The sequence below is a fragment of the Capra hircus genome, chromosome 4, assembly GCF_001704415.2.
Source record: "Capra hircus breed San Clemente chromosome 4, ASM170441v1, whole genome shotgun sequence".
Taxonomy (NCBI): Eukaryota; Metazoa; Chordata; class Mammalia; order Artiodactyla; family Bovidae; genus Capra; species Capra hircus.
In genome coordinates, this window is record NC_030811.1 from 43576048 (window position 1) to 43716011 (window position 139964).

General features: G+C 50.3%; 4 protein-coding genes across 11 annotated transcripts; 2 read left to right on the forward strand and 2 right to left on the reverse strand.

Moving 5' to 3' along the window:
- On the forward strand, positions 3224–55127 carry CCM2 (CCM2 scaffolding protein). 5 transcript variants are annotated; one of them, XM_018047044.1, is made up of 14 exons: positions 3270–3441; positions 3933–4025; positions 4564–4620; positions 5851–5914; positions 19488–19643; positions 25634–25807; positions 45290–45373; positions 45853–46036; positions 49887–50023; positions 50850–50985; positions 52281–52338; positions 52665–52803; positions 53482–53620; positions 54614–55127. In XM_018047044.1, exons 5-14 carry the CDS (start codon positions 19545–19547, stop codon positions 54892–54894), a joined length of 1431 nt encoding a protein of 476 aa, XP_017902533.1. In that variant the 5' UTR covers positions 3270–3441; positions 3933–4025; positions 4564–4620; positions 5851–5914; positions 19488–19544; the 3' UTR covers positions 54895–55127. The 5 variants fall into 5 exon arrangements, with proteins under 5 accessions (XP_017902536.1, XP_017902537.1, XP_017902533.1 ...); XM_018047045.1 differs by lacking the exon at positions 4564–4620; XM_018047046.1 differs by lacking the exons at positions 3933–4025; positions 4564–4620.
- Positions 56568–66845, reverse strand: NACAD (NAC alpha domain containing). Of its 3 annotated transcripts, XM_018047042.1 has the most exons (9): positions 66574–66845; positions 60536–64483; positions 58157–59683; positions 57899–58023; positions 57755–57829; positions 57207–57353; positions 56980–57129; positions 56747–56869; positions 56568–56655 (listed from the first exon to the last, which is right to left on the reverse strand). In XM_018047042.1, the coding sequence occupies exons 1-9, from the start codon at positions 66638–66640 to the stop codon at positions 56641–56643; spliced, it is 6177 nt and encodes a 2058-aa protein (XP_017902531.1). In that variant the 5' UTR covers positions 66641–66845; the 3' UTR covers positions 56568–56640. The 3 variants fall into 3 exon arrangements, with proteins under 3 accessions (XP_017902531.1, XP_017902530.1, XP_017902529.1); XM_018047041.1 differs by having other exon boundaries at positions 57911–58023; positions 58157–64483; positions 66574–66844; XM_018047040.1 differs by having other exon boundaries at positions 58157–64483; positions 66574–66844.
- TBRG4 (transforming growth factor beta regulator 4) lies at positions 72197–82585 on the reverse strand. 2 transcript variants are annotated; one of them, XM_005679316.3, is made up of 11 exons: positions 82486–82585; positions 80510–80974; positions 77137–77460; positions 76443–76614; positions 76006–76163; positions 75290–75400; positions 74181–74325; positions 73582–73827; positions 73341–73452; positions 73112–73226; positions 72197–72504 (listed from the first exon to the last, which is right to left on the reverse strand). In XM_005679316.3, the coding sequence occupies exons 2-11, from the start codon at positions 80921–80923 to the stop codon at positions 72403–72405; spliced, it is 1899 nt and encodes a 632-aa protein (XP_005679373.1). In that variant the 5' UTR covers positions 80924–80974; positions 82486–82585; the 3' UTR covers positions 72197–72402. The 2 variants fall into 2 exon arrangements, with proteins under 2 accessions (XP_005679373.1, XP_013818839.1); XM_013963385.2 differs by lacking the exon at positions 82486–82585 and adding an exon at positions 82248–82264.
- RAMP3 (receptor activity modifying protein 3) lies at positions 109979–138293 on the forward strand. Its single transcript, XM_013963384.2, has 3 exons — positions 109979–110077; positions 128914–129046; positions 132568–138293. The coding sequence occupies exons 1-3, from the start codon at positions 110014–110016 to the stop codon at positions 132821–132823; spliced, it is 453 nt and encodes a 150-aa protein (XP_013818838.2). The 5' UTR covers positions 109979–110013; the 3' UTR covers positions 132824–138293.

The following is a 139964-nucleotide window of genomic DNA, read 5'->3' on the forward strand; positions in this document are numbered from 1 at the left end:
ATTAAAAACCACATAATCAAAGCTCAACTGCCTTATATGAGGAGGCTGCATGAGGCTGGCACAAAGAGAGACAGACCTATCAGCAGTATCTTAACTACTTCAAATATTGAAAAGAACTTCTAAAACCACATCTCCAGACTTTCCCAATGGTCCAGTGGTTAAGAATCTGCTTGCCAATTCAGGAGACACAAGTTCGATCCCTGGTCCTGGAAGATTCCACATGCAGTGGGGCAACTAAACCTGAGCTGCACAGCTACTGAGCACACACACGAGGGCCCATGAGCCACAACTACTGAAGTCCTTGTGTCCTAGAGCCTGTGTTCCACAACAAGAGAAGCCACCACAGTGAGCAGCCCAATTGCTGCAACTAGAGAGTAGGCCACACTCATGGCAACTAGAGAATGTTGGCACACAGCAACTAAGACCCAGCACATCCAAAAACAAATAAAACCACGTTTCCAAAGAGTAACTTCTTTATTCTTCCAAATCAATTGGGATGTATGCCTGGAAATAAAGTTAGTGATTTGGCTCTGAAAGAATATATAGAGAGTAACAACAACCTGGAAACTTCAGTGGTGGTCCACTGGTCGACTCCAAGCTTCCACTGCAGGAGGCCTGGGTTTGATCCCCGCTCAGGGAACTAAACCCCACATGCTGCAACTAAGACCTGGCACAGCCAAACTAACAACCCTGATAAACAATAAGGAATCTGTTTTCCTGAGTTTTGTGAACCATTCTAACATATTATTTGCATTCAAGGAGGGGATCCTGGGAACCTCCAATTTATAGCTGGTTGGTCAGAAATACAAGTAACAATATGGACTTTTAATTGTCATCTGAAGTGGGATGCAGGGCAGTCTTGTGAAACTGAGCCCTTTACCAGTGAGATCCAATGGTCTCTACAGGTCGCTCCATCAGAATTGATATAAATATAGGACAGATAGCTAGTGTCAAAAAATTGCTTGGGGTGGAAAAAAAGCCCACACATCTGGTGTCAGAAGTGTGAGTATGGTAGTGTGAAAAAAGCAAGGGAGAAATACAGGAATTGAGTGAGTTTTTCCTAACACTAGGTTAAGGGAAGTTTTAGTAGGGTTATTTACATTACAGCATGATGAGTATGCAAAGGTACATTAGTGGAAGATCTAAAATATCAGGCCTCTTTTCAGTGGATGGTGGGGAAATAACCGCTGAATGCATTGCATTATTTGTGTCTGTGAATGTGGGAAGCTAAATTATTGCAGGAGGGAGATTGAAAAGTCATTTCCCACACTTCGGCTTTATGTGCCAAAGGGACTGGAATGCCTAATGCCTAATCCCTAATGCCTTCAGGGAGTACTATAGACCACTCATTTCTTTGGTATCTTTATCAAATAGGGTTCAATCAGGAGATAGAAACAGTGTAGGAAACATTTACTATAAAGAATTATTAAGTATAACAGAAAATTAGGGTAACAAGGGAATCGGTATTAAAGGTGAAGAGAACTCTGAATACAAGAATAGTAGATATAAGGAGCAACTACTGAACTGAAGGTTACTACAGGGAACACAGGATCTTCCTCCCCCTGGGGCTGAGGTCCAGACTTTGTCAGAAATAGCATAACTACAGCTCACCGAATGGCAGAGAGGTGCTGGCAAAGCTTGCTGAAGTCTACCCTCTACTGCAGTGACCCCTAACCTTTTTGGCACAGCACCAAGGGCCAGTTTCGTGGAAGGCAATTCTCCACGGTCGTGGTAGCTGGGATGGTTCAGGCGGTACTGTGAGCAATGGGGAGCCATGGGGAAGGCATATGAAGCTTGGCTTGCTGGCCCGCTGCTCACCTCCTGATGTGTGGTGGCTTTGTTGCTAACAGGCCTCCCAGAGGATTGGGGACCCCTGCTCTAGAGTGCAGGGAAAACTGCTCATGGAGGGGGTCTTGCTGACCACTCCGAATACAAAACTTCTCAAGGTGAGTGCTGGAGGAATCTGCCGGCTGCTGGATGTTGCTGGCAGGCCCCCACTGCAGTGTCAAGTGCTTGGGAGAACCCGGAGTTGGAGAAACTACCCCTGATGTAGGAAGGTGTGCGCCTCAGAGGCTTCTTTAGGCATGTGCCTGCCAAGAAAACTCATTGAATCTAGGTAACAAAGCCCCTTCCCTCCCACACTGCCTCCAAGCAGTTTCTCCTGGCAAAGCTTCACACTGGGTTACTTGGCAAAGGACTAATGCTCAAAAGGCCCAGCTCCATCCCGCGGTGGGAACTGAGAGTCAATGTGAAGCTGAGAGATAACTACTGACCGCTGCCACAGGAGGCAATACTCTTAAAAAAGATCAGTTGAGGCAAATAGCGGTTTGTTTGCTGTGGGTTTACATGCTACCTGTTCTGCAAGATTCTTACTGGCAGCCTAGTCGTGGCAAAAAAGCGGGCCTGCTGCAGCTAACTCCGATTTGCAGTGTACTTTTGGGCAAATCAATCGGTCCGGATCTCATTGTAAGATTGCTGTTACTTCTAGGTGGCTGGTTAAAGTTCGAAGTTTTATTCTGTAGGGTCCGGACGTGTTCTGTTGCATTGAAACTTCCCTGACAGGTTTGTATAGGAAGTCTGTAACATAGGAAGTCTTCCCAGTGCATGCAGGAATGGAAAGTAAGGGAGAAAAGAAAAGGGCGTAGTCCTGCGCCCCTTCCCCAGGCTCGGCTCCACTTTGGCTTCCCGCCTTCACCTTTCCGCAAGCCCCGTCCTTCTCTCCCCTCCGGCCTCTCCCACCCGCAGCCCCACCGCCCTCTCCGCCGGTCCTGCCCCTTTCTTCAGCTCCGCCTTCCTCTCCCACAGGCCCCCTCCCATAGCCCCACGCCCAACCTTCTTCCCGTCCTTTACCTTCCCCACAGGTCCCACCCGTCCCGCCGGCCCCGCCCCCCGTTTCCTGTCGGCCCGAGCTCCCTCTCCCTGAGCGCGAGGCAGGCTGGGAAGTTGGCTGCCGTAAAGATGGCGGCAGACTTGAAAAGCTGGAGGCGCTCCTGTAGCTCTGGTGGGCAGGAGGACGGGCTGAAGGCGGGGCAGGCGCGCTCTGGCCCTCCCTGACGGGCGTGAGGGGTGGTGCGTAGGGCGCGACAGACGCGCTCCCGCGGTCCTGAAGGGCCGAGGAGGGCAGGCTCATTCTCGGCGGCTCTGAAGGGTTGGAGGCGGGGCGTGTGGGCCGAAGGGGCGTGCGCACACGGGGCGGGGCGTAATCGCGGGGGCGGGGCCGCGCCCTCGGCCCGGAAGTGCGGGGTGTGGGGTGCAGGGCGCGGACGGCCCCTGGCGGCCACGGGTGGAGACTGCGGCCGGGCGAGCGGCGCAGGACCGGCGGTGGCCGCGGGGCCAGGGCGAGCATGTAGCGGCAGCGGGCGGCGCGGCGCTCCCGGGACGGGCCAGGCCGCGGGGGCCGCTCGCGGAGACATGGAGGAAGAGGGCAAGAAGGGCAAGAAGGTGAGCCTGCAGAGCGCGTCCGCCCGAAGGCTGAGCCGAGGGCGTGCTGGACCCCAGACCTAGGCAGGCGGAAGGTGGAGGGGCTGGAGCTGGGCGAGGAAGGGCTCGGGGGACATGGGAGGGTCCCTCGGGGCTGCCCGTCGGTCGGCCGGTACGGGGCGTGGGAAAGTCTGGCTTGGGAGGTCCGTGTAGGGGAGTTCTGATTTAGGCGGTTCGGTGTGGGGATGTCTAGGACGGGAGTCCGGCGTGGGGAGGCCCGGCACGGGGAAGTCCGAGGTGGGAGTCCGGCGTGGGGAGGCCCCAGGTTGGAAGTCCGGCGTTGGGAGGCCGGGAGGCTCACTCTGTTGGAGGTGAGCGTGGTGGGCAGGCCGGGACCCCCCGGTGAACGGCGCACGGTCGGGCCCGGGACAGGGTCGCGAGAGTCAGGCTCCGCGCGGTGGAGTAGGAGACGAGCCCCTGGACAATGGGTTTAGGTGGTCTTTTGCCTGCAGGGCGCGCGGGGGAGGAAGGAGCCACGCCTTTCCGCCCCTTCCGGTCAGTGACTCTCCCCCAAACCTAGGCTCTCCACATGGCCTTCCCGGCGGGTGAGTGACCAGGGGCTGCAGAGGAGCTGGCCCCTCTTAGGGGCCAGAAAGTTTTCTAGGGTTAGTGTCTTTGAGGAAATGGGGTGTAAGGTTAACGTAGAAACATTTTCTGCTTAGTTGACTTCATTATTGGAGTGTCAAGTAAAAACAAAAACTGCTTCATGATACAGCCGGTTCACGCTTCGGCCGGCGCGGGCTGAGTTTTGCTCTACCTAGTACCTCGCAGTGACGTTACATTTGGCAGTTGGATTTAGGACATAGTTCAAGAGGCTCCTTAGTCTGTGTACTTTTTAAACTATGTCTTTAATTACAGGCTCGGGTAATTGATAAAGAAACTCAACATTTTAAGGAGTCAAATAACCACATGGGATAAGCTATCATTGAAATGAATAGTGGATTTCAATGAAATGTATCCTTCTTAAGTACAGGCTTTATAATCCCAAGTGTCTTACTTGTTATTTTCATTTTCACGTATGTGCACTTTTATGCACAAGTTTAAAACAGTCCTTTATAAATGTTCTGATTTTCTGCTCTTCAGAGCCAGCTGTGTCCTTCAGTTGAGGATTACTCATCACAAGGGGCCCCATTTCAAAAGGTATTTCAAATGAAGTGCAGCCAGATGGTTTTCAGGAGATTGTGTTCTGCTTCTCTCGCTTTCTTTATTCATTGCTTTTTTATGTTCATAGTATGCCTGTCTAAATTCAAGTGCGGTATCAGTTGCAGTTACCTGCAAAGTTGGCTTAAGTCTGGAAAACAACCCAAGAAAGTGATTCTGTAAGCATCGACCACAGAGGGATGCTGCCCACCAAAAAGGGAGAAATCTGAGTTTAATGTTTCTACCAAAGCTGGTAGAAGGCTTCATAAGAAATACAGTCAGTTGCATCCTTCCCTGTCACAGATAGGCAGGTGGGCCAGGGCCCTATAGGAGGAGGCCTGTCACCAGCACTCTTGGCTGCCAGCATTCTCTAGATTAGCTGCCTCAGTTCTAGCAGAGGACCAATCCTAGCCACATGGTATCTTCCACAGTCAGTCCAAACAGTGTCTGCTAAGGAGAATTATTCCTTTCAAATGGGTACTAGCCTGTCTGTGACAGGGAAGGATGAGAATGACTGAATTTTTTCTAGAACTTTCTACCAGCTCTAGAAGAAATATTTGAATATTCAGCATATTGAGAGAGACAGAAGTGGTAAGACATTCCTGAGCTTTAGGAATAGAAGTAAAAAACCAGTGAAACTCAAAGAATTTTATCATGGGGCGCAATGGAAAGATTTAAGCCTAGAGAAGATTAATACATTACATTGTCTATTAAAGGAGATCGTCTGTTATTACATAGTTGCCTAAGCCAGGAGTTTAGTGTTTTCTCTGTATTTTGCCACTGCCCTAGCCCATTTTCCCACAGACAAACTAGACAGAAGGCTCTGAGGCATAGATTCCTATCCAGGCCACGACTTAGCACACTTTATCTCTTACTCTCAGCCAATTGCAAGCCAGCAGAACCTTTCTGCTCTCTCCCCCATTCAATGTGAGGTCACATACAGCTCAATCAGCTTGATGCTTAAGTTGTTCTCATTATGGTAAGTTAACCAGAGCTCTTTATTTTAAAGCTTCAACACCAATTCAACCTAAAGCAGCAAATAAAGACTTAATAGTTTTATGAAAGTAGCATTTGGACATTTAAATTCTCTTTCCAAGTTAGCTTCCTCAAAAAGTGCAGATTTAAACCTTAAAAAATGTGCACTGTAGGCTTTCCAGGTCTTCAGATGCTTGTCTCGGTGTTCTGTCGAGCAGTTATTCAGGCTTGTTCTAACATGGCCTATTTCCTCAGGACAGGACTCATCGAGCTGCCAGAGAACCAGTAGACCAGAGTGGATTTCATATAAAGTGCGCAGGTACAGCCCTGTCCTTTCTCAGGCTACCCTGGCACATATGATGAGGGTGACTTGAGCCAGTAATGCCCGCTGGAAGGCGCTGGGTGATGGGGTGTGGGAGGAGCTGGTGGGGAGGTGGGGAGGCCTGAGGGGTAAGCATGTGGACAGAGAGGTCCACTAGCTGCCGGAGGCCTGGGACCCGGGGAGTAGGTGTGACCACAGAGGTCCCACTCCTGCCTAAATGTCCCCAGAGTGACTGGTACCTTTCAGACCACAAGTCCTGCTTGAGGGTTTGGAGAATAAGGCTGCCTCCTTATAGAACAGACCCAAGATCCATGAATTTTTATACTATTCTGTCAAGATGTAATTCTTTTTTGTAGGAAATTTAGGTGTACATTTGAGTTGTATTATGTGCCTTTTAATAAAAACACTTGACTCAGATGAGGATCACAGCCCTTGGGAAGACACAGTTGTGGAAAGTCACTGTTGGCCCTCAACCATGTTCAGGTCCTGGTTTCTGCTGCTGCTGCTGCTGCTGTTGGGTCTGAGATCGCATGATTTCAGCCTGAATAAAGTTAAATCTTTTCCCATTTATCCATTTTATTTGTATTCTTTAAATTAAAAAAAAAATTAAAAAGTACCCTAGAAATATAGGACTTGGTGTAAATGATAATGAAGGTTTACTATTAATTTTGTTGGGTGTAATGTTTGTATTATGTTTTATCAAGTTCTGAACTGGTAGACGCATACACTGAGATACTTATAGGTGAAATAAGATGACTTCTGAGATTTGCTTTATTCATACTAGAGAGAAAAGAGGGGAGATACCTGAGTGCTTTGGCAATGGGTATTCATTATTTGTTGTTATTCTGTGAACTTTTGAAGTTTCCATATAAGAAGTTGGGAGAAAAAATTCCTCTCGGATGTGGGTCCCTTGTTACCAGCTCATGTACCTGCCAAGTCATCCCCTAGCTATGTCTGTGAGGAACTCGGAGCTTGTGCTAGACCAGCCCTCAGGCAGCCATACATTCCCCACAGGTCTGTGTGGGTATGTGTATGTGTTTGTATGGCTGAAATGAAAGTTTAAAGAAACAATTCTAAATAAGCAGTGCACGCTGGCTTTTTTTTGAACTGCTGGTCATGGCCTAATAAATTGCTTTTATAACTAAATTGAGTCTGTAGGTGTCCCGCCCATAATATGGGTTAACAGAGTGACTTTGGGCCTCTATACCTTGTTTTGTTTTCTCTCAAATAGTTGCCACAGGGATTCTTGGGTGGCATTTTGGCACCCTGGGCTGAGGAGGCCAGAAGACCACTGCAGGAGGTATCTGGTAGGGACCAGATGTCAGGCCATCAGTAGATGAGTCCAGAATAACTGGCAAACATGGGTTTCATTGCTTTTCCGGTTTGGATAATTGCCATTTATGTAGTGTCATGTATGTATTACTTTTTTGCATTAGGAACTTAGATTCCCTGTTCTTCAGTCGGGTGGATAACCCACTGACCATGATAGTTTAGACTCAGAAAGCTCATCAGAATCTTAGTAGTACTTTTTGTTTCTGCTCTGCTCATCATTTGAGAGGAAGATAGTAAGGGAAGACATTTCTGTGACAAGTCTACAAAGGAACTGCCTTGGAATGAGAAGGGATGTCAGTATTCTGCCCTGTGTGGTCAAGGACAAGTGCCTTTTGTCCCCTGTAGGTTTGGTCACTGCAGTTACTGTGGTCTTTTATTTTTTCATTTCTGTCAGCAGTAATAACCCACCTGCCCCGTCTTCATCACCACCCTGGTGTGACTCAGTTAAGTACTATAGATTTAGCTGATCTGTGTGAAATCATCCTGTTTATATATTTGAGTGCCTGTTTCATGCTTAGTGCAGTGAGAAGGGCTGAAGACGTTGCATTTTATTTGCAGGGTAAGCTCTTTACACTATGTTAGAAAATGAGAGAGGGCCAGTGCCATTATATCAGGAGAGACGCAGGCATCCGCTAATTTCTCTGGGGGCCATGGATGTGATACGCAGAAGCAGGAGAGGTGCTGGGAGGGCTTGGGGCCCAGGGCATGGGAGAGCGGAGTTTGCTTTTGGTCCTGTGTACAGCTGAAACCATTGGTGGTTTCCATTCATTCCTTAAAGAACTGTTCATTGCCATTGACTTTGCGCTGGGTGCAGATGCTAAGGATACACATGAGCTCTGTGGCGACAGAGCTTGAGGGGAAGCTCAGTAGACAGACGAGGATGGATTTTAACGAGCGTGATTTGATAAGAGTGAATAAGGAAACATTTTTGTTATGAAGACATCAAGTACAAGTATAGAGGAAATCTAACAAAGCCCCCGTACCTTAATGTCAAGTATTGTCAGTGCACGGGCAGCTTGTTTCGGGTAAATTTTTTCCTCATCCACTCCTGCCCCCCAAGTGTTACGGGCTGAACTGTACGCCACCCCCCCTCAATCCATGTGGTGAAGCCCTGACCCCCAATACTTCAGAATGGGTATGCATTTAGAGAAGGGCTTTTAAAGAGGTGCTTAAAGATAAATGAGGTCATTAGGATGGACCCTAATCCCATATGACTGATATCTTTGTAAGAAGCAGCAGTTTGGACAAAGAGACACCAGGGATGTGCATTCAGTAGAAACACGACATGAGGATCAGGGAGAAGATGAGCATTTCTTAGCTGAGAAAGAGGCCGTAGGACCTTGGTTTTGGACACGCAGCCTCCAGCACTGGGAGAAATACCTGTTTTTGAAGCCACCAGGTCTGTGGTGCTTTGCTCAGGCAGACTAAGACAGTGGGCTGTTTGGAAGCTGACCCTGAACATCAGGTTGATGTGCTGAGTCTGGTGCAGTCAGTCCTGTGCTAGGAAGGTTTTGGTGGGGCCCTGTCTCAGTCTAGCCCGGAGGTTCTGGGGACCTGGTCTGCACTGTCACCTTAGACATGGACGAGCTGCTTTAAGAGGCGGCATCACCTGTATGTGCCCTGGGCCACAAACTGCCCACTCTCTGTGGTCGTGTGGCCTTGGGTCTGTGGCAAGGCATGGGGCTGAGTCGTGTTGCCCAGCATCCATGCCATCATCCTGACTTGGGATTTTTGTGGGCCTTCTAACTACTCTGTTCGCTCTTTCTTATCTCTCAGTCCAAGGCCAGTGGCTCTTCTTCAAATGTGGTGCTCAGTTTTAACAGTTATGCAGTTGAGAGGGAATTTAGATTTGGATTTGTCAATTTAGCAGGGATAAAAAGGACATATTTTCTTAGGTCTGTGCCAGTGCCAAAAATGTTACAGTTTTTCCTCCTAAGTGTGCCTGAACAGTAGCAGTTTTCTGCTGGATTGTGTTAGGAATTAGGTGATTTGATCACAGGCATTAAATGTGTACAGTGCTATGAAAATAATCTTCTTTAGTGAGTGCATTGGGAAGTTGGAGTTTGGGCTTTTGTTTGAGGCTTAGGATGGTGAACTGCAGTGCATATGTATCTTGTAACCCAGGAGGCGGAACGAATAGTTGAATTCTGAAAGTGAGAAAAATGGTCAGTCTGACCCTGTTGTGTTACTGTTCTTCAGTAAAACCTGTTGTGGGAGTCGCCCGCTCGGGCTGGGGTATGTTGTTTTACCTGTGTTGTTACCTGTGACTCTGAGAAGAAGAGAAACTTTTATTTGAATAGTTTATTCTTCATTCTATAGTTTGAAATTACACACACTTATTTTCCCCAGACATATAATGTGCTTCCATGTGTTGTTACAGTAACTCTACAGTCAGGTGTGGTTTGGAATACTCCATTTTCCTTTTGCTGTTTACACGGTGGGGATACAGTTTTATTAATTAAAATGCCATGGACAGACCTGTGTGTTAGGTAGGTTATCCTCCTTGTCACATGTCAGGAAGTGTTCTGGGACCGACTGTGTCTTAAGTATTTTATTACTGCTGGTGGACATATCACGCTTCAGTTTTGTTCTGAGATATGCACAGTGTCTGAAGTGGACCTGCCCATGGTAATCTGATGTCAGACTTTTTCAGCTCTGTTCTAAGGCTCCTTTTCCCAAGTAATTGTGCCTCTTCAGCCCCACTTCTCGAAAGAGGAGTATGCAGCCATAGTCTGCTTCTTCCACACCCAGCCCCTCCCGAAACATTTTAAAGGGTTTAAATTTTTATTATGTATCTATCTATTTGGCCACACTGAATCTGAAATCTTCACTATGGCATGTGAGATCTAGTTCCCTGACCAGGGATTGAACCCAGGCCCCCTGCATGGGGAGCACGGAGCCTTAGCCACAGGATCACCAGGGAAGTCCCTACCCAAGCATTTTATTATGAAAAGTTTTGAATACACCAAAGTTGCAAGAATTTTATAGCAGATACCCATGTATACACTGCCTGCATTCTGCCATTAATTCTGCCATTCTGCTGTATTTGTTTTATCCCATATCTACCCATCTCTTCATCCTTCTACCCATCCATCAACCCATTTTGTTTTTCTGATGCATTTCAAAGTAAATTGCAGACATCAGTTCACTATGATCTAAACACTTCAGCGTACATATCGTTAGAGTTCAATATTTGTTTACAATTTTCTTTTGCTGTAGAATTTATGTATGGTGAAGTGTATGCATCTTAAATGTACGTTAGCTAGGGGCTTCCCTGGTGGTCCAATGGTTAAGAATCTGCCTTCCAGTGCATGGGATGCATCTACTTCTGCTTCATTAACTGCGCTAAAACCTTTGACTGTGTGGATCACAACAAATTTTGGAAAATTCTTAAAGAGATGGAAGTTACAGACCACCTTACCTGCCTCCTGAGAAACCTGTGTGCAGGTCAAGAAACAACAGTTGGAACTGGACATGGAACAAAAGACTGGTTCCAAATTGAGAAAGGAGTACGTCAAGGCTCTGTATTGTCACCCTGCTTATTTAACTTATATGCAGAGTACATCATGCGAAAAACGAGGCTGGATGAAGCACAAGCTGGAATCAAGATTGCCAGGAGAAATATCAATAACCTCAGATATGCAGATGACACCACCCTTATGGCAGAAAGTGAAGAAGAACTAAAGAGCCTCTTGATGAAAGAGGAGAGTGAAAAAGCAGGCTTAAAATTCAACATTCAGAAAACTAAGATCGTGGCATCTGGTCCCATCACTTCACGGCAAATGGATGGGGAAACAATGGAAACAGTGACAGACTTTATTTTCTTGGGCTCCAAAATCATTGCGGATGGTGGCTGCAGCCATGAAATTAAAAGATGCTTGCTTCTTTGAAGGAAAGCTGTGACAAACGTAGACAGCATGTTAAAAACAGAGACATTATTTTGCCAACAAAGGTCCATCTAGTCAAAGCTATGGTTTTTCTAGTAGTCAGGTATAGATGTGAGAATTGGACCATAAAGAAGGCTGAGTGCCGAAAATCGATTCTTTGGAACTGTGGTACTGAAGAAGACAGTTGAGGGTCCCTTGGACTGCAAGGAGATCAAACAAGTCCATCCTGAAGGAAATCAGTCCTGAATATTCATTGGAAGGACTGAAGCTGAAGCTCCAATACTGTGGCCATCTGATAAGAAAAGCTAATTTGTTGGAAAAGACACTATACTGAGAAAGACTGAAGGCAAGAGGAGAAGGGTGAGACAGAGGATAGGATGGTTGGATGGCATCACTGACTCAGTGGACATGAGTTTGAGCAAACTTCAGGAGTTAGCGGGAGAAGGCAATGGCAACCCACTCCAGTACTCTTGCCTGGAAAATCCCATGGACGGAGGAGCCTGGTAGGCTGCAGTCCATGGGATCGCTAAGAGTCGGACATGACTGAGTGACTTCACTTTCACTTTTCACTTTCATGCATTGGAGAAGGAAATGGCAGCCCACTCCAGCATTCTTGCTGGAGAATCCCAGGGACGGGGGAGCCTGGTGGGCTGCCGTCTGTGGGGTCGCACAGAGTCGGACATGACTTAAGCGACTTAGCAACAGCAGGAGATAGTGAAGGACAGGGAAGCCTGGTGTGCTGTAGTCCATGGGGTTGCAAAGAGTCAGACACAACTTAATGACTGAACAACAACATTAGTATTCTGTTTTACATATATGCCACAATTTGTTTTCTGTCACCTTTTATTGGACATTTAGGTTCTTTTTAGTTTTGTATTATAATGAAAAGCTTCTATGAACATCTGTGGATGACTCATTGTGTGGACATATGTTGTCATTTCTCTTCCCCAGATACCTAATAATGGACTTGCCCAGTTATATGGGAACTATATGTTTAACTTTATAAAACTGCCAAGCCATTTCCTACTGAATTTTTGTCTGCTAATTCTGTCAGTTACTGAGAGAGAGGAGGGGGGAGTGTTAAACTATCCAGTTATTGTTTCAGATTTCCTTGTTTTTCTGTTTTAGCTTTGTGTATTTTTGAAACTCATGTATATGCATATATAGGGTTACTGTGTCTTGAAATGGTTATTTTTTCATTATGAAATGACCATCTTTATTTCTGGTAGTCCTCTTTTGGAAATCTCTTTTGCCTGATATTAATATGGCCACACCAGCTGCATGTCTCCATGTTTAAACTTTTGGCTGCTCTGGGTCTTGGCAGCGTGTGGGCTTCTCTAGTTGTGGTGCACAGGCTTAGTTGCCCCATGGCATGTGGGATCTTGATTCCCCAACTAGGGATCAACCCGTGTCTCCTGCATTGCAGAGTGGATTCCTAACCACTGAACCACCAGAGAAGTCCCCCAGAGCTGTGTTTTTATCATAATTGCCAGAGGCAGAAAAACGCATTGCAGCACGTTCTGTTGGTGGTATTTTATCACCTGGAATTCTCTGGGTAGAAGACATTTCACAGCCATGAATTTCCCAGAGTACCAAATACCTGCTTGGGAAATCCTTTTTCCCAGAGACCCCCCAGCACCACATCCCTTTTGGGTTTGCCTTCTCTGTCTGCCTCATCTCATTGAACGCCCACTTTCAGCAGTGGAGTGTTGTGTTCTTGCCTCTCTGTCTTTTTTCTTCCATTTTTGGATCTCAGACACACAGGAATAAGTTATTCATACATATTATTGGTTCCTGCCAGGCCTGTCTGGTGTTTTCTGTTGGTTTTATTTCTTCACTTATTTGCTCTTTTTCTTTGAAACCCAATCCTCACTCCTCTTTCATGCCCCTCTTTTATTGACAACCATCCTTACCTGTGTCACTCAGGTCCTTTTGTTTGTGCGTGCCCTTGTAAAATGTGTGTTGTTTAAGAATCTTTTTATTTTGAGATAATTTCAAAATTAAGGAAAACTGCAAAACTAGCCTGTGAACCCTTTCAGAATTAGTGCTGAGGTGGTGGCTGTCAGTCTGCTGTGACTCCCACAAAAATGAAGCTCTGGCGTCACTCGGCATGTGCTGGCTTTGGGTGGCTGATGGAGAGTTCAGACAATAAAGACCTACTGTTCACTTTGCCAGGTGCAGGCAGACTGACTTTTGTTTTCTTCCCAGAGGGCACAGCTTTCTTCTGAAAGGCACTGGTGGTGCCTGAGGCGGGAGACAGGGAGCTACCTATTGTAGCAACACATTCAGGCCTGGTTACCATGCTGGGTCAAGAGAGTACAGTGACCCTGCTGTTTGAGGGCCCCATCAACCAGTGGCTTCTGTTACCCTGACTGGGTGGAACCTTGAGCCCATTCATGGGTTCAGTAGTGTGTCTTGGTCCTTTAGGGCTGCCAGCCACTCCTGCCGTGCATTTGACAGGGCTTGCCGCTCAGGGTCAGCTCCGCCAGTCTCCAGGTGTTCACAGCAGCTTCTCTCTGTTACATGGGTCAATGAAAACAACTAGCACAGCTCAAACGGATAAACCACAGTCAGTGTTCAGTTCAGCAACACAGGAGTATGTAGGCCACGGGGGATCAGGCTCCTAAACCTTGTCATCCTCCCGACATCCGAGACTAGTTCCCACATCCCAGTCTGGGCTGCTGTATCAGTAGCCACCTCCTCCCGCCCAGTTGCTCCACAGCCTCCCTAGCCAGCTTGGCTTTTCCATTTGTTCTGTTGGAATTCCAGCCTATAATATAAGATCCTGTTTACGATGACAGATACATACTTTAGGGTTAAAATGAACAGAAACATCCAGGGAGTTCCCTGGTGGTCCAGTGACTAAGACTTCAGGCTTTCACTGCCAAGGGCACGGTTCAGTCCCTGGTAGGGGAACTAAGATCTCTGAGAGAAACTCCCGAAGCATACAAAAGTGAAGTCGCTCAGTCGTGTCTGACTCTTTGCGACCCCGTGGACTGTCCGTGGGATTCTCCAGGCAAGAATACTGGAGTGGGTGTGGAAGACACTTTGTATTTGGATAAATAACGGCGTCATGACTGTATCAGCTTTCCTTGAGTTTATTTTTCATGTGGTCCCAATAAATAAACCTTTGGACTCTTTAATGGAGCGACATCACTTGACTTAAAGCTCATTTGTGTTATAAACAGGCAAGAACAATCTCTGAAAAAGAAGAAAAACAAGGAAACAACCCCAGATTGGGTCATGCTGTCATCCCCCTGATTAAAGCTGTGGGGTTGTCCTGGAATAAGCTTCAGGAAGTGGAGAAAATACAGAAACAGACCTCACTCCATGGGGAACCTAAGAGCACAGTAAAATGGCATTTTGAAGTGGTGGGGATATTGATTGACGGGTAGTACTAGGGTAACTGGACAGATGTATGGAAAAGGATAAACGCAGATCCATCCTTCCTGTACTAGAGTGAACAAAGGTGGTTCAGAGATTCAAGTGATTAAGCCATAAAGCTTCTAGGCAAAAAGATGGGTGAATTCTTCAGTGATGTGGGCGCTGTGGAACCTTTCATTATTCGAAATTCAGAGCAGTGAGGGAAAGACTCAGAAGATCTGATAACATGAACATAAAAAAGTAAAAATGCTTCCCAGGTGACTCAGTGGTAAATAATCTGCCTGCAATGCAGGCAACCCAGGTTCCATCCCTGGGTTGGGAAGATCCCCTGGAAAAGGAAATAGCCAACTCCCTCCAGTACTCTTGCCTGGAAGATGCTATGGACAGAGGAGCTTGGCGGGCCACGGCCCATGGGGTTGCAAACAAGTCGAACGTGACTTAGCGACTAAACAACAAGCCAAGTAAAAAGACAACAAATTAAGAAAAGTATTTGCAACTTACAAAACAAAAAGTAGTTACTCCCTGTGTAAGGTGCTTCTAAAAAATAGGGAAGACAAAAGCAGGACCTGATAGGAAAAAACAAATTAAGAGATGGGAAAAGACTGAAAAAGGAATGTAAATGGCTTTTAAATGTGTGAAAAAGCAACTGAGACTCTTGCATAATGAAAGGCGTGTAAATTAAGACCAAAGAAAAAAAGAGAATGAGCTACCCCTGTTCACCTTCAGGCCAGCAGAAATCCCTGCTTGATCACGCATGAGGAACTGACCAGCACGGCCCTGACAACTTGTAAGGGGCAAGGCCTGTCGGGACTAAGGTGCCCTGACTGACCCAGCATCTCGCTTCCAGAAACCTCCAAGGAAACATTGGCAAAAACATGAAGCAGTTTGTGTACCAGGCTGTTCCTTTTGGCTGCTTTCCACTTCTAGGATACAGGCTCACTAAACTGCGGTACATCCTCAGCAGGGTGGGAGGCAGCGTGGAGCCTTGTGCTTGGATGTGGATCTGAATGCTCTGATGCTTTTTAGATGGTTATCTAGTGGGAAGGGGTTGATATCTTAGCACGGGCCTTGTGAGTTTGAAACCATGTTATGTTTTACAGTATTACAAGTTGAATCCAAACGTTTTTCAAAAATAAAGGCACTTAAAAAAATCAAAAGCAAAGTATAAAAATGGCAAAACCAAACAAGATGGAACCCCACAGAGAGGAATTATTTTGGTTAATTAAATCATAGAAATTTGACAGCAGGCCGGCAGTGGGACATGCACTAAGGACAAGAAAAGTCACAAAGAAACTTTAAGCAAATTGTTTTCAGTAATCATTTTATTAGTAATAATGGTGGTGGCGGTTTAGTCACTAAGTTGTGTCTGACTCTTGTGACCCTAGGCCCTGTAACCTGCCAGGCTTCTCCATGGGATTTTCCAGGCAAGAATACTGGAGTGGGTTGCCGTTTCCTTTTCCAGGCAATCTTCCCAACCCAGGGATTGAACCCCAGTCTCCTGCATTGCAGGCAGATTCTTTACCCACTGAGCTATCAGGGAAATACAATACTGGTATTGTTGTTTTGCAACTGTTAAAATTGTTTTAGGATTTGTGGAATATAGTTACATTAGCAACATTATTCACTGGCTTTCATCCTAGGAGGATTGGGTGGGTGCAGAGAATACCAAAGAAGATAATCAATAGCCCCATAATCCTAAATTTGAATTCTATAAACTCTGGAGGTTTTTCTGTTAAACACAGAATGCTTATTTCCTTGCTATCTCTGGCACAGAGCCCCAGGAGGCAGTAGCACCCTCGGTGAGTGGTGGTGGGCCTGAGGCAGCACTTTACTCTGGAAGCAGCAGTGCCCATCGGAATAGTGGCAGATTCCACCATGCCACTGATAGTGGCGGTAGAGGCTGCCGCTGGCCTGTGGTGTCCTGAAGCATCCATAAAAAGATGACTAAAGAAGTTGGCTTAAAACTCAACATTCAGAAAACTAAGATTGTGGCATTCAGTCCCATCACTTCATGGCAAATAGATGGGGAAACAATTGAAACAGTGACAGACTTTATTTTGGGGGGCTGCAGAAGCACTGCAGATAGTGACTGCAGCCGTGAAATTAAAAGACACTTGCTCCTTGGAAGAAAAGCTGTGACCAACCTAGACAGCCTGTTAAAAAGCAGAGATGATACTTTGCCAGCAAAGGTCCATGTAGTCAAAGCTATGGTTTTTCTCGTAGTCATGTTTGGATGTGAGAGTTGGACTATAAAGAAAGCTGAGCACCGAAGAGTTGATGCTTTTGAAATGTGTTGGAGAAGACTCTTGAGAGTCCCTTGGACTGCAAGGAGATCCAACCAGTCTATCCTAAAGGAGATCAGTCCTGAATATTCATTGGAAAGACTGATGCTGAAGCTGAAACTCCAGTACTTTGGCCACCTGATATGAAGAACTGACTCATTGGAAAAGACCCTGATGCTGGGAAAGGTTGAAGGTGGGAGGAGAAGGGGATGACAGAGGATGAGATGGTTGGATGGTATCACCAACTTGATGGACAGAAGTTTGAGCAGGCTCTGGGGGTTGGTGATGGACAGGGAAGCCTGGTGTGCTGCAGTCCATGGAGTTGCAAACAGTCGGACATGACTGAGTGACTGAACTGAACTGAATGGACCATTCACCTTGGGTGGTTCCAGGGAACCAGCATTGCTGTGAAAGCTACAGCCAAAGAGAAAGGATGATGCATTTAACTTTTCTGAAAGATCGGTACCTCAGGGTGACCAAAGAGTCTAGGAGGGAAAAGGCCTCTTTATGTAAATATTTCTGCTAATAATAGAAGAAGGAATGGCGGAATTAGACTGTTGAAAAATATCACATCCAAATATGAGGCAAGGGCCAGTCCATAGCCATCTGAGGCAGGTCACTGCCCCATATCATGTGCACCCTGATGGAAGCGTTCTTGCAAAAAACATCACACTTGAGTTAGATAGAGCCTCAACAGTCTGTAGGAAATGCCTCTCCCTCTCCCTCAACTGCATTTATGAATGCTGTTATTCTCGAATGCCTCTAAACCCTCTAGAATTTAAGCGCCTGTCCAGGCTCTCATTTGCCCTCTGTGCTGCCTTGGCCTTTCTCTTCCGTGCCTACCCTAGTGGTGATTGCATCTGTTAGAGCAGAACAGGTAGGCTTACATGTGCAGCTGGTTGGCTTCCTTTAGTTTGCTCTGTTTCCCTGGTTGGGGCAGCTTTGGGGCCTCGGGAGGGTTGTGTGTGCATGCAGGGGGACCTGTTGGGGAGCAGGCGGCGGACTCAGGCCCCACAGTCAGCCGAAATGAGGCATGGGGACCGCTATGCATCCTGAGGTCTCTGTATCTCACTCTTGATTCCCTTCCCCTCAGGACCACCTGGTCCTGCTCTGTGGGGGCAGCTTTTAGAAAGAAGGAGAAATCGGAGCCCAGACAGTACCTGCAGTGCCCTGTGTCTCTAAAGAGATAGTCCAGACAGTACCAGATGTTTGTTCAAACAAATCTAGAGTGGTACTGCTGTCCCGGTGTACTGGATTTTCTACATCTGCAGCATGTGTGGTAGTAATTAAGGCATGAAATGACTGTTCTGAACCAGTCTTTTCAGAATCTAGAAATATTAAACTTTGTTGCAATTTAAATTGAACCATATGAAATAGTCATTTTTATGAGCAGAAAACCACTGAAAATTAGCACTTTAATTTGATCAAATCTAACTTGGCCACCTGATGCGAAGAACTGACTCATTTGAAAAGACTCTGATGCTGGGAAAAATTGAAGGCCTGCGAAGAAGGGGATGACAGAGGATGAGATGGTTGGATGGCATCACTGACTCAATGGACATGTGTTTGAGTAAACTCTGGGAGTTGTTGATGGACAGGGAGGCCTGGAGTGCTGCAGTTCATGGGGTTGCAATGAGTTGGACACAACTGAGTGACTGAACTGAACTGAATGTAATGTTAATTAATATTAGTAAAATTGTATTACATTTGTTATATTTTGAGTTGTGACTATATATGATCACTCTAATTAACCAAAACGGTTAATTAAGTAGCTTCTCTTTGCAGCCATTTTGGACTATCTAGAATCTTCACCATCAACAAACCCAGTTTCCCCTTTTCAGGATCAGATTTGACCCTGAAGAAGTTAAAGTGAGCTTGCTCAGGGACACACTGTTTAGTTTCAAAGTTGTATTTTAAACTCAAGAGTCCTGGAAGTAGGTAGAGGCTTTTGTAGGCTGGGAGTCATGGAGGTGTGCCCCCCGACTGCTGTGTCCCAAAGCAGACGACACTTGGCCTGAAACAGGCAGGTTGGCCTCTCCCACTGCATTGGGGACACGGTGTGGTCAGGAGGGGGAGCCCCAACAGTGCTCTCAGCTTGCTTGTTCATTCTTTCTAACTTTGTAGTTTGGTTTTGCAGAATGGTTGGACTTCCAAAATAATGTCTTTCAGTTGACTATACCATATTGGCTAGAAATGTGGGGAGGCCACCCATAGGCTCTACAGGCCAGAGATAGTAGGGAAGGTGTGCTGGTTTAGAAAGAAGATGTATTGGGTTTAGTAAGAAGATCTGCTGGTTTATTTAGAAGATACACTGGTTTAGCAAGAAGATTTAATGGTTTACTTAAACTGACTGGTTTAGTAAGATGGGCTGGTTAAATTAGAAAAATCCACTGGTTTAGTTAGAAGATGTTCTGGTTTAGTTAGAAGATGCACTGGTTTAGTTAGAAGAGGTGGTGGTTCAGTAAGATGATGTGTAGGGTTAGGTAGAAGACGCACTGGTTTAGTATAAAGATGTGTGGGTTTTCTTTGCATCTTTTTGTGCACGCAGCCTGTTCGGATTTTGTCAGGAGTTTCAGGGTGTTGCCTGCCTCTTTAACTTTTTCAAAAAACTAAACAGCTTCAGTGGGGTTTGCAGAAGGAAGCTGTGGTTTATGGTCTTCCTGTTCATTCACATGTTTTTTTCAGAGGGAGGGCGAACATCTGACCATATTTTTCAACCAAATCAGAAGTGAACAGAGGAGAATGCACAGTAACTGTCGGCAGAGGGGGAGGAACCAGAATTCCTCCAGAGAAATTCCTCCTCAGACAGACTTTCCGACAGGGTATCCCATGGAGAACGAGGTAGGTGCAAACCCAGTGTGGAGAGAGCCATCTAGAATGACTGTTGGGTCCTGTGACCTTCACTTTGGGAGCATGGGGTGGTGGAGGGTTCCTGCTGGCTTCCGGGTCTGAGAACCGGTGGCCGGTGAGAGAGATGAGGAGCTTTTTGTAGGTGTTTGGGTTTGTCCATCTTCGCCTAAGGAGTGGAAGACTGGGGGTGTCACGTCTGCTGTGGATTTATAGTCAGTTAGGGCCCAAGATCTGAGTTCGAAAATGATTTAGGGAAAAGGTCAGGAAAGAGTGCAGTCCCAATCGCGGACTCACGCCTGAGTTTCATTTGTGACACCCAAGGGAAGATGAAGGGGCTGTGTGCCCGGCCGGAGTGGTCTTGGCCGTCCGTGGAGGGTCAGACACTGGGTGTCAGTGGAGCAAGCCACCGCAGTGGAGGGCAGGTTCACGCCCAGTCCTGAGATGGGGAACTTGAGTCTGTAAGGAGGTCCTGGGGCGCTGGCTGTGTCCTGTTCTTTATTTAGGACTCTGAGGCACCTAAGAAGGGCTCTTTTTCTGTTGGTAGGCGCTTTTTAACTTTTAAAATTTGTTGATTTGCATTACAGGGAGTGGTGGAAGGTAGTTGGAGTTAAGATAGGCAATAGTGCGATGCAGTTTAAAACAGTGGTACTTATAGGAGAGAATTTGTGAGAGTGCCTTGCGCACCTGGGCAGGTCTGAACCTGGGTGGAGTAGCCGCTGCCTTGCCCAGCTGGACAGAACTGTGGCTCTGCCCAGCCTACCCTCTGGCCTTGGTGTTTCCCCTGGCCTTGTCCTGCAGCCCTGTGCTGGAGCCAGAGCGTCACTGAGCTGCTGTCTTCTCTCTCCCTCAGCAGAAGGGGCCCTGGGGTGGGGATAAGGGTCCTTCAAGGTATAGCCCCAGTGCTGGGCACAGGCTCGATGTCCGTTAGACATTTGCTGAATGCCCAACTGAAGGACCCCAGGGCCTTGCTCTTGAAGCCTTTGTTCAGGGGCAGTTCTGTGTTATGTACTAAAGGAGTAAATAAGGCTTCCTGAGCACTGCACTGGGGCATTCGAGGTTCCCATCACGGTTTCTTTCCTTCACTGCCACACACTTTCTCCAGAATGTGCTGAGCTGCGAGTTGTGCCCGAGGAGCGAGTTCGTAGATGTTTTCACCTTATCATTCCTTTTGGTCTCCAAGTAGAGGCTGCTTTTCCAGGAGTGGTTGTGCTGCTTCCTCAGCTCATGCATTTCTTACTGTAAATTAATAAACAGACGCTCTGACAGAGAACATAGCCTCTGAGAATTTGTTTAGGAGACGCAGGTACTCAGAGCCTCGTCACCTCAACTGAGATTCTAGGCCAGGCTTTAATAATACCCAGGGCCAGCCTGACCCTGGGGCCCTCCTCTAGGAAAGTACTAAGTGGACCAGAGTCAGTTGTGTGTGTTTAACTAAAAGCTACATTTGAGATTTCCAACTTCAAAAGTTGTTTCAAGCATAAGATGGAAAATGCTGCAAGACAAGTTTTTTAAAAAAATATTTGTTTATTTCTTTGGCTGCGCCAGATCTTCATTGCAGTATGTGGGATCTAGTTCCCTGACCAGGGATCGAACCCGGGCCCCATGCATAGGGAGTGTGGAGTTTTAGCCACTGGAACCGCAGGGAAGTCCTTTATAAGAGTATTGTAAGGATCTAGGGATCACTTTGGAGCTAGTTCTAGAAAGCGGCGTGTGTTGCGCATGCGAAGTCTGCATGAAGCCCTGTGTCCCCTCCCTGGCTCTGTGCCTTGGACCTTCAGCCAGTTCCTTTCAACACTCAGGGCCCCGTTTCTTCACAAGAGACTGGGACGCAGATGCACTCTGGGTGGCATCAGCGCCAGGGCAACATTCACCAAGAGAAACTGTGCTTGGTGCTGGGCTCTCTCCAGGGGCTCTTTCTTCCATCTTTTGGGTCTTAGATTATAAGATTGTTTTGGTGGTGATGAACACGAGTGCTCAATAAAAATACCTGTTGAATGAAGAGTAAACAATTGCACAGGCTAAAACCATTTAAAAAAAAACTGTACTGATTTGGAGGCTATTCCAGTGAATGAAAGAGTCCACAGTCATTTAATGGAGTCCTGATTCTGTGTGTCGAGAGTATTTTTAATTGTTTGTCAGTGTATTTAAGCAACTTATTGACCAGAGACGTGTTAATATGTCTTTTGTTTCCTGAGTGTTATTGACTAGAGACATCTCAGCTTTCACCTATATAACAAATCACTGGCCACAGCTGTTAGTTTCTGCAAAAATCTCATGGTCAATTACGTATTAACTGGAACTTCCTTTTACATTTCATGTTTAAAAGCACCATTAGTTCCAAAACCCTGAGGTGCCGTCTTGTTCACTGTGTTTCTGGAAAAGCTGAGGGGCCCCCGCCATGCCTGCCATACCCCAACTCGCAGCTGGGTGTGCTTTCTAGCTCCTGCAGTGGGAGCTGGGTGCGCATCTCCTGTGTCACATGCCTGCTCTCTTTGGGTGGAGCAGCTGCCCGCGTTCTGCGCTGAAATGGGGCGAGGCAGCAGAGGGAGGCTGCAGGTTTGCTAGGGTGTCTTTCTTTACATAATGGTTTCAGCATTCCACTTTCTAGGAAGGCTCAGCCACTGGTGAAACTTCTTTGGGACATTAAGAAAAAGCACGTGGTGCCTTGTGTATGCAAGGCTAAGGACTAAGTTTGGGAAGCTGTGTCTGATTCCCAGTCAGTTAGGCCACATTCATGCTTGACCAGGTGGTCTGGTGTGCGGCCCGGGTTGCAGGGGCAGCTCCCTTTGCCTCTGCTAGCCCGTGAGCAGTGGAGATCTGGCACCACGCTACATCACAGGGCATGCCTTGTTGCCAGGGTAGCTCCTTTAAATACAGGACATTTTGGCACTGAAACACACCTTTGAGGCACCTGACTAGCAGTTCTCATCGTGGGTTCATCTGCTGTGGGCTTGGTGGTGACCACCTTGAGGATGGGAATTCTGTCTCATGCCTCCGCAGCACCTTTCTGATGACTGGCTGGCAGAGGCACCAAACCCCTTCATTAACCAGTTTTATTTCTCCTCTGTGGGGTGCTGGGTCACAAGAGGTAAAGGCAGAGGAAGGCGGAGTGGGGCTCAGCATAGGGAAAGCTGATCCTCGAGCCGTAGCGGGGATCTGCAGTGGGCTGTCCTGGTTTCTTCGGCTGGCAGAGTGTCTCCGTACGGTGGGTTGTAGGTCTTGGGCTCTGGGTCCTTTCCAACACAGACTGTGACTTTATGACCCGTCCCTCATTGTTAAAACAACAGCTTGGGTTGCATGCGCTGTGTGGCCCTGGTGCTTTGGCTGACCTTGGCAAACCTCTCACCTCCAAATTGGTTTCCTGATGCTCCCAGGTGTAGAGGAGTAGCAAGGTGGAACATCAGACAGATTGAACTGAGCTGTTTTCACCCACTGTCAGATTCAGGATCATCCACATCTGTGCCCCGACTGGTTATGATCTGAGAGAGTGAGTTCTGTGAGGTTAGCAGGTAGAAATGGTGTAGGGGCAGATGTTTACTCTGGCCAGTTTCGGACATAGGTCATCTCTGTAACGTTGTGTTACATGCCTTGGTATTTCCATAGCCCTAGGGCAGTGCCTTGTACATCATAGGAGCTGGGAGGCTCTCAGCGCAGATACACAGTCAGGCAGAACAGGATTGAAGCGTCATCTGTGTGGGATGCCAGCCAGAGATGGAATCACAGTTCAGTATGGCCTGGCCTGGCCTGCTGCAGTCACGCTGGTGAAACATGTTTATATTCCCAGCTTCCCTTTCAATGCAAAGTTTACTATCGGTGCTTGAGTGGGAAATTGTGGGTGACCGTTTCCCACCATTTCCATGTGAGCCCTGCATGGCGGCAACCTCGTCCAGACCCTACCCCCTACTCCTGAATTTCACCTGAAGTGCCCCACCTTCTTCTCTCCCACTCTCCTAACTTGAGTGGGAAATTGTGGGTGACCGTTTCCCACCATTTCCATGTGAGCCCTGCGTGGCAACAACCTGGTCCAGACTCCGCCCTCCACCCCCGAATTTCACCTGAAGTGCCCCACCTTCTCTCCCACTCTCCTAACTTGTGCTGGGGCTGACAGTGCCTGTGGGAGGGAGGAGAAAGAAGCCTGAGAGGATCAGGAGGGCGGTCCGTCTGAGAGTTGGGATCAGCCTTCATGGGCTTCTCCAAGGGGCACCCTCTGTCCACTCTGCAGTTCTGAGACGGTGGAGATGACGCTGTCCGTGTGATTATGATATTGATTATCTTGTCCCTGGCTTAAGTGTTCAGTTCAGTTCAGTCGCTCAGTCGTGTCCAGCTGTCTGCAACCCCATGAACCGCAGCATGCCAGGCCTCCCTGTCCATCACCAATTCCCGGAGTTTACCCAAACTCATGTCAGTGTAAGCAGCTGTAGATGGGAACTATATCCTTAAAATAACAACGTTTTGAACAATTTCACATATATAAACAAAAAGTAAATGAAGGCCCACATGCACGTTGTCATGATCATCACTAGCCCTATGGGCCTCATATCAGCATTATTTTACATCCACCCCACCCCACACCCAGTATGAAGCGCGGAGGGGCTGCAGTGGGGTGTGGAGCAGCAACTAGGCGGGTATCCGGCACAAGGAAGGGTTACTCCAGGATTACTTCTTTGGGGGATCAGAGGAGTAAAAGGCAGATATCCAGGTGCCAAGTACTCAGGGGTAATGAGCACAGACTAAGGAGCAGAGGAGAAAAGCCAGACTCTGGCTAGAAGGAGCAGGAAGAATGCTGGGGTTCACTTTGCGGAGGGTGTCTTTTAGGTGGGGTGACCTTGATAGCTGAGCATCTCTGGGTCTGGGGCAGGCCCTGCAGGATCTCCCGGGAGGCCCCCAAGGCCTCACCTGCCTTAGTGGGGGAGTCACTGGCCCTCTCCACCCTCCATCTGTGAGACTGACGGGCTGACGAGGCACCTCACAGAATCATCGGCTCTGTGGCATTCTTTTGGGGGGGATATGGTGGGTGGCTGAATTTCCCATGCAGAGGAGAAACGGAAATGAGAGCTTTTAGAGCATGTTTGGTGACATGTACATTGTTTCTGTAAGGGTTGGTGAGAGGTACCCCTGCCGTGGGTCCCGCCCAGGCAGGCAAGCTGCAGCATCGTAGACAGGACAACGAAAGGTGACTTTTCCCTCTGGGATGGGTCACCAGCTCTGGGTTTTGCTCCTGTGTTTAGTGACATTTCCCTGCCAAGTCTGCATGCTGACATGTTGTCTTTGCTTTTATGTTCCAACATAAAACATAAACTGGAAGTGGTCACCTCCGAAGAGCCCTTCAGAGCTGCTGGGAGGGGTGCAGACCTTTTTTTGGGCCTGCAGGCGAGGCTGACTTCATTCTCCCTGACCTCCCTGGTTCTTGCTCTGCAGATTTACTTTGATTGCAAGATTGGCCTTCAGGCTGGTCTAGACACTGATCTGGGGGTGAGGTTGCTCACCTAGGTGTAGGTCAGCGCCCCGAGGCCCTGGCAGAGGGAGGGGACAGTGGAGCACAGGCCATGCTTTCACAGGAGAGCGTAGAGGCGGCCTTGCGACTGTTGACTGCATTTTCTGTTGATGCCACAGCCCTGGGCACACCTCCCCACCTTCTCCAAAGATTGCAGTGAAGTGACCCGGCAGAGCCGGGAGGGGTGGAGCAATGCATCATTTTTGTCTTGTGGGGGAATCTCCTGTTTCTGCCCTGTTTTCGTCTCCTGAGTTTACTTGCCTTGAGTACTGTCCTTTGAATCTTCTAAGTGTCTGTGAACAGGTGAGGGACGAGTCCCTCAGTACCCGAGGCAGCCCTCGGCCCGGTCCACCCTGGCAGCAGTGGCCAGCCCTTGCCTGCACAGGGACTGTGGCAGTGGCTTGGGCCACTTCTGCTTGTTAGCCATGGGTACAACACCAAGCCTTTGTGAATAATGAACTCCAACCATTGCCGTTTCTGCCTGCAGCCTGGAATTGTGTCGCCGTTTAAACGAGTATTCCTAAAAGGTGAAAAGAGTAGAGATAAGAAAGCCCATGAGAAGGTGACAGAGAGGCGCCCTCTGCACACTGTGGTGCTGTCCCTGCCCGAGCGCGTCGAGCCCGACAGACTGCTGAGCGACTATATCGAGAAGGAGGTGAAGGTAAGTCCACGGCCGCAGGACACACCTTGCCTGTCGCCAGCAAAGGCTCTCAGTGCACCACACGCTGCGGTCTGGGACCCATCCCCGCGTGCACCTTGGCTGACTCCCACTCTGTGGTGCCCCCATGGTGTTATGTCTGATACTCCGGTGCCCAATCCCCAGATTGCAGTTTTCTGGCCCCATTTCTGGTTTTCTCTCCGGGAGCAAGCCGCCTCCTTACTTGTAAAGGCTGGCCGTGTGTTTCAGTTCCTTGGTAAAGGCTTAGAGCTGTCCCATGTGTCATTGTTCCAGCCTAGGACACAGGCTTCTGAATTCTGTCAGAGACTGTGCCTGTTTGTGGATTAACATGATGTGCACTACTGTATCTTTAGTGCTTCCTAGAAACACTGGAGTGAGAAGAATACAAAGGTATAAAACTATGCGGTCAGAGAGAAGGGGAAAGGGTGCAGCAGTAACGAGCGAGTCCCGTAAACTTGCAGAAGGAGCTGATAAAGGTGGGGTCGCGAGTTCATGGAGCCCTTGGAGCTGGACCCTCATCCCTCAGAGGATGCAGAGCCATCCAGCTGCTCTCCGGGGTGTCTGGGGGTGTGGGGAGGCACTGTGCACATTGTGAGCGTGCGGAGGGGTCTGCTCTCACTTGGCATGGTGGGAAGTGGGAGGTCTCCCTGGTGGAGATGCAGCACTAGGGGGACTTTAGACATGGGGGCACCTGGCCCAGGGGAGGGTGGGGAGAGACCCAGTGTGAAGATGAGCAGATTGAGTCAAAACCTGTCTGGAACAGTGAGAATCGCCAACCCTGTTTCCCTCAAGCTTTCAGAAGGCCTGCAACCAGGCCTTTCCCAAGGGGGATCCTCAGAGGGGTGCTTTTATGTGGAAGCCACGCAGCCCACCAAAGTGCTTCCTCAGATGACCCTGCTGTGACCACCCCACCAGCCTGAAAGAAGCCGATGCTCTGCAGCTCTGCCCGCGCTCATGGCTTCTGTCATGGGCAGCCAAGGAGAAGTACACGTTTGAGGAAAACACGTAACCTGGGGACAGAGCCCAGCACAAACACAAGAAGTAAACTTGAACGCAGTGGCAACAATGCAGAAACTGGAGGAAAAATAAGAGTATGTGGTATTGTCGGAAAAATAAGAAAGACTGTTAACTGTGAGATAACAGGAAAACAGGTGGAAATAAAAGCTTTTGGAATTAAAAAGTCTTAATTATATATCATAAACAATTCTTTAGAGGGGTCAAAAGGTAAAGAAAATCATCCAGAAAGGATAACCAAAAGATAAAGTAAACAAAGATGAGAGAGAGAAAAATTATAGAATCTGTCCAGGAGGTTTAGCAGCTGACTCATGAGAAGAAGAAATGGAGGAGAGTGGGAGGAAGTTGTTAAGACAGCAAGGGCGTTCTACAGAATTCACCAACAGACATGACTCTCAGATTGAAAGGGTCCCTTTCTGGTCATAATAACCAGACAAATCAGCTCTGTGAAACATGAGCCTGCAGAACCCATTCTGACGAGGTTCCTGGGGGATGTACTGCCTTAGTGCACAAGGATGCACCAGGAGAATGGAAAACACAGGTCCAGAACTGGAGTTTAGGCACAGGGAGGAGCAGAAGGAATTCCCAGGACAGGAATCTGGAAAACAGACCAGAGCAGCTCTGGGAGAACAGAGTGCGGATGGTTTTATATGTTGGGGTAGAGGCTGCTGATGAATTGGGAAGACAGAACGTGCATTAGAAACAAAGCAAGTGAAAGGGTAGGTGTATATTACACCATGAAAATGTAAAGTTTGGGGGACTTTCTTGGTGGTCCAGTGATTTAAGAATCCGCCTGCCAGTCCAGAGGGTATGGATTTGAACCCTAGGCGGGGGGATTCCACGTGCAGTGGAGCACCTAAGCCCATGTGCTACAACTACTGAAGCCTGAACTCCAGCGCCGTGCTCGGCAACAAGAGGAACCACCACAGTGTGAAGCCCAAGCACTGCAGTGAAGAGGAGCCCCTGCTGACTGCAACTAGAGAAAGCCCCTGCGGCAACTAAGACCCTCTGCAGCCATAGATAAGCAAAATAATTTTTTGGAAAAAAAAAAAAATTTAAAGTTTGGGGACTTCTGCTTCCAGGAAGATGGAGTCAACATTTCTCCCTATTATTCCCATTAAGTACAACTAAAAATCCTGGACATTGTGTATGTAACAACTATAAGAAGACTGAAAGAGAGATGGCAGAGCAGACCTCCGGACCCAAGCTGCAACCCAGTGGTGAGTTCCCCAGTTCTGTTTTCCCTCATGTATCTTAAGCTTGGAGCTGAAGAAGCTGGCAAACAAGAAGAACCAATAAAATTCACTCCCTCTGGCTAAAAGACCAAGAAAGGGATGGCTTAGCGGGACAGAAAATGTTTAACAGTACCTGCTCAGTTCCAGCCAAAGGTGACTAAAAAAACCTGTGGCCCCACCACTGCTTCTGCTTGCAAAGGCCAGGTGGGGACCAGAACCCACCCCAAAGGAGGCTGAGTAAGGAGCAGAGACTTTATCCCTGAAGATTGCCTAGTGGAACTGAGGTGTCAGTGGAGACATAGGGAGCCTGGAATTCTGCCCTCAGACAGCAGCAGTGATACACACCATCCCTCCTGTCAGTGGGGGCCACTTGGGGAGCTGGAAAGCCAACCATGTCCAGCAAGGAAGACGAGCCCCTCCACTCAGGTGGCAGCAGGGGCCAGTGGGGAGTCAGCCCCTCCACCTGTGCTCCCTCCCGCTGTGGAACTAGAGCAGATTTTCTGACATTTGTGTCATCAGAGCCTTGGAGGGAGAAGAGATGGCTGGCTCGGGTCAGGTGGGGAGAGCTGAAAAACTGATTAAAATAGTCATGGTTGAAACTTCTCTGACTTGGTAAAGAGACAGGCTTAGAGATTCAAGAAGTTGAGTGCACCACCAACAGAATAAACCCAAAGCAGTGCCCACTGAGCCATGTCATAGTGAAACTTCTGAAAGTGAAGACAAAGACAGAGTCCTGAAAGCAGCGGGAAGGAGCACTTCACCCATGGGGAGGACAGAATGACTGCAGACTTCTCGTCAGCGCCCAGAAGGAAGCGACTGCTGCCCTCCAGATGCTAGGAGACGGGCTGATGAGAGCACGTTCACCCGCAAACAGCAGCCCAGAAATGGGTTGCTTCCTTGAAGGGCCCAGACAGGTCACTAGTAAATAGATCACTTGAAGAGCCCTGTAACTGTTAGAGTAGCTTAATATCTAATTTGAAAACACCCGTACAAAACTTCACCAGGCTCAGGTGGTTTCTGGAAAATTGTATCAAGTGCACAATCTTCCAGGAAAACAAGAATGGAGGGAACACTTTTTAACTCATTTTCTAAGGTTAAATAAATTGCAGACATGAATACAGTTACTTAGGTATAAATCTAATGAAACACGTTAGAGTTCATATGCTGGAAGCTACACAACACTGATGAAAGAATCAAAGATCTGAATAAATGGAGAGAGATACCATGTTCATGGTTTCGAAGATTCAGCCTAGTTAACATGTCAGTTTTCCCGAAACTGATATATAGGTTTGATACAATTCCTATCAAAATACCAACAAGATATTTTACAGATACGGACAAGAATATTCTAAAATTTATATGGAAAGGTTTTGAAAAAGAGAAAAATGAGAGCAGTCAGTTCACCTGATTTCAGGATGTACTTTAGAGCTTCAGCAATGAAGACTGTGGTAGCATCAGGGGGATCAGCACAATAATCAGTGGAACAGCATCATGAACCCAGAAACATACCCTCACACATCAACCCAACTGATTGTTGACAGAGGTGCAAAGGCAAGTCAGTGGAGGAAGGGCTGTCTTCTTAGCAAATGGTGCTGGAGCCAATGGACCCCCATGGGCATAAAAATGAACTACACTCTAAACCTCACATCTTACACAAAAATTAACTCAAAGTGGAAAATGGAATTAAAGTCTTCAGGACCCAGAGTAGGCAGAGTCCTTAGACTTGACACCAAAAAGGGAACAATTGGTAAACTGGACTTAATAAAATTTAAAAACTTGTGTTCTGCCAAAGAATCCATCAGGAGAGTGAAAAGATGAGCTAAACACGGGAGAAGATATTTGCAAGCCACCTATCTTATCTGCTAAAGGTCTTTTATCTAGAATATATAAAGAACTCTTAAAGCCTAATAATAGGAAAGCAAATAATCTGATTAGAACATGGGCAAAAGTCATGAAGAGACGTTTCATACAAAAGAAGGTATTCAGATGGCAATAAGCACATGAAGATGTTCAGCATCACTAGCCATTAGGGAAGTGCAAATTAAAATACAGCGAGACATCATTGCATACCTACCAGAATCACTAAAGTTGAAACATTAGTGAGAATACCAAGTGCTGGTGAGGGTGGGGAGGATCACTCTTGCATGGCCAGTGGGCTTGTAAAATGGTGCAGCATACTAGAAAACAGTGGGCAGGTTCTTAAAGACTAAATCTGCAACTGCCGTGTTACCTGGCAGTTGCATTCTGAGTATTTCTCCTGGAGAAATGAAAATTTAAGTCGACACAAAAACGTGTACGTGAATATTAAAAGCCACTTTATTCATAATAGCCAGCAATTGGAAATACCCAGATGTCCTTCAGTAAGTAGATGGTTAAACAAGTGATGGACAGCCATACTGTGGAACTCTACTCAGCTGTAAAAAGGCGAGAATTACTGATTCCTTCAATAGCTTCCAGGAATCTGCAGAGAATTAAGCTCAGTGAAAAAAAAACCAATCCCCAAAGTTACATACTGTATGATTCCCTTTTATAGCATTCTTGATATGACAGAGTTATTGAAATGGAGAACAGAGAGGACTTGCTAGGGCTTAAGGAGGAGACCAGATGGGTGGGAAGTGGGTATGCCTGTAAAAGAGAAATGGGAGGGACCTGGTGATGGAATGTTCTGTAAATTGACCATGTAGTCAGTATCCCGTGTGTGATCACAGGAGGTTTACCTTAGGGGGTGACAGGGTGTGGTGTATAGTGGATCTCTTTGTATTCTTTCTTACAACTGCATGTGATTTATAATTATCTTAAAGGTTTTTTAAAAAATGAAAGGTCATGCATAAAGTTGTGATTTCAGTATGTCTTGGCACAGTCATGAAGTAGAATTACACGTAACAGAATGATACAAGCACCAGGTAGTGCTTAGGTAATAGATAGTCTAAGCTGTGAGAGGGAAGGAAGAAGTGGGAGTGGTGGTGGAAGAGAGGTGACTCTCTGCCATAAGTGGGAATCACCAGCTCCTGTCTTAAACTGATGAATCAGGCAGTAGCAACATAAAACCTTTATTTAGAAAGTTAGTCCTAGATCCAGAAGACCCAGAGTTGCTGCCCCTAGGGAGCGGTGCATAGAGTTGCCTGGACTGGGGCCAGACTGTTCTTTGTTAATAAACACTTTGGGGGACTGTGTAACCTTTCTTTAAACTTCGCACATGTGTTACTTTGATAAAGCAAAAACCGTGACAGCAGCACAGCCTGCTAGTGGTGAGGAAGCTTTTACTCCCACATACTGGAGTGTGGTTCTTTATGGAAAGTATTTTGTATTTAGAATGAACATTACTAACATGAAAGTGAGAGGCACGTAGTAGTATCTTTCTCTGTGTTGAATGCTTACTGTGTACAGCAACACTGTTTACCATTTTAACTCCTTTTCTCCTTGAAGCCCTACCCTGCCTTTTTAAAGCAGAAGCATCCTTCCTCTAGTTGCCATCCCAAGCTGACACTTGTCCTGGAGGAACCCAGTGCAGTGCAGGCTTGGGTCTTGTGAACTCACACTCTGGCTTTGAATTCTGGCCCCAGCAGCCGGGTACTCATGTGTGATACCAAACGCAAACCCAGGATGCTTCCCCCACCTCACCCTGGGATGCTTCTTGATGAAGCATCATCAGGCATCTTGATTTCTTAATGTGTCTTACTTACTGTATTTTTAAAAGTTGAATATATAAGTTATGGACATGATGCAAAATTTAGATGGTGAGGAGATTGCTGGTGAAAAGAGGTTCCCTAGTTCCCACCCCCACCCCCACCCGACCAGAAGGAATTCCTGGCATCAATTTCTTGTATGCCCCTGCAAGGGGGATTTGTCTGTACACAAGATCACACTTGTGTGTGTCCCCAAATGATTACCTAGTGGGTCATTTGCACCTTGCTGTTTACAGGCAACAGTGGATCGTGACATATCTTGGAAGGTTGGGGCACATAAAGCTGCCTTGTCCATTTCACCGGCTGTGTAGTATTCCATTATTTAGCTGAACCATATTTTTATGTAACCAGTGATCTGTTCATACATATTTGTCTCTGTTACACACATTTTGGTAACTCTCTCGGATAAATTTGAAGTAGAATTTCTGGGTGTAAAGCTTTCTTTCTATTTTGACAGGCATTTCCAGGTTGCCCTTCCTGTAAGATTTAAGCTGGTAAACACTGTTGTGGGTCTGGGAGAATGCCTGTTATCCACACTCGAAGGAGCCACGCAGTGTACATGCAGGCCTTTTGATTTTGCTAATCTGGTGGTCCTAGTTTCATCACAGTTCATACTTAGTGAAGCTGTATACCTTTTCCCAAGTCAGATCTCTTAAGTGTCTTTCTATAGCTGTTTTTCTGTTGAGTGGTTTGTGGTTTTCCCTACATCTTCCCCAGCACTCAGTGTGGTTGGTAAGTTCCCTCTTTGCCATGAAGTGAGTTGTGAGTTTTCCCTGTTGGTCGCTTGTTGTTGTTCAGAGACGTCTGGGTTCTCTAAGAAGCAGAGCCTGAAACAGAGCCTGAAATCGTGTCGGATCGCCTGGAGATCGTGTTGGATGATTCAGGCCATGTTCTCAGGAGAAGGGCAGGGAAGGAAGCAGGATGGGACAGAGGAAAAAGATACGTATCTGCCCACTTACGGGCATGTAAGGGGCATCTGAAGGCCACGCAGGCACCTTGCTGTCCCCAGTATACAGCAGCTTCCCTACCTCCTCATCATGACCCAAACCAACCCTGCAGAAAAGTGCCGCCTTCCTCTGCTTGCTTGTCTGTGGCATCAGGAGGAGACTGCAGTTTTAAGTGTAGATCCCTTTTGTTTCCCCTCACAGGAGCATTTTATCAGTAGGGCCAGGCTCTCAGAACCTACAGAGCCAAAAGTTTCAGGGCTGGGGGCACACGCTCCTCAAGTGTGTCTCTTGGATTGATGGTGACCAGGGCCACTCCTGCTGCCCTATTTTGGGCCCCAGACCCGTGCGTTCTGTCCACTGGTGACCAAGCGTGGTGTAATGACTGTGGCATCCCGATGTGCCCTGCATCTCTGAAGAGATGGCATCCTTTCAGATGTCCTCTCTGGATGTGGCCCCACCCTGAAGGGGACCTTGCTGGCCACCTCGGCCTCTGAGTTTCAACAGTGTCTCAGACCCTCTCTTCCACACACCTTGAACAGATTTTCCTCAAAGTAAGCGATGGAATGGGGTGGTGGGATGGGACGTCCCTGCAGCGTTAGTGTTACCAGCTCACTCTCCAGGGGCTTGGCCTCTCCTTCAGGCACTTTCTGAGACTGGAGTCCGGCTCAGAGATTGCCACCCTGCATTGGAGCAGTGCGCTCAGTAGTGGTGTCCTTCTTTGTATACATCAGGCAGGACCTTAGTTGGCTCCCAGCAGCTCTCTCGACACTGGGAACCCCTCTCCTCTAAGTGTATCTCTGTAGGGCCTGTGTACCAGCCCCGCCCTCCCATCCCTTGCCTTGCCATGTGAGTCACTGCCCACTGCAGTGAGCACGCCTGCCTGTGCTCCTGGTGGCTAAGTGCTGCCCCCCAGGGTGCTGTTGTCCCCCTCGCTCCAGGAAAAGTGAAGTGAAAGTCGTGTCTGACTCTTTCTGACCCCATGGACTCTACAGTTCATGGAATTCTCCAGCCCAGAGTACTGAAGTGGGTAGCCTTTCCCTTCTCCAGGGGATCTTCCCAACCTCGGGATCGAACCCAGGTCTCCTGCATTGCAGGTGGATTCTTTACTGTCGGAGCCACAAGGGAAGCCCAAAACCTGGTTCTAAAGCACCTCCTCCCTTCACCTCAGAGAACAGCCACCATGGAGCTGCCTGGTGGTGCCAGCACCTCTGCCAGTGCATTTGTTCCAGCTTGTTCTTGAGAATGGGGTGTCTTCTTAGCCCTCCCAAGAAGCAGGCTTGGTCTTGGGGTTCTGTGTCTTACACGATAGATCCCGTCCAACAGGCCTACCTCTCTGCATGTTTTGAAACCTTTATGCACAGTTCTCCCATCTCCATTGGGTTCAATACAGGCTTCGAGTTTGCTGAGCTGCTAAGCTGTACTAGCAGCGAGTGAGAGCCGTGTCCGGGTCCCTGACTGGGGTTAAGGTCTATGCGCAGAGCTCCATAGACAGTGCTCGTCTACATGGAGTGGTAGGGTTCCATCCCCCTCCAGCTGGTACCTGCTGCTCCATCAGTGTTCAGGCTTCTCCATTTAGTAGGACCAGCAGGTCCCAGTCCTGCCATGCTGAAATTTGACTTCAGGAACAGGTCTTTGGCTGGGAAGGGAGAGGGCAGACCCCAAGGAGAAGTGTTGTCAAGAAAGTTGCCCATCCTGGTGAGACCTATGTTTAGTTTGCAAGCAAGGCAGGTGTATGTGTGTGTAGGTCTCAAGTGCATCTCCCTAGGTGTCCCCCATCCAGGTCTCAGAATCCCTCCCTCCCATCAGCACCCGTGCTCTGCCACAGGAAACTTGTAGGTCAAGGCCAAAGAGATGGATGTTATAGGGAGGCTGACTTAGACTTAAGGTAAAAATGGACTTTTCTTGTATCTCATTAGCAATTATTTTGGGAAGTGCTTTCAGCTGTTTAGAGCTGAAGTGGTGAGCTCACCAGCATGCTCCTGAGTCAGCTGCAGTCTCTATAAGGGCAGCAGAGAGAGCGGTGGGGATAGCAGCGCCCAAGATAGTCCACTTTTGATACCAGGGCTGATTGAGCTGATATGAGTGCTCGTCAGATGTTCCCTTGGTCTCTATTTATTGTCCCATCACATTCATCCTTCTGTAGCAGAGCCCTTGACATGCTAGGATGAGTTCATTGGCACAGCATCCGACACCATGTCACCTCACAGCAGGTGTGGACTGGTTCCTGGCTTTGGTGTCGGAGGCACTGCGTGTTGGTCAGCACTGGCCAGGGTACTGCCCAGGGCAGTGTCAGATCTGTCCAGAAGGCCCACACTGTCCCATCTCGAGTTCTAGCAGAGATCAGAGCTGCTCATTTCCTTTTGGCTAACATTTGTTTTACTAATACATGTTGTACAGTGAAAAAAATCTCAAATGAATGAGGCCTCACCTCTGTGAAGACAGTAGAATCCTTTTTGGTGCTTTGTGAGCCTGAGTTTGAAGCATCGTGGCACTTTGAGAAAGACGAGACAGTGGTGGTGACATCGTGTCCCCCAGGCCATGTGAAGGCAGGGGTGGCTCTTATGCAGCCCTGCAGATGCAGTACCAGGGCATTTTTATATGGCTCCAACTTAGTCAGTTTTTTATTATTATTAAACCATTCTAATTTAAACAAAATTAGCAATTTTGGATGATGCAGGTCTAGAAATGGTAACTAATGTATAATATTGATTATATTTCAGAAAGCTTTTAGCAAATAGAGTTATTGAGTAAAGCTATGAAAAGATTTTTTTCATTGTGGCAAAATATGTATCACATAAAATTAACCATGTTGAAGTGTATATTTCAGTGGTAGTAAGTACATTCATATAGTTGTGCAGTCGTCATCACCATCCACTTCCAGATCTTTTTAATCTTCTCAAACTGAAACCCTTCCCATTAAACAGTGACTTCCTATTCCCTCAGCCTCTGGCCACCACCATTCTGCTTTCTGTCTCTCTAAATTTGACTCTTCTAGGGATGTCGTGTAAGTGGAATCATACAGTATTTGTCTTTTGTGATTGACTTTAATTACATTGAGTATAACGTACTCAGGTTTCATCCATGTTGTAGCATGTGTCAGAATTCTTTTTTTGTTTTTCAGACTAAATACTATTGCATTGTATATATATTCTCTTCAGCCGTCAGTGGGCGTTGGTGGTTTCTACCTTTTGACTATTCTGAATAATGCCGCTGTGAGCATGGGCATACAAATGTTTGTTCACGTCTCTGCTTTCTATTTTTTTCTTTTTCTAATTGTGTTAAAATATAGCATAAAACATGCCATCTTAAGCATTTTTAAGTGTGCAGTTCAGTGGGACTAGGCGCGTGCGCGTGGCTGTGCAGTATCACCATAACTCTTTCATCTTGTAAATCCAAAGCTGTGCCTGGTAAATAAAGACTTTCCATTCTTTCTTCCCCGCAGCCCCTGGCAGCCATCTGTCTTTCTGTGTCTGTGAATTTGACTACTCTAGAAACCTCATATTAGTGGAATCATACGCTATTAGTCTTTCTGTGACTGACTTATTTCACTTAGCATAGTGTTCTCAATTTTTACGCGTGTTGTAATGTATTACAGAATTTCCTCCCTTTATAAGGCTGAACAATATTTTAGTGTATGGATGCACCTCATTTTGCTTATCCATCATCCGTCAGTGGACACTTGGGTTGCTTCCGTGTTGTAGTTATTGTGAACAGTGCTGCTATGAACACGGGGATACAAAAATCTCTTTGAGACCGTGCTTTCAATTCTTGTGTGTGTGTGTGTGTGTGTGTGTGTGTATTCCAGGAGTGGAATTGCTGGGTCATATGGTAATTCTGTTTTATATTTCCATCAATAGCACACAGTTGTTCCAGTGTCTTTACATCCTCACTAACAACTTGTTGTGTGTGTGTTTTAATACTTATTTATTTGGTTGTGCTGGGTCTTAGTTGGGGCACATGGGATCTTTGATTTATGTTGTGGCCTGTGAACTCTTAGTTGTGGCATGCCGGACTAGTTCCCCAGTCAGGGATGGAACCCGGGCCCCCTGCGTTGGGAGCGTGAAGTCTTCGCCACTGGACCACCAGGGAGGTCCTTTGTTGTTTTGTTTTTGGTTTTCACTGGCCATCCTAATGAGTGTGAGGCACTATCTCCTTGTTGCTCCGATTGTCTACATCTAATGACCAGTGATCTTGAGCATCTCTTCATGTGCCCACTGGACATTTGAGTACCTTCTCTGTGGCTTCTCTGGTGGCTCAGGGGCAAAGACTCTGTCCACCAGTGGAGGAGACATGGGTTCAGTCCCTGGGCCAGGAAGATCCCCTGAAGTAGGAAATGACAACCCACTCCAGTATTCTTGCCTGGAAAACTCCATGGACAGAGGAGCCTGGTGGTCTACAGTCTATGAGGTCGCAGAGTCAGGCACAGCTGAGTGAGTGAGCATGCCGCACACACATGTCTTGATTGGAGAAAAGTCTGTTCAGGTCCTTTGCCCATTTGGCATCAGATGTCTTTTGTTGAGTTTCAGGAGTTCTCTTGTCAAATAGATGATTTGCAGATATGTTCTTCCATTCTGCTGGTTGCTGTTTTACTCTGGATAGTGTCTCTTAATGTACAAAATTTCAAAGTCTTATTGAACTTCAGTTTGCCTGTTTTTCCCTTTGTTGCCTGTGCTGTTGGTGTCATAACCAAGAAGTCATTGCCAAATCCGATATCACAAAGCTTTTGCCCTGTGTTTTCTTCTAAGAGTTTAATGTCTGCCTGGAATTTTTTTACATGTATATCCAGAAGTGGACTTGCTGGATCAAAGGTTAATTCTTTGTTTTATTAAGTTATGACCATACTGTTTTCCATATCAACTGAACCATTTTACATTCCCACCAGCAGTGTGCAAGGGTTCCAGTTTCTCCATGTCCTTAGCAACATATTATTTTCTGTTTTGAGAGTAGCCCTTCAGATGGGTATGAAATAATATCTCATTGTGGTTTTGATTTGCATTTCCCTAATTACTAGTGATACTGAGAATCCTTTTGTGTGTTGGCCATCTGTATATCACCTTTGGAGAAGTGCCTGTTTAAGTCTATTTTTAAATCAGGTTGTTAGTTTATTATTGTGGAGTTACAGTTCTTTTATATTCTGGGTATTAACTTCTTGTCATATATCTGATTGCAGTTATTTTCTCCCATTGGGTAGATTGCCTTTGCACTCTATTGATAGTATCCTTTGATGCACAGAGTTTTAAATTTTGATGAAGTCTGGTTTGTTATATTTTTTTCTTACTGCCTGTGATTTTCCCCCCCATTAAAAGTTTTTCTTAAATTGTGGTAAAATGCACATAACGTAAAATTTACCATCTTAACCATTTTAAATGTACAGTTGAATGGCTTTTGTTTTTTGAATGGTTTTAACATTCACATTGCTGTGCACCCTTTACCACCATTCATGTTTGGAATTATTTTCACCTTGCCATACTCCCGTAACCCCATTTCTCCCTCCCCACAGCGTCTGGCAACCACCGTTCTACTTTCTGTCTCTGTGAATTTGACTACTGTAGGTACCTCATATAAGAGGAATCATGTAGTGTTTGCCTTTTTGTGCCTGGGTTTATCTGCCCTGTTGGAAGGACTGATGTTGAAGCTGAAACTCCAATACTTCGTCCACCTGATGCAAAGAGCTGACTCATTTGAAAAGACCCTGATGCTGGGAAAGATTGAGGGCAGGAGGAGAAGGGGAGGACAGAGGATGAGATGGTTGGATGGCATCATCGATGCAATGGACATGAGTTTGGAACTCCGGGCATTGGTGATAGACAGGAAGGCCTGGAGTGCTGCGGTTCATGGGGTTGCAAAGAGTCAGGCACGACTGAGTGACTGAACTTATCCATGTTGTAGCATGTGTCAGAATTTCCTTTTTAACAATGAGTGATATCCCATTGTTTATAACACATTTGGTTTATCCATTCTTCTGTCAAGAATTGAGGTGTTTCCACGTTTTGTTACTGCCTGTGCTTTTGGTATCATAGCCAATAAATCATTGCCACATCCGATGCCGTGAAGCTATGCTTTTCTTTATGTTTTCTTCTAAGAGTCTTAGAGTTTCAGGTCTTAAATTCAGGTGTCTGATCCATTTGAGTTAATTTTTGTATATGGTGTTAGTTGAGGGCCCAACTTTATTCTTTGTGTGTGGAATGTTGTTTCCTCAGTACCATTTGTTGAAAAGATTGTCCTTTTCCCACTGAATGGTCTTGGTACCTGTTTCAGAGATCAACTGATACTGTGTGTGAAGGTTTATTTCTGACTCTCTGTTTTATTTCATTGCTCTGTATGTCTGTCTGTATGCCAGTTCCACACTACTGGTTATTGTGGCTTTGTAGTAAGACTTGAAATCAGGAAATGTGAGGATAGATATGCAAGGGTCTGCATGTGGTTTACATGAACACATAAGAAGAGGATGGAAAGACCTCTGCTAACTGTACATCTGTAGAAACGTTCTGGAATGTTCATCTGTGACAGCTAAGTATGAGCCAGTAATTAGATGTGCTGCTTATTTATTTCTAAACTGCTCCATCAGAGGAGTGGATTCTCAGCCCTGTAAAGTGCGGAAATAAATACACAGTTTGAAATGAAGTGAGGTGAAGGTCGCTCAGTCGTGTCTGACTCTTTGTGACTCCATGGACTGTATAGTCCGTGGAATTCTCCAGGTCAGAATACTGGAGTGGGTAGCCTTTCCCTTCTCCAAGGGATCTTCCCAACCCAGGGATCAAACCCAGGTCTCCCGCATTGCAGGTGGATTCTTTACCAACTGAGCCACAAAGGAATCCCAAGAATACTGGAGTGGGTAGCCTATCGCTTCTCCAGCGGATCGTCCCGACCCAGGAATCGAACCGAGGTCTCTGGCACTGCAGGCAGATTCTTTACCAACTGAACTACCAGGGAAGCCCCAATACACAGTTTAGTTTTATTTTCTGTCCCTCACCCCCACCTTAGAAAGGATAAACTCTAAAACTTTTCAGAGTAAGTATGCATTTCCTTATGGAGTTCCCCAGAACTCAGTGAACAGCTTTTGGAAGCAGCTTTTCTGAAGTTTAGTAGAACTGACTGTGCTTAGATGCAGCCTATATCTGCCACTGTGCCCTGTGTGAGCTTCTGCTAGTTCCTCTCCTCTCTGTGCCAGTTTTCGTCTTTGCGTGGGCAGGTGGTTGCCAGGCACAGCAGTTGGTGAACTGACTCAAGCTTCTGTGTTTACCTTCCTTGGATTTGATAATCCCCAGAGTGACCTGCCTGCTTGGTTCCCCGTTAGAGAGGCATCTGCAAACAAAGTTTGATTTCTTTCCTCCCAATCTATACCTTTTATTTCCCTCTCTTGTCCTGTTCCGTTAGCTAGGACTTCCAGTATTGGAAAGCAGTGGTGAAAGGGGACATTGCTTGCTTGTTCTGATCGTAGGCCATCTTAGAACTGCTTACCATTAAGCATTGATATTAGCTGTAGGGATTTTGTACATGCTCTTTATCAGGTTGAGGAAATTCCCCTCTGTTTCTAGTTTGCTGAGTTTTTGTTATGAATGAATATTAGATGTCATCAGATGCTTTTTCTGCATTTATTTGATATTATGATTTTTCTTCTTCAGCCTGTTAATGTGATCACATTAAATGATTTTGAATGTAGAGTCAACTTTGCATACCTGGGATAAATACCACTTGCTTTTGGTATATAACTCTTTTTAAACATTGGATTGGATTTGCCAATATTTTGTTGAGGATTTTTTTTATCTCTTTATGACAAATATTGATCTTTCCTTTCTTACAGTATCTTTGGTTTTGGTACTAAGGTAATGCTGCCTCATAGAATGGGCTAGGGAGTATTTTCTCTGTTTTCATTTTCTGGAAGAGTATAGAGACTTGGTATAATTTCTTCCTTAAATATTAAGTTGAATTCACCAGGGAACTTGTCTGGGCCTGATATTTTCTGTTTTAGAAGTTATTATTGATTCAGTTTCTTTAATAACTCATACCTATTCACATTATCCATTTCTCCTTGTGTGAGTTTTGGTAGATTGTGTCTTTCGAGGAATTCCACTGGGATCTGAGAACATACTTTATATGGTTTCTATTCTCTTAAATTTATTTAGGTGTGTTTTATGGCCCAGAATGTGTTCCATCTTGGTGAAAGTTCATGTAAACTGGAAATGAATGTGTATTCTTTTGAATGATGTTGTTGGATGAAGTAGACTGTTGATGTTAGTTATATCCAGTTGATTGAGAAGGTTGAGTTCACCTTCATCCTTAATCATTTTCTGCCTGCTGGATCTGTCCATTTGTGAGAGGAGGTGGATGTTGAAGTCTTTGATTGTATTAGTTGATTCATCTGTTTCTCCCCATAGTTCTCAGTTTTTGCCTCATGTGAATTTTAAGCTCTGTTATTAGGTGCATATACATTAAGGATTGTTATGTCTTAGTGAGATGACTTCATTTTTATTTTATGTATTTATTTAACACCTGTCTTTAAAGTGGGTTTCTTATAGACAAAAGATAGTTGTGTTTTGAATTTTTTTCCAATCTGACAGTTTTTGTTTTTTAATTGGTATATTCAGACAGTTCACACTTAAAGTGATTGTTGATATCAGTGGATTAATATTTACCATATTTGTAGTTGTTTCCTGTTTGTTGTTCTTGTTTTTTATTTGATCTTCCACCTTTTTTTTTTCCCCCCGGTTGCACTAGGTCTTTGTTGCTTTGTGCAGGCTTTCTCTGCTTCATTGCTTTGTGGAGGGATTCCCTGGTAACTCAGATGGTAAAGCATCTGCCTGCAATGCAGGAGACACAGGTTTGATCCCCAGGTCGGGAAGATCCCCTGGAGAAGGAAATGGCAACCCACTCCAGTACTCTTGCCTAGAAAATTCCGTGGATGGAGGAGCCCGGTGGGCCACAGTCCATGGGGTCGCAAAGAGTCAGACACGCCTGAGCAAGTGTACTCCACTTTTCTGTAGTTGCAGTGAGCAGGGCTGCTCTTCACGGCAGGGCTCTGCTTTGCACTGCAGTGGCCTCTCTTGCTGTGCAGCATGGGCTCTGTCTAGGGCATGCAGGCGTCAGTAGCTGCAGTGCACAGGCCTTAGTAGTTGCAGCTCCTGGGCCTTAGAGCGCAGGCTCAGCAGTTGTGGCACATGGGCTTAGTTGCTTTGCGGCATGTGGAATCTTCCCAGACCAGGGATTGAACCCATGTCCCCTGCATTGGCGGGCAAATTTCTGTCCACTGCACAACCAGGGAAGTCCCCTTTATATGGTTTTATTTGAGCATTTTGTATGATTCCATAGTTTCTCCTATCTTAACATATCAGTTTTACTTCTTTATGAATACTTTTAGTGGTTGCCCAGGGGTTTGCAGAATACATTTATATCTAATTTAAATCCAGTTACAAATAACATTACCTTGCTTCACAGGTGGTGCAGATACCTCAAAACCAAATATTCCCAGTTCCTCCCTCTGTCCCATATAATGTGCTGCCATTCATTTCACTTTTCCCTAAGCTATAATTATTGAATACATCTTATGATCTTTGTTTTGAACAAACTGTTATTTCTTAGGTCAGTACAATACAATACAATAAGAAAAGTAGAAGGTATTATTTTACCTTTATGTATTTCTTCTCTTACGTTTTTTTCCTTGAAATAGATCAGTTGCTGACCAAATAATTTCCCTTTTCTCCAAATAAGTTCTCATTTCCTGCCAAGTAATCATGAAATCCCCCAATTTTTGTTTGTCTGAGAAAAATCTTGATTCCTCCTTTGCTTTTGAAGTTTCACCAGATACAGAAGTGTAGGTTGGTGGGTTTTTCTTTCAGTGCTTTAGTATCTCACTCTTCCGTTGCTTGCATGGTTTCTGAGCACAAGTTTGATACAGTTGTTGCTATATTATTATTCTTGCTTCTTTGTAGGTAAGGTGCTATTTGCTATTTTCCTGTGGCTTCAGGGTTTTCTCTTTGATTTTTTTTTTTTTTTCAGTTTGAATATGATATGCCTAGGTGCAGTTTTTTGGTTTTGTTTTTCATTTTGCTGTTTATCCTGCTTGATGTCCTCTGAGCTTACTGGGTCTGTGGTTTTGGTGTTGAGGAAATTCTCAACCATTATTACTTCAGGTATTTCTTGTGTTTCTTTCTTTTTTAGCCGTGCCATGCAACTTGTGGGATCTTAGGTCCTCAATCAGGGATCAAACCTGGGCCCTCCAACAGTAGAAGTGCAGAGTCCTAACCACTGGACCACCAGGGAAGTCCCTTCCTGTGTTGTTTTCCTCTCCTATTTCTGGAAGTCCCATTGCACACTTATTATACCTTTTGTAGTTTTCTATTTTTGAATACTCTGTTCCTTTTTTGTTTGTCACCCCCCCCCCATTTCCTTTTCAGTTTTGAGAGTTTTTACTGACATATCTCTGAGCTCATTGATTTTTCTCTTGTCTGTGTCCATCTGCTGATAAACCCATCAAGAGCATTTTTCATTTCTGTTGTAATGTTTTTGGTTTTTAACATTTCCCCTCGATTTTTTTAGAATTTCCATCTCTTTGCTTACATTGCCCATCAGCTCTTGGATGATGTTCACTTAATTATAGCCCTTAGCATATTAATTGTGAAAGTATTAGTTGCTCGGTCGTGTCTGACTCTTTGCAACCTCATGGTCTGTAGCCTGCCAAGCTCCTCTGTCCATGAAATTCACCAGGAAAGAATATTGGAGTGGGTTGCCATTCTCTTCTTCAGGGAATCTTCCCGATCCAGGGAAGTCTCCCGCATTGCAGACAGATTTGTTACCATCTGAGCCACCAGGCTAAGTAATTAAGTGTTAGTCACTCAGTTGTGTCCGACTCTTTGCGACCCCATGGACTGTAACCCACCACGCTTCTCTGTCCATAGAATTCTCCAGGCAAGAACACTGGAATTGTTAATCATAGATATTTTAAATTCTTGGTCTGATCACTCCAAAACCTCTGCTGTGTCTGAGTCTGACTCTGATGCTTGCCCTGTCTGTTCAGTGTTTTTTTTGCCTTAGCGTGCCTTGTAATTTTTTGTTGAAAGCTGGGTGTGGTGATTCAGATGAGAGGAGCTGAGGTAAAGAGGTGAGGCTGTGTGTTTATGCGGCCAGGAATCAGGCTGTGTTTACTGTTGGCTGCAGCTGTGTGCTGTTAAAAGGGTCCGATGCATGTCATCTCCCGTTGTGCAGGCGCCCGTGGATGCAGTGGGGCTGCCGGGGAGGGGAGTCCACTAGCCCTCTGATGAGTTGGTCTCTGTTGTCCAGTGAGCGTGTGCCCCTGGGCTGTGGCTGTCACACGCACGTCTTATTTAGGGACAGAACTGCTGGGGGGCTGGAATTAGTGTTTACCTTTCCCCAGGTGGCTCAGGCCCTGATCAAATAGTTTTCCTTAAAAAAGGCCCTTGTTGAAGAGAGCAAAGTACCGGTCATAGTTGGAAGTGGTTTCTTCCCCCCGCCCCACCAGAAGCTGAAGACAACTTCTGAGAATCCTGGCTAGGGGGGCCTCCTGTAGGTAGAGCTCAAGTAAGCCTGGGACCCTGTATGACTGGCCCCAGAGTTTTGTCTTGAGCTCGTCCATGCCCACGTCCAGCCCTTGATCAGCCCCCTTCCAATGCACCTGCTCACCTAGCTCCTGCAGCTTCTCCCTGGGGGCTGTGATTCTCTGTCCCTTGTTGCTCTCTCCAGTTTTGGGGGAAGCAATTTGTGACCTCATTCTTTGATGGATCTGAGAAGACATGTTCATTTGTTCAGCTCTTTTCTTGTGAGAACAGTAGTGACGACTTTACCTGTGGAACCAGATACACAAAGCCCATTGTCATCCTGTTAACAGCAACCTTAAAAATTAGAGTTAGAGGATCAGAAATGTTGAGTGTAAGAGATTTATTCTTGGAGAGGAATCCGTATAACCCATTAAAGCACATGTAACACCTGTGGTAATTGGTGGTGATGTGAACACAGCTCGCACTGTGTCCATGCCACACTCAAGACCCTTGTCATTGAGGTTTGTTAGCCAAGTGCTTCATGGCTTCCTGTCACTTCTTTCTCTGTGCTCATCGCTCAGCTGCCTGGCCCTTTATGATTTAATATGTTTCCTTTTTAGCAGATTGTTCAGAGCTATTGTTTTCAATTTCCAACGGTGATCTGGAAACACGGAAACACAAGCCATCCTTGTCTTATCCTTTTATTTTTTTATCTTTTGGCTGCACCATGTGGCTTGTAGGATTGAACCAGGGCCCCTGCAGTGGAAGCCCATAGTCCTAACCACTGGATTGCCAGGGAATTCTCTTACCTGCCTTTTTATAATACAAATTCCACCAGACTAGTTTTGCGGTGTCCTTTGCAGGACTTTGATGCTATGTGGTGGGAAGTGTGGGAGTGTCCTCCTCAGCCAGTAGAGTTTACTAAAAATTTGGAGCATGCTGCCTAGAGGAGACCACCACTGTGAGCTGGGACGGCGGCCAACCAGCCTGTGGTGGGAATATACAAGGCTTTCGCGATGTTTTATGGCCCTTGATGGTGTTGGCTCATCTTCCCTTGCTCATGGCACTTCCTCTCTCCACTTTCTTTCAGTATTTAGGTCAGTTAACGTCCATACCAGGATACCTGAATCCTTCCAGTAGGACCGAAATCCTGCATTTCATAGACAATGCAAAGGTAACCCCATCTGCCTGTCAGCTTGCTCTACCCCAATCCCTGACCTCTGACCCTCAGCCTGCTCCATCTCCTAACCCTGACTTCTGACCCTTGTTTTCTGACACCAACTCTTGGCCCTCTGACCCTGGGCCTTTATGGCCATGAGGGGTGACCCAGTCCCATGACATTAAGGGTGCACTTGGCCCCTGGCCTTATTTTTCCTCAGTCTGCACATTAACTTTTATTCTCCAGGCTTGATCTTCATGGTTTTGGACTGTTTTCAAAATTCACGTTTTTAAGATATCCAAACCACACCCCATAGGTCTGAATCTAAGAAGAAGTCTCCATGTGGTTTGAACACAGCAGTGTTGCGGGAGCAAGCATGGGAGTGGCACCTTGCTTGTCAGCACTGGCTGTGTGGGTTGTGTGTGCCACGCATGGTGCAGGGTCCCGGGGGAGCCCGTGGCCCTGTGTTTCTGATGCAGTGTGGTTCCTTTCAGAGAGCCCACCAGCTCCCCGGACACCTGACCCAGGAGCATGACGCTGTGATCAGTCTGTCTGCCTACAACGTCAAGCTGGCCTGGAGGGACGGGGAGGACACCATCCTCAGGGTCCCCATCCATGACATTGCCGCCGTGTCCTACGTGCGAGATGACGCCTCACACCTGGTGGTCCTGAAGACAGGTATGACCGGGGTGGGGTCAGGAGGGTCCTTGCCAGAAGCAGCCACTACCTCTGTCCTGAGGCGTGCTTTGTAGATTTCATGGCATTCTGGAGACAAATTTCTACAATGTTGGGTCAGCCAACTGCTGCTTGCTGTGCCTGGGAACTAGCTGTCTCTCCAGAGAAGGGCAGTGACCCAGGAGGCTGTGGTCTCTGGGCCCTGAGCTCAGCCACTGTCACTCAGTGCAGCCCCCTTTGGGGATGCTGGAGTGGCCTCTGGCACCCAGGCCTGGTAGACATCGTGGGCACAGGCGGCTCCAAAGGCTGAGAGTGGGGCCTTAGCTCAGCCTAATCAACCTTCAGGCCCTGCATTGGCCACACAGCCTTCCCAGTGCTGGCGGTGCAGGGAGGAGACCAGACCAGCCAGGAGCTCTTGGTCTGTGAGACTCTCTGAGCTTGTCCTTGTAGGAGAACCTGAGAGCCCTCAGTCCCTGTCACCCAGGCCACTCCCCTCGCCTGATGAGGATACAGTACCGCCTTACTTGGCACTTCCCGACAAGCTTTCTGTCAGGGTCTAGAACCTCTGCCCTGGCATAAGTCCTTGAGAAGTGAGGAGAGAAGTCACAGTTCACTCATGCCATTCCCTTCCCGGGTGGGTTCTCAGGTTGTTGCTGTAGCATGGACGCTATCCCTGGGCTCCTTTAGGCACTGGCAGTGGCTGGGTTGCACCCTGGAGTCGTGCATTTCCAGGGGGCTGGTGGTGGTGTGTGAGGGTGGCCAGCTGGATCGGCCTGGGCCACACACTGCTTTGGCCAGTGCAAAAGGAAAGTTGTATTTCTGCTTGAGGTTGGTAGTCCACAGAGACCTGAGGGCTTGGAAGAGCCAGGGCCTCGAGGAGCTTTTTCATTACTGACCCCTTGAGCATCAAAGAAGTTCATATTAAAGGGCCCGTGAATCTGGTGGGGATGTGGCAGGCCACCTGCACAGGTAATGGGAAGAGTTTGGAGTTTGAAGATCTGGAGTGCGTCAGAGCCCCTTGACTTTGTATGGCTGTGGCTTAGTGTCCCCCACAGTCACACACACACCACACATACTCACTGCACATACTTGTCGCCCCCTTCCACACACACTCATTCACATGCACTCACGCGCTCGGGCCCCACACACACTCACAAATACTCACTTGTTCACACACGCACACATGCACGTACGCACTCCTGTCATACTGCACTTGAGCGCGGTCCCCTCTGTGCTCTGATTATTCTTCATTTCCCTTCGTTGTGTTCAGTAGTGGTGTTGTTGCTCAGTCGCTAAGTCGTGTCTGACTCTGCAGCCACATGAACTGCAGCATGCCAGGCCTCTCTGTCCATCACTATCTCCCTGAGTTTCCTCAAACTCAAGTCCATTGACTCAGTGATGCCATTCAATCATCTCATCCTCGGTCGCCCCTTCTCCTCTTGCCTTCCATTTTTCCCACCATCACTATCTTTTCCAATGAGTCAGCACTTCACATCAGGTGACTAAAGTATCGGAGCTTCACCTTCAGCACCAGTCCTTCCAATGAATATTCAGGACTGATTTCCTTTAGGATTGAGTTGTTTGATCTCCTTGCAGTCCAAGGGACTCTCAAGAGTCTCCTCCAACACTACAGTTCAAAAGTGTCAGTTCTTCGGCATTCAGCCTTCTTTATGGTCCAACTCTCACATCCATACATGACTACTGGAGAAACCATAGTTTTGACTATACAGGCCTTTGTCGTCAAAGTGGTGTCTCTACTTTTTAAAACACTGTCTGGGTTTGACATAGCTATTCTTTCAAGAAGCAAGTGTCTGTTAATGACAGGCATTATTTTGAACAACACAAAGCTGCCAACTTTTAACCATTTTAATCTAAAAAAAAAATGCTATTTAATGTGGCTCAGACTAGTAGGAAGCATGTGGCATGAATGATCTTGTTTAGTCTCCACAAGAAGCCTGTAAGGAGGATCCTGTTTCCTTCCACCTTTGCCGGCAGGTGGGTTGGGTGACTTGGCAGGGCCCCCGGTTGTTAGGTGGTGGCTGGTTGGTCGAGGTACTGTGTAACTGCTTCCACCAGTGCTGCCCAGCGCCGTGGTGACTGCTCTTCCCTGCATGGAGACTGTCCCTGCAGGTGGCCCATGGTATGGGGCCTCCCTGGGGACCAAGCAGTGAAGCGAGTGCTTCTGGCTGGGGGCCGCAGGCCTTAGGGCTGGTGGGAGGGGAGCTAACCCCTGGGTTTTTTGTGTCCAGAACATTTCTCAGTGTTAATTGTAGAACACATTTTCTGGAAAATGAGTAACCGATTTTCTAAGAGACAGAATGAGCACCACAGGAGAAGCTTTCCAAAAAGAGATGAAAACCAGGACCCCCCAGGGCTTTGAGAGCTTTCCAGTTGAAAGGAGAGTGAATTCCATTCTGTGTTCTGGAGGGCTGCCTCATTCTAGCGGCTCTTCCTGAGGGAAGTCGCGAGCCCCGGGGGCCTCCCGGTCTCTCAGAGGCACCTGTCACAGCGAGTGGCTGTGTGTGAGGTGATGCACGTGGCTGTCCTCAGCACTGGCACTGGCAGCAGTCGCTAACACTTACTAAGTGCCTCCTACATAGGGGCCTGTCTTTTATGCCTCCCCTGGCCTGGGCTGTGCTGGCACTGGGGACAATGTGATGTCGGGGGTCAGGGTCAGGTCTGGCTGCAGGAGGCTCTGTGTGGCAAGCATGGGTTGTGGAGATGTCTCATTAAGGGATGTTTCTGTGGACATAGGAAAGTGGGCAGTGGATCTGAACCGGGACCTGTGGGGACAGCCTGTGGGACTGGGGATGGATGCTGCTGGGCGATTGGAAGTAGGCTCGCTGTGCATGACTTTAGAGCCACACACCTGCTTCCTTGGGAGCAGCCACGGCTGTGAGCCATAAAGCTATTTAAAATGTCCTAGACCATCTTGCCAGCGTGGTCAGTGTAGCAGTCACTAGTGAGCAGTCTCGCAGTATTCTTTGTCTTGATTCTCAGACCCTTTGGGTGCTTTTCGTTTGGGGCACAGCTCAGCGCCTGTGGCCCATGGCTGTGGGATGGTACAGTCAGGTTCTAACAGTGAGATTCGTGGGGCTCAGCCTCCCCATGGGGTGCCACCAGCCTTGCCCTACAGAGCCCTGGTCTTTGCCAGCCCATTCACTCAGAGTCTGGCTATTCCTAGCTGTGGTCCTGTCTCAGCACTGTCTGAGCTATGGGTGGTCTTCCTGCTGGGCTGGGTTTGCCTTGAGATATCCCGGCATCAGGGGAGCTCCAGCCTTCCCTGGCACTGCCTGCTCCCGGGTGTGTCTCAGTGGATGTGCCTGGATAACTGTTCCTGCAGAAGCTTCCCTGGGCCACAGCCCCCACTTCCTGCCTCAGGAATCTCTCTCACATCCTACGAGACCTTGTGTGTGAGGAGGCAACGTGTAGTGCTAACGAATAGGCGGGTGCTCTCGTGGCTAGATCCCCACCTGGGTTGTGCCCCTCATGCACCCTCGGACCCAGCCCTCTGCCCCCTCTGCCTCAGTTTCCTCATCTCCTGTCAGTATTGTGTCTTAAGCCTGTCACTAGAACTCTGTGAATACCTTCTTTTGTGTAGACCAGAAGCAGCTAAATGTTCACAGTTTTCGTCTGAGGTATTCACTCTGTCTTTGGCAGAGAAGCTGGAAGGTCATGTTAAGGTGGTGGTTTTGAGTGGGCAGTGGCAGGGAAGGGTGCTCTTGTGAAGGGAAGATGAGGGCGAGGGCTTGCCTGGCTCGGTCTGTCCCTACCTGAGTCAGGTAGGGGCTGCCCAGAGCCTGCCATTGAGCTCCCACATGGGCCCTAACCTGTCATGGTGTTGACTTCCCAGCCCAGGACCCCGGCATCTCCCCCAGCCAGAGTTTGTGTGCAGAAAGTTCCCGAGGCCTTACCACAGGCTCCCTGTCGGAGAGTGGAGTGGGGCCTGTGGAGGCATGCTGCCTGGTGATCCTGGCCGCGGAGAGCAAGGTGAGCGGGGTTGGCATCTGGGACCCAGGCCCTGCCCATCCCCACCCATATCCTGACTCAGCCCCATCAGTAGCTTGACCAGGCTCCACCCATTCCAGCCTTAGCCCTGCCCAGGTCCCACTGAGTCCCAGTCTGATTATCTCCATGCTTTTTCCTTCTTCTCTTAGTTGGCACCCCTTTCCCTCCCCTGTGTGGGGGCTGTTGTTTTCACACCAAGCTGTGCCATTGGGGAAGACTCTGGGGGTGTGGCTTGAGGCCCACCATAATGCTGCCAGCCTCAGGGAGCCTCTTGATACCCTTCTGTTTAATTTTGACTCCTTTAGTAAGACCAAAACCCGGATGGTGGTCTTGGCAGCCGCTGATCAGTATCCCTCCTCCTCATCTTTGCCTGCCTTCCACCTGAGTAGTTCTTCCTTCTGGGGCCGCCTCCTTGGCTTGTCCCCACTGGGAGCTCCGCCAGATATTGCCCCCTGTCTCGGGGGAAGAGCCTCCCCAGATGGGACCCGCGTTGACAGCACGTGTGAAGGGGTGTGCAGTGTCGGGAATGCTGTCCATGTGAGCTGGCTCAGGTGCTGTCCGCTCTCTGCCCTTTTCCTGAGGCTGGCACGGGTGCTGAGATGGCTGTGGGTGGAAGAGCAGTGGAGGAGGAGGGCCAGAGGTGACACTTCTGCGGGTCCAGAGAGCCTCCTGGGTGTGGGCTGGCATCCTTGTGGCCCTAGGGGGCAATGGGAGACAGTGGGCCCTGATTCTAGGTGTGTGTTCTGCATCTGAGTGTCGGATGCCCAGGAAGCTGCCTGGAAGGCTCAGCCTTGTCCTCAATTGGCAGGTCGCCGCGGAAGAGCTGTGCTCCCTGCTTGGCCAGGTCTTCCAGATCGTGTACACAGAGTCCACCATTGACTTCCTGGACAGAGCCATATTTGATGGGGCCTCGACACCCACCCACCACCTGTCCCTTCACAGTGGTACGTGAGCAGCTGAGCTCCCTCTCCCCTTCCCACCAGGGCTCTGCTGCGAGCTCCTGCCAGAATAGCACCTAGGTGGCCACTGTCCAGGGCGGAGTTTGAGTCAATACCTTTCGTTCCCAGATGTCACTGTTCATGTGTTCTCCCCACTCCCTCCTTTAGGCCCCCTGGTGGCTTCCTGCATAACTCTGGGGGCCAAGAACACTTACTCTGGAACCACTGGTGGCTAAAGTCACTGTACCAAACCTACAAGTGAGGGCTGGGAGGGGCTCCCTGCACCGTGGGTGTGGGGCCCTTTCCCAGGTGCAGGCTGCCCAGGGCAGGGTGGGGCTGGCAGCAGGAAGAGCACAGAGCCCAAAGACAGTGCAGGGGGACTGGCAGAGTCCGAGCAGTGTTTCTGGGAATTGTAAGCTCACAGCACACTTCGTTTACACGTAGCCCACAGAAGCTCAGTCTTCTAAACACTAGGAGCATCTGCTTTTCAAATAAATAGTTTATTGAGGATCTGTGGCTTCTGTCAGTCAGGGGAACAGGAAAAAAGATATTGGAGACAGCTCAGCGGTGGCCTCCAGGGCTGGAGGCCGCTGGTCTCTCTATGGAGAGGAGTCTAGCCCCACTCCCTTCACTGCGACTCACACATCCCTGGGAACAGCGCAAAACCCTCTGCATGTAAACGCAAAGCTGCAGGGGCTCTTTGAGCAAGGGCTGGTTCCCTGGCTGTGTTCTCTTCTCGCTGTTTATGCTGGAGCTGCTTGCAGCCCCACAGAGGTAGCCTGGTGAGGCTGGCAGTCTGTCCTATGGGCAGGTGGGAAGGTTGAGGCCCCAGTGGGCAGCAGGTGGCTTATTGAGCTATATTTAAACATTCAGCTTTAGTGTGATTGCTTTGGCCCTTGTGTGTGTTTGTTTGCTTGTTTTTTTAATAAACTGTTTTACTACAAGATATACACAAATCGAAAGTGTACAGCTTAATGAGTTTTCAACGAAGTGGACACAGGGATGTTCACTGTCTACTGATGAAGCTTCTCTTGTTCTGGCCACTGGGGAGCCTGTTCCAGCCCCACCACTTGGCAGATCTTCTGGGGACCAGAGCATTGTCCTGGCTCCTGTCCAGACCCATCGCAGGTGGTGCATCTCAGGAGAAGCAGGTGTGGGTGCAGCCCAAAGGGTGCACCCCAGGGGCCTGGACGGCTCCCCACCGCCAGGGCTTTGCCTCTTCTGCTTAGCACGTGAATAGTGGGCTCAGGGCCCCCTCCCTCAGATAACCAGAAGCTTCTGTGTTCTACCTTTCCACACAGATGACTCTTCCACAAAGGTGGACATGAAGGAGCCATATGAGACGGAAGCCAGCACTTTGTGAGTACCCCCGCCTGGGTCTCAGCACTGCCCACGCAGCTGCCTGGCCCCACCTTCCTTCCCCAGTATCAGCAGTCTTCCAGTGAATGGGCTCCTCCGGGTCACACTAGTGATGTCATCGCTCCACTGAGACCCTGCTAGGCTGCTGGCCCCTTCTGGGTCCTTCCCTGCACATGTCCTTCTCTGTCTTTCCCCGAACACCTCCTCCATGACAGGCCTCCTCTTTGTCTCAGCCCCTGACTCTCACTGAATCCCTGGGGGTGAAGGTGAGGCCTCGGGGCAGGGCTAGGGGGCTGCCTACCCACATCTTGGCTTGTGCCTTGCAGCTCCTTCCCCGAGTGTGCACATGCAGGCGGCGTCTCGCCCTTGTCCTTCTGCATGCAGACGGCACCCCACGCCAAGACGGTCAGCGAGAGTGAGCTGAGCGCCACGGCTGCGGAGCTGCTGCAGGACTACATGCTCACGGTACGCCGCCTGCCACTCGCCCACCAAGGTCAGAAGACGCTGGCCTCGCCAGCAGGCCTGTGTGCGGCGCCTTCAGGCTAGGAGCTCCCTGGAGGAGATGGGAGGAAGGTTTGCTTCCCCATGGGTGGAGCTGGGGGTAGCATGGATGCCTTGCTTACAACTGGGCCTTGAAGTCTTTCCTACCAGGTCAGTTTTTGGAAAGAGCGCGAGGTGGCCAAGGCCTGAGCGTGGGGCTGCTCTAGCCTCTGGGGCTGAACGACAGACCTGTCTCTGGGTCTCTGGTGGTGAATGGTAGCATGGGGTGCTACCATGGAAGGGCCAGATGGGCCTTGTTATCAAGCTCAGCAGACTTTTCCCCTGTCCCTCGACTTCACGTCATTAAAAACTTGGTCAATACACCGAATATCACTCTGGGCTCTGTGTGCAATTCGGTGGCTCCTGGCAGTGGTGTCAGACATGCAGCCTCCACCCATTGGTGGTCAGCCAGGCCAGCCAGGTGGCAGGTTAAAACAGATGGTGTGGGCTGGTCTCTGAGGCACTCTATGCTGGTGTGGGGACCTCGGGGCTGGTGTGGGGTTCCCCTCCCTCCTGCTGGCCCTCCAGCAGGGGTCAAGCTGGGTGTGGGCAGGGTGGAGGCAATGCCAGTCACCTCCCCGCGCGGGCCCACTCTCTCGGCAGCTGCGCACCAAGCTGTCATCGCAGGAGATCCAGCAGTTTGCAGCACTGCTGCACGAGTACCGTGACGGCGCCTCAGTGCACGAGTTCTGCATCAACCTGCGGCAGCTCTATGGGGACAGCCGCAAGTTCCTGCTGCTCGGTGAGCGCGGGGTGGGTATGGCTCCCTTAGGGGTGGGGGCTGGCCAGCCAGCAAGCCGAGTGGTTCTTCTGATGGTGCTTCCCAGTGGCTCTGGGGACCCTGCCCCCAGGGAAGCAGGAGGGGCTCCTTGGGAGCCAGACTTGGGGTGAGGTGGCCACTGTACTGCCTGGTAAGGGCTGAGGGAGGCTCTTCAGAGGAAGTTGGTGCAGGGACAGGTTTGGGGGAGTAGGCAGGAACTTGCTGGGCGGAGGAGTGATGACACCATTCCCAGTGAAAAGCAGCCTTAGCTGAGGCCCCTAGAGAAGAGCCTGCAGAGTCAGCAGGGCGGGCAGGTATTCAGGGCCTGCCACAGCCAAATGCAGCCCTGGATGTGTGTCCACACGCACAAGCACAGTGGAGCGACTGTGCTTTCCCTATGCTGATCCTAGAGAACATGGCTGGTGGAGGCTCCCAGGTCCTGGGCTTTGCCCCCGACAGTCCAAGGAGGGTGCTATGGCTGATGGGGTGGGGGTGGAGATGAAGGGCTGAGTGCAGACATGCATCCAGTCTGATCTCTTGCTGACCCCACAGGCCCCTTGGAGTCAGCCAACAGCTAAGCCTGGGGTCCAAGGTCTGTTTCATATTGTTCTCACATCGGAGTAGGTGTTCTCACACCTACTTTCCAGGAAGTAGGTGGTCACTGGGAGCTGGGCAGTGGGGCCTGGTGCTTGGAGCCCTGTGCCAGCCTCCCCTGCACCCTCTCGTCTCCTGTGTTTGGAAGCCTGTGAAGTGGGGCTTTCATAAGGACCGAGGGGAGTGATGTAAGAATGTGGCTTCTGGCCTGCACCAGCCCTGTTGCCAAGGCAGGGCCAGTCCGCAGCACCTGCCAGGATTGGGGCAGACACATGGGGTGGGTGGGGTGGGTTTATCCAGGCCATGGGCCCCCTGAGACAGACACATGCGTGCTTTCAGCAAGAGGCTTGGCTTAGGATCAGGTGGGCCATGTGTCTGCAGGTCTGCGGCCCTTCATCCCTGAGAAAGACAGCCAGCACTTCGAGAACTTCTTGGAGACCATTGGGGTGAAGGATGGCCGTGGGATCATCACGGACAGCTTCGGCAGGTACCGCCGGGCCACGAGCTCCACCTCCACCTCCACCTCCAACGGGAACAGGGCCGCGGGCAGCTCTGACGACCAGTCCGCGCCCTCGGAGGGGGATGAGTGGGACCGCATGATCTCGGACATCAGCAATGACATCGAGGCGCTGGGCTGCAGCATGGATCAGGACTCGGCCTGATGGCGCCGGGGCCCCTGCCAGTCGCCCTCCTGGGCCCTGGACATAGGTGGCTCTACTGTGAAGGAGGCACCCCCGTGCCGGGGCAGAAGTCAAGCTGCACCCACCTGCATGCCACCCTGCCTCGGGAGGGGGTCCTGTCAGCCAGACCCTGGACAGCTGTCATTTTGCACACGACGTTTCTATTGAAACTCTCAGAGACCTTAAAAGGAGTTTACTGCAATGTGAATAATTTATCTCTGGTTGCCATTGTGTTTCTGCTCCAGGGGGATAAGAGCTGGGGCCTCCACCCTGGCCTCTGTCTCAGACCCACATGCCCTGGCTGGGCACCGTGGACTGAGCACTTGTGCCCGATGCCTGCAGGGAGGGCCTGATGTGGGTTTGTGGGCACAGGGCAGGGAGCAGGTGTCCTGAGCACACGTGGACGCGAGCACTGGGCTCTCAGAGGGGCTCGCTGTCCTCTAGCCCTTCACCCGAGCCCATGAACCCAGGCCACATTCATCGTCATGGTGGTTCACAGCAAACCTGCACACCACGTCTTCACCAGAAGTGCCATCCCCACCCTGAGAGCATGGCATCTTGGAGCCCAGGGTCCCTGGTCATCAGGGAGGCCAGTGGGGGCCTGTCAAGCCTCTTGGCCTTGGTTCCCCCTGGGTGGGGCCCCTCCTGTGCCCTTGGGACATGGGGAGGCCGTGGGGGTGGACCTCAGGGCCATCAGACTGGAGGCTGGGGCCTGGGCACTGCAGTGCAGGCGCGGGGAGGCCCAGCTCTGGGACTCCCTCCTCACCCCCAAGATAGTGCACTTCGAGGCTCCTGACTGCATATGCAAGAAGCCCCGGGCTCAGTGGGGTGGGTACTTGAGCCCCGGGGAGGGAGGGCAGGCATGTGGGCTCGATGTCCAGCTCTGTGGGAAACAGGCAGGGGTCTGCAGTCTCCTAGGCTCCCTCCCCACTGACAAGGGGCAGGACCGGAGGAGGGATCTCAGACTTCATTCTGGCCCTGGTAGGCCAGGTGCTGGTTGTGGGCCTGGGCTGGGCAGAGCTAAGGGAGACAGTTGGTAGATGCCGTCTCTAGGTGTGTGTGTGTAAATCGACCTGCCCTGAAAGCGTGTGGAACAGCTAAAGATAGCCGCGTGGGCCAGGGGCCATCCCTTCCACAGCCCACCCTGTGCTTGTGAACAGTGGGGACCTTGTGTCCCATGAGCCTTCTGTGATGGTCAGGAACTGCTCCTCTTCTCCGGGGGCTCCACCCACATGTGGTCCTGCACTCAGTGGTCTCCCTCTTTTGTCCTGGGACATCACCCCCACCCTGTGGCTCCCTGGACTTTGTAGAAGAGAGAGGACAGGGAGAGGGTGGTGACTCCTAGAGCTGGGCCACAGCGAGGGGCCAGGAACTTCAGGAGATAAAGTGCTGCTCGCCTTAGCAGACACTACTTCCAGCAGCTCCTCCAGCTCAGGGGCCCCTGCATCTGGGGAGTTCCTTCCAGAAACTGTTATTCCCAGGCCCATGACTTGGGCCACAGCCAGGTGACTGGACTGTCCACAATCCCTGGGCAAGGTGGATTCCCTGGGATGTGGGGGAGGGACTACCACCCTCCTCGGGACCTCTGTGGCTTCAGGAAGTGTCTGCACACCTCCTGCAGTCCGTTTAGCCAGAGCCTGCGCTGGAGGAGCAGAGGCGATGAAGGGACATCACTTTATTGAGCAGCAGAGCTAGGGGCAGGGGTGGAGCCGGGCCTCTGGTCAGCAACTACATGGTCAGCTCCTGTGAGAATTGCAGAAGGAGAGGGTCATGTGGGGGGCCAGGCCCCGGCGGAGACAGCAGCAGGGCGTTTGCGAAGGGGCCAGCCACTCACCATGATGGCGTTGACGATGTCACTCTGGTTGTCCCTCAGGGCCCGCACGGCCTTGGCCCTTGACACGTTGGCCTGCGCCATCACCAGCTCGATGTCCCGCAGCTCCAGTCCTGCCTCGTCCACCTGGAGTGGGATATGCAGGGAGGTGCTGGAGCGGCCCCCTCCCCCAGTGAGAGGCCCCAGGCAAAGCTGCCCCCCTCCACAAGACTGAGCCGTGGGCCCCTTGGCCTCACCTCCTCCTCCTCTTCCTCCTCCTCCTCCTCCTCGCACTCGGGTCTCACCCTCGGCCCAGGTGCTGACTCAGGCACCAGGGCGGAGGGCTCCGAGGGCACTTTGAACTTCTCAGCTGCAGCTCTGTGCACCTGCTGCGACAGGTCCTCGATCTGCAGCACAGAAGTCAGCTGTCAGCTGAGCCTGCGCCCCAGACTCCCTCCCCGCGCCCATGGCCAGCCGCTCAGACCTTAGCCTCGCCGAAGACCACGTAGGTGTCTGAGGCTGGGCTCTTAAAGACATCGGGCTTGGCAATGACAAAGAGGATGTTCTTGGACTTCTGGATGGTGATCCTGGTGACCCCCTGGATCTGTCGTAAGCCCAGCTTGGACATTGCCTGGAAGCACAATGGTCTCAGACCTGGGCATGGGCCCCAAAGTTCCCAGTTGGGGGTTGGGGGAGAGGAGCAAGTCCGGGGGAAACGGCCCACTGCCAGGGGGCACAAGGGTTCCACCACCCACCCTCTGTGGAGCCTCCCAGGTGGCTCCCCAAGTGAGCAAATAGGACGTCAGACTCAGGCTGTGAGTCTGTTTCAACTGACAGCCCAGCCCCTGTTACTTCACACAAAGCATCCAGTTACTCCCTTTATCCCAGGGCCCCCATCGATGGGATTCATCAGCTATGGGGTGGGAAAGGGTCCCTTTAGGCTGCCAGCCCCACTCTTGGGGTGGCTGGGGTTGTCTGGCCAGCCTGGCCCCTCCTAGAGGGAGCAGAGTCCCAGCTGGGTGCCCAGCCCACCTTTCGGGCCTTCTTCTCACTGCGACTCTGCTTGGCTTTGGCGACTGTCTCCTCGCTCCCACTGCCAGCTGGGGCCTGGAGAAGAAAGGGGGTCTGAGCACCCGAGGGCAGGGCACGGAGCCCTCCCCTGGGTGCACAACCTGCCTTTTCGGGCACCTGGGCTGGGCACTGTGCTGTCTGTGGTCCTGGGAGGTCCTGCTCCTCCAGCTCGGCTGACGACTCCCCGTGGCTGTCCGAGTGCTGGCCAGAGCCCAGAGCGCGGGGCGAGTCTGAGGAAGGGGAGTGTGAGGATGGCCTGCCCTTCTGGACAAGCACGGGGCGAGCAGCGCTGGCATCCCTGCCCAGCCCTCTGCCCCCTGGATCCCTGGCTCAGGACAGTGCTGCCGCCTGCATCCCACTCACCTTCCTCCAAACTGTCGCCGTCATCCTGCTGCTCGGTGGCTGGGAGCCCTCGAGGGCCGGCTGGGCTCCGGGGCCCAGAGCCAGGAGGCACTTGGCGAGGGGGCGAGAGCCTCGAGGCTGGGTCTTTGGCATGGGTACCCCTCTTGGGGGCTGCCTTGGGGCTGAGGAGGGTGGGGTGGGGTGGGAGGCTGACCTGCCCAGCCCCAGGGGGGTTTGTGATCCCTGAGGAGGCAGCCACCGCCCGCTGGGTTCTTGGCCGAGGTGGTGGGTGGCTCGGAGAGCCCAGGGGCTCCGCACCCTCCACCAAGTCTTCCCGGGGTCCCCGGCAAGGGCAGGGAGCAGGGGATGCCAGGGGGCTTGGAACTGCCTCCATGAGGACACCAGGAGCAGGGGGCTCAGGGCCCTGGATCCTGTCTTGGGGTGCACTGGGAAGGCCCCCTATGGGGCTTTCTGGAGGCTGCAGTGGGGAGGGGCCAAGGGCTCCAAGTGCTGCCTGGGCCTGCTCTCCCCTGCCTGGGCCCAGCACAGGCTTTGGCTGCCTCAAGGGCAGTGGAGATGTTGGGGCAGGATCTTTGGCACAGTGCCCTCCCAGCCTGGGCACAGCTCTTGAAGGAGACTCTGAGCAGGAGCTCAGCCCAACCTCTGAGCCCACAGCCATGGGAAGCCTGTGCCCAAGAGTAGCCCTTCCTTCCTCCACTGGGCTTGGGGGCCCCAACTGGCCAACCTCCAGGCTGGCAGTAGGACACACCCCTGGGCCATGAACCACTGGCTTTAGGGCCTCATGGCCCTGGTGCTCAGCCCCCAGGGCCTCCTTTGGGGGTGAGCTGGACTCAGCTCCATCACCCCCATGTGCACAAACATCATGACAGGCTTCCTGCTCAGGTGCCAAAATGCCCTTAGCTACTTCCTCCCCACTGGAGTCAGGCTTTGGGGGACCTTGGGTGGCTGTGAAAGGCTCAGGTGTGTCTGGGACCTCTGTGGCAGGCTTGGAGGGGCCTGCATCTCCCTCCAAGGGAGTCCGAGCATCTGCAGGTAGGTCTGGGCCACCCAGATGTATCTGATCCAAGGCCAGAGAGTCTGATCCTCGAGTGTGGTCTGGGTCTCTTTCCTCAGGTGCTGGCCTCAGTCCCAGGGTCTTTCTTCCTTTCCTATGGGCTGCAGTGGCTGTGGGCTCTGTCTCTTGGATACAGCCTGTGTCAGTCATCGGGGCCTGAGGGCTGGCACTGGTGGCAGATACTTGACTGGAGGGGAGACCTGCTTCCTGCAGGGGCGGGAAGGCTGTGAGATCTTCTTCTGACTGGGGCTCCGGGCTGGCCTTGGAGGCTGATCCCTGGACCAAGGGGAGACCTGCGTCCTGCAGAGTTGGGGAGGCTGTGAGATCTGACTGGGGCTCCGGGCTGACCTTGGAGGCTGATCCCTGGACCAAAGGGAGACCTGTGTCCTGCAGAGTTGGGCAGGCTGTGAGATCTTCTTCTGACTGGGGCTCTGAGCTGGCATCGGAGGCAGATCCCTGGACCAAGGGGAGACCTGCGTCCTGCAGGGGTGGGGAGGCTGTCAGCTCCTCTTCTGAGTGGGGCTCTGAGCTGGCCTCAGAAACAGATCCCTGGACCAAGGGGAGACCTGCATCCTGCAGGGGCGGGGAGGCTGTCAGCTCCTCTTCTGAGTGGGGCTCTGAACTGGCATCGGAGGCAGATCCCTGGACCAAGGGGAGACCTGCATCCTGCAGAGTTGGGGAGGCTGTAAGCTCCTCTTCTTCGGACTGGGGCTCTGAGCTGGCATCAGAGGCAGATCCCTGGACCAAGGGGAGACCTGCGTCCTGCAGGGGTGGGGAGGCTGTCAGCTCCTCTTCTTCTGAGTGGGGCTCCAGGCTGGCCTCAGAAACAGATCCCTGGACCAAGGGGAGACCTGCATCCTGCAGGGGTGGGGAGGCTGTCAGCTCCTCTTCTTCTGAGTGGGGCTCCAGGCTGGCCTCAGAAACAGATCCCTGGACCAAGGGGAGACCTGTGTCCTGCAGCGGCGGGGAGGCTGTCAGCTCCTCTTCTGAGTGGGGCTCTGGGCTGGCCTCAGAAACAGATCCCTGGACCAAGGGGAGACCTGCGTCCTGCAGAGTTGGGGAGGCTGTGAGATCTTCTTCTGACTGAGGCTCTGAGCTGGCATCGGAGGCAGATCCCTGGACCAAGGGGAGACTTGTGTCCTGCAGGGGCAGGGAGGCTGTCAGCTCCTCTTCTTCTGAGTGGGGCTCTGAGCTGGCCTCAGAAACAGATCCCAGGACCAAGGGGAGACCTGCATCCTGCAGAGTTGGGGAGGCTGTCAGCTCCTCTTCTTCTGACTGGGGCTCTGAGCTGGCATCGGAGGCAGATCCCTGGACCAAGGGGAGACCTGCATCCTGCAGGGGTGGGGAGGCTGTCAGGTCCTCTTCTTCTGACTGGGGCTCAGGGCTGACCTCAGATGCAGATCCCTGGACCAAGGGGAGTCCTGCGTCCTGCAGGGATGGGGAGGCCGTCAGCTCCTCTTCTTCTGACTGGGGCTCAGGGCTGGCCTTGGAAACAGATCCCTGGACCAAGGGGAGACCTGCGTCCTGCAGGTGTGAGGATGCTGTCAGCTCCTCTTCTTCTGACTGGGGCTCAGGGCTGGCCTCGGAAACAGATCCCTGGACCAAGGGGAGACCTGCGTCCTGCAGGTGCGAGGATGCTGTCAGCTCTTCTGACTGGGGCTCTGAAGTAGCATTGGAGGCAGATCCCTGGACCAAGGGGAGACCTGCAACGTGCAGGGGTGGGGATACTGTCACTTCTTCTTTTGACTGGAGCTCAGGGCTGGCCTCGGAGGCAGATCCCTGGACCAAGGGGAGACCTGCGTCCTGCAGGTGTGAGGATGCTGTCAGCTCCTCTTCTTCTGACTGGGGCTCAGGGCTGGCCTCGGAGGCAGATCCCTGGACCAAGTGGAGACCTGCGTCCTGCAGGGGTGAGGATGCTGTCAGCTCTTCTGACTGGGGCTCTGAAGTAGCATCGGAGGCAGATCCCTGGACCAAGGGGAGACCTGCAACCTGCAGGGGTGGGGATACTGTCACTTCTTCTTTTGACTGGAGCTCAGGGCTGGCCTCGGAGGCAGATCCCTGGACCAAGGGGAGACATTCATCCTTCAGGGGTGAGGATGCTATTAGATCTTCTTCTGACTGGGGCTCAGGGCTGGCCTCAGAGGCAGATCCATGGACCAAGGGAAGTCCTGCATCCTGCAGGGGCAAGGATGCTTTCAGATCGGACTGGTGGTCAGGGCTGGCCTCAGAAGCAGATCCTTGGACCCAGGGGAGACCTGCATCCTGCAGGGGTGGGGATGCTGTCACTTCTTCTGACTGGAGCTCAGGGCTGGCCTCGGAGGCAGATCCATGGACCAAGGGGAGACCTGCATCCTGCAGGGGTGGGGAGGCCGTCAGGTCCTCTTCTGAGTGGGGCTCAGGGCTGGTCTCGAAGACAGATCCCTGGACCAAACGGAGAGCTGCATCCTGCAGAGGTGAGGATGCTGTTAGATCTTCTGATTGGGGCTCAGGGCTGGCCTCGGAGGCAGATCCCTGGGTCAAAGGGAGACCTGCATCCTGCAGGGGTGAGGATGCTGTTAGATCTTCTGACTGGGGCTCAGGGCTGGCCTCAGAGGCAGATCCCTGGACCAAGGGGAGACATTCATCCTTCAGGGGTGAGGATGCTGCTAGATCTTTTTCTTCTGACTGGGGCTCAGAGCTGGCCTTGGAGGCAGATCCCTGGATCAAGGGGAGACATTCATCCTGCAGGGGTGAGGATGCTGTTAGATCTTCTTCTGACTGGGGCTCAGGGCTGGCCTTGGAGGCAGATCCCTGGACTAAGGGGAGACCTTCATTCTTCAGGGATAAGGATGCTGTCAGATCTTCTTCTGACTGGGGCTCAGGGCTGGCCTTGGAGGCAGATCCCTGGACCAAGGGGAGACATTCATCCTTCAGGGGTAAGGATGCTATCAGATCTTCTTCTGACTGGGGCTCCAGGCTGGCCTCAGAGGCAGATCCCTGGACCAAGGGGAGACCTTCATTTTTCAGGGATAAGGATGCTGTCAGATCTTCTTCTTCTGACTGGGGCTCCAGGCTGGCCTCAGAGGCAGATCCCTGGACCAAGGGGAGACCTTCATTTTTCAGGGATAAGGATGCTGTCAGATCTTCTTCTTCTGACTGGGGCTCCAGGCTGGCCTCAGAGGCAGATCCCTGGACCAAGGGGAGACCTTCATCCTTCAGGGGTAAGGATGCTGTCAGATCTTCTTCTGACTGGGGCTCAGGGCTGACCTCAGATGCAGATCCCTGGACCAAGGGGAGACCTGCATCCTGTGAGGTTGAGGATGCTTTCAGATCTTCTTCTGATTGGGGCTCCGGGCTAGCTTCAGAGGCAGATCCCTGGACCAAGTGGGGACCTGCGTCCTGCAGAGGTGAGGATGCTGTTAGATCTTCTTCTTCTGATTGGGGCTCAGGGCAGGCCTCAGAGGCAGATCCCTGGACCAAGGGGAGACCTGCATCCTGTGAGGTTGAGGATGCTGTCAGATCTTCTTCTTCTGACTGGGGCTCCGGGCTAGCTTCAGAGGCAGATCCCTGGACCCAGGGGATACCTGCATCCTGCAGGGGTGAGGATGCTGTCAGGCCTTCTTCTTCCAACTGGGGCTCAAGGCTGGTCTCAGAGGCAGATTCCTGGACCCAGGGGATACCTGCATCCTGCAGGGGTGGCAATGCTGCTGGATCCACTTCTGGCTGGGGTTCAGGGCTGGTTGCAGTGGCAAACCCCTGGCCTGTGTCTTCCTTCAGGGTTTGTAGACAGTTGAGGTCTGCTTCTCCCTTCGAAATCCAGGGCTCTGGGCCTAAAGTAGCAGTATCTCCCTCCTGCAGGGGTTGAGATGTGACTGGGGCAACAGGTACTGGTCCCATGGTGGAGCCTGGCTCTTCTCCCTGGGCCTGAGGGCTCATCCCAGTGTGGTCCAGAGATTCCTGTGGGATGTGAAGGGCCATAGCAGAAGACACCTGGGCTGCAGCGGGACCCACCCTCGTTATCTCGGAGATGGGTTCCTGACTCTTGGCAGCCTGGCCAGCCTCTCCCTTGGACACCCCAAGAGTGAGCTCTGGGCCCCAGGAGGCAGCCTCCCCAGGGCTCTCCTGGAGTAGTGTGGTGGGCTGTGCGTGGGGCTCTCCGCTGTACAGCCTCTCATCATCAGCCCCCGTGTAGGAGGCCGAGTCGGGGTCAGAGGAGGCAGCTGAAGTGTCATCCCGGAAGGCGAAGGCCTCATCCACGCCCTCGGTGATGGACAGGTCGGACAGCGACTGCAGGGAGGATGCAAATGTGCTATCATCCTCGCCCTCCCCGGCTAGATCCCCTCTGGGGAGGGGGACCTCCTGCTCCTCTTCTTGCTCCTCCTCCTCCACTTCCTCCTCCTCGTGGGGCAGGGGTGTCACCTCCACCGCCTCCACCTGGAAAATCAGGCTGCCCTGGAAGGGCAGGAGGTAAGCAGGGATCATTGGGTCATTGGCCAAGAAGTCCAGCTCGAAGAAGTGGCCCTCCTGGCCCCAGGAAGAGCTGCTGTCTGCTGAGAGGCTGGACTCTGGGGACGAGCTGTCCGGGGTCCCTGCAGGGGGCAGCTCCCTCTCATCGACCACAGAGCTGGGTGGAGAGAAGCCCCAGCCCGAGGGCACATCCAGCCCTTCGGCCAGGGCCTGAAGGCTCAGGGAGCAGGATGGGGATGAGGCCCAGCTGTCCCCATCTGCCGTGATGTACGAGCCAGTGGGCGAGGCTGGCGGCGAGTCCCCCAGCTCAGCCTGGGCATCCTGGGAGTCCCTGTGGGGCCCGGGGCCAGGGAGCAGGGTGGAGGCTGTCTTGGTGGGGGTGGAGGGAGGCGTGAAGTAGGAATCGGAGTCTGGGGCAGGGAAAGGCACAGGAGGGTCACCCTGAGAACACAACTCGGGGGGTGGGTTCAGATTAGCATGCCCACCCTCCCAGTCCCTGAGCTCCGGCATGGTTGCCCTGGGCAGCGGGGCTGCCTGGCATGTCTCCTCGCCCATGACAATCCGGGGCTCCAGGGAGGCTGGGAGAGGGCCTTCAGCAGGCCGAACCTCAGCGGGCCCTGGACTGGGGCCGCCCTCCGCCTGGACTGCCCAGGCTGAGGGGGCGCGGCCCGGCCCTGCATCCCAGCTGGCTCCCTCAGGTGGGGGCCGGGCACCAGGCTTGCCGTGCAGGAACGTGAGAGCCAGGGCGCTGGGCCCAGATGTCGGGGCACAGTGCTCCAGCCGGTCCCCCTTTGGGGTGGTAGCCTCAGCCGCATCACAGGACAGATCTGTGGAGACAGAAGGGCGTGAGAAGAGCAGGCATCTTCCCTGAGAGGCAGCTCCCTGGCTGCAGCCTCCCCTCTCTCAGACAAGAGTTGAGCACAGGACTGGGGGCCCACGAGGGTGGGTGTCTGCTGAAAAGAGAGGTGAGGAGAAGGAAAGGGTATTGCTGTGCCCAAGGGATGATTTCCAAGAGTTCTTCCATGGCAAGCAGCCTGGGGTCTGGCTTTTCTCCAAGATGCTCGTTAAAGATGAGACCAGCTCCTGTCTCTTAGGACACTAACTTGCTGACTCCATGCACGTAATCTGTGCCACCTCAGCTGGGCTTGCCAGGAAAGGTCTGCTCATGACCTCCTAGGTCAGTGGGCCCCCAGGGAGCAGGAAGCCTGCTCTCCACTCAGCTCTGGAACATTCCAGGTCTCACACTGGCTGTGAAGTGGGAGTCTTGCTTCTCTGCCTCATCTCTCTCCTTTCCTTGCTGCCTATACCTGAGGACAACCTGTCAGGGTCTCACTGGGCTCCGCTGCCCCACCCGTTTCCAGAGTCGGCACACGTGAGAGGGAAAGCAGGGGCCACCGTGTGCTGTCCTCAGGCAGGACATCCCAGCTCACTGCTGGCTCGGTGATGGCCAATGGTGGCGCACACAGGGGCCCCGCCCTGCCCCATAAGCAGCTCTGAGGGGCTGTGGGCTCTTGGGGCTCTGAGTGCATCTGACTGAGTTGCCAGCAGCAGCCACCCGCACAGAGCTGAGGCTCATTTGTGTGGGTCCCATGGCAGTGGATAGGGGCTGCCCAGCTCTCGCCATTTTCTCTGGAGGTTCCACGTTCACCCATGACCACCCACAAGTACATCTCCTGTGCTTCAGCGTTCTGTCTGCAAAGTGGAGGTGAAGCTTAGGGCAGCCCCCTCCCCAGGCTTGGCCCATCTGCTGCAGCAGTGGCAGAACCCTGGGCCCTTGGGCCACACTGCTGGGGTGCTGGCGTGGCCAGAGGGTCCTGAGAAGGGGGTCCTTTGGGTCCACGGGAGTGTGATGAACACCTAAACCCTGGAGGTGGGTGTGGCTGGCGGGGCTGGGTGCTGGAGACCAGGCTCTTGGCACTGGCCTGGTAGGGTACCCCTGTGCACCCTCACTGGACTCCAGGACCCTGAGCAGGTTGAGGGTGGGGTTGGGCGCCAAGAGGACAGAGAAAGAGAAGCCAAAGGTCAAAGATTTTTGTGCCTCATTCAAGGTTGTTAAACAGTCCAAGCAGAGACAGTCCCAACCCACTTTACAGGACCCAGAGGGGAGGCCAGGCCCCTGGGCCCAGTATAGGTTTAATCGCCAGGGGACTTCTCACCCACAGCAAGGTGCCCTTGGCCCTCCCGGAGCCACACATGGCTGACCTCATGCCCAGTGGCCATCCTGGCTGGTCTTCCTGGGCCTAAGGCAGATCCCCTCCAAAGCTTGCTCCCTAAGTCTCTCCAAGGATTTGGGCTTGCACTCCAGGGCTGATGCTCTGCAGCCCTTGCTCCCCCAGGGCCTCCCACCTTCCAGCCCTCGGGCTTCCCCAGGCTTCAGCTCCAGCCCTGTTCTCCCTCGAGCCAGAACCAGCCACCGCCGCCCGCCCGTAGACAGCTCTCAAGCATAGTGGGGGTGAGGGGGGTGGGGAGTGGGGAGGGCCGGCGCCCCGCGAATCTGCAATCCAAGTGGCTGGGGTGCAGATGACAACCCACGCTGCAGGGGCCGTGAGGCCCATTGCCCCCCCTCAGACAATGGGGCGCGGTAGGGGACGCCCATGGGAGCCGGGAAGCTCACGCCTTCAAGTCGCTTTTGGCACCTGGAGGACATCTAATCCACCCCGCCCTTCCCTGAGGTCCTGAGTAGGGGCCAGGGTTGGGCTACATTGGGCTAGGACTGGGGACCAAGGAAGGGGACAGGGCGGGAATGGACAAGGGACGGGAACAGAGAGAGGGCAGGGAGGGGGTCGCGAAGAGAAAATGGGACGGAGCAGGTAGAGGGACAGTGTCGGAGAGGGAGAGGGGTAGAGACGGGAGCGGACGAAGAGAGGGGTTGGCGGAGACACACGCAAGCGGGAGGGAGAGCGCGCCGCAGCCTCACCTGTGCGGGGTCCCGGCCCGCCCGCCTCCGGCAGCAGCAGCTCGGCGCGGGCAGCCTCCCCGGGCATGGCCTGGCCGTACGCCCGTCCTTCCGTCCCCTGTCTGTCGGTGAGTCCGTCCCGCGGAGCCTGCGCGGCCACCGCCCCTCGGCCGGGGGGTGAAAGGGGTCAGTGGATGACGTCAGCGCCGCCCCGCCCGCCCAGCGCCCCGAGTGAGCGAGTGAGCTTGCGCGGGCGCGCCAGGCACTGCGGTGTGCCGGGAGCGCAGGGGGTGGGACAGCCTCCGTCCGTCCCTCCCCATACCCCACCCCGACTGCACTGTTCTCCCGCGGTCCGCGGCCCCGCCTTTCCCGCAGCATCCCAGCCCTTGGCCCCCCTCCTCCCCTTCACTAACGGGAGAGGGGTTCAGGGCCAGTCGGAGGCATCACCCCTTAGTCAGGCCGGGAAGAGGCAGAAGGTCGTCAGAATTCGGGGTGCGGGGGTCGGGGAGGGTGTTGGGGATTCTGGGGGACCGGCGCTTTGGGGGTGGCGGCGCCATAAGCCCCCTGCTCGAACACCCGGCTTCCAGCTGCCTGGGCAGGGGTCCTCATCCTAGCCCGGTGCCTCCATCCAAGAGGTGAGCTGGCGCCGCAGCTCTTCACTGATTGGTCGGTCCTCGCACGTCGGTCTCCGTGGCAACCGCCTCCTGGCTCTATGGCAACCAGAGCCGGCAGGCAGGAGCGCATCAGGGAAAGCAGCCCCAGCGGAGCCTCAGGTTGACTGGTCCCCGGGGTTCCCCGCAGCTCAGTGCTGTCCCATCCTTCAGCTCTTGGGCAATGGAAGGAAGATGGAGAAGTTTGCCTTCCTCCATTCTCAGCAGAAGTCCCTGCCACACCTCCCAAGGTTGCAAACCCTCCCTGAGCTTTCCAGAGATGCGCCCTTGCTTCCACACAGGCCCTCCTGCACTCAGATTCACCGAGCATCCGCCCCGTGCCAGGCTCTGGGAGACAGTTGAACATTGTCACCATCCCAGGGCTAGACGGGGGCGGGGGTAGGCAATCAGAACGGCCATTGTTGTGGGGGAGGCTCCTCATCCTCAATCTTCTGTTGGCTCTACCCCGGAGCCCATGGAGCCAGGGGCTGCCTGCTGGGCATCTCCCCAACACACCAGGCACCAGACCCATCATGTCCGTCCCAATCTAAGCCCTGCATCTTGCATCCCTCTCAGTCGCTGGAAATCTGTCCATCTATCCACTGATGGGGAGCTCCTCTTCTTTGTCCCTTTTCTCCACACCCATCTTCATCCTCACCTCCTGAGTTTCTAAGTTGCCTCCTCCAGGGAATTCCCTAGTGGCCCAGTCACTAGGACTCAGTGCTTTCACTGCTGGGGCCTGGGTTCAATCCCTTGTGGGCGAACTAAGATCTCACAAGCTGTGTCATGGCCAACAACAACAACAAAAAAACTTGCTTCTTCCTATGGCCTCTTTCTCATTGCCTTAGCTGAGTCCTTCATAAATCTTCACCGTTCTGCTAACCTATACCACTTGGCCAACAGCACTGACATTCGAGAAAACAGAAGGCTTTCATCAGTGCCTGAGTAGCTTCCTGTTTGGACAGGATGACACAAGTTTGTCTCTCTGCTCCTCCTAACCAATAAAAATGTGGGAAATTAGAGACCACCAGAACTGAACTAAGACAAAAAGAGAAAGGTGAGCTGGGGAGAGACCCCAGGATTGGAGGAACAGCAGAGCAGCCTACTCAACAGAAGGGGACCCAAGCCTGGCATTTCCTGTCACCACCAGCTACTATGTACTGGGAGGACCAGGCATTCACCCTCATATGAACTGGAGCTTGTGACAACTCTAGGGAGTGTGGCAGAACTGATACTGAAAATCAAGGGGAAGCCTCCTGATAAGGGGCCAAGGGATGCCATTCCTCCCCACCTCATGCATCCCCTCTCTGGCTCTTGCCCCCCACCCGAGTCTCTGGAGGGTGGGGGCCACTGGCAAGGGAAATTGCACCACAGCAGGTGTTCAGCCCAGCAAGCTGGGTTCCCCCCTGACCCCCCCTCAAAGGCACAGGATGGTCCAGCACAGGAAGTGCCTCATATCCATTCAAGAGCACCAGCAGAGCCCAGTGGCAGGAGACCAACAGTGCTGTGAGGCATGAGAACCACAGGCCATGTAGCCCAGGACTGCAGCCTGACCCAAACAGGCTGACTGCTTGCTAAAATTTGAACATGATAGCCTATCTGGGGTACGTTTTTTAAAAAAACCACCCATCAAACCAGGAAAATAACAGACGAACCCAACAATAAGGAAAATTACAACGAGAATAAGAAAAATGTTAAGAAACACAGAACTGAGGTGAATGAAAATAAAAATATTTAATTATGTGGTCTGCAGGTAGAAATGCTGAGAGGGATATTTATAGCACGTTGGAAGAGAGGAAAGGACTCAAATCAATCATCAAAGTTCCTACCTCAGGAAACTAGGAAAAGGACAAAATCAACTATACTCAGCAATAAGAAGGAAATAGAGCCAAGAGCAGAAATCAATGAAACAGAAAACAGGAAAACAGTGGAAGAAATCAATGAAACAAACAAATAGTTCTTTGAGAAATCAGTAAAATTGCAAGATGGACAAAAATAGAGACAACACAAATGACCAGTATGCCATGGGGGCTATGATGGTTAATTTTGTGTCAACTTGACTGGGCTTAGCAATGCCCAGATAGTGGATTAAATGCTGTTTCTGGGTGTGTGTGCAAGGGCATTTCTGGAGATGAGCATGACTCAGTAGACTGACTGAAGAGATTTGGTCTCACCAGTGCGGGGTGGATATCAACCAATCTGTTGGTGGGGGGAGGGTGGGTAGGGGCAGAGAAAAACAAAAAGGCAAAGTGTGAATTCACTCTCTTGAGCTGGGGTGTCCACCTCTGACCCTGGAACATTGGAGCTCCTGGTTCTCGTCTTTGGCCTCCAGGGCTGACACCAGTGGCGCCACAGCCCCGCCTGCCACCCTCCCCATCCTCGGGTCTTTGCACTTGAACTGAATTTATACCAGTGGCTATGGCTTTCCTGGTTCTCCACCTTGAGAACAGCAAATTGTGGAACTCCTTGGTCTCTGTAACTGCAGAGCCAATTCCTATAATAAATCTCTCATGTTTCTCTCTCATATATTCTGTTGGTTCTTTCTCTGGAGAATGCTGACTAATAACAGGGCTAACACTCTGGAGCCTGAAGACATTACAAGGATACTAAGGGAATGCTACAAATTTAATGCTCATAAATTCAAAAACTTTGAAGAAATGGACAATTACTTGAAAATTAAAATCTACCAAAAATTCAAACAAGATGAAATAGGTAACACGAATAATCCTAAAACCATGAAAGAAACTGAATCTGTAACTTAAAAAAGCTTCCCCCAAGAAGTCTTCAGGCCCAGATAGTTTTATTTGAGTTCTATGAAGTATTTAAAGTAGTTCAGTTCAGTCATGTCTGACTTTTTGCAACCCCACGGACTGTAGCACACCAGACTTCCCCATCCATCACCAACTCCTGAAGCTTGCTTAAACTCATGTTTAAATGAGTAGTTAATTCTCATTTAAAGTAGAATTAACATCAATTTTGGACAATCTCTTTCATCCAAATTTGGAACTTTTTGTTTCAAAGGACACCATCAAGAAAGTGGAAATACAGTCCACAAAACGGGAGAAAGCATTTGCAAGTCCTTGCAAGTCCTCTGATAAGAGACTTGTTTCTTTTTTGTTTGTTTCTAAATATATAAAGAACTCTCACAACTCAGTAAGACAGACTAGTTAAAAACTGGACAAAGGGTCTGAGCAGGTATGTCTCCAAAAATTACATGTAAATAGGCCATAAGCATGTGAAGACACCATTCGTCATCATGGAAAAGTTAAAATCAAAGGCATGGTGAGATACCACCTCACACCCACCAAGATGACTAGAAGTCAGGTTAAGTGCTTCACATCCCTAGCCTTTAGGCAAATGCAAGTGAAAAGATGACTCCACACCCATCCGAACTGCTCCGGGAATCCTTGAGAACACCATAGGCTGGCAGGGATGTGGACTTCACAGCTTCCCACTGCGGGTGGGAATGTAACACGGCACAGCACCTTTGGAAAACGCGGTGGCAGTTTCTTAAACAGCATATAAATCCCATATGACCCAGCAGCTGTACTCAGGCACTTATCCCAGAGAAATGAAAACCTGGGTTTACACAAACACCCACACATGGGACTGAACCACAGTCTAACAGCAATAACAAGGAACTACTGGATTAAACTGCAGAGAACTGTGCCTGTGAAAAAACCCTATTTCCAAACTTCATAGACTGCATCATTCCTGTACGGAACATTCCCTAAGTAACAGAATAAAAATGCAGGACGTGTTGGTGGCTGCCAGTCGGCTCAAAGCCAAGGGGGTAGGCATGAACATAAAGCGCAACATGACGGATCCTGGTGGTGATCCAAGCGTCCTGCGCATGGACTCTTGTTCTTGGCAGTCAGTATCCTGGTGAGACGTGTGCCTGTCACCTTTGAGCAAACCAGCAGAGGGCACAGGGGACACTGTAGTTTCTTTCAGACGCAGGGAATCTGTCAAAGTATCTCAACTACAAGCCACAGATCCTGAATGGTGAACACGAGCTTTGTGGGTGCCCCCAAACCTGGCTTGGCACCCCTGATGCTTGTCCATGCTGGCCCTTCACTTTGGTACACTCTTCCCCATTCCCTCACCTTGTCTGGGCTCTGAGTCACTGGCTTCAAAAAGCCATCTCGGCTGTTCTGTTCTCTGGGCCAAGAACCTCAGCCAGCCTGTGCCGAGTGCCAAGCACCCACATCCTGTGAGCTGTTCTATGGCTCTTCCTCTAACCCAAAGCTTGTGTGATTCACTTTCTGAGGGACCACTCTGGAGGGAGTGGCCATCAGTTGAGAGGGGGGCCCAGAGAAGCCAGGTGGCTCTTCTCTGCTCAGCTCCACAGCAACGTCTCTTGTGATGGACTAGAAGCTAGAAAGATTTTTTTTGGCCTTGGTACTTGGCTTGTGGGATCCTAGTTCCCCAACCAGGGATTGAACCTGGGTCCCCAGCAGTGGAAGCAAGGAGTCCTAACCCTTACACTGCCAGGGAAATCGGCTGGCGCTGCTGCTGATGTGAAGGGGGCTCTGGGCTCCGGGGAAGCCTTGGTGGCGCTGCTGCTGATGTGGTGAAGGGGGCTCTGGGCTCCTCAGGCGGATGGCTGCCACAGCGGCGGCACACCATGGCACTCTGGCCCAGGTGTGAGGATAGTAAGGGGTCTCTCTGGCCCTGCAGTGTCAGTCAAGTACATGCATCTCTTCTTCTCAGAGCCAGCGCCTCCTGAGGGGCTGCACTTATACCACCTGGCAGCACAGGCTGTCAGGGTGCCCCTCTCACCTAAGACCATTGGATGGGAGGGGACCTCCCAGGATGCCACGCACTGAAAACCCAACTGACCTCCCCTGGGAAGGTCCTCACTTGCTGATGTTCAGAACTCCAGGACTCAGCCCGTACGGGGGCTGACTGTGGGCTTCTGAGCAACAGGCCAGCCGTGCACGAATGTCTATGAGAGGGATCCTCTGTGGGTGGCAGAGAAGCCAGGATAGCCGGGCAGTTGATGAAGAATTTATTACTCATGAGAGAATGACCTGCTACTCAGAGATGCTGGCCACCGGCCCACTTCCCCACTTCCAAGGCCAATGTCCTGCACTGAGGTCTGTCCTAGAGCGTGCCACCTCTTGCCCACCCAGTGCCCATGGCTAGGCCTCTGGAGAAGTCCGGTCCCCTGGGCACACAGTCCTTGCTATGGGACAGGTCATTTGGCCAGCTCCTCTGCCACTGCTTTGCGCATCTTGTCCTTGAGATAGGCGCTCTTCTGCCATTCAGACTTGAGTTCCATCCACTCATAGTATGGGACCTGGGGAAGGCAGTGGAAATGAGTCAGGGCAGGTGCAGAGCCCCGTCATGCCCCCTGCCCTGCACATCACACCCCTAGCCCCCAAATCCTGAAAGAAGATGCCTATAGAGCTACAGCAGAATGGGTGGGAAAGAGACCCCCACTTGGTTAGTGCTCAGGGCTGCAAAGGCCCATGAATAAACAGGACCAAGGGTGGCTTCAAGATTTTAAAAGCTGTATCAAAAGCAAAATAAAACAGTCAAAAATGAGTCACTTGTGTATTTTCTGGCCCCTTACAAGACAGCCTGCTCTCCGGTGCAGAGGTCTCCACAGTGAGAACCTGGGACCAGGCCCGGGGCCGGCCCTCAGCACAGAGCCCCACGTGAGGCACAGGCCAGCACGAGGCCCTGGGCACTGGGTTTGTCTTAACTCTTCCTCTCAGAAACCCTGGCTGTGGAGATGCGAACAGCATCAGATACTTAAAAGCTGTGTGACGTTGGGAGAAACCTAACACCCTTCTAAGTTCCTAATTTCTCATGTGTGAAGGGGGAACCCCAACACGGGCAACCTCAAGAGCTGGGGTCTGACACTGGCTCCCATCAGCCAGCTGGGACTAGCAGATACTCACGTCGACCAGCAGGAAGCCAGCGGCCAGCAGGTGGCGCCGGGCCAGCACGAAGCGCCCCAGCAAGTCTTTGCTTCGGCTGTTGAAGTTGGGGAACTCCCAGCGAAGGAAGGCTAGCCTGGAGGGCCAGACGGTGTGGTGTGAATTCTGACAGCTCCCTCAGGCCCTCGGAGGGAAGAGGGAATTCCAGAACCAAATGCACACAGACCCCAAGGGTGGTATGGCCACCTACCTCTTGGCCCCAGGGGGGAGTGGCTGGCTGCCAGACGGGGGTGCGAGATGGGGCGCCACAAAGTCCCTCAGGGGCAGAAGCTGGCTCTCGGTGTCGAGCAGTACCTCAGCATCTGAGGAGGACAAAGAATGAAAATGTGGTGGGGGCTATCCCTCAGAGATCAACAGGGCTCATAGCCCCTGCCCTTACGATGGATGAACAGACGGGATTGTGGGGAGGGAAGGGGACGATGGGTCCTCACCCAGAACCCAGCCATACTGCGTGGCCACCATGAAGCTGCCCTTGTCGGCACTCCCCAGCAGCCCCTTCAACGTCTCCTGCAGCTCCTTCTGCAACGGGGTCATCTTCTGTTCAAGGGCCGAGGGGCTGGGGACCAAGGCTGAGGTAGGCAGAAGTGGTCCTGTATACTCGGGGTGCTCCAGCTGGGCAGTGGCATTGATATGCAACAGCTTCTGGAAGGTGCTTTGACTCTTTGGGGACTTGCCAGCTAAGGGGAGATGATGGAGTGAGAAAAGAGGCTCAGGAGGACCGGGATGGAGGGACACAGGGGCCAGGTGGGAGAGTCGGCGGCCCCCTCCCCAACACCCAAGTCTCACCCTGGACTCTGGGTCAGGAGCAGCAGAAAGAGGGTCTGCCGGTCACCCACTAGGAGTGGACAGAGAAGGAGCAGATGCTGGGTGTGCCCTGGCCTGCCCCATCTCCCCAGTGCTGAGCAGAGCCCAGGGCTGACAAACAGGCAGCCTTCCCAGCTGCAGTGGTCCCTGGGTGAGGTGGGGGAGGGGGCACGCGCAGCGGGCTTGCCATCACTCAGGAGAGGGAGGGATGCCCCCCGCGGCTCACCTAGAAACTGGGCGTGAAATTCAGGGTGGAGCACCGCCTGCAGCTCGGCCTCCCGCACCTGCTGCAGCACACACAGGGCCCACACCACGTCCACCTGCAGGGCTGGCTCCAGGCCCACCAGCTTTGACCCCAGCTTCTCATGCACCTGGGCGAGGACAGTGCAGGGTGGGGAAAGCAGGTTCTGCTTAGTGGCTACAGGCATCCCTGGGTGGGCAGCAGCTGGAGCTGCCCTATGACGTGGACGTGCTGAGGCCCAAGGGGGTGAGGAGAGTAACCTTGGCCGAGGCACTCTTGGTCAGGTTTGGGGGACCCTTGGTGGCAGGTACCAGAAACCCTCCTCATCCCTTAGGCCCAATCTGGACAGCAGCTGGACTACCCCTACTGCCTCCTCCTCCCACCCACTAGCAAGAACCTATGCACAAAACCGTGCCACCAGCACAGGGGAGGTGTTTCTGGACCCAAGAGCTAGAGATTATGAAAGGGGAAGCAGCTGGCCGGCTGGGGGAACACCCACTGTGGGGGCCCGGGGTCATACCCAGTTCACTCATAGGATGCTCTCAACCCGGCAACTGCATTGAGTCTCTGAGCCCCAACAGGGCATTAAGGGAACACCAGGAAGTAAGATAGCTCGAAGTTTCCCTGGTGGCTCAAAGAGTAAAGAATCTGATCGCAATGTGGGAGATCCAGGTTTGATCCCTGGGTCGGGAAGATTCCCTAGAGAAGGGCATGGCAACCCATTCTAGTATTCTTGCCTGGAGAATTTCATGGACAGAAGAGCCTTGTGGGCTACAGTCTATGGGGTCACAAAGAACTGGACATGACTGAGAGACTAACACACACATAGGAAGTAAGAACAGGGGTCCCCCAGCCCCACTGCCAGTGAGCCACTGGATGCCTTTCTGGTCCTTGGCTGCCATGCTGGCTCTCGCCTGTCCCCAGACAACCCCTGGGATGTATGGCTCCAGCTGGCTCCTTCCACACTCCCACCAGGCTTTCTTCATTTCTGCCTCCCCACCTAGGTCTCCTCAGTACAAATCCGGTCTCTTCCCTCCCTCCTGCTCAGTCCCAAGCTGCTCCAAGCATAGCAGTAGAGGGTGTGAAGACTGTACCAGGCTGAAGAATGGATCCTCCCGTTCTGGGTGGAAGTTCACACGGGCGAAAGCCAGGAGCATGTTGCACAAGTGTGGCAGAGTGATGCTCTGGGCTCTGTCCAGGACGTGCTGGGCCGATCAGGCAGGACAGAAAGGCAGGATGAGAGGGGCCTGGCAGAACGCAGACCTAGCCCTCCCCCAGAACCCATGAACTCCCAGCCCAAAGGGGTAATTTACACAGGGCAACGGGCAGAGGGCTAGCCCCTGTCCCCCCCCAAGGCAACATACACACATAAAAGGCCCCTGACAACAGCTTCAGAGACACTCTTCAGCCTACAGACACTGCTTCAACCTGCTGCACCTAGACCTCAATGCAAACATCCTCTTTCTTCACAACTCCATTTTGCAGCTCTTGGAAGTTTAGGGAGAGTTTTGAGTGGATTCTAGGCCTTGTTCCCTGTACTGCTCCCTGCACAGTCACCCAAAGACACATACAGTCTGTCACCTACAAAGTTTGGTGAAAGAATGAAAGGGTTTCAACTACGCTTTCTTTCACAACTGAGTCATATTGCTTCTCTCCAAAGAAAGTGGAGTAAGGACTCCGTATCTGCCACTAGAAAGTGTTCTAGACTGGCTGGGCCTCCCTGATGAAATGCCCAGGGAGCATGCCTAAGCAGGGGGTCAGGCAAGGAGGGCCCTCAGAACCCAGGCCTCACGCCTGCACCCCAGCTCACCTGGACGAAGGCCTCAAACAGGGGCAGGTTGAGCCACTTAAGGAAGGCGAAGGACTTGGTGCAGCGGGCTACCTCGCTGGACGTCATGCTTGGCGTGTGGGGCAGCAAATCAGCTGCCAGGCGCTGGAACACCTGGGTCTGGTGGAAGCCGAGTTTGCCTTGGGGACAGAGCCTGAGATTTAACTGGTGAGAAGTGGCAGGCCACGCCCTCACGTGCACCCCACCACCCATCCTGGTCTTAAGGAGTAAGAGCTTGGTGTCTGTAACCAAATTTATCCCTGAGGCCTAGCACAGAGGATCAGGGCCCATGAGTCACAGTGTTTCTGTAGCAGCCTTTTGGGCCAGTGCCTGCCATGGTTGAGGTAGGCACCGAATTTGACACAGCTGCAGCCAGAACCCTCCCCCTCCCAGCCTCACTCCCCGTGCACAGGGCTCACCATAGGCATAGGCCAGGTCCAGGAGGATGCTTTTAGTCAGGGGAAAGGGCTTCTGGACCAGGTGGTAAGAGATGGCCCGCAGCAAGGGTACCGATCTCCGGTTCTGAGCTGCCAACGTCACCAGCACCTTCCGCAGCTCCTCAGGGCCAAACTGCTCCACCAGCTCCAGGCACTGTCAACCACAGCCAGCAGGGGTCAGCTTGATATCCCGAGGGCCAGGGGTCCCATGCAGTGCAGGCCCTGCGAGACAGCAACTAGGCCTGAGCTTACTAAACATAGGTCCCATCTGTGCAGGGCCTGCCTCTGCTCCTACCCCAGGGAGTCCCCAGACTGGGTATACCGTGTCTGTAGCCAAACTTATCCCCAGGTCCCAGGGCAGGGGACCCAGGGCCCATGAGCTGCGGAGTTTGCTGTGGCAGTCATCCGGGCCAGCCCCTGCTACCACGGGAACAGGGCTGAATTTGACTAGACTGCGGGGCTGAGGCAGGGGTAGAGCAGGGGGCAGCAGGCATGATGTCTCTAGGAAGCACTAACCAAAGCCGAACTAAAATTTTGTTCAGGCTCTGCAACCCCCTGGATCCTTGAAGGAACCACTGGGCACAAAGTGCTGCCTGCAGCTACCTAAAATGCCAGTCCTGCCAGTGCCATGCCCCAGACTATGGTCAGAAGCCACAAGGCTCTTGTCCCTTAGTACCTTGTCCTCCAGGCGGTTCATCAGAGACTCCGAGAGATGCCCAGTTTTCATCATCATGGCCACCACCGTGCGTCCGTCTTCAATTTCTGCCCAGCGCCGCTCGAGGTGCACAAGCAGCTCAGCCAGCAGCTCCCGGGAGCCCTGCTCCTGCATGTAGGTGGCACTGGACTCGGCCAGGAAGGCCAGATGCTTGTACTTGAGCCTGCGCATGCGCCAGCGGACCTCCTGCTCCACTGACCGCAGGTCCTTGGAGGTGGCGGGGAGCCCCAGCGTGTAGAGGCTCCGGAGCAGCTTCACGAGGGTCCCATGCCAGACTACAGTTATCTAGGTGGGGGGTGGGGTGGAGCAGGAGAGACACACAGGCAAAGTCACACCTGGGACCTTATTGATCCTGTCATAGAGCAGGCCAAGGCTCTGAGCTGGAGCCTGCCTCCCGAGAACTGGTTATTTTAATGTAGGCATTTCTACTGGGCACACCAGGAGGCTCCTTAATAGCCTATCTGGGACTGTTTTCTGCCCACAGCGCTCACCCCGCCTCCAGCTTCATTTCTGAACAAGGGTGACTGCCGGGAGCCAGTGTGAAGAATTCCACCTGTGACAAGGTCATGCGGCAGAGCTCTGATGGCAAGGCTAATCAGACCTCAGGTTTTCCCCCTGGAATTTCCTGAGCATCCACCCCCCCGCCCCCAAAAAATAAGAATCTGCCTGCTTTTCGACTCTTCTAATATTCTCTGGAAAAAGTCAAATCAGGGTGTTAGCCTTCTGCGTTTGAAAGGGATGTTTCAGTTAAACCCCTCTGATAGCTCTCTAGCTTGCCTAACAGGTTCCCCCGGACCTCTTACAGCTTGTGAACTGCTTACAGCCCCCCAACCGCAAGAGGCACAGAGCTTAAAGCATCTTAAGATACAGAGCCTTTTCTAAGAGCTAAAAATCATATTGGTGATGGGTTTCCACTGTTGACTCAGTGATTGCTGCCAGGCCTCCATATTCTTTATCTCTTAGGCACCTGGGAGGATGTTAATCAATGTAAACGGGATATGGAAAAAGATATATAGTAGTTTTGATGTTAGCAACACTAGACTTTTGAGTTAATTACTTCTTTTCTTATATATCACTGCACTCCTCTTGTGTCCTTGCTATGTAAGAATGTAACTTTTTTTAGTGCTTTCTGAGAGTGGCACCAGACTTTGGGAAGATCAACACAAATAAGTCTTCTAGTTAACAAACCCTTATCAGAAAAAAGGCTGTAAAATGTTAATTGGCCCCTTTTTGGCCAGAAGATGATGTAAATCACCTAAGACTTGTGTATACAATTAGGTATGCAGAGAGAAAAGCTTGGTTTTGATAAGAGTCTGGACTGCTAATGCTGCATTACTTTGTGTTATCCATTGATCTCCATGTTTTATCAAAAGTATAAAAGGCCTTCTGAACAATAGAGGACGGGGCCAGTTGCTGGACTGGTTTTCCCCGTGTCTCCTCTTTACTCTAATTTCAGGCTGAATTCCCATCTGGAGTGGGGCGGCTCACCATGTCTACTTACTTGTCCCGGCTTTTAAGATCCACGCGAAGGGGAGCCCAAGGCGGGGCACCCCCCGATATTCAAGTGGGCACCTGTGGCCCAATGTAGATGGTGCAAGCTCCTTGTCTGGAACTTTATTGGCCTTCCCCATAAGCCAAGTTATTCAGCCTTCTTTCTCCACTTAATTTTCCTACTACACTATTTCTTCCTAATCTAATCTTATGTTAATAAATAAATAAGTTTTTTCCTCGCTGACGCCGTCCCCGCTTCGAATTCCCTGGATCCACCGGGCCTGGACCCCGGCAGGTGACCCAGCCATTCCCTGCAGGGTGTGCTTCCAGACCTCAGAGAAACACGAGGAGCCCTCTGGCCCAGACCCCAGCCTCAGGGAAGGCAGCATGCGGTAAATGAGAATGGCTCTGTTGTCTGCTATGCTAAGGCTGTTAACTCTGCCACTCTTCAAGTCTCCAGACTCTTCTGTGAAATGAGGCTGCACTGCCAAGAGAAGGAACTGAAATCATACACACGAGGTGAGGGGCAAACAGAAAAGCAGTTGTGTGAAGGGCTGGGCAGAAGGAGAAAAGTATGGGGATTCCCCGGCAGGGCAGTGGTTAGGACTCCAGCCTTTTACTGCCAGGGTCCTGGGTTCAATCCCTGGTGGGGGATCAACAACCCCACAAGCCAAGGTATGGAGGAAAAAAGAAAAGTAGGAATTTGATCTCAGCATCACATGAGCCTTCAGTGACTTCTGCTGTTTCTGCAGAAATCCCAGACAGTAGGATTCTTTAAAAGAAAGCATGATCAGTTTATATTTCTAAATCCTGGTTCATTATTGGCTTGTAATTTTGCTACAATGTTTAGTCTGTCTCTAAAGCTTTTGCGTAAAAGGTTTAATAAATAACGACTAGAATGACAGTCTCAGAACAAGAAGGGATCTAATTAAGATAATTTATATGAGCTATATTCTCAGTAAGAAAAAAATCTGTACCGTGACCCCAACATACGGGCTCACAGTACAGATCTGTTTCTTAACTGAAGACAAAAACTTCCATGAAACAATACTTCTCTTACTATCTGTGAACTGTTTCCAATATTACTCTATTTCCACATCTACTAAACTCTCATAACCTACAGCTGAAAAAACTCATTTAACTCGACCCCTCCCTTGAGCTGTGAGTCTCCTCGTCATCCCTGACAAGCGGTCATGGCCTTGCCTTTCCAGAGCAGCCAGGGTGAGAGTCTGTACCTCTTTTCTGTGTCACAGGCCCTTCGGTTCCAGCAGACCCCAGGGTGCCTGAAGTCTGCGTGGAGTCCTTCTTCACACTGAATAGGAACTGGGTTGAGTTCTTCCTACACCCACCCCTGCCACACACAAGTCCCTTCTCTCCATGTTCCTCCTCTAAGGATCTGACTGGCTGGGATAACACCCACAGTCAGTTCAAGTTTCTGAGATCCTCTCCTAGTCACCCTTCATCTCTTCCAGTTTCAAGAGTGTGTCCCATCAGCCAAACACAGAGGAGGGGCCATATCAGTCAAGACTGCACGGTGACGGGGAGGCCCCCGATGCACTGAGAAAAACCAGGCTCAGTCCTTTGGTTTGTATTTCCTGTCTGGGCTGCCTGTAAGATAAAGACAGCAATATTCACTTAACAGAGCTGTCATGAGGATTAACAGAAGTGAAAGCACATGAAAGTATTCTGGAATCTATAAAATGAAAAAACACCACAGGATGTGGATGGACTAAGCACACAGCAGAGTTTCTGTCTACACTGGGAAAGTGACTGGATGCTTTGGACTCCGTGGCCTCTGCTATATTCTGCTTGCTGAACCTGCAGAAAAGGCTCCAGAACCCACCTGGCTGTTGACAAGATGGAGAAGTTGCCAGAAGCGAGCATCCTGTATGAGCGTGGCTTTGTCTTTTGGCTTCTCAGAGAGCAGGCGAGAGAGCTGGATAAGCGCGAGGGCGGCATGGTTCTGCTGCAGACAGTGACCACTGCCCAGGAGCTCCAGGAGCTCCTCAGGCTGGGTGGCTTTCTCGATGAGATGCTCCACCTCCTGGTGCCCAGGATAGGGAGTAAACACCTGTTCCTTCTCCACAAGCTCTGACAAGGGACCTGGGAGGCGGGAGCTGGGCGAGGTAGCTGAGGAAGTCAGAGGCTTCTGGGTTCCCTGGGGGAGTCTCAGTTGGCTGACGGGGGACACAGCAGGGGACAGGCGGGTGGCCTCCCGTAGGAGGCACGTGCATCGCCTCACCAGCCGAGCGGCCATGGTGGCCTGGGCGGCAGGGAGGGGAGCCTCCTAGCAGGTGACTCCAAAGCCCTGAAGAGAAAAAGGAGAGAGAAAGGGATGGTGAAGGGGCAGTTCCCAGTTCACAAACATAACAAAAGAACCCGACAAACGCAAAGGAGCCACAGCCACATTCTCCATAGGCCAGCCCAAACTCCTCATGTTCTGAAGCAAAAATCTCAGAGGGCTTTTGTTTCAGTACAGAATGTAACCCAGTACTGAAACTCAGGAGCATTACCGTCTGGACTGGAGGGCTTCTAGTCCTGGCTGTGGAATTACCTAGGGATGGTTCAACACTTCAGAACCCCAGGCCTGGTCCAAGACCTCCTGAGTAGGAGTTTCTGCAAGCAGGGTTTGAATAGCATTCCACCCACTCCCCCGCTCCCTTTTAAGTTTTAAAAGTACCCAGGATTAAAAAATTATTGGCTTACAGAGAAAATGAGACAGAATATTTTAAATTAGACTACTCCTAGAAAACCCTGGATATATAATCCATATATACATCCCACAGCTTCTGTGGATGTATTTTTAATAACTTTATAGATACGTGAGTGACCCAAACCAACTTGCACTATTACATCACTAACCTACTAAACACACATACACCCCTTCTGAGAGCAAAATCCCTGAACCAATCATAAAAAGCAGTTCACAACATGGCGCAGAATTATTTCCCCAGTTTTACCTTTCCTTCCTCCCTGGAGCACACTCCCTCATTCTCAACAGGCATTGCACTTTCATTACACCTGGGCAGGGCAGGGCAGGGCAGGGAAGGATTGCTGCCTCATTTTTTTTTTTTACCTGCCATCACAGGGCTCAGGAAATTACCCTCCATCTTTCCTCACTCAAATAAAACGTTACCTCCTCCCAAAATGTTACATACCCGATGCTGCTGCTTTTTAACAACTCTACCTCGCGCACTAGCGTGATTAAACGACCTACGTAAGGCAGACCACCGGCACACGATAAAAAGTTAACCCGGGCTCCCTTCTGCCAAAGCAGAGAGCGTGTCTGACCTTAGATTTCCCAGAACTTGGTCCAGAACATTTTAACATGAGCTGATTGTTGCAGCTGTAAAATGTTTAGACTCACTGTACACAAAACAAGAGGCTCAGGGAGGAGAAATATTGGCCCAAGGGCAACATCCACCTACATCCAAAGCCCCAGCGGCGGGGAAGCACTGGAAACGATCCCTACTAAAGACAGTCCTACGAGCTAGTGAGGAAACGAGTTCAACTCAAATGGACTTAAGGATTCTTAACACCAACCCGGAAGTTCGGCCCTCAGACGCAGAAAAGAGAATCACCTTTACAAAGAGCACGCAGCGACCGCGCCGAGGGTCAGTGCGGGGATCGCAGGATTCTGGGATCACGCGGGACCTCTGAAAAGGGGCGCGTGCGCACGAGCGGGCACAGCTTTAAACCGGCCCCAGCCCCTGCCACCCACCCCGATCCACTGCGTCCCAGTGCGCCCTCCAGGTCTCCTCTCCCAGCCATGACCCCAAGTATTCAGGACCCCCTTTCTCCCCTGGTCCCGATACGTACGGCGCCACCGCCGCCGCTGCTACCGCGAGTTCCGCCGCTGACCTCCATGCGCCCCCGTACTGCCCTCGGTCCACGCTGCGCGGCGCGCTCGTTTACGTCACTCGGAGCGCCGCAGGAAGCGAGGCTCGCCGCCTGCCGCACGGCCGGAAGTCATTTCCGGTTCCTTTTTCCGGCCGGCTGCCATCTTTGCTGAGATCGGGAACTAGGTGGTGGGAAGTGAATTGAGATGTGTTGAGCGATTTAGGAAAAAAATGGAAGGGAGAAAAAACAGAAGTGTCCAGAAACGGAGGCTGGGGGGCTTGAGCGCCAGGCTTTGGTTAGTACCTAGCTTTCATAAAGCGTATAGAAGGCGACCCTTTGTCGTCTGTCGGCTCCCGCGGCCTATCGCCGCGCCTTCCCCGCCGGCCTCTCTGTCTCTATAAAGAAGCCCCGGCTTGTAGACTGTCCAGGAGTGGGCTGGGCTGTGACTCGCTGGGGAGGCCTCTCAGCCTGGGTCTGCGGAAATGTAGGGCACCATTTGCCGAGATCTTGCAGTTTTTCCAAAAAAATGTAGGATTATGGAATTGTATGTGCAATCTCTTGGTTTTTAAGTGTTTACCTTTAATTACAAAAGTAACTGCGGGGTAAGCCAAGCAAGATATATTTGAGGTCTGTATGTGGACTTGATTTTTTTTTTCTTGCACAAATTTCTATTTCCATGGAATTAACTGCTTTTTGGGGGGTTGATTAAGATTCCATGTATTTATCACAAATTCTCCAAATCCTTCACAGCATCAGAGTCGAAATCTCTCAAGTTCTGACACTTAAGATAGGTCACCACGTTAATCTTACCGAAGGAGTCTCTTTTTTGAGGCTTATGACCTCCAGTGTGGATTATCACCACTATGCTCTCAGCGCGGGTGTCGTCCTGGGATCTATCTCCCTTTACCATGTGCTTGGTTCCTTTTGCTTCCCATGATGCTTGCTCTCTTATTTCCTGTCCTTTACCTTATTTCTTGGTTTATGCCCTTGTTTGGGTGGAGCACATCCTTCAGTACTTCTACGAGAAATGATTCCAAGGAGATTACGTTTCGAAAGGACTTGCAGGTCTAAAATGTATTTTTTGTATCCTGCCTGATTGGTAGTTCGACTGGGTACTGTATTTTAGAAATCATTTTCTGATTTTGTGGGCTTAGTCTGTGAGCCTCTAGCTTTCATGCTTCTGGTGTTTGTGAGAAGTCTAGAAATTGTATGTGAGATGTTTTGTTCACCTGCCCTCCTTTCCTTCTTCTTGTCCTTTCCTTCCATCCGTTTTTTTTTTTTCTTCCAAATTTCTAAATGTTTGTATCTTCTCACTATGCCTAGGGTTCTGATATTTCACAGTGATGTTACTCGGTGTGAGTCTATGTCTTATTGACTGAGCACAAGAAGAGCCTTCAATCTAAAAACTCATTTTCTCAGTAGTGAAGCTTGTTATATATTTTGTTGAATATTTCCTTTCCTCTGCTTTCTCTCTTCTCTTTGAAACACCTGGATTTGAATATTGGCTTTTCTGGGCTGATACTTGGTTTTCTCTAGCTTTCTTGTTTTACCTCTTCTATTCTTTATCTGTTTATGTGTTTATGCGCTACATTCTTGGAGATTTCCTCAACTTTGGCTTCCAGCTCTTCTGAAAATTTGATTTCTGCTATCATACTTTTACTTTCCAAAACCTCCGTTGAATGTTCCTTTTTTATGGTATGTATCTTTTTTTGTTCTTTCATGATTACAATATTTTATCTCAGGATTTTTGTGATAAGGATTTTTTCCTCTAAGCTTTTCTTCTCTCTGTAGTTGCTGTTCTTTTTTCCTTTTGTTGGTATTCATATTTGGTTTTTATCCTCAGATATCTACTTATATTTAAATATGGTAAGAAGGAACTGTCATCCTTTGCTGGTGGGAGTGCAAAAAAGTACAGCTACTTTCAAAGACAGTTTAGTAGTTTCTTTAAAAACAAAACAAAACATACTCTTACCCTGTTCTGTGAACTGAGTGTTTATGCCCCCCTCTCCAAATTCATGTGTTGAAACCTGTTGCCCATGGTGATGGTATTAGGAGGTTGGGCCTTTGGGAGGTAATTAGGTAATGAGAGTGGTGGCTTTGTATTGGGATTGAGTTCTCTTACGAAAGAGACCTCAGAGAGCTCCCTTGCTCCTTCCACCGTGGAGAACAGTGTGTGTGTGTGTGCACAGGTGCTCAGGTATGTCTGACTATTTGCAACCCTATGGACTATGTGTGTGTGTATGTATGTATATGTATGTGCACAGGTACTCAGTTATGTCTGACTCTTTGCAACCATATGGACTGTAGCCCTCCAAGCTCCTCTGTCCTTGAGATTTTAGAGGCAAGAATATTGGAGTGGGTTGTCATTTCCTCCTGAGGGGATCTTCCTGGCCTAGGGACTAAACCCACTTCTACCACATTGCCAGTGGATTCTTTACTGCTGGGCCACTGGGGAAGCCCAGGAGAATCACAGTAAGTCTACAATACAGACGAGAGCACTCACCCAACTGTGCTGATGCCTAATCTTGAACTTACAGCCTCTAGAACTATGATAAATAAATTATTGTTGTTTTGGGGCCACAAAATGTATGGTATTTTTGTTACAGTGGCCCTAATGGACTAATACAATACAGCAACTGTGCTCCTTTTTATTTACACAAAGGAGTTGAATACTTATATCCACACAGAAACCTGCACCTAGAAGCTTGCTAGATGTTTATAGCAAATTTATTCATAATTGTCCAAACTTGGAAGCAATCAAGATGTCCTTCAAGGACCTCTTTGGTAGTCCTGTGGCTAAGATTTTGCCCTCCCAATGCGGGGGCCCCAGTTTGATCCCTGGTCAGGGAACTATATTGCACATGCTGCAACCAGGACCTGGTGCAAATAACTATTTTTTTTTAAGTGCAGTGAAGTTGCTCAGTCGTGTCCGACTCTTTGTGACCCCGTGGACTGTAGCCTACCAGGCTCCTCCATCCATGGAATTTTTCAGGCAAGAGTATGGAGTGGGCTGCCATTTCCTTCTCCAGAGGATCTTCCCAACCCAAGGATTGAACCCGGGTCTCCTGCATTGCAGGCAGATGCTTTACTGTCTGAACCACCAAAGAGATATCCTAAATAAACTGTGATAAATTCACACAGTGAAATATTTTTCAGTGTTAAAAAGAAATGAACTATTAAACCATGAAAAAAAAATGGAGGAAACTTAACATTCAAGTTACTAAGTGAGAGAAGCCAATCTGAAAAGGCTGTGTGCTGTATGATCCCAACTATGACATTCTGGGAAAGGCAGAATTATGGAGACAGTAAAAAGGCCAGCAGTTGAGGGGAAGGAGGGATAAATAGGTGGAGCACAGATTTTTAGGGCCCTCCAAATTGTCTGGTGGATACATGTTACATATTTGCCTAACCCATAGAGTTCGACAATAAAAGTGACCCCTAATGTAAACTGTGGTTTGAATGATAATAATGTGTCGGTGTAGATTCATTGATAATAATACGTGTATCACTCAAGAGGGTATGTGTGTGTATGTGTTTGAGGGCTATATGGGAACTCCTGTACTTTTCACTCAACAAACAATACTAATTAGAAAAAAGGAATGAAAATCTGATTCACATAAGGATATACATGAATCTCAAATATGTCGAGTCAAAAAACTCAATAAAATGCAATAACCCGGTTTAAATATGGCTAAAATTTTTGAATTGACATTTCTCCAAAGAAAATACATGAATATCCATAAACAAATGAAAAGATTAGGAAATGCAAATGAAAATCACAACCACTTCATATCCATGTAGGATGGCTGAAGTGAAAAGCCCAGAAAATAACAAGTTCTGGTGAAGGTATGGAGAAATTGGAATATGCATACATTGTTGGTGGGTGTATAAGTGGTACAGCTTTGGAAAACAGTTTGGCATTTTCTCAAAACAGAATTACTGTGTGACTCCTTAGTATGTAGGAAATGGAAAATGTCAACACCAAAACTTGTATGCAAATGTTCATACAAGTATTACCCATAAAACCCAAAAAGTATAAACAGCCCATATGATAACCAATGGATGAGTGAACGAACTATGGTATATTCATAAAATGGAATATTAGCCAAAATTAATATAGATGAAACTTTAAAACATTATGTTATGTGAAAGAAGTGTGAATGCTGTATCAGTGAACAAAGGGTTTTGCAGCCATCAAGGCACTACAGCTGTGTGCCTCCCACCCCACCACCATCCTCAAGGAACTCAAGTTGGAGACAAATGAGCTGTCCTGGGCTGCCGGGCCCTCAGCTGCTAACAGCCACCCCTCAATGATGCATGCTGAGGGTGCTCAGAATGGGAAAGACTGGGATACTGGCCCTAGATAACTAAGGTGCATATCAAAGGAGTGAGTTCAATGAGCCCAGACTCTTGCATCCTCCCATACATAGAATCTATCACTAAACTAATTAACTTGAGATGCCAGGTTTTCTTTAATTAACAGTAACCTTTTGATGGTCTGACTACATAGTTTTTGTTACAAAACTCCTACATATCCTGACTCCTCTTTTACCTCTTCAGAGTCATCCTCAGAGCAATCTAAGAGTCTGCTCCCCTAGTCCAGAAGTCCTCAGAAAGTCCACCATATAAAACAATTCTCATCTTTTAGGCTGTGCATTTTTTTTTTTCAGTCAACAGAAGCCAGTCAGGTGAGACTATATATTATGTCCTCATTTATATGTAATGTCTGAAGAGGCAAGTCCATAGACTCAAAAGTAGATGAATGATTTCCAGGGGCTGGGGAGATGGTGGAAGTGGTGATCTGGGTGGTGGTTGGGGAGTGGTGGTGATGTGAAAAGGGGAGTGATGGGTATGGGATTTCTTTTTGGGGTGGTGAAAATGATCTGGAGTTGAATTAACTGAATATATAACAAGTCACTGAGTTCACATTAAAGAATGACTTTTATGTTAGGTGAATTATACCTCAATAAAGCTGTTATATTAAGAAAGAACAGTGGGCTAAAAGGAAGGAACTCTAGCAGATTGGAAGAATAGTAGAATAAGCTTGCCATCAGGCCATTTTGTTGGGTCATCTGCTGTCATCTTTTTAGGTCTTCCGTCTTGGGCTGGTGAGATTTTGCAGAGGCGTGTCCAGAGTTGCCAACATTTTAGGAGCCTGGTTGAGGAGGACAGTAGGCTGGTGAGCCTTCTGCCCTCGTGAATCCTGAACACTGCCAGCTGCTATGGCCCCACACCCCATGGAATGACTTATCTAACCTTCCCTTTTGCCCTTCTTTCTACCATGCTCATTCTAGCTTTCCACACCCCCCCCCAGCCCTTGCCCATTCCCCCACCTCCCGCAGCCTTCCCATCTTGTCCACCAGCAAGTCCTGCAGAGCCCTCCTGGTGCAGGGTGGAGAGGTGCGCAGTACAGTATGCAGCATGGGGCCTGGGGGTGGCAGCCCGTGGCCTGGGTGCTGAGCTGCACTAATGGGGCCCTTCTTACACTCTCTCCTCGCTTCCAGCTGGGCTCCTGCTCTGGGGGCTGTTGGCACTGAGGACCTGTGTAGCAGGGGACAGCCTCTCCAGGCAATGTAGGGGTGGTGAAACTGTGGGAGGGCCAGGGGGTCAGCCTAGTAGGGAGCTCTGGGGTGGGCTGCTGTGAGCAAACCTTGAGAGGTGGTAGATGGGGAGAGAATCCCCTCATAGCCTCTGGTTCTCTCTGGGAAGGATGTCTAGCTCCCAAAGTGACTGTATTAAAATAAAGTATGTTAATAGAAAATCTGAGATGACTCCCAGTGAAGACAGTTTATTACAGTTCCCAAGAGAAGGAGACACATCATTCCATGAAGGACCACAGGGGGAAGTGAGGGTCTGCCAGGAGATGGGGGGTGGAGTCCAGGAGAGGAGAGAAACTGGCAGGAGCCTTTACTGTGGTTTCCTTGGGAGGAGCGGGAGAGTTAGGATGAGCAGCCTTAGGACTGGTTTGTGTGAATAATGTCAGTGTGCTCTGGGGTGTGGGGGCTGCCCCTAGTTGTCTGGTCCCTGGCCTTGCACTGGGAAAGTGACCTGGAGTATAAGACCTCCATAGAGGAGGTGGTGGTCTCTGGATTGGTTAATTTGCACACCCAAGGAGGGAGGTGGGGGAGGCAGGAGGGAGCTGGCATATCATCGAGGTGTCCAGTATATGCCTGTAGGGCAGGTGTTAAAGTATCAAGGTTATAGGGGCTCACAGGGAGGTGCCAAAAACTAGGCTGCACACATAGAAACTAAATCTGGTCTTTGGCCCTGGCACACGGTTTCAAAAATTATTCAAATTTCTTGAGTGAAAGAGATAGAAGTCTTTTGCTATTTGTAAAGAGCCCCCTTTCTGTATCTGTGTGCATGCATGCTTGATCACGCCCGACCTTTGCGACCCCATGGACTGTAGCCTGCCAGACTCCTCTGTCTGTGGGATTTTCCAAGCAAGAACGCTGGAGTGGGTTGCCATTTCCTATTCCAGGGGACCTTCCCAACCCAGGGACTGAACCCAAGTCTCCTGTGTCTCCTTCATTGGCAGACAGATTCTTTACCACTGAGTCACCAGGGAAGCCCTTTCTGTACCTGAGTTTACACTAATGAGGTGACTCTTGGCATGGGGGTGCCAAGGTAGCTTGGGAATGGGGCTGGTGGCTGGAGGAAACAACTGCGTGATTCGAAGACTGGGGATTGAGTTAATCACTGATTGCTGGTGATTTTCTCATAATGTTTTTAATAAACATTATGAGAATAAACACATTAAAATAATAAACATTATTTTTAATAAGCAGACGCCTTGAGGGAACCTCTGGACGCAGAAGCTCAGGGGTCGTCTGGGTTGGCGATGGTTAATGTGCTGGGACAGGGGCTCCTGTACCCTCTCCCCTCCTCTCCTTACGTGTCTCTTCATTTGGCTCTTCCTGGTCTATATCCTCTATAACAGAACTAAAACATAAGCATTGTGCTTTCAGAGTTCTGTGGGTCTTTCTAGCAGTTTATTTTGTACCTGAGTTTACTCTAGTGAGGCGACTCTTGGCGTTCTACCAATTTATTCTGTGCGGGGTGTGGGAATCCCTGAATTTACAGCCTTGTGGGACTGAGCCCTTAATTGTGGGGCCTGACTTGAACCTTGGCTGGTTTTCCCTTTTTATTTTTGGCTGACCTGCACAGCCTCTGAGATTTTAGTTTCCAGACCTGGGACCTTGGTAGTGAAATTGAGGGGTCCTAACCACTGGAATGCCAGTGAATTCCCCCCTGGGTGGGTTTGTCAGAACTGAAATGAATTACCAGGCACTCATCAGGTGTGGAGTGTACACATTTCACTGGAGGTTCTAAAGCAGGCTGCCAGGGACTTCTCTGTAGTCCTGTGGTTAAGACTCTGTGCTCCCAGTGCAGTGGCCTGGGTTTGATACCTAGTCAGGGAACTAAGATCCTACATGCTGCAACTAAGGCCCAGTGCAGCCAATTATATATATATATATAAACCCCCCAAGCCCAGGCTGCCTGGGGAATGGCCTGTAACCCTTTGCCCTCCATGTGCCCCCTGAGCAACTCAAGGCTAGTGAAATTTGGTGACCTCTACACCCCAAGCCCTCCGTGCAAGCTCTGTTCCTGTTCTCCAACCCGAGCCCAGAAACACTTCCGCAAGGGGTCAGACCAAGAGCCTGGTGGACAGGTCCTTCCCAGCCCAGAGCCCCAGCTCCCAGCTCCTGGCTCTGCTTCCACACACACTCATCACCAGGTGGAACTGCTTGTTTCCAGGAGCTTCCAGGCAGGCCTGCTGGGGAGCTCCCGGAGGCAAGGCCTGTGTGCTTCGTCCCTCCCAGCAGGTGCCAAGGACAGACAGAGGATGGGGAGACATGAGGCTGAGTGTGGGTTTTATTAGCAGCAGGTAGGAGGCATCTTGAGCTGTCTGGATCCGAGAGAGAAGGTTCCAGTTGAGCGGACTTGGACTGTCACTCCTGGCAGCCAGGGGCTGTCAGACCTGTCCCTCACTGTGGAGGGTCCTCTGCAGGGGACACGAAGGCCTCAGAGGAGGAGGAACACAGCCACGGTGGGGGCAGGGGAGGGAAGGATGCTATGGGTAGGCCAGTGAGCCCTCCACACCCACCATCCCAGACCCTCACCATCGCCCATGGGCAGGCAGGCAGCTCACAGCTGATAGGGACTGTTATTTGGGAACCATGTCTCTCGACTCCTAACGCAGAGCTCCTTTCCAGACTAAGTGGCATAGGCACAGACATTGCTGGCGGGCCTAGCTGGACCATGCACCACCAGGCATGTCTCTCGGTTCCTCTGAGCCCCCTTGGCTGGTCTGAGACCCACTGTGTAACCCACTGGCATGAAGGCTTTGCAGAAACCTGCAGCTGGTGCACAGAGAAGGCAATGTCACCCCACTCCAGTACTCTTGCCTGGAAAATCCCATGGATGAGGAGTCTGGTAGGCTGCAGTCCATGGGGTCACTAAGAGTCAGACACGACTGAGCGACTTCACTTTCATCTTTCACTTTCATGCATTGGAGAAGGAAATGGCAACCCACTCCAGTGTTCTTGCCTGGAGAATCCCAGGGATGGGGGAGCCTGGTGGGCTGCTGTCTATCGGATCGCACAGAGTCGGACACGACTGACGCGACTTAGCAACAGCAGCAGCTGGGGCAACCCTGGTTGCTGCCATCTGAGCCCCCGCCCTCTTATGTATCGTACTCCTCTTGGGGCCCTGTGGAGGCCCCCAGGTCAGAGGAGGCAAAGGGAGAAGCCAAGCCCACCAGCTTCAGGGTGGTGTCTCAGGATGCTCACCTGTGGTGGGGACCATACACCTCATGGCACACGAGCTGAAGCAGCACTTCAGGTTGTCCCTACATTGGTCATCCCTGGAACACTCACTTCTCTCCAAGCAGAGCTTTGGGGCCAATGGGGCCTGCACTCAGGGGCAGTGGCCAGCCTTCAGGACAGGTGCTGGCGGAGAGATGGGCCAGGGGTCACTGCCCACTGGCTCGCTGGGTCTGCTCAGCTGCTGGTCACCGGAAGACACCCTCCCCACCCCACCACACACCCCCTTGTTGGCCTGGAGCCTCAGGGCCCAGGCTAGGAGGGAGACAGCACCGGGCAGGGCCCTGATGATGCTGGGAGGAGGAGGCGGAGCCTCAGCTGGGCCTCAGCTCAGTCCAGCTGGTGAAGCCCTGTTATGGCCGGGCTGAGTTCACGGGGCTGCTGGGGGGTTCACTGAGAGAAGGGTGTGGAGTGCAGGGCTGAGGGGACCCTTGACAAAGCTGGGCCCTCCCTTCCTCCAGTTTATGGGGCTCTGCTGGGGCGCAGGGTCGGAGGCCTTACCCATGAGGGGGACCACACAGGACCGGCTGCAGGGACACTTGGTACAGCCCTTGGTTCCCTGGGGACAGCTCTCATCGTTGACACAGGAAGCAGTGCAGGACTCTTTCTCCGAGGAGCTGAGCTCTGGGCACAAAGCCTGTCCTGCACACAGGGTGGGCCGGGGGTGGGGGATGGAGTGGCTGGGTCCCTCTTCCCATCTCCCCTTGGCTCCTCAGCGAAAAAGCAAGGTGGGGCAAAGACAAAAACCATGGGGAGCCCAGTCTCCAGCACCCCAATGCTCTGCTTCTAGGAAAGAAAAAACTGCCAGAAATATGATCCGCCTGACAAAAGTGTCAGTCAGCTGTGAAAATTAGGAAACAAGGCTGCAGGCCCACTGCAGGGGGTAGAGTTAAGCCTCTGAGGGGCCAGGACAGGCTCTCTCCATGCCCAGTTAAGTGCCCAGTCACATTTTGCCCCAGGACATGGCCTCGGCCCTGCAGTTCTAGGCCTCCAGCTCGTGGACATTTCTGGGCAGCACCCTGTTCTTCCATAGTTACTGGCCCTCCACAGGATAGCCTTCCCTGTTCTTTCCTCTGGTCTCAATCACCAAACTGCCAGGCCTGGAAGTGTTTCAGGGGCACACCTGCAGTGGAGGGATCAGGATGACCCTCCTGGGCCTACCTGCAAGCTGAGGGCAGGGGCCAGGGCGAGGGAGGCCTCCAGGGCGAGTAGGGTCAGGGCCAGGGTGGCAAGACACTGCATGGTGGTGGGTGGTAGGCAGGGGGCAGGTGGTGGCTTGTGGGCCTGGGGCATCTTTAAAAGGTGTGGCGGGGGGAGGACCATGGCGGGGCTGCGCTGGCCTAGTGGGGCCGAGGGGCTTCCGGTTTGGACAGACCTTAGGCTGGGCAGTTGCTGCCTTAGGCCACGTTTGTAAATAAAAAAAGAATTCCTAATATGGTGTACGATTTTTTTTTTCCACTTTGAAAGTAACGCACGCTTGCTGTGAGAACTAAGGAAATGAAGGGCAGAAGGAGGAAGAAATATCCACCGTGACCCAACATGGTGGTGTTTCCCGTGGTCACAGAGGGGCCCTTCAGGGACAGGGAGTGACCGGTCCAGTTCAGTACGTGGTCCACAGGTAAGAGAGGAGAAGGAGCCCAGGGGTGGGATTATCTGGGAGGGCGTTGTCTTTCTCCCATGGTGTCTTTTTGTCTTTTCCTGAATGTTCTACAGCAAGAAGGACAGACAGAAGGAAGAAATATGACCTTGTGTTTATAGGCTACATGCTCTGTGAGGAGAATGTTGGGGATCCGAGAAAGGGAGGAGCAAGTTCAGTGTTGGGGCTGTTTCCTCACAGGGTGGACACCGGGGAGGCCTCTTCCCAGAAGGGCCCCTCCTGTGCCCTGAGAGCGGGGCCTGGGTGGGGTGGGATGAACACCCAGGTGACGTGCCCCTCCTTCTCTGGGGAAACTTCCTCCATCCTTCTGCCCTGAGGGCCTGGACAGGAAAGGTGACCTTGGCGTGACCACATGTGCTGATGGTCAGTGCCCACCCCTGGTCCAGGCTGCACTCCTTTGCCTGGCCCATGGCCTCTTGACCTTTAACACAGAGCCCCTCAATGCTTCCTGGGTGCTCACATTTCCAGATGTTCTAGCCCAGGACACGCTGCCACTTCGACGAGCATGGCTCTCCCTGCCCCGGGCCTTGTGTAGCACTGTCTTGGCCGCTATGACCCCTCAGCAGGGTTCTTGGACCTCCGCCCAGGGCCTTCCTGCAGTGACCAGTGCCAGTCTTCGGGGATGGGGGTCTGAGGTCCTGGCCACTGGTGATTTGCTACCTCCTGGTGCCTCTCCACTCTGGCAGCTCACAAAATGTTTCCCTTTCAGCTGTTTCCCTCCTGCAGCCTGAGAAGAATGCAGTACACAGGTCAGAGGGGGCTCTGAGGTTCAGAGAAGTGAGGGGTGGTCAGGCCAGGGCCACTCGATGCCTGGCCTTGCTGGCCTCCCTCTCCCCATTCTCTATCCCTCCCTCTACACCACGGCTGGGGGGATTCAGGCTCCTCCTTGCTCAGGTGCTGGGTCTGAGGCCAGGCTGACGACACCAGGAACTCAGGCCACGGGGCCATGTTCTCACTACTGAGTCGCCAGACTCTGACTCCCTGGGACAGTCTATGAGACCTGCAGTCATAGGTTTACAAGGCCTGGTGCCTTCCTCCCTGACCATAGGACTGGCCACGTGCTGTGTGGGGTGATTTGTTCAACAAATGAGAAAAAAATGTCGGTAAAGATACTAAACACAAAGTGAAAGTCGCTCAGTCGTGTCTAACTCTTTGTGACCCCATGGACTATACAGCCATGGAATTCTCCAGGCCAGAATCCTGGAGTGGGTAGCCTTTCTCTTCTCCAGGAGATCTTCCCAATCCTGAGATTGAACCCAGGTCCCCTGCATTGCAGGTGGATTCTTTACCAGGTGAACCACAAGGGAAGGTTTTCTTCTTTTCCATGTCTTTCTTTTGTTTTTAAAAATTGTCGCTCTAGGGGTTTCCTTGGTGGTCCAGTGGTTAAGAATCTGCCTTGCAATGCAGGGGACACAGGTTCTATCTCTGGTCCAGGAACTAGGATCCCACATGCCTTGGAGCAACTCAGCAGGTGAGCTTAGTTGAGCTACTGAGCCCATGCACCACAGCTAGAGTCCACACACAGCAAAAAGATCTGCATGCTGCTGCCAAGACCCCAGGTGGTCAAACAAATCTTAAAAATGTTACTCCAGGCATTAAGAGAGGCGGCGATGGTGAGGGATGGAGTGGGATGGTAGGTGGGTGGGTGAAAAAAAAAATGTTACTCCAGTTAAATAAAAATTAAATGTTTATATTATTAGTGTGAATATTACCACTCCTGTTTATATTGTGCAATGCCAGTTTAAATGTGAACACAAGAGCATTTGGCTCTTATGTGGAATCATCAGAATCACACCCTTCATGTCCCTGGCTGGGATGGGCACGTGTATTTCATTCTGCACAAAACTCACTCAGCTGCTTTGTCTTCACTTTTTTTTTTTCCTTTTATTTTCAGATTCACTCTTGTTCTGAGGAATCCATTTCCTTGGAAGCACTATTATTTTCCTGACACAATGAACTGGTTGACTGCTTTTGTCGGACTAGACTCTCCATCCACAAAACCACTGTAACTCATGATGGTCCTGACCACGCCCGGAGGCAGGAGGCCAGACGCTGCTGGAGGTCTGGTTTGCTTCTATGGCCACTCATTTCTATGTATATTTTTATACTAGTGAGGATCAATTTTTTTTTATTTTTATAAAAATATAAATTCTCTGTTTTTATCTTATTTTTATTTTATTTTTTTTTGTGTTAGTTGCTCAGTCATGTCCAACTCTGCAACCCCATGGAATGTAGCCTGCCAGGCTCCTCTGTCAATGGAATTCTCCAGGCAAGAATACTGGAGTGGGAAGATTTTCCCTTCTCCAGGGGATCATCCTGACCTAGGGATCTAACCCGGGTCTCCTGCATTGCTGGCAGATTCTTTTCTGTCTGAGCCACCAGGGAAGACCCATTTTTATTTTTCACTGAGATTTACTTCCCATGTGATACAATTCACGCTTTTAAGTGGTTTTTATGTATTAACAGAGTTTTGCAACCAATTCTTTAATTCTAGAACATTTCATTATTCCTAAAAGAAACACTGTACTCACTAGCAGTTATTTCCTATCTCTCCTCCCCCAAACCCAGCAACTGGCAACCACCAATCTACTTTCTATCTCTGTGGATTAAGGCTGAGCGCCGAAGAATTGATGCTTTTGAACTGTGGTGTTAGAGAAGACTCTTGAGAGTCCCTTGGACTGCAAGGAGATTCAACCAGACCATTCTGAAGGAGATCAACCCTGGGATTTCTTTGGAAGGAATGATGCTGAGGCTGAAACTCCAGTACTTTGGCCACCTCATGTGAAGAGTTGACTCATTGGAAAAGACTCTGATGCTGGGAGGGATTGGGGGCAGGAGCAGAAGGGGACGACAGAGGATGAGATGGCTGGATGGCATCACTGACTCGATGGACATGAGTCTGAGTGAACTCCGGGAGTTGGTGATGGACAGGAAGGCCTGGCGTGCTGTGATTCATGGGGTCGCAAAGAGTCGGACGTGACTGAGCAACTGAACTGAACTGAACTGACTGAGTGTAGATGGAATCACATACTATGTGTCCTTTTGTGTCTGGCCTCTTTCAATGAGCAAGAGATCGTCCAGATGCACCCACACTGTAGTATGTGTCAGTGCTTTCTTCCTTTTTATGGCTAAATGCTATTCCCCTATGTGGATGGACCACATTTTGTATAACCTTTCACCCCACCAAAGGATGCTTGGGCTGTTTCTGCTTTTTGGCCGTTGTGAGTGGCACTGCTGTGAGTATTCATTATTTCGCTGCATATTTTCACAGTCTGCCCGCACTCCACCTGGCTGACTGGGAGTCTGCCAGTCTGAAGGAGAAGTAGCTCCTTCCGCCTCTCCCTTTCCTCCGCCATCATTTTCTGAGTAATTGCTGGGTCCTGTGGGGAAGAAGCTAATTAGAAAGAGAAGGTGGTCTTCCTTGGTCTCTTGGGTTTCTTAGAAGCCCCTGCCCTCTCTCAGCATCTGAGGTCTCCCAGGACCCAGGGTGGCCTCTCACCTCCATCTGGGGTCCTGTGGGACATCATGAATGCCGTGTGCATGCGGGGTGGCCAGGCATGGAGGACACACGCATCTCCCTGCCTTCATGCAGGCTCCGTGTCTTATCAAGTATTCCACTGAGTATGACGTTAGAAAACCTGGAGACACTTTTAAGAAAACATTTTCAAAAACTGAAGTATAATTAATTTACAGTGTTGTAAGGCACCCAGGAGAGGAAAGTGAAAAAGTTGGCTTAAAACTTAACATTCAGAAAACTAAGATCATGGCATCCGGTCCCATCACTTCATGGCAGATAGATGGGGAAACAATGGAAACAGTGACAGACTTTATTTTTTTGGGCTCCAAAATCACTACAGATGGTGACTGCAGCTTTGAAATTAAAAGACACTTGCTCCTTGGAAGAAAAGTTATGACCAACCTAGACAGCATATTAAAAAGCACAGACATTACTTTGCTAACAAACGTCCGTCTAGTCAAAGCTATGGTTTTTCCAGTAGTCATGTATGGATGTGAGATTTGGACTATAAAGAAAGCTGAGCACTGAAGAATTGATGCTTTTGAACTGTGGTGTTGGAGAAGACTCTTGAGAGTCCCTTGGATTGCAAGGAGATCCAACCAGTCCATCCTAAAGGAAATCAGTCCTGAATAATCATTGGAAGGCCTGATGCTGAAGCTGAAATTCCAATAATTTTGTCACCTGATGCAAAGAACTGACTCATTTGAAATGACCCTGATGCTGGGAAAGATTGAAGGCGGGAGAAAGGGATGATAGAGGATGAGATGGTTGGATGGCATCATGGACTCCTTGGACATGAGTTTGAGTACACTCTGGGAGTTGGTGATGGACAGGGAGGCCTGGTGTGCTGCAGTCCATGGGGTCTCAAAGAGTCGGACACGACTGAACTTAACTGACTAAGGCACCCAGAGCTGCTAGGTTTCTGAATTTCTTCTATTGGAGAACTGCCTCCCCAGAACTTGTTAGTTTTAAGTGTAGAGGAAAGTGATTCATTTATACTCACATCCATATTATTTTTAAGATTCATTTCCTTTATAGATTATTACAAGATATTGAGTATACTTTCCTGTGTTATATAGTAGGTCCTTGTTTATCTTTTTTATATATAGTAGTGTGTATATGTTAATTCCAAACTCCTGATTTATCTCCCCTCAGGAGAATCCCAGGGACGGGGGAGCCTGGTGGGCTGCCGTCTGTGGGGTCACACAGAGTCAGACACGACTGAGGTGACTTAGCAGCAGCAGCAGCAGAACTATCCACTTTGGTGACCCTAAGTTTGCTTTCAGTGTCTGTGAGTCTAATTTCTGCTTTGTAAATAGCTCACTTGTGCTGTTTGTTTGAATTCCACAAATAATGATATCATGTGATATTTGTCTTTGATTTAATCCACTTAATGCGGTAATCTCTAGGTCCATTCAGATTGTTACAAATGGCGTTATTTCATTCCCTGGGGACACTTGCATGCACACTATATTCTCCTAAGGGTTTGGGAGTCTGTCGCGTCCCCTTTTGGGTGGGATTAGTGGCCTCTGTGGGCTGGAAGGCCTCGTTCCATGTTTTTCTCCCTCTGTCCCTGGCTGCTGTGGTCTCACCCTCTCAGCCAAGTCTGGCCTCCTGTGAAAACACGCCCCTGGATCCCCCTCCGTCCCCCTTCCCTTCCCTTCTCTCCTCAGCCCTAACTCCTCCAGTCTCCCTAGCCCCGCCAGCACCTCCTGGTGGGCCACTTGCCCTCCACCCTGCTCCTACTGCTCTGCCTTTTTTGGGGTCACATGTCCACCTGACCCTCAACCCTACTGCCTCGCAGGTACGGCAGCCTCTCCTGGGATGGGCAGAGGCGAGTTGCTGGCTTCTCAGGCCTCCTGGGTGCCCGAATCTCTTCTGTTGGGGAACAGCACCCCTCCCCACTCCCAGAGCTTGAAGCCTGGAGCCAGCACTGCCTCTTCCCTTCTGCCCTCCGAAGCCTTCACCCCTGCTTCTGCCCATCTTCCAGGCTGCTGCCCTGGGAAGGCTCTCACTGTGCTGGGCTTCTGATGACTGCCTGACCACACTCGTCTGATTAGAGATGATCTTAGCTATTTGTTGGTTGTTCCGTTCACTTTCTGCTCCTCCTCAGTGTAAGCCTCCTGTGGTCAGGCTCCCTTCTGTCTCACTGATCATGTGTCCCAGCATCTGGGACAGCGTCCTTTATTCTAGAGGAGCTTCGAGGACACGTGAGTGTAGGAGAGGGCTGCAGCAGGGCTCCCCTTTCCAGGGAGTTGCTGATCTTCCCCACGAGCTGGGCTTTCACACGATCCTATCATCACCCCCGCCCTGCCCCCATCTGAAACTCTTCCCATACAGCCTGGAGGGCTGGTGAAGTCCAAACACAGAGTGTGGTTTGAATGGCCTTCCTATGAATGGCTGAAAGGGAGGTTTGAATGTTTGAGTGGATTGGTGCAGCCCTAGTGACCTTGAACTATATACTGTTTTCTCACCTGTGCCTTGGCATGAGGATGATACCTAGGGGACTGGCTTGTTGTGAAAGCATTTGATGCCCACTTCATAGCACATTAGCAGATATTCCTGTCCTTGACCTCCTCTTATCTTCATGGTCTAGGTTGGGACTTTTGGGGTGGTGAGGGATGTTAGCAGATCACATCTCAGAATGTCTTTTTTAATCAACACAAAGTAGTCTTGGCTAAGATTTGAAGGCCCAGGATTTAAGCCCCCCAGGCAAACCCATCATGGGAGGAGTCTGTCCTTGGGAGTCAGGCTCTGGTCTCATTAGCTGTGTGACCTCAGAGAGGTTGTTCCCCTTCACATGCTCCTCAGTTTTCCCATCTATGAGACGGAGACAATGACACTGTCTCTCCTCATGGATAGGCATAGGCGTGAGGGTTACATGATGTGCTAAGGTAACGAAGGTGCCTCTGAATCTGAAAAACTGTCTACAGATTTCAACTGAGATGATTTAGAAGCTGATGTAAAAATTTTAAATTGGAAAAATAACAGATACATGTTGTAGAAAACTTGGACAATTCAGAAAAGCATAAAGAAGAAAGAAAATCGCAAGTGATCTGTGCCCCAGTGCCTCCCGGTTAACGTCTTGGTTCACCTTCATTGTTTTTCCCTCTGTAAGCACCTGTGTATGTAAGCACCACATCCTCCCATATATACACAGACTGTCCACCACCCCTTCCCCCGAAGACAATCTTGTGTCCCTGGGGCTGGGCTGCAGGCGTGGTGTGGTCACTTTACCCAGAGCACTCCCATGCCCTCAAGGCTTCTGGAAGGCATTGTGGTCAGTGGCGGGGAACCAGGTCACTTTACTAGCAGGCCACCACCATCAACACATTTCCTCAGCTTCTAAGAGAACCCTTTACCCAGCAGCCATGGGATTGGGACTGCGCTTCTCACCTGGAGGGGAAGTGGAGGCTTGCTCTATCTGCTGGCGGCCGGGGAGGCCAGGCCAGGAGGGGTTGGGGGCCAGGGGGAGAAGCAGGAGGTGTTGGCAGGCCAGGCCTTCAGGCAGGTGCTAGGCCGGACAGAGAAACCAGAAGTTTCCAGGAACCATGTTCCCTGGGCTCACCTGCCCCAAGGCAGGGTCGTGGGGGGTTTCTGGGGCCCTGGGAGTGTTCACTGGCACCACTAGCCTGGCCTCAGCCCATCTTCTTCCAAGACCTTCAGGCCTTTTCTCTCCGCACATCTCCTGTGTGCTTGGATGGATGGGGAAACTGAGGCCCAGCTGTGATCTCCCGGAGCATCAGTCACATGATGGGCCAAGGGCATAGTGTCCCCACTGGTCCTGTGGGGTCAGCTGGGTCAGAGTTTCCTTCACAGTCTCATGCCCCTAGGTGGGAGCTCTGTCCTCAGCCTTCCTCGCAGCCAGTGGGACCCTTTCCACCACTTTCAGGAGTTACGAGTCCTTTAGTTTGTTTTCCGGTAGGTGGCGCTATCTCATGTGTTTTTGGTTTCTCTTAGCCGAGCTGCTTCTATTTCAGCGCACTTTCCAACTTCACCATCCCTCTATGAAGTCCACCTCTGTGCCTTTATTGTTGCTTCTTGTGTCTCTGGGGTCATTGCTGCCTTGCTTCTGCCAGAGCTTCTGTCATCGCTAGGGTGGTATGGCTCTTTGCTTGCATCTGGGATCCCTTGAGACACAGGCTCCACTGTGGGTGGGTGGGATGTCTAAAGGGGAGCCGGCGTCCACAGGCACCTCTCCTGTGTGTGGTGGTGTTAGGTTCCCGGACTCCACTACTGCAGATAGGAGGGTGCGTGGGCCCCTTGGAATCTGGAAGGATGGTGCCCCAGGCCCACTGCCGCTCGCTGCTGCCCAGTTACCTGTGGGCACAGGCGCAAGTGCCACTGGAGACCTGAGTTGTGAGTGTGGCTGCTCGTGGGTTGTCTGTGCCTGTGGGCTCAGCTGCTGTGGTCAGAAGGCTGGGACTGCGCACACCCACTCCACTGTTTCCACAGGTCTGTCTCCCCTATTCCAGTCCACCCACCTTTAGATGTTCTGTTGTGTGGAATTTTCTCTGTCCTCTTGTCTTGGGCGGAGGAACCTTTGTTGAGTCGTAGATGTTTTATTGGATGTAGACTGAAGGGGAAGGACAAAGGTAGTTTTTCACTCGGTCATGTTTCTGACGTCACTCTTTAACTTTTAAAAAGCGTTTTACAATTGCTGCTTGGCAGGCGGTGCTAGTGGTAAAGAACCCACCTGCCAATGCAGGAAATGCAGGAGATGCGGGTTTGATCCCTGGGTGGGGAAGACCCCCTGGAGGAGGGCATGGCAACTCACTCTAGTATTCTTGCTGGGAGAATCCTGTTGACAGAGGAATCTGTTGGGTACATCCCAGGGAACCGGCCCATGGGTCGCAATGAGTTAGACACGACTGAAGTGACTTAGCATACACTCAGAATGATGATAACAAATTAAAAAAATTTTTGACATCTTCCATGTTCTACTATTTTACATTAATTAAAAATTTAAAAAGCTGTTTGCACAGCAAGAGAAGAAACCATGCATCTCACAGAGGTGGGAAGTACGCAGCGAGACCTGAGGAAAGACTGGCATTTGGGCTCTGTCTCTCTGCAGACTCGTGTTCTCCACGGGTCATGCCGCCTGGGAGTTTCATTAAGTTCAGCAAACACTGTCTGTTCCAGGCACTCGATGGCAAAATGCATTTCCCTAAGTGGGGAGGGAGTCGCTTGGGGACACCAGATGAGACAGCTGTGCCCGCAGAGCATCCTGAGCCCAGAAGTGGGGGTGTTAAGGAAGGAGCCAGGGATGGATGCTCAGAGAAGGTAACTCTGGAGCTGGATCTTGGTGGATGAAATTGGGGGCTGAGCCAGGTGGAGACAGAGCACATCAGGTCAGGGGGGCAGACCTGGAGAATGGCCAAGAGGCTAAGTGTGAAGGAAATGGTGGTTTCTAAGAATAAGAAGTCAGCATGCTAAGTGTCCAGCAATAGCACAGAGAAACCCAGATGGGAACAGAGGCCCCTTCCTGCCAGAGAGGACACACACAGCTCTCCCCACCAGGCTCAGCGCAGAACAGACCTGGCAGCCTCTGAACCCACTCCTGCCAAGGTTCTGGTCACATCTGTGGCATCCCTGGCCCTTGTGATGTGTGGTCTTTGGGTGCCCGCTGTGACACCAGGTGCTTCTGGTTTTCCTCCCATCCTTGGTGAACCCTTCTGGGTGCCTCGCTGGCTTAACCTCCTGCTTGCTTAACCATGTCTGACTCTATGCGACCCCACGGAGTGTAGCTCGCCAGGCTCCTCTGTCCATGGGATTTCCCAGGCAAGAGTACTGGAGTGGGGTTGCCATTTCCCTCAGGGGATCAAATCCGCATCTCCTACACTGGCAGGCAGATTCTTCACCACTGAGCCACCTGGGAAGCCCTGAATTCAGCCTCTAAATGTCGAAGTCCTGAAGGCACATGGCTGAGCGCTCTGTTTTGGGTTTCTGCATGATCCATCCCCATGCAGTCTCTCTTCGGAGCTCCGGGTAGTCCCTTGAGCCTGGCCAGCACCCTGGGGATTTAATTCCATTTTGATTTTTTGCCTCTAACTACTAGCAAGGTGACCGTTGTTTATGTTATCTGTATTTCACTGCCTCTCGTACTCTGCTTGTTCATACTCTGGGGCCCAGCCACTTTCCATCAAGTTGCTACTGATTTTTAGGTATTCCTCTTACCTTTTGGATATGAATTCTCTGTGTTGCAAATATTTCCTTTCATTAGATTGTTTTTATTTCCACTTTATGGTATTCTTTTGTCTTGTGAAATATGTAAAATTTTATGTGGTCAAAATTATCTGCTACTGGGACTTCCCTGGTGGTCAGTGGCTAAGATTCCATGCTCCCAATGCAGGGGGGCTGGGTTCGATCCCTGACCAGGGAACTAGATCCTATATGCTGCAGCTAAGAGTTCACATGTTGCAAAAGATCCTGCCTGCTGCAGTGAAGATGGAAGAACCTGCATGCCACAACTGAGACGTGGCACAGGAAAATAAATTAAAAACATTATCTGATACTATATGTCTTCTTGCAATAACCCAGATGAACCTCGCCTAGAGATATAACCACATCTTTCTGTAGTTTTAATAATACTCTGATGAATTTTTTACGTAAAGTTCTTCCTTTTAAAACATCTCTTGGCTGCACTGCACTACATATGGAATTTCATCTTCCCTGGTGGCTCAGATGGTAAAGCATCTGCCTGCAATGTGGGAGACCCGGGTTCGATCCCTGGGTTGGGAAGATCTCCTGGAGAAGGAAATGGCAACCCACTCCAGTACTCTTGCCTGGAGAATCCCACGGATGGAGGAGCCTGGTAGTCTACAGTCCATGGGGTCGCAAAGAGTTGGACACGACTGAGCAACTTCACTTTCACTTTCAAACAGGGACTGAACCCGTGCCCTCTGCAGTGGTAGCTTGGAGCCCTAACCACTGGCCCACCAGGGAAGTCCCTGGGCAGCCATCTTTGACTCCTCACTTTCTCACACTCCATCCATCCTTCCCGGGATCCCGTCAGTAGCTGATGGCTGTGCTCTCCCCTTGGCCAGAGGGGTCTGTGGAAAGCACCAGCTAAGTAGCTCTGCAGAACAGACTGATCTCACACAGAGTAAAGCAGACATTCCCTGTGTTGCCGGGGGGTCGCCCTCCTTTCGGCTGGGCTCACACTCCTCTGAGGTTGGGTGTTCTCCACCTCCCCTGCGCCCTCTCCTGCTTCTCCCATCTCAAGTGCACCCCACTCCCCTGTGCCTCCCCAGTGACTACTTGTGTGGGGTTCACGCTGGCTCCTGGTGTCAGGATCTCCTCTGGGGAGCCCAAGCGGTGACGTAGGCTCTGTATTTGTTTTAGGGTGATGTGAGCTCTGTGTCTGTTCTAGGGTGCTCTGTATTTGTATCTTTTGCAACATGTGAACTCCTAGTTGCAGCATATAGGATCTAGCTCTGTATAGGTTATCTGGGGCTGCCACGACATTGACTACAAATGCAGCAGCTTGAAAGCACACACATATCGTCTCACAGTTCTGTAGGTCAGAAGTCCAGTTCAGGTGCCCTGGGCTGCAGGGGAGGCTCATTTCCTTGTTTGGTCATGTCACTGGCAGAATTAGCTTCCTTGAGGCGGTAGGAACAAGGTCCCTCTTCTTCAGTGGCTCTCAGCTTCTGAAGTGTGTTTTCCTCAAAACATTTTCTGACAGGTTTTACAAAAATGAAATCAAATGAAAGTTAACTTGTTTTGTTCACTTAAAGAGGAAATGGGTGACAATGAAGAGATAAACGAAATGTGTGTATACACAGAGCAGAATGTTATTTAGCCTCAAAAAGGAAGGGATTCTGACACCTGTTGCAATGTGGATGAACCTGAAAACATTATGTGAGGGGAAATAAGCCAGGCATGAAGGACAAAGGTTGTGAATTCTCTTGTGAGGTGGTCAGATTCATAGAGACAGAGGCTGGGGGAGGGGGCAAGAGGAGCTAGTGTTTCATGGAGGCAGCATTAAGTTCTAGAGATGGATGCTTGTCATGGCTACATAGCATGTGAGTTTGCTTACTGCCCCTGAATGGTGCATTGAAAAGTGGTTAGAGTGGTAGATTTTTTTTTTAAATTTAAATTTATTTATTTTAATTGGAGGCTAATTGCTTTACAATATTGTATTGGTTTTGCCATACATGAACATGAGTCCGCCACGGGTGTACATGAGTTCCCAATCCTGAACCCTCCCTCCCACCTCCCTCCCCAGTGGTAGATTTTATGTGGTGTGTGTTTTACAATACCAACAACAACAACACAGAGAGTTGAGTCCTGGGCCCTGGGAAACAGCGGAGGGTCAGAGTCCCATTCTCACAGAGGGTTATCTCCCTGTGGCCCCTTCCTAGACAGACCCTCTGGCTCATTACATGCAAGTGTCCGGCCCCGAGCTTTACTAAGGATGGAGGGACAATATTTTACCGGCAGGGGGCGCCAAGCACCCGCGTCCCGGCCCCGCTACACAGATCTCTGCCGCCAAGTCTCCCAAGGCTTTGCCGGTTAATCTCTCATTCGCCTGCCCTAAACTTCAGCTCCTCTCATGCTGGCTCCTAGACAAGGTGTGTGGAGCCGAGCCGTGTTTCTCTGATCGCATTTGCTCACAAAACCTGCACTTAGAAAAGAGGCTCCTTTATTGTCGGAAGAACATGCTCTTAAAACCATTACAAGAAAAATTACTGAATAAATATCTTGATAATACTGCCTCGGTCAGGGGTGGATTAGGAGAGAGAAGCCACACGGTGATTGGCACTGGTGCATGCTAAGTTGCTTCAGTCCTGTCTAACTCTTTGCAACCCTATGGACAGTAGCCCACCGGGCTCCTCTGTCCATGAGATTCTCCAGGCAAGGGTACTGGAGTGGGCTGCCATGCCCTCCTCCAGGAGATCTTCCCGATCCAGGGATCAAATCCAAGTGTCTTATGTCTCCAGAACTGGCAAGTGGGTTCTTTACCACTAGTGCCAACTGGCATCGGAAAGCTTGATACAGAGATGGGGTGGCCTACCAAGGAACACAGGATGGCAACTGTGGGGGCGCCTAGTTAGCAGACCCCTGCAGGGGCAGGGGAGGGGAGGTGCACCCTTGAAAGGGGTGGGTCAGGGTCATGCACTACCTGGGCGCATTATAAATGGGGGTGGTAACCGAGCAACCCTGGGTCCCAGGTGATGGGGCAGCTGCATCCTCTCTGGGGTTTCAGACCCTGCGGTCCAGCAGTATAGACTGGCAGCAGCCCCTGTGGGATACAGCAATGGGCCCTGTTCTCTCCCTTGCGGCAGGGGGGTCTCCCCACCCCATAACATCCTCTGAACTAGTCTCTGGGTGGCACTGGCTCCCAGGCCACTCACAGAGGAGCACGACCCCTCGGGTTCCTCCTTGAGGGCTCTGCTTACTCCAGGGGCCCTGAGCCTGCTGAGAACCACGGGGGAGGGGCCTGTCTTAAGGCGAGGGCTGGGGTGGGGCATGGGAGTCTCCTGCTCATCCAGTCCCTGTGTTTCCCAGAGGAGCCTGCAGGGGCCTCTGGTTAATCAACACATCTGCTCAGTCTCCCCCGTGGCCAAGCAGGGGTGAGGAGAGTACCCTCAGGGGTCCTGCGGGGCTGCTACAGAAGGAGGAGTCTGATGGCCTTGCTTTCCTGATGCGGAAGTCACCTGCTCAGAGTGGGGCTGCAAGGAGGAGCCAGACAGGCTGCCAGGCATGACGACTGCTCTGGGACTGTCTTGGCCATCTGCTGCCTCTACCGTCTTCACCTCCGCCATCTCCATTGCCCAGGGCCTGTGGATCTCAGCACAGAGAAGCTCCTTTGCTGTCAGTCCTCATCGCTGATCTGAGAACGAGGCTGTTATCCTCTTCAGTTTCAGATGGAAAATGCGAGGCTCCCTGAGTGTCTTGTGCCGGGGAGACAATGGAGCTTGGCTGGACCTATGTCTGTGCATCTCCCACGCTCCTCTGCTCTGAGACCCAGATCAGAGCTGCGGATCTGGGCCACCATGTGGGGAGGGGGCCAGGCTGGCAGTGTCGAATGGAGGGGCCAACACCAGGACTTGGACCAGATTTGTCATTTCAAGGAGAAGTTTTCGAGCTTGGGATGAGTTCCTATAAGAGCTGATTTGACCTGTTCTCAAGGATGCGTGGGTTTAATTGAGGGCATCTGGGACAGCAGGGGAGCAAGAGGAGGGCTGGAGGAGACCCCAGATGGGATCCCATATCCAAGGAGCGACTCTGGGATTCCATGCTTGGCAATGGAGAGTTGGGTTGCAGGGATGCCACCTTCCAGGGCTGAGACAGCCCTGGGAGGAGATAGAGGAGCCTGCCTTTGGATGCCCACTGACCACCTGGGCTGAGTCCTCGCTGTTTGGGATTCTTAGGTAGAGGAGAGGCGCCAGAGAAGAAGGAGGAGCAGACAGCGGAGATGTCAGAGACTGGGCTGCGGCTTGGGAGAAAGGACCCCGACTGCCCCTGAGCAGTGGCTGGGGGACAGGGCCTGGCAGAGGTGGGGGGCCAGGCTGAAGAGGAGGCCTGGAGGGTGAGCTGGGGGCCAGGCAATCGTGAAGTCCTCTCTGTGGGCAGGGTGACTGACTCTTCCAGAAGCGAAGCCTGCAAGCCCAGGGAAGGAGCCAGACAGTAGCACAGCCCCTGGGCCTGTCCTGTCCTCTCTGCCCCGAGGCCTGCGGGCTGCCACTGGCCTTCCAGACCTTGTCAGCTTGGCCCAGAGGAGCTGGCTGTCTTGTGAGTGGGGGCTTCTGTCCTTTCAGGGATCCAGGCTACATCCTCTCCTCTTAAGGGCAGGCTGCTTGTGGATCAAACAGTGTCATCCTCGGGTAGCCCCCAGGGTCAGTCAGCATCCATTGTCATGAGCACTGACCCTCACCCACCTGCCCAGGGTGTTCACTGCCCCATGTTCCCTTCTCAAGCTCATCTTTCCACAGCGACAGCCCCTCCTGTCTGCCTGGAAGGTCCCATGCTCACACTCCTGCTCCCAGACCTAGTGGTGTACACAGCACACTCGTGTCCTTCCTCACTATCCTGGGGTGACCGGCTTTGACTCAGCCAGGACCTCGGGGAAGCCAGAGTAATGTCAAGGTGAGCTCTCACCCCAGGGCTGCCCACATGGCGGCTCCTTGTCCAACAAGCAGCAGCTTTGACTAGCAATGAGCCACAGCCTCAAGTCCTAGGCCTGGCATTTCCAGAATGTCTCTTCTTCTGCCGTCCAGAGGCCACAGCAGCCACTAATTCCAGTGGATTGGATGGTGGGGGGCAGTCTAGAGTCTCTGCTGACCTTTGAATCATCTCTCTAGAGTGGGGAGGACCAGCTGACTAGGGGCAGAGGAGACAGTTCTGCATTGGGGTGGGAGTGTGGCGGGGTGAGGGGGTGGTGGAGGTCAAGGGGAAGAAGCAGCAGGGTGGGGCCACAGCAAGAAAGGCCCCTCTGGGCCTCCCCCAGCCCCTTTCTCACCACCGGAGTGAAACCCCCTGCCCCAGCAGAGATGTGCTGTGTCAGGGCTGTGGCACAGGGCATAGAGAGCAGAAGCCAGGACCCTGCCTCTCATGGACCTCCTCTAGTGGGGATGATGGGACAGTCTGTGGGCCTTGGGAGTTTGCCGTGGGGCACAGAGGAGCTCCATGGGAGTGGAGTGCGGGGACCTGAGTCTGCAAGATGGGGGACGGAAGGGGATCCCAGACTGGGAAGCAGCTTCATCCAGGGCCCTACCTCTCAGGATGCTGGGCAAGGTAGTACTGGTCAGCAAGTCACAGCCCCAGGCTGGAATGGGCTTCATGGTACTGTCTGGTCTGCCCCCATCTGATGACCCGTCCCCTGTTGCAGCCTGCTAGCTGTGTGCCAGTTGCCTGCCGAGTCTGGCCTAGCCTCTCCTGGGGAGTAGTGTTGCCCTCAGTGTGTCTGCAGTCTCCCGGGGACACTCGCAGACACTGGAACCGTGCTGTTGGCTCGTCTCCCTTGGTGTAGGGCATCTGAGAAGCGGTGGCTGGCAGGAAGCACTGAGCTGAGGAGTAGCCCCTTCATCTGTGTCCCCCACCACCTTGGGCAGAAGGCAAGCAGGAAGGGTGGTCAATTTTAATTAGCTTTAATTCTCCGTTGAAATAATTCTGGTTCTAATCAGAAAAAGAACAGAAAACTTTGGTTCCTTATTAAGGGGGCTTCATAATGCAGGAAAGGTCAGTTCGGCTCCTCTATTTTGGATGTGTGCACTAGAATCCTCCAGCACCATCTATCTTTGGGGCAGGCTCATTACCTGCCTCTTACTGCTCAGAGAGCAGAAGTCTTATCCAGGTGGGGAGCCCACTTGATCGATTCCTCTGACATGGGAAAGGCCCAGGCTGAGAGTAATTAATCCCTAGGCCTTCCTAATGCTGTTTGCCTGAGCCCTCAGACGAGGCACTGCTGGTGGGGGGTGGTAGACTATGGGCCTCGAAGGGCAGGGGTTCTTTATCAGTGACAATGTGACTGGGCGTCCGTGGGGCCAGGGTCTGTGCTATGGGCTGAGAGGGACAGAGGTGACCAAACCAACGGAGGTGATCTGTGGTTGAGGTACCCTGAGGCCCTTGCTCCTTCCCCTGGGAGCCCATAACACTTCACGAAGTCAGGTCCTGAGGGGTGCCCAGTCACTCTCTTGGCCCTCATTCTGTCCCCTGAGGCCTCCAGAGGGCACAGGGTCAGGACTGGGGCCTGAGGACTCGGTTCCAGCCATGGGCAGTGGGGAGTGTGTGTGTCAATGCAGGTGTGTGCATGCCGCAGCCTCTCTGGTCCAGAGGGGCACAAAGGTTCTTGGCAGAGGGAAGCCCCCAGGAGGGTATCCTAGGGCCGGAGGCCCATAAGTACTCAGGGTTCTACCCTGAAGTCCCCACTTCTCACCCCCTCACAGAGATGCCTCCACTCACACCCAGCTTTCTCCCCAGGGGGTTGCCCCCCGCACCCACTTGCTGCCTCCCGGGTCTCCCACGGCACTGAGCCACACAGCTATCTTTCTCCAGACACCTTCCTGGGCTCCTTTGAGGGCTGGATTGAGGGTGAGTGCACCTGCTGGGTCCCCCCACTCCCGGCCAGGCTCCCACCCGCCTCCCAGCCTGCTCCCCAGCCCAGCTGGACACTAGGGCTTCTAGGACCACACCCTTAGGGCAGAAGGAAGGGCGCTGGGGAGGGGATGCGTCCTGGGGGAAGGACCGGTCAGTGAGGGGAGGCACGTCCTGGTGGGTAGGACGCGTCCTTGGGGGGTTCGTCATAGGGATGGGAGCGTCCTGAGGGGCAGCAGTTCTGGGGGAGCGCGACCTGATGGAGGGCACCTGTTGTGGGGAGGGAGGCTCATCCCAGAGGGCGGAGAGCACAGCCTAGGGGCAGGCACCTCCTGGGGGCGGGCTCTTTGCGGCCCCTCCCCGTCCTGGGCTCCGTCCCCTGGCGCCCCCAGCGGGGACGCAGCTGCACCGCGCGCCGCAGCTGGACTGTGCGTCACAGCTGGACCGCGCGCGACATCTGGCCAGCCATGGGGACAAGAGCGCTGCGGCGCCCCTACTTTTTCCCACTACTGCTGCTTCTGCTGCTCTGCGGTAAGGGGACGCTGGGTCCGGCCCCGGGGCGCCCCAAGCTCCTCGGGGGTCGAGGGATCCGCGCGGCCTTTGGCATCCTGCCTCTGCACCTGGCTGCTCCTCCTCCTCAGCACCGGTCTGGGCCAGCCCGGTGCGCCGGGCTGTGGAGGCGCGGTCCCCAAGATGCTCCATCTGATGGTGACGGGCCGGGCTTGGAAGGAAGGCAAAGGGTCTCCGGCAGGCTGTACTTGGCCAACGGGCTCGGCCAGAGCCCGCTCCTCCCTGCTGCGATGTCTCCGGCCTCGCTGTTCTGGGACTGGGGACTGGCGGGCGTGTCCATCTCCCTCCTCCCTGTGAGGCAGTGTGCTCCACGTCCCGGACGCCCGGGTGCACAGCCGGCGCAGGGGTGTGGATGAGAGGAAACCAGAAGTGGGAGTGCTAGATCTTCCCTCCTGTGTCTGTCCTCCAGGGACAGTGTTTCAGTGTGAGTGTGTGTGCCTGTGTCTGGAGCAACTGGCTGGAGGGGACAGAGGGCGGCTTTCTGAGGTTTCCTCTCCCAGACCCCTTCTCCAGCGAGAAAACGGGGCTCCTGGGAAGACACATTGCTCACAAACTGGGAATGGACTGAATGAAATGCTTGTTTTGAAAAATCCTTCTAAGGAAATCATCCAAGAACCAGTGATAGGGTACCCGTGTTTGGGGAGGGCTTCCGTGGGAGAGCCTTCCTGAGCCTGGCCAGCTCTGAGAGGGGGAAGCCCTGGCCTGGGGGTCCACTGTCCCCTGGGTCCTTTGGGATGCTCCCTTGTTTTCACTGGCCTCAGTTTCCCTGACTGGAAGATGTAAAATTGGGCTTGTTTGCATTGCCACTGTCAGCTTCGATGACCTGGAATTTGGAAAAAGCTGCTTAGGACCATTGGCGTCTTGAACTCCAGGTTATCTTTCCACTGGTGATGTCTGACGTGGATAAAGTATGACTTCATTTAATGTTCAGAGGTTAGAGCCCTAGGGTTAGCTGGATTTTTGTGTTAGAGGAAAGAGTGATTGATGGCTTCCAGAAGTCAGGAGATCAGGAGCACACTGATACAGGATTTCAGCAAGCTTCAAATGCAAAACCCTTGGATGAAGATTTTTTTTTAATTTTAATTTTTAATTGGAAGATAGTTACTTTAAAATGTGCTGGTTTCTGCCATACAACAACGTGAATCAATCATAATTACATATATATCCCCCTCCTCTCCGCCCTCCCGTCCCACCCCTCTAGGTCATCACAGAGCACCAGGCTGGGCTCCCTCTGTTACACAGCAGCTTCCCACTTATTATCTGTTTTACACATGGTAGTGTATATGTCAGTGCTACTTTCTCAATTCGTCCTGCCCTCTTCTTCCCCTGCTGTGTACACAAGTCTGTTCTCTACGTCTGCATGGAGATTTTGGTTCCTGTAATGGGAGAAGACTGATTCATTATGACAGAAACTGAGGCTCTCCTTGCCTGCCTACAGCCTGGAATTGAGAAGGACCAAAGGCAGGCCCTGTGGAGAAACCTTCCATGTTAATAGCCTTGGGCTCATGCTGGCGTGGTTCTGGAAGCCACCTCATCTTGTCTCACTGGACCTGGTGTCCCTCGCCCACAGAACCTGGGCTCAGGCTCCCCAGGCAGTGTCAGGGTCCAGGTCAGCCCCTCAGCAGACACAGTCCAGCGCTGGCCTCATCAGAGTAAGGACCTCAGGAACTGACTTCTGATTGAGTCGAGGAGATGCAGAGAGGGAGGCCTGCTCATGGGCTCGTACTGCTTTGTCATTCATGGGATGGGGGCCATACAGCCCTGGAGGCTGCTGCGTCTTGGGTGCCAGGGCTGCTCTGGATGCTGACACTCCGCCATCCCTGAGCTGTCTCTGGGTGGTACAAATGAGTACAGGGAGCTGGGCTAGCAAGGGGGCTGTTCCTAGTGATCATAAGGGCCCATTGAGGACAGGCTCTGAAGGACCCATCAGGGAAGGTGCTTTGAGAATTACAAATCCTAATTCAGAAGCAGGTGCTGCTGTGCAGGGCCCTGGGGTCATGAGGTCCAGCAGAAGTCCACTCAGCTAGGGCTCTGGTTCTGTGCCTGTTACTGACTGGGGCTGAAACTGGACTCAGGTTTGACTGCTCAATGCTCAAAAATCAGTCTTGAAGACAAAAGGGTTAGTGGGGGAAAAAATGCTTTATTCAGGAAGCCAGCAACCTAGGAAGATCAAATCACCCAAATCAACTCCAAGTTGCCAAACAGAGGGCAAGAGCTTTTATAATTTTTTAATAATGATTTCAAGTTTTTTAAATGTGGACCATCTTAAAAGTCTTTATTGAATTTGTTGACCAACCTAGACAGCATATTAAAAAGCAGAGACATTACATTGCCAACAAAGGTCCATCTAGTCAAAGCTATGGTTTTTCCAGTAGTCTTGTATGGATGTGAGAGTTGGACCATAAAGAAAGCTGAGTGCTGAAGAACTGAGACTTTTGAACTGTGGTGTTGGAGAAGACCCTTGAGAGTCCTTGGACTGCAAGGAGATCAAACCAGTCCATCCTAAAGGAAATCAGTCTTGAATATTCATTGGAAGGAATGATGCTGAAGTTGAAGCTCCAATATTTTGGCCACCTGATGAGAAGAGCTGACTCATTTGAAAAGACCCTGATGCTGGGAAAGATTGAAGGCAGGAGGAGAAGGGGACAACAGAGGATGAGATGGTTGGATGGCATCACCGACTGTATGGACATGAGTTTGCAAGCTCTGGGAGTTGGTGATGGACAGGGAAGCCTGGCGTGCTGCAGTCCATGGGGTCGCAAAGAGTTGGACACAACTGAGTGACGTGACTGAACTGATTGAATTTGTCACAGTATTGCTTCTGTTTTATGTTTTGGTTGTTTGGCTTCAAGGCATGTGGGATCTTAGCTCCCTGACCAGGGACCCAACCTGTACCCCTTGCCCTGGAAGGCAAGGTCTTAACCATTGGACTGCCAGGGAAGTCCCAGGGCAGGAGCTTTTAAGGGAAAGCTTCAAGGATGTGCAGGTGGGGGCTATGTGCAGAACAGCACTGCTCAGATTGGAGCAGCTTGTATTATGGGTGCAGTTTGATCATCAGGCAGTTAGCTCTTTCTCCCTGGTGGTTTTAGTATCTGTAAGACCACTCAGGAATATGCTCTGGACAGTGTTATCTAAGTTCTTCAGGGAGGAGCTAAAGATTCTGAGACTGCTGCAGGCCTAACTGCTACTTTTGTCACTCCATGTCTACAACCTTTCAGTCATTAATTCCTTTAAAAATACTTATTTCTTTTACCTATTTATTCAGCAGTGCTGGGTCTTAGTTGCAGCATGCAGTCTTTTAGCTGTGGCATGTGAACTTGAGCTGCGACTTGTGGGATCTAGTTCCCTGACAAGGGATGGAACCCAGGTCCCTTGTGTTGGGAGCATGGAGTCTTTGCCACTGGACCACCAGGGAAGCCCTACAATGTGTGTTAAATAGGCCGCAAACAAGCCCTTTTAAATTAGCATAAAATTTGAGTTAAATCATATAAATCAGAATGACTTCCACATACCTCAATACGTGAAAATTTCGTCTATCATTTTCCCCTTCTGATCGCAAGTCTTTCAGTAGAAAGCATTGATGATAAAAATATTTGTCCCTTGATCATGTTTGCTGCTTGCCCTGGGTCTATCCTCTGCCTTGGTGCTAGTCCTACTTTTCATTTATATGAAAAGTAGTTATTTTTTCATATAAATGAAAAATTTTTTTCAGTTTTTTTTTTTTTTTCATTTACATGAAAAGCCTAGTTATCCATGTTGGAGGAAAACTAATCAGGCATAAAAAGGACTACAGAGGTATGTTGACAGTGGGACATTCTATAGGTTATGTGTGTGTGTTAAGTTGCCTCAGTCTTGTCTGACTCTTTGCAACCCTATGGACTGTTGCTGGCCAGGCTCTCTGTCCATGGGATTCTCCGGGCGAGAATACTAGAGTGGGTTGCTGTGCTCTGCTCCAGGGGATCTTCCCACCCAGGGACTGAACCCATGTCTTTTATGTCTTCTCCATTGACAGACTGTTGCCACTAGCGCCACCTGGGAAGCCCTTTATAGGTTACACATCTTATCAGCCATATCAGATTGTCACACAAATGTGGTACATGCACTTCAGGCAGTAGACTATAAAGCAAGCAGTGATACATGTCATGAGTAGGTATACTCTGACAACTTTACTAGGTCAGTTTTCCATTTAATGCTCTCCATGAAGTTTAATAAACCAAATAATCTTGATTAGTTTAATATTTCTTTCAGAGATGCTTCAGGGGCCATTTGGAGAACTCAGTTAGCTAGAGAAGGAAACCTAACTCTTATCAAAAACAGCTTAATATTCCAGGAAACATTGCTCTTTTAACAGAGTGAGAAAACCAAACTCCAGTCTTGTATTAGTTTACTTTTGATAATAAAATTCATTTATTTTATTAACTTCCATCTAATCTTACTCAATCCTGACCATGCGTAAAACTTTTCTTAAGATTCCTTTTATATAAACCTCCAGGACTTCTGTATTCACGTAAGTTTGTCCCTTATCTTTTTCCCATCTAGAAACGATGAGCTCTAGGGCAAAATTGTTTTTCTTTTTTCTTTAACAAAACTATCTCCATTCTTTTTAAAAAAAAAATTATTTATTTAGCTGTGCCAGGTCTTAGTTGCGACACAGGATCTTTGATCTTCGTCAGGCATGCAAACTCTTAGTTGTGGCATGCGGGATCTTTGTTCCAGCCTGCATATGCTTAGTTGCAGCATATGGGATCTAGTTTCCTGACCAGGGTTTGAACCTGGGCCCCCTGCATTGGGAGTGCGGAGTCTTAGCCACTGGCTACTTAACTTTAGTACTCTTGCCTGAAGAAGTCCATGAACGGAGGAGCCTGGCAGGCTACAGTCCATGGGGTCCCACAGAGTCGGACGCAACTGACTATTATTTTTAGTAGTTTTAATTACATATTTATTGTAATTTTCGTCCTTAAAAACGCTAATCTCTAGCAAAACCCACAAGGCAAGTAATTGAACTGTTTGTTATACTAACATTTTCTAATTGACAAACTTATAAACATGTTCTATAACCTCTAAAAACATACATTTTTATAGCATAATTTCTCTCTTTAAAGTGGTACAAACATCTTTAGTTTTTTCTCTCCTAAGAAGACAAAAGAATGCTAGACTTGTATAGCAATCAATGTTCCAGTATTTTATCTTAAAAAAATGACCTAGACCTTCAACGAATTTTTATCATTTAACTTAATTTAGCAAAACTTTAAAGTTTCAAGTTACTGAGAATCAGCAATACGTGAACCGTGAACTCCCTGATGTTCAAGCTGGTTTTAGAAAAGGCAGAGGAACCAGAGATCAAATTGCCAACATCCGCTGGATCATGGAAAAAACAAGAGAGTTCCAGAAAAACATCTACTTCTGCTTTATTGACTATGCCAAAGCCTTTGACTGTGTGGATCACAATAAACTGTGGAAAATTCTGAAAGAGATGGGAATACCAGACCACCTGACCTGCCTCTTGAGAAATCTGTATGCAGGTCAGGAAGCAACAGTTAGAACTGGACATGGAACAACAGACTGGTTCCAAATAGGAAAAGGAGTACGTCAAGGCTGTATATTGTCACTCTGCTTATTTAACTTATATGCAGAGTATATCATGAGAAACGCTGGATTGGAAGAAACACAAGCTGGAATCAAGATTGCCGGGAGAAATATCAATAACCTCAGATATGCAGATGACACCACCCTTATGGCAGAAAGTGAAGAGGAACTAAAAAGCCTCTTGATGAAAGTGAAAGAGGAGAGTGAAAAAGTTGGCTTAAAGCTCAATGTTCAGAAAAAGAAGATCATGGCATCCGGTCCCATCACTTCATGGGAAATAGATGGGGAAACAGTGGAAACAGTGTCAGACTTTATTTTTTTGGGCTCCAAAATCACTGCAGATGTTGATTGCAGCCATGAAATTAAAAGACGCTTACTCCTTGGAAGAAAAGTTATGACCAACCTAGATAGTATATTCAAAAGCAGAGACATTACTTTGCCGACTAAGGTCCGTCTAGTCAAGGCTATGGTTTTTCCAGTAGTCATGTATGGATGTGAGAGTTGGACTGTGAAGAAGGCAGAGTGCTGAAGAATTGATACTTTTGAACTGTGGTGTTGGAGAAGACTCTTGAGGGTCCCTTGGACTGCAAGGAGATCCAACCAGTCCATTCTGAAGGAGATCAACCTGGGGATTTCTTTGGAAGGAATGATGCTAAAGCTGAAACTCCAGTACTTTGGCCACCTCATGCGAAGAGCTGACTCATTGGAAAAGACTCTGATGCTGGGAGGGATTGGGGGCAGGAGGAGAAGGGGACGACTGAGGATGAGATGGCTGGATGGCATTACCGACTTGATGGACGTGAGTCTGAGTGAACTCCAGGAGTTGGTGATGGACAGGGAGGCCTGGCGTGCTGCGATTCATGGGATCGCAAAGAGTCGGACACGACTGAGCAACCGAACTGAACTGAACTGAACTGAGAATCTAAAATAATTAAAACATAATCATTTCTAAAGAGTTCATCTAAAAACTTCTATATCATTTTTCTGTATTTTACTACTTATGACAATATCATCATGGCAAATCAGTTTTTTGTTGATAATTTTTTCAATAGATATAACATGAATTTACTGACTTTCAGTAAACCTTTGTACAAGAAAAGTATCATATGTAGTACTGATGATTCTGAAGACATATCTGTATTAATTAACAAATCGTAATACTGGATATTAATTTAATACTCAATATTCTGCAGAGTGCATGAACCTGAAATTCATTTTGGTTAGTTTTTTGTTGTATTTAGAAATGTTTGATTTGTAAGTGCTCACTTTTCTTTAAGACAGTTAAATAGAGATCAGAGATTAATTTTGGTAATTTATAGACTAATTTTGGTAATATTATCCAAAGATAAAGACACAATTATGATGTGGCTTCCTGGTGGCTCAGACAGTAGGGAGTCTGCCTGAAGTGCAGGAGACCTGGGTTCAATCCCTGGATTGGGAAGATCCCCTGGAGAAGAGAATGGCAACCCACTCCAGTATTCTCGTCTGGAGAATTATATGGACAGAGGAGCCTGGTTGGCCATGGCTCACCAGTCCATGGGGTCCTAAACTTACTTACATTTAAATAGCCTTCGCCTGCCCCCTACCTTTTTTTTCCCTTTTGGCTTGAAGTTCTACTAATTAACCCAAGGCCTGCTGGCTCAGTTTCATGCCTTGCTCTTGACACAACCGTTGGGTTTGGATATTACTCCCGGGATGCCTCTCTGCAGCAGTTGATCCCCATGATCATAAAACATTTAGCGGCACTTAGTCTCAGCTTTTCCCACTCTAGCAACCTAGAAAGGGCTGTTGTGACTGCCAGCTGGGCTTCCCTGGTGACTTAGCAGTAAAGAATCCGCCTGCAATGCAGGAGCTACAGGAGACGTGAGTTTGATCTCTGGGTTGGGAAGATCCTCTGGAGGAGGGCATGGCAACCCGCTCCAGTATCCTTGCCTGGGAAATCCCCTGGACAGAGGAGCCTGGAGGGCTGCAGTCCATGGGATCCCAAAGAGTCAGACACGACTGAAGCGACTGAGCACGCACGCGTGCATGTGACTGCCAGCTGGATTCAGTGAGTTCAGTCCCCATGAGCTGTGTGGGGACCTAGGAGTGTGGAGTTGCATGTATGGGAAGCTCCTGCCAGGGCCTGGCACACATTCTGTGAACACTTGAGTTTGCTGGCATCTGTGGCTCCCAGGGGCTCACCTACAGCACCGCCACACAGAGTGCCTGTGCCATGTGTCTGTGTATAAACATGGCACTGTCACTGTGTTTGTCACTGGTGGGAGTAATGTCCTGCTGTCGGGCCATCTCCTGTCGCATTGGATTCTGTGCACTCAAGTGGGCCCAGGTGCAGTGCTGGATATCAGGTACCCCAGTGACTGCAAGGAGGTGCTTGGCTCAGAGGTGCCTTGGAGGTCCTCTGACGTCACTATATGGAAATTGAGGTCCAGGATGGGGAGGGAACTCGCCAGACCACAGGGGCTGAGGGCAGAACCTTCTAGACCCCACAGTGTCCCAGAGCCATACTGGCCGTGGCCTGTCACTGCTGAGCCCACCGAGGAGGCCATGGTCTGCTTGCTGCTTGTTTGCACTGGAGGAGAATGAGAGCTCCTGTTTTTCATTTCCAAATGACTGGCCGTAAAAGATGCATTCTCTCCGAAATGCATCTGTTTGGCTGTTTATCATTTCCCAGAGTCTGAAAGTCCCCTAGACAAAAGAAACACAGTTCTGCTTTTTCTTTGTTTCCCTGATGGAACCACTGAAATGGTTTTCTATTCCAAGTTAATTTCTGAGACCTTTACTAATGCAGCTGGTTGCCTGAGTGGGTGGCAACCATCTACCTTTTTGGTGTTGTCAGGAATCTGCATCTTTACCTCTCTTTTTTTTTGTTTTTAATCTATTGTTTTATTGAAGGATAATTGCTTTATAGAATTTTGTTGTTTTCTGTCAAACATGAAACAGCCATAGGTATACATATATCCTCACCCTTTTGAACCTCCCTCCCATCTCCCTCCCCATCCCACTGCTCTAAATTGATACGGAGCCCCTGTTTGAGTTTCCTGAAACACACGGCAAATTCCTGTTGGCTATTTATTTTATATATGGTAATGTAAGTTTCCATGTTACTTTTTCTATACATCTCAATCTCTCCTCCCCTCTCCCCATGTCCATAAGTCTATTTTCTATGTCTGTTTCTCCACTGCTGCCCTGTAAATAAGTTCTTCAGTACCATTCTTCTCAATTCCATATATATGTGTTAGAATACAATGTTTATCTTTCTCTTTCTGACTCACTTCATTCTATATAATAGATTCTAGGTTCATCCATCTCATCAGAACTGACTCAAATGCATTCCTTTCTATGGCTGAGGAATATTCCATTGTGTATATATACCACAACTTCTTTATCCACTCATCTGTTGATGGACATCTAGGTTGCTTCCATGTTCTAGTTATTGTAAATAGTCCTGCAGTGAACAATGGGATACATGAGTCTTTTTCAATTTTGGTTTCCTCAGGGTATGATGGCACCCCACTCCAGTACTCTTGTCTGGAAAATCCCATGGATGGAGGAGCCTGGTAGGCTGCAGTCCATGGGGTCGCTAAGAGTTGGACATGACTGAGCAACTTCACTTCACTTTCACTTTTAACTTTCATGCATTGGAGAAGGAAATGGCAACCCACTCCAGTATTCTTGCCTGGAGAATCCCAGGGATGGGGGAGTCTGGTGGGCTGCCGACTAAGGGGTCACACGGAGTCGGACACGACTGAAGTAACTTCGCAGAAGCAGGGTATAATATGCCTAGGAGTGGGATTGCTGGCTCATATGATGATTTTGTTCCTAGTTTTTTTTTAAGGAATCTCCATACTGTCTTCCATAGTGGTTGTATCAATTTACATTCCACCAAAAGTGCAAGAGTGTTCCCTTTTTGTTCATACCCTCTCCAGCATTTATTGTTTGTAGACTTTTTGATGATGGCCATTCTGACTGGTGTGAGGTGATATCTCATTGTAGTTTTGATTTGCATTTCTCTAATAATGAGCGATGTTGAGCATCTTTTCATGTGTTTGTTAGCCATCTGTATGTCTTCTTTGGAGAAATGTGTGTTTAAGTCTTTTCCCCATTTTTTGATTGGGTTGTTTGTTTTTCTGGCATTGAGTTGTATGAGCTACTTGTATATTTTGGAAATTAATCCTTTGTCAGTTGTTTCATTTGCTATTATTTTCTGAGGGTTGTCTTTTCACCTTGCTTATAGTTTCCTTTGCTGTGCAAAAGCTTTTAAGTTGAATCAGGTCCCACTTATTTGGTTTTGTTTTTCTTTCTGTTACTCTAGGAGGTGGGCCATAGAGGATCTTGCTTTGATTTATGTCATCAAGAGTTCTGCCTATGTTTTCCTCTAAGAGTTTTATAGTTTATGGTCTTACGTTTAAGTCTTTAATCCATTTTGAGTTTATCTTTGTGTGTGGTATTAGGAAGTGTTCTAATGTCATTCTTTTACATGTAGCTGTCCAGTTTTCCCAGCACCATTTATTGAAGAGGCTGTTTTTGCCCCATTGTATATTCTTGCCTCCTTTGTCAAAAATAAGGTGCCCATAGGTACATGGGTTTATCTCTGGGCTTTCTATCTTATTCCATTGATCTATATTTCTGTTTTTGTGCCAGTACCATATGTACTTGATGACTTGATGACTGTAGCTTTGTTGTATAATTTGAAGTCAGGAAGGTTGATTCCTTCAGCTCCATTCTTCTTTCTCAAGACTGCTTTGGCTATTTGAGATCTTTTGTGTTTCCATGTGAATTGTGAAATTTTTGTTCTATTTCTGTGAAAAATGCCATTGGTAATTTGATAGAGATTGCACTGAATCTGGTAGATTGCATTTGGTAGTATAGTCATTTTCACAACATTAATTCTTCCTACCCAGGAACATGGACTATCTCTCCATCTGTTTATGTCATCTTTGATTTCTTTCATTAGTGTCATAATTTTCTGTGTACAGTTCGTCTCCTTAGGTAAGTTTATTCCTAGATATTTAATCCTTTTTGTTCCAGTGGTGAATGGGATTGATTCCTTAATTTCTCTTTCTGATTTTTCATTATTAGTATATAGAAATGCAAGTGATTTCTGTGTATTGTTTTTGTATCCTGTAACTTTGCTAAATTCACCGACTAGCTCTAGTAATTTTCTGATACTGTCTTTAGGGTTTTCCATGTAGAGGATCATGTCATCTGCAAACAGTGAGAGCTTTACTTCTTCTTTTCCAATATGGATCCCTTTTATTTCTCTCTCTTCTCTGATTGCTATAGCTAGGATTTCCAGAACTATGTTGAATAATAGTGGTGAAAGTGGACAACCTTGTCTTGTTCCTGATCTTAGGGGGAATGCTGTCAGTTTTTCACCATTGAGAATGTTTGCTATAGGCTTATCATATGTGGCCTTTACTATGTTGAGGTAGGTTCCTTCTATGGCCGTTTTTTGAAGAGTTTTAATTATAAATGGGTGCTGAATTTTGTCAAAGGATTTTTCTGCATCTATTGAGATTATCATATGATTTTTATCATTCAATTTGTTAATATGGTGTATCACATTGATTGATTTTCATATATTGAAGAATCTTTGCATTCCTGGAATAAACCCAACTTGATCATGGTGTATGAGCTTTCTGATGTGTTGCTGAATTCTGTTTGCTAAAATTTTGTTGAGGATTTTTGCATCTAGATTCATCACTGATATTGGCCTGTAGTTTTCTTTTTTGTGTGTTGTCTTTGTCTGGTTTTGGTATCAGGGTGATGGTGGCCTCATAGAATGAGTTTGGAAGTGTTCCTTCCTCTGCAATTTTTTGAAAGAGTTTTACGAGGATAGGCATTAGCTCTTCTCTAACTGATAGAATTCTCCTGTGAAGCCATCTGGTCCTGGGCTTTTGTTTTTTGGGAGATTTTTGATCACAGCTTCAATTTCAGTGGTTGTAATTGGGTTGTTCATAATTTCTATTTCTTCCTGGTTCAGTCTTGGAAGATTGAACTTTTCTAAGAATCTGTTTATTTCTTCCAGGTTATCCATTTTATTGCCCTATAGTTGTTCATAATAATCTCTTATAATCCTTTGTATTTCTGCATTGTCCATTGTAACCTCTCCTTTTTCATTTCTAATTTTGTTGATTTAATTCTTCTCTTTTTTTATTGATAGGTCTGGCTAAAGGTTTGTCAATTTTGTTTATCCTCTCAAAGAGCCAGCTTTTAGTTTTATTAATCTTTACTATTGTTTCTTTCATTTCTTTTTCATTTATTTCTGCTCAGATCTTTATGACTTCTTTCCTGCTACTAAGTTTGGGGTTTTTTTTTCCTCTTTTTCCAGTTGTTTTCGGTGTAAAGTTAGGCTGTCTAGTCGATGTTTTTCGTGTTTCTTGAGGTAGGACTGTATTGCTATAAACTTCCCTCTTAGAACTGCTTTTGCTGCATCCCGTAGGTTTTGAGTTGTCGTGTCTTCATTGTCATTTATTTCTAGAGATTTTTTGATTTATTCAGTAACTTGTTGGTTATTTAGAAATGTGTTGTTTAATCTCCATGTGTTTGTGTTTTTACAGTTTTTTTTCTTGTTATTGATATCCAGTCTCATAGCGTTGTAGTCAGAGAAGATGCTTGATATGATTTCAATTTTCTTAAATTTACTGAGGTTTGATTTGTGACCCAAGATGTGGTCTATCCTGGAGAATGTTCCATGTGCACTTGAGAAGAAGGTGTATTCTTCTGCATTTGGGTGGAATGTCCTGAAGATATCAATAAGATCCATCTCATCTAATGCATCATTTAAGACCTGTGTTTCCTTGTTAATTTTCTGTTTTGATGACTTGTCCATTGGTGTGAGTGGGGTTGTTAAATTCTCCTACTATTATGTGTTACTGTCAATTTCTCCTTTTATGTCTGTTGGTGTTTGTCTTATTGAGGTGCTTCTATGTTGGGTGCAGAGATATTTACAACTGTTATGTCTTCCTCTTGGATTGATCCCTTATTCGTTATGTAGTGTCCTTCCTTATCTTTTGTAATATTCTTTATTTTAAAGTCTATTTTGTCTGATGTGAGGATTACTACTCCAGCTTTCAGAGAAGGCAATGGCACCCCACTCTAGTACCCTTGCCTGGAAAATCTCATGGATGCAGGAACCTCATAGGCTGCAGTCCATGGGGTCGCTAAGAGTTGGACACAACTGAGCGACTTCATTCACGCATTGGAGGAGGAAATGGCAACTCAATCCAGTGTTCTTGCCTTGAGAATCCCAGGGATGGGGGAGCCTGGTGGGCTGCTGTCTATGGGATCACACAGAGTTGGGCACGACTGAAGAAACTTAGCAGCAGCAGCAGCAGCAACTCCAGCTTTCTTTTGCTTCCCATTTTCATGGAATATATTTTCCCATCCTTTCACTTTCAGTCTATATGTGTCTTTAGGTCTGAAGTGGGTTTCTTGTAGACATCATGTATATGGGTCTTGTTTTTGTGTACATTCAGCCAGTTTGTGCCTTTTGGTTGGAGCATTTAATCCATTTACATTTAAAGTAGTTATTGATATATGTGTTCCTACCTCCATTTTCTTAATTGTTTGGGATTGATTTTGTAGATCTTTTTTCTTCTCTTGTATTTCTTTACTATATAAGTCCCTTTAACATTTATTGTAAAGCTGGTTTGGTGGTACTGAATTCTCTTCACTTTTGCTTGTCTGAAAAGCTTTTATTTCTCCATCAATTTTAAATGAGATCCTTGCCAGGTACAGTGATCTTGGTTGTAGATTTTTCCCTTTCAGTGCTTTAAATATACCCTTCTGGCTTGCAGAGTTTCTGCTGAAAGATCAGCTGTTAAGAATATGGGATTTCCCTTGTATGTTACTTGTTGCTTTTCCCTTGCTGCTCTTAATATTCTTTCTTTGTGTTTAGTTTTTGTTAGTTTGATTAGTATGTGTCTTGGTGTGTTTCTCCTTAGGTTTACCCTGTATGGGACTCTTTGTGCCTCTTGGACTTGATTGACTATTTCCTTTTCCATGTTGGGGAAAATTTCAACTATAATCTCTTCAAAAAACTTCTCATACCCTTTCTTTTTCTCTTCTTCTTCTGGGACCCCTATAATTCGAATGTTGGTGCTTTTGATATTGTCTCAAATGTCTTTGAGACTAGCCTCAGTTCTTTTCATCCTTTTTACTTTATCCTGCTCTTCAGAAGTTATTTCCACCATTTGATCTTCCAGCTCTCTGATTCATTCTTCTGTTTCAGATATTCTGCTATTAATTCCTTCTGGAGTATTTTTAATTTCAGTAATTGTGTTGTCTCTGTGTGTTTATTCTTTAATTCTTCTAGGTCTTTGTTAATTGATTCTTGCATTTTCTCCATTTTGTTTTCAAGGTTTTTGATCATCTTTACTATCATTACTCTGAATTCTTTTTCAGTGAGTTTGCCTAGTTCCTCTTCATTTATTTGGACTTCAGTGTTTCTAGTTTATTCCTTCATTTGTGTAGTATTTCTCTGCCTTTTCATTATTTTTTTAAAAAAATTATTGTGTTTGAGTTCTCCTTTTCCCATGCTGCAAGGCTGAATTCTTTCTTCCTTTTGGTTTCTGCCCTCCCAAGGTTGGTCCAGTGGTTTGTGTGAGCTTGTATAAGGAGAGATTTGTGCTGAGTTTTTGTTTGTTTGTTTGTTTGTTTTTCCTCTGATGGGCAAGGCTGAGTGAAGTGGTAATCCTATCTGCTGATGACTGGGTTTGTATTTTTGCTTTGTTTGTTTAGATGAGGCATCCTGCACTGCGTGCTACTGGTGGTTGGGTGATGTGGGTCTTATATTCAAGTGGTTTCCTTTGTGTGAGTTCTCACTATCTGATACTTCCTAGGGTTAGTTCTCTGGTAGTCTAGGGTCTTGGAGTCAGTGCTCCTACTCCAAAGGCTCAGGACTTGATCTCTAAAATTCATTGAAGAAACAGCATGAACTTTCCAAAACCATCTATCTTATTTTCTTTGAAACGGCAGTCAATTCTGGCATTTAAAGACTTTCCAAGTGTTTCATCCAGGGACTTGTAAATCTCACTTGGCTTCTCACAGGCGAACCTCAAGCTCACCAAAAAAGAAAGTTTTACTTCCAAGTCCCAGTCTTGGTACCACTGAGCCCAGCCCCACATCCCTCTTCTCTCCTTGGTGTTGGACTTTAGACAGATACCTCGCCACCTCCCATTCCGGTACCAGAAACTTTACCTCAGTCTTAAAACACTGGATGGATTGTTGGGTTTTGCTGGGAGTTCCTTAAGCCTGTGCATCAGAAATGGTGCTCTACTTAACTGTCCCTCCATTCCCTCATGGAGGTCACTTACAGGTGTCCCATGGTGTCTGTCCTGTGCATCCTCATACCACACTGCCCACTCCCGCCATGGGCAGGAGAAGTTATCCTGTGAAACTCGCCTCAGGATGTCATGTGGTCTGTGATGGCACATCCTCAACCTGCTCTGGCCAGGCCTCTGCCATGTTGGTGTGTGGCGATTCTGGGACATATGGAGATTCTGGTCTATGAGGAAGGAGGGAGTGAGAGGAGGAAGGAGTTCCAAGAGGGAGGATGTGCAGGGGGAAGGAGGAGAATGAGATGGAGGAGGAAGCACTGAACTGGGTCTCAGTGATCTGACAGGTGGTGGCTGGGTTAGGCTGAGGATGTCCAGATGTTCCAGGTCCAGGGGTCCAGGCCCAGAGGATTAACGTCCAGATCATCCAGGTCCATGGATCCAGGTCCAGTTGGGTTTTGATGGTGGTCCAGGGGGTCTAGACGGCCAGGTCTAGTTGGGCTGCACCTGGAAGGAGTGGCAGTATCAGTAGAGGCAAACCACGGGATGAGAGCTGCCTGGCTCATGCCCACGGGTGGAGGGTGGCACTCAGGAGACCCATGTAGGATACCCTGCAGAGACTCTCAGCCAGACCCAGGAATGGGCACACGGCTGGATGTGGAGGACATTAAGTGGACTGGAGCCTGTGTTGGGGTGCCTGTCAATGAGCTGAAAGGAAAAAGTGCCTGTGCAACAGGGTGGCTTGGGGGGTGGGGGGAAATGGAGCACAGGTGGCCTTCTCATCTGCCTCCACACAGCTCGAGAGCCTGTGCCCCCTGCATGGCCTGGACCCAGAGATGCATATGGGTTTGGCCCCCCACCCTGTTACTGAGCAAGTGGTCACAGTGACCCTGTCTTTTTGGGCTGTTGCGGGGCTCAGCGAGTTGGACCACACTTAGGACAGGGCACTCAGCAGACATTGGTCAGTACTGAAGCTGAGGGGAGCCTGGCAAGGGGCAGCCAGGCCAGCGTTCATTTCCAGAAGGGGAAACTGGGGCTCAGAGTAGAGAGTAAGTGCATCTGGGCTGGAAGAGAGTCGTGGTAAACATGTGGGGCTTTTTGACCACCTCCGACTCCTCAGCTCTCCCATTGTCTGTCTCTTAACTCTGCAGTGTGGGCAGGGCCTCTCAGCACCTGGAACTTGTCAGAGATTAGCATCTTGGTGCTGCAGGCCTACTGGCTCAGAATCTTCATTGCACAAGATCTCCGTGCCTGTGTGCACGTAATTGTGAGCAAGCATTGCTTTCCCTACTTGTTTGCAGCTCTGGCAGTACATTGGAATCACGCAGGGGTGTTGTTTTTTTTTTAACAAATATGAAAATATGAATCTTTGGTCCCGATCTCAGAGTCACCCTTGCCGTGGGCCAGGGCTGTGGCCTCAGGGAGTGTGGGTGTGCAGCCAAGTCAGACACCTTTGTTCTACCTCACATGGTCATCCTGAGAGACTCAGTGCTGAGAGGGGCTGGGAGGGAGGCCCCCAGCCACAGAGATGTCCAGGTGGGTTCAGGTACGGTGGTCTGCACCAGCCTCAGAGGGGAATGGATTTGTTCTGCCTTCAGAAGAATTGTATTACAATAGATTGTTTCCATCAAGGACTTCAGAATCGAGAGCTGTGTTAAAATAGAACTGGATCGACAGCCTGGGAGCACATAAGCCAGACCTGCTGCAGCCTGGGAAGGGGGCTAGGTGGCTGGGGGTCCAGGCCGAGTGGTGTGTGGGTGGGGCAGTTGTGGCCAGATGGAGACAAATTGAAAGAGATGCACGACTATTAACTAGTGAAAACACCCAAAATCAGTACCATTTTCTTTTTTAAACGAGAAGACATAGGCCCAGCAGGGTGAAGGGTCTGTCCAGAGTCACACAGCAAACCAGTGACTCCAAGGGGGTGGGGCTGGGCATCTAGTGGTTGTGGTTAACTTCAGAAGGGCACCCTCTTCCTGCAGAGATGGCAAGGCTCCTCTTTGAGGGGTGTCAGCTTCCGGCTTGGCTGCTGCCTACCTGGGACCCCACGATGTGAATGTTCTGAGGCTCAGGGTGGGTTCAGCGGGGGAGTGTGGAGTTTGAAAACCCACCTCTGCCTTCTGTTAGGCTTTAAATAAACTGGGAAGGCCTGCACACCTGCACTAGTCTACCTTTGGGTCCAGCCTCCAACGTCACTTCTTCCCCTTTCACCCAACTCCTGTTGATGAATTGAGTCTTTAATTATTATGGAAAGACTCTGGTGATACTCTTGGCTCTGAAACATACTTTGTCCAGTATTAATGTAGCCACTCCAGCTTTCTTTTGATTGGTGGTTGCATGGCATATTGTTCCCCACCTTTTGCCCTGAATCTTTTTGAGTCATTTTAAGGTAGGGTACATATAAATAGCCTGTGATTGGATTTTGGATTTTGCCTTTTGATTTCATCAAATAATCCTTGCTTCATTTTTTGAATTTTGGGTATGCCATGTGGCATGTAGGATCTTAGCTCCATGACTAGGGGTCGAACCTGTGCCCCTGCAGTTGAAGCTTGGAGTCTTAACCACTGGCCCACCAAGAAAGTCCCAACAATTTTTATTTCTTTATTGAGGTGCTAAGACTATTTACTTTCAATGTGATAATTTATTGATATGGTTAATTTTAAATCTACCATGGTACTATCAGTTCTTGCCCCCACTTCTCTCTTTTTCTGCTTTCTTTTAGATTTTGTATTTTTTTCCACTTTTTTATTTCTCCTTCTTCCCCTTCACTAACTGGCAGTAATTATTATTATTTTTTGATTACTGTAGTGGCTGCTTTAGGATTTGTAGTATGTATCTTTAACTTATCACAGTCTATGTGATATTATATCAATTCATGTATAGAACAAGAACCTTCCAAACCTTTCATTCCTTTCCCCCTGACCCTTGGCAGTGCCACATGACTTGTGGGATCTTAGTTCCCCAACCAGGGATCGAACCCAGGTCCTGGCAGGGAAAGCACTGAGTCCTAACCACTGGACCACCAGGGAATTCCCCTTTTGCCTATTTTCAAATGAGTCATTGCTCTTGTTTAATAGTCATGAGTTCTTTATATATTTTAGATACAAAGCCTGTATCAGAGATATGATTTTCATATATTTGCTTTCATTCTGTGGGATGTCTTCACTCTTTCGATGGTACCTTTTGAAGCACAAAAGTCTAAAAATTTGATGTAGTTCAGTTTCTATATTTTTCTTTTGTTTATATTTTTGGTGTCATATGAGAAGACTTCCTCTTATACAAGGACACAGTGACTTTCTCCTGTATATTTATTCTATTTAAATATTTATTTATTTTTGGCTATGTTGGGTCTTTGTTGCTTCGTGCAGGCTTTCTCTAGTTGCAGAGAGCAATGAGAGCCACTCTCTAGTTGCGACATGCGGGCTTCTCATTGCACTGGCTTCCCTTGTTGCAGACCGTGGGCTCTAGGTGCTTGGGCTTCAGTAGTTGTGGTGTATGGACCTTTTTGCCCCCATGACGTGTGGCTCTTCCCAGACCAGAGATTGAACCCATGTCCCCTGCATTGGCAGGTAGATTCTTAACTGCTGGACCACCAGTGAAGTCCTCTCCTATATTTTATCCCACTGGAACCCATCTTCCCTCAGCCTCTCCACTCCCAAGACCCCAATCTCTCTGCATGCTGCCCTCCCTTGCCTGCTTCTTCCCATGCCTCACTAGAGGACTTCTTTCTGTGACCCTTCTGGGTCCTGTCTTGGTGACACCTCAACATGGGTTCCTCTTTCTGCACTGGCTTCAACCTTCTTGAGTTACATGGAGGCCAAGGTGATGGAAGAAGACCCCAGCTGACCTTGAGGGGCATCAGCACGAGCCTTCAAGGGTCATGACAGCACCTAGCCTTCCTAGTGATACTCACAACTCTCTCCTCTCTAGGGGAGTCTCCCCCGGTGGGTGGCTGCAATGAGAAGCGTATGTTGGCCATGCTGCCCCGCTGTGGCAAGACCTTCGCCGAAAAGATGATGAAGGTAGAGGTCTGGAAATGGTGCAACCTCTCGGAGTTCATCGTGTGAGTGTCCCTGCCCATACCCTGCCCTTGCCCTGCCCACAGCGCCTGTGCTTCCCAAGTTCCGAGGTTCATTCCAAGCCTCCCAGCCCCTCACTCCCCTCACGGACCACACTGGCTGCTCCAAATTGAACACTCCAGGTTGTGCGTCCCCCACTCTTCTGAGTGTGGTCATTTCTCTGGGAACCCCTGACACCCACTCCCCTTCCTGAATGTGGTTGGTGCCCTGCCCTGGGGTGCCTGCCTCTCTTCACGGTCCGTGCTGGGTGGAGTTGTCCTTTTGGGTTTTCCTCACAGCACCAGCCAGGGCTGGGTCGGTAGTCAGGACCATTGGACCACAGAGAAACAGAGTTCCGCTGGTTTCTACCTGGTGTGGTGAGGGCCCCACCACAGAGGGCCCCGCTTTCTAGAAGCTTCTGAGATATTTTTCATCTCCTGTGATCACACCCAGCATCAGGTATCTAGGTACACCTTTCACCTCCTTGGAAATCACTGATGGCCTATGCCTACCTTCCCCCACTTCCCACTTAGAAGTCTCTGCCTGGCACAGTGCTGGGGGCTGCTGCATTCAACCTGTCCTGTGGGCCATGCCTGCCTGGGACCCCTGGATTTCTATCAGTTGCTCCAGCCCTTTCCACCCCAAGACCCTGACCCCTGTGCTGTCTGTTCCCAGTGGTTGTTCTATGGGCTTCCATGGCCATCTCCCCAGGGGACAGTGTCTCCTTGTGGGCACATCCAAGCCCCCTCATGGGCTCCACACATAGTTGCTCACTGAACCAAATGGAACAAAATTTCTGTGTCTGCTGGGAAAGGGGAAGGGGGTGTTCAGGAAGGGCCTTGGCCAGGCTTCTTATTGTCCTTGGAACCTGACCTGAACGCCAAGCCCAGAGTGGACACACAGGGGTGGAGGTTTAGGGAGGAGGTGTGAGTTTCCTGTCCTGGGCTTCTGTCATCTGCTAAAGCCTCAGTGAGATCAAACAGACATCCAGCCCCAGGGCCGGAGGACAGTAGAGGGGTCAGCCAGGAAGGGGTCTTGGAGGAGAGAGGGGCCGATGTCTACTGGACTAGGGAAAAGTTTGCTCGTGGAAGAGGGAAACTGCCAGGGGCAGTTTGCCTGTCTTCTGGGTTCCACATCCCAACTTTCCCCTCTGGACCATGGCTGCATTTTTGCTCATTGTGAGAGCACCCTCAGGGGCTGCAGGGAGGGTGCTCTGGGAGACAGACTGAAGGGAGGGCGTGGAAAGGCCCCAGGGTGACCAGAGTCACTTGGGAAGAACCGAGCTTGTCGTGACCCTGGTTCTGTGATGTCACACAAATGGCAGCTTCCTTGGGAAGAACACCTTGATTTTATCTCCAGGTTGAACGCAGGCTGACGAGTTAACAGCACCTGGGACTGTGTGTGGAAAGGTGTACATCCCTGCCTCATCTGCCTCCCCAGCCCTGGGAACGCGGGGTGCTGGGCTGTGGGTATTGGCTTCTGCAACTGTTGCCTTGTGCCTGAGTGCCTGACCTTTGCTGTCTTTTATTGTAACAACATTTTCTGTCACAATAAGGAGTCAGTTCCCAGTGATCTTGAGAAGCAGCAAGCGTGGGCAGTCTGCACATGGCCCTGTAGGTCTCAGCTCTGCCCAAGCCCTAGCCTTTGGGACTCACCCATGACCTCACTGAGAACCTACTATGTGCCGGGCACTTACCAGAAGTGTATTCACAGCACCTAATTTGGTCTTTTCACCAAGGTGGGGGCTTTCACCTAATAGGGCCGATTACCTTATTGGCTGAGAATTATGAATCCCATTTACAGGTGGAGAAACTGAGGCTCAGGGAGGCTAAGCAATGTGGGCAAAGTCAGGAAGATGGTCAGCCAAGCTGAGATTAGAAGATATCGGTTTGACATCCTGAGCCCTAAGCTGCTACCTTGTACTGTTTTCTGTGCACGGGGGTCACATGGGCCTCAAATCACCCTCCACGTCCTGCTCCTTGTACCTTGTCTCAGTTACACTGAGCTCTGGGGCGGGTGGGGGCTCTGCAGGGTGTTGGGTTAGAAGCTCTGGGGTGATGGGGCCCAGTGGGAGGGGTGGGTCTTGGGGGTGATGGTTTGCCTGAGGACCTGGTTAGTGAGGCAACCCAGAGCCTGGACCCATCCCAAGGACCACATCATGGGTCTGCACATGGATTCCAGGCTGTAGCCTTTGTTTCCTGCTTTCTTTTGCCTTGTGTGGCTCTTCCTTGCCTGCATTACCTGAGGGGTGTGGGCAGATGTGTCCCTGACCAACCAGCCAAATGTTTGGGCTGGGAAACCATTTGCCCCAGGACCACCAGGAGGAGTGGTGAAAGGTCTGGCTGAATGGATCCGCTGCCCTGTTTTCCCCTGCCTTTCCAGGCAGAGATGAGGTTGTGTACAGGAAGCTCCTGCAGGAAGCGGATTCTTCCTGTTGCTCATGCCACCCTTCCTGGGTCAGTACCGGAAGGAGAAGGGTGGTTGCAAAGCCTAGCTCCCATGGGGAGCTGAGGCAGGAACGCCTTCCTGCCCCATACCTGTCCTGTGTGAAGCACTTCGCCAGGTGGGCAGTGGTCAGAGCTGGCACACTGAGGCAGATATTCAACCAGCCCTCTGACCAGAGCATCTTGAACAATGGCTGCCAGTCTAGGTCAGCAGCCCCAGAGGCCCGTAATCCTTGGTCAGTGGGCTTTTGGATTGAATTCTGGGGACTGCCAGTGGTAACCCTTGGTTGGCTATATGGACCATCAGGAGCCTGGCTGTTTGATGGACGTGGCTCCTTGTTCATGGCTTGCTAAGTGCCTTTCCAGGTTTGGTCAACAAAGACAGGAAGACCCTGGGCAGAGGGGGTCCCATGTGTCCTGTCAGGTGGGGGCTGAGGAAGGTAACTTCAGAGAGGAGGACAGGTGGGATGCCCCTCCACCTCCCTGCACCACCCAGTCAGGTTAATGAAGACAGGTTAACTTGACTGGGAGGCAGCTTTCTCTTGGCCTCAGAGAGATCTCTTCCCCTGGGAGGCCCATATAGTGGTCCTAGGTGAGAAGGGCCTTGCAGGTCAAGGAGCTGTGACCTTTGGCCTTGGAGAAAGAGCCCAGGCTCAGAGTGTCCTCTAGGAAGACCTGGGGGTGCTGGCACCCTGGGGGCTGAGTCCAGAGCTGAGGTGTTGGGAGTTCCTTTCCTTGTAGGGAGGAGGTGACAGTGTGGACGACCATGATGAGGGCAGGGATGACGTACGAGATGCAGACGGGGCATGGGGTATATTTTGGGGAGCTCATGGCCTCAGAGTTTCTTGCAGGCTATGGGGCCACCACGCGAGAGAACCTCAGGGCAAGGACGCCAGGGGGATGGATACTGCCAGACCAGCAGGCCCAAGAGAGGTTGTAGCACGAGGCCACTTTTCCCATGTGGCCTGGGGCCATGCTGAGAACTGGTGGCCACACAGCACTTGCCCCCCACTTTCCTGTAACTCAGGGCCAAAGTTAGAAGTGGTGGGGGAGCTGAATGGTCAAACTCCTTGCCTTCACAGGTACTACGAGAGCTTCACCAACTGCACGGAGGTGGAGACCAACGTGGTGGGTTGCTACTGGCCCAACCCCTTGGCTGAGAGCTTCATCGCCGGCGTCCATAGGCAGTTCTTCCAAAACTGCTCGGTGGACAGGCAAGACTGGGAGGACCCCCCAGACGAAATTCTTATCCCGCTGATCACCGTGCCCGTCCTGCTGACCATCGCCATGACTGGTGTGGTGGTGTGGCGCAGCAAACACACCGAACAGGTGTTGTGAGGGCCTGGTGAGCCCGAGGGGCCATGCCTGGAGAGATGGAAGAAAGTTCTGCAGGGCTGATTGAACTGGTGCTTCAGCTGCCCCTGAACCTTGCCCCGGTGGTCTTGGGCTGGTGATAGAGAAAACGTGCTGTGGCTGGAGCTTGTGTGCTGGGCGCAGATCACCGTTGCTTCACCTGCGCTGTCCCAGGATGGGCTGGGGCCTCTGGTGTTCCCAGTACCAAGTCCCTTAGGGCCCTGCCCTGGCCTGACCTTGACCCCGCCTCCTAACTGACTCTACCCCTGACCCCATCTCCCACTCTGACCCCACCCCTGGTTCTGGTCCCACCCCTGATCCTGGCCCCACCTCCTACTCTGACTCCACCCCTAGTCCTGGCCCCATCTCCTATCCTGACTCCACCTCCTACTCTGACACCACCCCCAGCCTTGGCCCTACCACAGTGTCTCTGCTCTGAAAAGGTGTGCCTATTCCCACCCCACTCCAGTACTCTTGCCTGGAAAATTCCATGGATGGAGGAGCCTGGTAGGCTTCAGTCCAGGTGGTCGGAAAGAGTCGGACACGACTGAGCAACTTCACTTTCTTTCATTCCCACCTGGCTGGGGGTGGGGCAGTAAAGTGTTTTGTGGGTCCTCACTTTGCAGGCCTTGGGTCCTCCTGATGGGGAGCCCACTTAGAGAGAATCTGGAAGACAGAATTGAACTGGGAGCTCCAAGGAGCCACAGGATAGCTTGCGACCTGCGGTCTGTGGCCGCAGCTGGTGTGGGCCTCCTTGGTAATGTGCCCCTCTAAGAGCAAGGCCTCAGGGTAGGGGCCTTGTGCGCTCTGCTGGCTGAGCTCTGTCTGCTGTGCCTGTGCTTTCTGTGAGTAAAGAGACATGCTGCTTCTGAGGTTTCCAGTTTTATTTCAGGGAATTCACAGAGACTCTGCCCGGCCTCTTGGAACTGGCAAGTCCCCCAGGCCCATTTTACAGACAGGGAGTGATTGAGGCTCCAGGAGGTCAGAGGTCAGAGCAGCAAAGAGAGCCTCAAACCAGGGGAGTGTGGGCAGGTGGGAGGGATCTGCTATCCAGCTCTCAGAGGTTTTGTGCTTCCCACTGGCTCCCTGCGCTTTGAGGAAAGAGGGGAGACTTCATCTTTCTGGCATTTCGAGGTTGCCTCGGGCTTGCTAGGACCCCCGCCTGGTCCTGGGGACTTGGGAGCAGATGGTGGAGGCGCTTTGTCCGCAAGCCTCTCTCTGGTCCCCGGCGGCGTTCCAGTTCCGTAGTCAGTGCTTTTGAATGTGGGCGGTTTACTTCAGCACCGTCTTGCTGGGGCCCGGAAGTGGGGTCGTGGCTGTGAGTGGATGTGGAGGGAACCTAGCAGGGCAGTCCTTATGTCCTTCAGAGGCCTTACTCCTCTTCCTGCCCAGAGGTGCAGGGGGTCCCCTGAGGTTGCTGGTTCTCTGCAGGTGCCCACGGGTGCAGATGCCCACAGGTGCAGATGCCCACAGGTGCAGGGACGGGATGGGAATCTCCTGGCACTTCCGGTTCCTGAGGCAGCTTCAGCCAAGGAACAGAGGCTGTGATCTCAATGTGTATCCACAGTGCCTCTGGAGCATCGCCCACCATGCAGGTCTCTGCTGGTCATCTGTGAACTGACCGACTGCTGATGAGATAACCTGTGGAGGCCCGGAGGCGCAGTGCTTTTGGGTTTCAGACCATCTCAAGCCTTTAAAATGTTGGTTCTCTTCTCAGATGGTGCCCTGGGGGCCCTGCAGCTGCGGAGGGAGTGCAACCCAGCCCCTGCTGGCCCTGGCCACACCCTGTGTGGGGAGCCCCTGGAGGTTGTGTGTGTCTTCCCTGCCCCAGGGATTCTCACTTCCCAGGTTGCCTGAGAGCCCGGGCCCCCAGAGCTGCACCAAGAGGCTACTCTTGTGTGCACATGGCTATCCAATGATGCTTCTTGGCTGAAGACCCCACTCTTACCAAGACTGGAGAACCTCGTAACTGTGGGCCTGGCACTGGGCCGCCTGACCGCCCTTTTAGCTCTCTAGCACGCTTTCTTCATTATGCTAACTTTAGTTTAATTTTAGTGACCCCCTGACCCCACTGAGCCTTCTGACCTTCAGGCTAGTCCTGTCCAGCCCTGGCTTGCTGCCTCCCTCCCACCCAGCCTGGTCTACTGGTCACAGCTTTGTATGCTCTGTCAGTCCGTTGGCCCCACATTTTCACTTATTCATGGGTTTTTCTAGGACATGGAGGGTCCTGGGTGCCAGGCCACACAAGGAATGTGTGTGTATACGTTTGTGTGTATATGTGTGTGCATTTCTGTCCCTCTTCCCCCAGCTCCGTACAAGGGGGTGCCATGTCTCTCTACTTTCTAGACAAGGAGTCTAGATATAGTGTTTTCCTGGGAGGGCCAGGATTTCTCATCCCCTCCACTCTGAGCTCTGTGTTACAGAGACTAAATTCCGGGCATGAACAGCTAAGATGTCAGGCCTCCCTCTCCCTGGCCAGACCTCACTGACAGTTAAGAGGGAGCTCTACCCCAGGCTCAGCTTGCTCTCACTTCAGTTCACCTGTACAGTGGAGGCTCCTGCCAGGAGAGGCGAGTGGAGAAGACCAGAAGCTGCTGCCTGCACCCAATATGCTGTTCATAAAGTGAGGGTGTTACGCTACTGTCCACAATCCCAGCTCCAGGAGAGTGGGTCAGAGATCTTCCCAAGGGCAGAGACAACTGTAAGGATGGGCAGCTCTGAAGCTCTCTCCATAGGAACTGACTTTAATTAGAAGATAGTGTAGGGAAGTCCAAGCCTAAGGGAGCTCTCGAGAACCGGGAGAATTTTGGTGGTGAGCAGTGACAAGCGACTGGCAGCTCTACGTTGGAGGTGAGCGTGAAAGGGCGCTGGCAGCTCCATGAGAGCACAAGTTAAACCACAGGCAGTTGGATTTCCCACCAGAGATAAGTGGGAACAGAGACACTTACAAGAGCCCTCACGGGGTCAGAGAAAACCTCATAGCGTGTGCGAGCTGTGTGAGCTCATTTGCTTCAGTTGTGTCCGACTCTTTACCACCCCACGGACTGTAGTCTGCCAGGATCCTCTGTCCATGGGATTCTCCAGGCAAGAATACTGGAGTGGGTTGCCATGCCCTCCTCCAGGAGATCTTCCCCACCCAGGGATCGAACCTCATAGACTGGCCTTAAAATCACCCCACCAAGGAGCTCAGATTTAATTGGGTTAGAATGTGGAGCATTGATGTCCCAGGTCATCGTCAACACAACGGAGCAGTCAGCTAGACACCAGTGGAGTCTGAGAGCTGACAGTGATACCCACAGAGACAGCAGATTCCCAGAGATCAGACCCAAGGACATCAAAAGAAGCCCCAGCAGAGGCTCTGTGGTCTTGGGCATGTGTGCTAAGCGGAGGGCTATGCTCTCTGAGAACGACACTTGAGCTCATGCTGACATTCCAGCCAGTCCACCCATGACCAGCATTCAAGCGTCAGTGTCTGTCCCAAATTTGTCCCTCGTCCTTCAGTACCCATGACAGACGTGCCTCCATCTTACTCACGCATGCAGATCAGCCCAGGTCATGTGCCCTCGAGGGCGTTGGTGCAGAACTTGACCGGGGTGTGTGTTCTGTGTGGACTTCTGCACAGTGAAGGGGTGCTGGCGCTGCAGGGGGCCACCTGGGTCCAATCCCAGCCTAGTCACTTGTGATGTGACCTTCAACAAGTATGTGCCCTCTGCACAGGTAGGTTCCTGGTCTACACAGGGCCTTGGGAGGATGGGATGAGATCATCCACACAGCTTCCTGAGCCTGGCACACAGTGGATATGGTCAGTGTTATTATGGAAAGTCTGGGCTGGGTTCTGGATGGGGGAGCCCCCAGCATGTCGCTTCATGGAGGGTGATACTGTGGGAGTGGAAGATGGTCCCAGGGGATGTGTTGAGTGGGGAGCAAAGAGAGCTTGGGGCAAAGTCACCCCAAGGGTTCTAATCTGAGGAAAGAGGACCCCAGGCAACAGCGAGGGAGTGAGAGAACCAGTTTCCAGACGGCATCAAATGCCGCTGAGGGATCCAGTTCACAGAAACCAAGAAGAATTCCTGGGGTGTGGTCAGGTGGGAATCCTTGGACCCCTCCCAGAACCACCTCCTGTCTTGGAAAGCAACAGGATCAAGAATATGTCACCCACGGTGGGAAGATTAAGTGGATTCATTTGGGTCCTCATGGAGGGAGGGACACTCCTGACCTCTTGATGTCCCCCCAACCCCAGACAGCAGGCTGTGACTACACAAGGAATGCTTTTGGGAGACTGATCCTGCTGGGACTGTTGAAGATTCCAGAAAGCAGAGCCGGTGGATGACCGGTGGGCCAGTGGGTTGGGGGCTTGGGTGGTCATGAAGGGTGTGGGAAGGGTGTTGAGGGGCAGGCGGGCAGCCACCAGCTCAGGACTACAAAAATCCAACCAGAGATCTCAGAAAGGTATTAAACAGAGAGGCGGCCCCTTGCCAGGAGACTTGTGGGGACAAATTTGAGGGATGGAGTAAGGAGTCTTGTCAATGCAGAGGCTCCCCCCACATCCCTGCCTCCTTAGTGGCTGGTCTAGCCTCTGGCAAAGCAGACCCATCCTTTCCCCATGAACAGAGTTCTGAGTGGAGGGAAGTTGGATGTCCTCTTGGGGAGCAGGAGTTCCCGACAAGGAGGCAGAGATGAGCAGGGGGAAGGGGCCATTGAGATGTGTGAGCAGTAGCCAGGAGGCCAGAGTTAGCCTGATAGAGGGATGGAGGACTCGAGGGGAGAGCAGTGGAGGGTGGAGGTGGACAGACCCTATGGAGCTGGGTGGGACAAGGTGAGGATTTGGTTTTCATTCTGAGTCATTATAGTCACGTATAGGTGGAGCACACCATAGGTGGAGCCAAGGTACCGAGTAACATTGAAATGATAAAGGCATGCTCCAGTTATCATGGAATCACTCCTTCATATTTACTGTTATTTAATGAGAAGGAGTGGGACTTTCTGAGTGATGCAGCTGTCTATAAGGCTTTTAAATGTAATTTTTAACCACAAGGCTTATACTGTTTATACAAATAGCACATATGGTCTCTTAGAGCTTTTTAAATGGTTAAAAATAAAAGCTTACTAATGGAGGGGAAAAAAGTGGATGCATTTGGGACTTCCCTGGTGGACCAGTGGTTAAGAATTCATCTGCCAGTGCAGGGGACATGGCTATGATCCCTGGTCTGGGAAGATTCTACATGTCTCAGGGCAATTAAACCTCTGCATCAGAACTTGCAACCTACAACTACTGAGCCTGCGTGCTGCAACTGCTGAGGCCCTAGCACTTGAATCTATGTTCTGAAGCAAGGGAAGCCGCTGTAACGAGAAGCTTGTGCACTGTAAGGAAGAGTAGCCCCTGCTTGCCAAAACTAGAGAAAGCCCATGTGTTGCAGTGAAGATCCAGGACAGCCAAATAAAATAAAGAAGCAAAATAAAAAAAGTGGATGCACTTAAATTGTAAAATTGTTGTTATTCTGTCGCTCAGTCATGTCAGAGTCTTGGTGACCCCATGGACTGCAGCACGCCAGGCTTCCCTGTACATCACCAACTCCTGGAGCTTACTCAAACTCATGTCCATAGAGTCGTGATGCCATCCAACCATCTCATCTTCTGTTGTCCCCTTCTCTTCCTGCCTTCAATATTTCCCAGCATCAGGGTCTTCTCCAAAGAGTCAGTTCTTCCCATCAGGTGGCCAAAATATTGGACTTTCATCTGCAGCATCAGTCCTTCCAATGAATATTCAGGACTGATTTCCTTTAGGATGGACTGATTTGATCTCCTTGCAGTCCAAGAGACTCTCAAGAGTCTTCTCCAACACCACAGTTCAAAAGCATCAATTCTTCAGTGATCAGCTTTCTTTATAGTCCAACTCTCCCATCCATTGATTGGTCTTCCCTCATAGCTCAGTTGGTAAAGAATCTGTCTGCATTGCAAGAGACCCCAGTTCGATTCCTGGGTCAGGAAGAGCCACTGGAGAAGGGATGGGCTACCCACTCCAGTATTCTTGGGCTTCTCTGGTGGCTCAGCTGGTAAAGAATACACCTGCAATGAGGGATACCTAGGTTCAGTCCCTGGGTTGGGAAGATCCCCTGGAGAAGGGAAAGACTACCCACTCCAGTATTCTGGCCTGGAGAATTCCATAGACAGTATAATCCGTGGGGTGGCAAAGAGTTGGACATGACTGAGTGACCTTCACTTTCACTCCAGTCCATACATGACTGCTAGAAAAACCATAGCTTTGACTAGATGGACCGTTGTTGCAAAGTAATGTCTCTGTTTTTTAATATGCTATCTAGTTTGGTCATAGGTTTTCTTCCAAGGAGCAAGGAGCAAGTGTCTTTTAATTTCATGGCTGCAGTAACCATCTGCAGTGATTTTGAAGCCCCTCAAAATAAAGTCTCTCACTGTTTCCATTGTTTCCCCATCTATTTGCCATGAAGTGATGGGACCGGATGCCACGATCTTTGTTTTTTGAATGTTGAGTTTTAAGCCAGCCTTTTCACTCTCCTCTTTCACCTTCATCAAGAGGTTCTTTAATTCCTCTTCATTTTCTGCCAGAGTGGTGTTATCTGCATATCTGAGGTTATTGATATTTCTCCCAGAAATCTTGATCCCAGCTTGTGCTTCATCCAGCCCAGAGTTTAGCATAATGTACTCTGCATAGATGTTAAACAAGCAGGGTGACAAAATACACAGCCTTGATGTACTCCTTTCCTAATTTGGAACCAGTCAATTGTTCCATGTCAGGTTCTAACTGCTGCTTCTTCACCTGCATACAGGTTTCTCAGGAGGCAGGTAAGGTGGTCTGCTATTCCCATCTCTGAGACTTTTCCACAATTAGTTGTGATCCACAGTCAAAGGCTTTCGCGTAGTCAACAAAGCAGAAGTAGATGTTTTTCTGGAATCCTCTTGCTTTTTCTGTAGCTGAAGCCAATAAAACCAGGAGGGGGAGGAGGAACCTGCCAGAGGAAGATGTTCGGCTGAATGATTCCAGCGTCCATCAGGCAGTTTCCAGGAAGATGAAAGAAGCCCCCAGATGTCTTCATGTCTTTGACCATAACTGGGTGTCAGCATCTGACAGGCTGACGCTGTTCCTGAACCC

Excerpts from the sequence above, each read along its gene's own strand:
- CCM2 (XM_018047044.1), top strand. The coding sequence starts at position 19,545 with ATGCACAGTAACTGTCGGCAGAGGGGGAGGAACCAGAATTCCTCCAGA. Across the intron at positions 45,374-45,852 it reads ATTTCATAGACAATGCAAAG|AGAGCCCACCAGCTCCCCGG; the intron begins GTAACCCCATCT and ends GGTTCCTTTCAG. Across the intron at positions 52,804-53,481 it reads TGCAGGACTACATGCTCACG|CTGCGCACCAAGCTGTCATC; the intron begins GTACGCCGCCTG and ends CTCTCTCGGCAG.
- NACAD (XM_018047040.1), bottom strand. The coding sequence starts at position 66,640 with ATGCCCGGGGAGGCTGCCCGCGCCGAGCTGCTGCTGCCGGAGGCGGGC. Across the intron at positions 57,830-57,898 it reads CAGCCCAGGTGCCCGAAAAG|GCCCCAGCTGGCAGTGGGAG; the intron begins GCAGGTTGTGCA and ends TTTCTTCTCCAG. Across the intron at positions 57,130-57,206 it reads TGGTCTTCGGCGAGGCTAAG|ATCGAGGACCTGTCGCAGCA; the intron begins GTCTGAGCGGCT and ends TCTGTGCTGCAG.
- TBRG4 (XM_005679316.3), bottom strand. The coding sequence starts at position 80,923 with ATGGCCGCTCGGCTGGTGAGGCGATGCACGTGCCTCCTACGGGAGGCC. Across the intron at positions 77,461-80,509 it reads TCCATCTTGTCAACAGCCAG|ATAACTGTAGTCTGGCATGG; the intron begins GTGGGTTCTGGA and ends CCCCCCACCTAG. Across the intron at positions 73,227-73,340 it reads CTCCCCCCTGGGGCCAAGAG|GCTAGCCTTCCTTCGCTGGG; the intron begins GTAGGTGGCCAT and ends CTGGCCCTCCAG.
- RAMP3 (XM_013963384.2), top strand. The coding sequence starts at position 110,014 with ATGGGGACAAGAGCGCTGCGGCGCCCCTACTTTTTCCCACTACTGCTG. Across the intron at positions 110,078-128,913 it reads GCTGCTTCTGCTGCTCTGCG|GGGAGTCTCCCCCGGTGGGT; the intron begins GTAAGGGGACGC and ends TCTCCTCTCTAG. Across the intron at positions 129,047-132,567 it reads AACCTCTCGGAGTTCATCGT|GTACTACGAGAGCTTCACCA; the intron begins GTGAGTGTCCCT and ends TTGCCTTCACAG.